This window comes from Scyliorhinus canicula, chromosome 27 (genome assembly GCF_902713615.1).
Source record: "Scyliorhinus canicula chromosome 27, sScyCan1.1, whole genome shotgun sequence".
Classification (NCBI taxonomy): domain Eukaryota; kingdom Metazoa; phylum Chordata; class Chondrichthyes; order Carcharhiniformes; family Scyliorhinidae; genus Scyliorhinus; species Scyliorhinus canicula.
In genome coordinates, this window is record NC_052172.1 from 14,000,554 (window position 1) to 14,144,732 (window position 144,179).

At 51.8% G+C, this 144,179-nt stretch overlaps 1 protein-coding gene across 1 annotated transcript; it reads right to left on the reverse strand.

Annotated features, from left to right (window-relative positions):
- Nucleotides 1-21,766: 21,766 nt before the first annotated feature.
- Nucleotides 21,767-92,006, reverse strand: ptgir (prostaglandin I2 receptor). The gene is made up of 2 exons (XM_038786229.1): nt 91,006-92,006; nt 21,767-22,431 (listed from the first exon to the last, which is right to left on the reverse strand). Exons 1-2 carry the CDS (start codon nt 91,840-91,842, stop codon nt 22,204-22,206), a joined length of 1,065 nt encoding a protein of 354 aa, XP_038642157.1. The 5' UTR covers nt 91,843-92,006; the 3' UTR covers nt 21,767-22,203.
- Nucleotides 92,007-144,179: the final 52,173 nt, after the last annotated feature.

Sequence of the window (144,179 nt, forward strand, 5' to 3'; positions counted from 1 at the left end):
GGTGGGGGTGGGGTGGGTGGGGAAGAGAGGGGGTGGGGTGGGTGGGGGAGAGTGGTGGTGGGGTGGGTGGGGGAGAGCGGGGGTGGGGTGGGTGGGTACCTCCCCCCCCCCCCCCACAGAAGGAGGCCATTCGGCCCATCATGCCTACTCTGGCTCTGCAAACGACCATTTTAGTGCCGTTTCCCTGCCTTTTCCTCCTGTAACCTTCTATTCAAATAATCATCTAACACCCTCAGGAAAGCCTTGATTGAAGCTGCCTCCACCACACTTCCAGGCCGCACATTCCAGACCCCAACCACTCGCTGGGTGAAAAGGTTTTCTCTGCTTCTTTTGCAAATCCCTTCACATCTGCTACCCTCTCGTTCTCAATCCTGTTACGAGCGGGAACAGTTTCTTCCCGTCTACTCTGTCTGGCCCCCTCCTGATTTTCAACATCTCCATCAAATCTCCTCTCGGTCTTCCTCTCTCAGAGGGGAACAGTCCCAACCTCTCCTCATCGCTGAAGTTTCTCATCCCTGGAACCGTTCTTGTAAACCTCTTCTGCTCTCTCTCCAATGTGTTCACATCCTTCCTATAGTGTGTTTCCCAGAACTGTGCACAATATTCCAGCTGAGGGCTAACTCGTGTCTTGTACAAATTCAGCATAACCTCCTCGCTCTTGGATTTTATGTCCCTATTAATAAAAAGTTCACATAATGATACATATGCTCTTACTAATGTAAGGATCCTCATGTTTAAACCTTGCTTGCCTGGTGTACTTCCTTTATTTTCTGTTCTACTGGCATCTACAGTATCCCAGCCTTTATTTGAAATAAGAACAAACCCCAGTGTAAGGTGCTAATTGGACAGGTCTAAGAACACCCCTCCCAGTACATTGTGTTTTGGCGTGGTCCATTGATGTCACATTTTGATGGACTTGGCCAGCAACCAATCGGCTCCACTGAAATCCCAGGACTTGGCAAATACTCAAAGCGGATTGGTCCGGAAGGCTCCTTGCCACGTGACTCTATTTGTTTTCAGTTTGATCTGAATGGGAGCTGAGCAGATCTCTGGTAAGTATCTCTCCCAGAAAAGGGTGGATCTCTCTCTCTGATATCTCGGCTGGAGCTCACTCCAGGTAAACAGAGCAGCCAGTGTTTTCTCTCTATCCAGCTAGTGAGTATTTAGAGCCTGAAGATAGAACTGGAGGGGGCATTTCTGGATTCCTCTCCTTGAAACCCGATCACTCTTAAGGTCCCGTCAACACAGGTTAAAGTGTGTTAGAGGGAATCTCACTGCCTGACAATCTAGTCTGAAGGTTACAGCTGGAAGATCCAAACCAGCTGATGGTTTCCACACTCTGTGTCCGAGAGGATAGCCGACTACAAAGACTACAACCTCGGCAGCAAAGACTCTCATCTCTCGTCCCTTTTAATCCCCATTTTGATCCTTCCCTTCCCCCGCTGTGTGGCCACATGGGGAGGCAGTGGCGTAGTGATATTGTCACCAGACAAGTATTCCAGAGACCCAGGGTAATGCCTTGGGGACATGCGTTTGAATCCCACCAGGGCAGATAGTGGAATTGAAATTCAATTTAAAAAGTCGAATAACATCCCGTAAATGAATAATAAAAAAAATATGCCACCATAATGTTGAAAATGAATGAAGGTTTCTGAATGTAAACACATCTGTGGAACGAACCAACAAAGGGAATGAGTCGATCCAAGTGTGTAAAGTTTGAATTTGCCAAACCAAATGTTTAATTTGTCCCAAACTGAACCTCGACTAGCGATTCCTAGACTTAAAAGATTTCCTGTATCTAGAGATGCATAATACAGATCAAGCACATGCTTACATCTGTTTTCCATTTCTTGTTTTTCCAGGAGTAGGCCGCTAGAGGCTATTAGCTTGAAGGGATCCACTTGTGACATCAAGCATGGCTTCCCAGGAGTCTCTCCAGTGCTTACTGCCTGCTATTGTGTTGGAAGGGTTTGTACATTGACCATCAGCCTGGCCGGGGGCATTTTGAAAGCACTTTTCTTGGACATCACGTTCTGGGGTGGGACTTGAACCCAGAGCCTCTGCTCAGAGGCAGAGTGGTACTCACTGCGGCTCAAGACCTTCCTCCTATGAATATGCATTTGCAGCCAATGCCAAGCATTTCCAGATGTAAGACAAAGTTAATGGCCACCGATTTTATAGGGCAATGTGGAGCAGGGCACACAAGAAGCCTCCATCTTTATAGGGGGCAATGTGCAGCAGGGCACTAGAGCGGTCTCCATCTTTATAGGGGGAAATGTGCAGCAGGGCACAAGAGCGGCCTCCATCTTTATAGGGGGCAATGTGCAGCAGGGCACAGAGCGGCCTCCATCTTTATAGGGGGCAATGTGCAGCAGGGCACAAGAGCGGCCTCCATCTTTATAGGGGGCAATGTGCAGCAGGGCACAAGAGCGGCCTCCATCTTTATAGGGGGCAATGTGCAGCAGGGCACAGAGCGGCCTCCATCTTTATAGGGGGCAATGTGCAGCAGGGCACAAGAGCGGCCTCCATCTTTATAGGGGGCAATGTGCAGCAGGGCACAAGAGCGGCCTCCATCTTTATAGGGGGCAATGTGCAGCAGAGCACAGAGCGGCCTCCATCTTTATAGGGGGCAATGTGCAGCAGGGCACAAGAGCGGCCTCCATCTTTATAGGGGGGGCACATGTACAGTCATCACTGCCCCTGTCAGCAGGAGGAGAGAATGGTGTGCTTTCCCATACTAGACTGACGGCAATGGAGTTTGGCAACTGGATTTGGTGGGGTTTTTTAAAATAGGAAACTGAAATCTTTTCCTTGTGGGATATTTTACCGCAGTCACGTTGGTCAGGGTTTCAGAACTCAGTCTCACCTTGTGATGTAAGTCTCGGTGTTACTGAGGTTACGCCTGCCCCCACTCAGCTTCCTGAAGCAGCACCGTTCAGACAGTAACGCAAGTGGATTGTAGGTTGCTCTGAGACTATGGTGCCTCTCCTTATTCTCCACCACTTCCCCCACTTTGAGTTCCAAGCTGAACAGTGACAGTGTTGGATTTCTATAGACACATGGACCAGAGCGACGCCCAGAAGGTTTTGGTGGCCATCTTGAGCGGCCATTTTGCGCTCCCATACTGACAATGAGTGCTCATTGTCATCCTCCTGCTCCTTCAGAGCTCACGCGTGTTTCGTGTTATTTTGTCTGAGGGTATAAGGCAATCGATGACATCAGAAACTTGACAGTACCGGCAAAGATTGTTCTGAATTCCGATAAGGCCGCTGGTATTGAATTAATTTACATTCACTGTTGCTGGGTCAAATTCCTGCTGGTCCCCCCTAACTGCACTATGGGTATACCTACATCACAGGGACTGCAGTGGATCAAGAAGGAAGCTCACTACCATGACTTGAAGGCCAAACAGGTTGAGTGTGTCAACCTGCAAAATCCTTCCAAACACGTCAATGTCTGCCGTAGGACCATAGAATAGAATAGAATCCCTGCAGTGCAGAAGGAGGCCATTCAGCCCATCGGGTCTGCACTGGCCTTTGGAAAGAGCACCCTACTTAAGCCCACGCCTCCACCCTATCCCCGTAACCCCACCTAACCCTTTGGAAACTAAGGGGCAATTTAGGCAGCCAATCCACCTAACCACCTTTGGACTGTGGGAGGAAACCGGAGCATCCGGAGGAAACCCACGCAGACGTGGGGAGAACGTGCAGACTCCGCACAGTCACCCGAGGCTGGAATTGAACCCGTGTCCCTGGAGCTGTGAGGCAGCAGTGCTAACCACTGTGCCACCGTGCTGTCTGGCGGTAAGAGCGGGTGAGACTCCCCCGGTCAGCCACACTTGACATGGGATGGCACCTGTGATGAATGTTACCAGTAGCTGATATAATGGTACCTTACCTTTAATGCATTGGCTCTTTAAGACCGGGCTTGGAACCCTGGGGGACTCCGCCTCTGGCTCCGCCCCCAGGAAACGGTATATAAGATGAGGCTCACTCAGGCAACATGTGATGAGCACACTTCTCGGCTGCTGTTCAGTTCTCAGATGATTAAAGCCTTTGAATCATCTATCTTCTCTCCTGTGTCGTGATTGAGGGTATCTCAGCGCCCATCCAGCTATAAGCCCCTGGCAACAGAGTAGCGGCCTGTTCCAGAAATGACTAGCTATGGGAAATGACAAAAGTCAGCCTTAGTGATCCCTAGGTGTGAGAAGAGGCAGATGTTGGCATAGCAAGCGACGACCCATAAACAAATGCTCATATTCTTCATATGACCATCACACACGCGCACACGTGGGCACACGCACACACACACAAACAGATGGGCGCACGCACACACACTGTAAGTATTGCCCGCAATTAGGAGTTGTAGATCTCTGATCTCTTGGGCAATATTCTCTATGAGAAACCATCCTCCCCAAGAACATACATTCCACTAATTGGTCCCCTTGCTCTTTGAGTCACACACCTGCATCCCGCTGCATTTTAACGCCATGACTTGTTTACACAATTGCGCTTGGCTGTTTTGTGATGAATGGGCTGAATTTCCTGAAGATTTAAAAACTTTTCCAGGGTTGGCTGGCATTCAGTTCTGATAAAACACTCTTCAAGGCTGTTTAAAGATAAAGATTTATTTCTAAAAAATGGAAAATGTTGCCCAATGACCTCACTTAAATAATTATGCGCTTGACTTCACATTAAAAGCCTTAAACAGACTTAAGGAATGGTAAGTGTTGTTTTTATGTGTTGAACTGATCTCTTTCAAATAAATGTGATGAATTGCAAGGATTTAAAAATAGAGCTAAATCTTTTTGAGGAGTTGATGTACAACTGAGATCTCCCCCAGGATTATAAAGACTGTCATCACCACATCCTTTCATCCTTGTCTGATAATTGACTGCAGCAATGGTGGTTTTCAGAATCCATGACAACGGCAATTGAGTCAGGGTAAAGATTGGCGGGGGAGGAACTTTAGAGTGTCCTCAGCTTCATTTTCACCTTTCGCCACCATTTGTGAACTGCGAGTGTTTGTCCCATTTTTCCTTCCATTGAATGCGAAATGTCGACACTTACCTCTGCTAAATTCTATTTCCTATTGCGCTGTCTACTGACACAGCTTTCCTAAATCCCCGTGTCGGCTGAGGTTATCCATGAAGGCCTCGCCTTCTCCATCTTGCCCCTCGCCTGAGGTGTGGTGACCCTCAGCTCTCCCCCCTCAAAGGGGAAAGCAGCCAATGGTCATCTGGGACTGTGGCGACTTTTCTTTACTTAATAAATACTTGATGTCCGAAGATTATGGGAGATAGGAGCAGGGGTAGTATTTTGGGCCTATTGAGCCTGCTCGCTCCGCCATTCGATAAGATCATGGTTCTTCTGGCCTTAGCTCCACTTACCTGCCTCTCTGCCATAAACCTTGACGATCCAAAATCTGCCTAACTCGGCCTTGACTATATACAGCCTCCACTGCCCTTTGGCGGAGAGCCTTCCGGAAACTACCAGCCATCTGAGGGAAGAAATTCCTCATCTCCGTCTTAAATGGACAACCCCTCATCTTTGAACTGTGCCCCCTTGTTATAGATTCTCCCACTAGAGGGAAGCATCCTCTCAGTATCTACCCTGTCAAGCTCCCTGAGGATCTGGTGTGCTTCAGTAAGATCATCTCTCCTTCTTCTAAACTCTAGTTAGTATGGGCCAAACTGCTCAACCTTACCTCATGAGACAACCCTTTCATCCCAGTAATCAGCCTGGTGAACCTTCCCTGAACTGCTTCCAATACAAGTGCATCCCTCCTTAAGGGACACCCAGGTCCCTCTGTACCTCAGCATCCTGCGGCCTTTCCAAGTGAATAATATTCAGCTTCTCCATTCTTCCTTCCAAAGGGAGGAACCCAGCACTGATTCCAGCTGCTCTCCACGAGTTGTAGTTTGCCACCCTGAAAGTGACCCATATATCCTGGCTCTCTATTTCCTGTTCGTTAACCAATTCTCCTCTATCTGTGCGAAGACAGCACCTCCAGCCCCCCTTTCGCATTAACCTCATTACATACCGTTTGAGAAATCCAAATACGTTACATCTTCTGGTCCCCCTTTATCCACCCTGCTTGCGACATCCTCAGAGCACTCGAATAATTAATCAAAAATGGTCCCCCCCCCCCCCGCCCCCCCCCCCCCCCCCCCAACTCCAACAGGCCATGTTCAGCATGTCTCGATGGGGTCAGTGTCGGGTCCTCAACTGCTCACCCTGTTTATTGACGATGGAGATGATGGAATGGAGAGCCGCATAGTTGCTAGGAGATATTGATAAATTGAGTGGATGGGTTAAATAGAAGCGAATGTGAGATTGCCCAATTTGGACCCACAAAGGGTAGATCACAGAAAACGGTTTAAATTTCTAAGAGCGAGAAACGATGGAGGTTTAAAGGATTTTGTACTCCCAGAACACAGGGCAGGTTTTCCCGACTCCACCCTCCCGCCACGGTGTGTTTTCCAGTGGCGAAGATGACTCGTCATTGGCCGATCTTCCCTTGCCTTGTTAGTCCTCCCAGAATGCATCACCTCACACTTTTCAGGGTTAAATTCCATCTGCCACTCTTCTGCCCGGCTGACCAGCCCGTATTTACCGTCCTGTAATCTAAGGCTCCCCTCCTCGCTATTTACCACCAGTTACATCTTCAATCATCTCCTTTAATACCCCCTCAGGTAGCTCAGTGCCATGTTTTGTTTGGCAATCAATGCCGTGAGGCACCTTGGTACACTTCTCTATGTTAAAGGCCCTAAATAAACGCAAGTTGTGGCTGTCTTTGGAAATGCCCGCACTGGGGCTCCACTTGGACATCAACAAGGCGACAAAGTGAGGTGAGAAACATTTATTATTTTACACATCAGACTCTGAACATCCAAATCTGCTAGCGGCCAAGGTGAATAGCTCCATGCGGACGCCGGAGGGGGCCGGTCTAGCTCAGTTGGCTGGACAGCTGGTTCAGTGACTGCGCTTCCAAAAGCACTACGCTGGCTGCAAAATCACTTTGGGGGGGGGGGGAGGGGTGGCCTAAGGCTGTGAAAGGCGCTACACAAATGCAGGTCTTTGGGCAGGATTTTCTGGCGTTCCCAACCGGCAAAATGCCGTGGGCACCGCCGGCACTGGGAACCCCCGCCCATGGCTGATGATGAGTCGCCTCCGCCGCTGCAGTGAAACATACCGCGAGGAAGGGTTGGAAGATCCCTGCCTTTATTTCTCTCCTTCTGCAAGCAGACTGGATGGGCCGAATGGCCTCCTTCTGCACCATGGTTCAATGAAGAAATGTAGTTACAATGATATGTTGCAGTAGCTACTTGGGGCTAAGAGTAGATTTGTTTGGGGTGACTTCCAGTGGTGGTGATGAGATGAGCAGGCGCACACGAGGTGGCTGGCCTGGGGTTTTGGTGTTTGACCCTTTGGACCCGTTTTATGGGTGGTTTTTTTCAGGAAGAAAGTGGTACAGGGGGACTGAATTAGATTCCCTCTGTCAGGTGGGTGTCTGAGGAATAAGCCGGGCGCGGGATTGTGGTAGTATGACTAGGGGTATTACGGTACCTGGGAGTGTGAGCTGCCATTGGTGCAGAGGGCTCGCTGCCCATTGGCCCAAGTATTGTGTTCTCCGTATTCCCATTGGCTAAGAGGAAGGTAGCTCCGCCTACGTGGCGGGGTATAAGAACCCGTGGCCCCCTGCAGCCAGGCCATTTCCTGTACGTCTGCTGCCGGGCTCGCTTCTTGCTGATTAAAGCCTTTCGTTTCGGACTTCACCTACGTTTCGTGTCCATTGATCGTGCATCAGGGATCTTCGTCCCATTCAGAAGTCCTCCGAGCCTCAGAGGATGAGAAAACGGCAGAGGCCTGTGTGGCATCTCTGCTCCCTCAATGGGCGACCGGGAAGTTTTGTCGGGGGGAATTCAAGAAACGGGGACCAGCGGTTGCTGATGATTTGAGGAAGGCGATCGAGGGTGGCCGTGGCACCTATTCGTGCCTTGGACAGGTTGAATCGGCAGGTGGAGGTACAGGGGACCGTGATTAATAAGGTGGAAGAGGTGCTCAATGATCACAGTCCTCATTGGAGGCAGGGATTGTGTTGGCTGGGGAGCGAAAGATGTTAAAGGCCAAACTCGGCGACTGGAGAACCGCTCCAGATGGTAGTATTTAAGGGTGGTTGGTCTGCCAGAGGGCCTGGAAGGTACAAGCGACATGGACTAGGTATCGAAGATGTTTGGGAAATTGGTGGGGGAGGGGATCTGTTTGACCCCCTCTGGAGTTGGACCAGGCCCATCGATTGCTGAGACAGAAGCCCAGATCGGGGGGAGCCACCACGGGCAATTATTGTCGGATTCCATGGGTACCTGGACAAGGAGCGGGTCCTGAGGTGGGCGTGGGACAATCCAGAGTGTGGATGGTGGGCCATTCCATTCAAACACGTCAAGATGTCGGGGCAGAGTTGGCAAGAAGGCGCGCAGCGTTCATAAGGCCAAGGCGGCCCTCTCCAGCAGCAACGTGCGTTTTGGGAACAGTGCATCCCGCTCGACCTCCTGTTACTTTCTGAGATAGAGATTAATATTTCGACACTCCGGACGAGGCAAATGACTTTGTTGATAAACATGGGTTGGGGTGTTAGGGGGGTGGGGGGGCTGGGGGGGGGTGGGGGGGGGGGGGGGGACTGATGGCTTTGAGCACTATGATTCTTTTTGTTTGATTGCTCTGTGTTCTCCTGTATGTAAAAAAAAATGTTTTTGTTTTGTTGTGTGTGAGATGGTTGTAAAGTGGGGGATGGAGTGTTGTGATGGAGTGTGCAGGTTTGGAGGGTGTTTATGGTGTTGTTACGTACATAGAATTTACAGTGCAGAAGGAGGCCATTCGGCCCATCGAGTCTGCACCGGCTCCTGGAAAGAGCATCCTACCCAAGGTCAACACCTCCACCTTATCCCCAAAACCCAGTAACCCCACCCAACACTAAGGGCAATTTTGGACACTAAGGGCAATTTATCATGGCCAATCCACCTAATCTGCACATCTTTGGACTGTGGGAGGAAACCGGAGCAGCCGGAGGAAACCCACGCACACACGGGGAGGATGTGCAGACTCCGCACAGACAGTGACCCAGCCGGGAATCGAACCTGGGATCCTGGAGCTGTGAAGCGATTGTTGGAACGGTTGGATAGAGGGGATTGAGGTGGAGTTTCTCTTCTCTTCCTATAATGTTTGATATTAAAGCTGGGTTTGGGTTGGAGAGTTGTTATGGATACAGGGTGTGGTAGGGTTTGTCTTTGTCTTGTCTTTTTTTATTTGTTGTGTGTGGGGGAAGGGGGAGGGTGGGTTTTTGGCGGCTGTTTGGCTGGTGTTCGGAGGGGCTGAATTGGAGAGATGGGAGGGGTTGGGGGGGGGGGGGGAAGCATAGTTCGCTGACGGTGCACATTCCTTTGTTTTTGAACTGGTTGGATGTAGGTGATGGCGGCCATCTTGGGTGGGCCGAATCTGGCACAGGCCACGGGCCCGCCGGACTGACTCGCGGGAGGGATATGGCTGATACTGGGAAGGGGGGGTGGTCGGTGGTCCCCTGTCCAGGCAAATGGCCCAGTTAATACTCGGCGATAGTAATATCGGATCATGCCCCACCTTAGGTGGATCTGCTGTTCGAGCTGGGTCTCTCTCAGCGATCCCCGTGGAGGTTGGACGTGGTGTTGCTTGCGGAGAAGGGTTTTAGCGAGCGGATATCCTTTACCATTAGCGAGTTTGCGGAGTTGAATAAGAATGGGGACATCTCGCCTTCCATGCTCTGGGAAGCATTGAAGGCGGTTATTAGTGGGGGAGATCATTTCATATAAGACATGTGGGGATAAATCTGACAGGGTGAAGAGGCAGAGGCTGGGGGACTCTATCCTGGAGGTAGACCCCCAATATTCGGAATGTCAGCGCAGGGGCTTTTGGCAAAGAGAAAGGAGTTACAGATGTACTTTGAATTGTTGCCAACGGGGGAAGGAAGGGAGCCAGCTGCTTCACACGAGGGTTTATGGGTATGGGAAGAAGGCCAGCTACATGTTGGCTCACTAGCTGAGGCGGCAGGCTGCATCCTGGGAAATAGTTCAGATCAGGGACTCAGGGGTGGGGCGGGGGGAGGGGGGGGGGGCAGGGGGTTGGTTTTTGCACCAACGGTCAATGAGGTGTTTGAGGCCTTTTACTGTGGGCCCATCGAGTCTGCACCGACCTACTTTAAGCCCTCACTTCCACCCTACCCCGTAACCCAATAACCCTGCCCAACATTTTTGGGCATTAAGGGCAATTTATCACGGCCAATCCACCTAGCCTGCACGTCTTCGGACTTGTGGGAGGAAACCGGAGCACCCGGAGGAAACCCACGCAGACACGGGGAGAACGTGCAGACTCCGCGCAGACAGTGACTCAGCGGGGAATCGAACCTGGGACCCAGGGGCTGTGAAGCCACAGTGCTAACCACTGTGCTACCGTGCTGCCCGTGTTGGCTCTTTGTCCCGGGGGGGGGGGGAGTACTGCCGGCCATGCTGGCACAGACATCGATCTCCTTGTCTTGAAAAAGGAGAAGGATCCAGCGGAGTGTGGGTTGTACCGACCTATTTCCCTCTTAAATGTTGATGTGAAACGGTTGGCTATGGTGCTGGCAACTCACTTGGAGCCTTGTCTGGCTGGGGGTGGTGTTAGAGGAGCAGAGAGGGTTTGTTAAGGGCCGGAGCTGTCGCCCAACATAAGAAGACTATTGAATGTGGTGCTGTCGCCCTGCTCTGTGGCCGTGTCAAGACGGTTATCGCGATGGACGCTGAGGAGGTGTTTGATCGGCTGAACCTTTTTGAGGTTATGGAGCGATGTGGTTTTGGGCCGAAATTTATCAGTTCGAGTTTTTTATATGGATCTCCCACTGCGAGTGTCCGAACCAACATCCTGAGCTCGGGGCACTTTCGATTGATCTGGCGTACAGGGCCGGGGTACCGATTATCCCCGTTTGCTTTAGCAATCGAGCCACTGGCCATTGCGTTTAGATCGTCTCCCAAATGGAGGGGGATAGAGCCGGGAGGGAAAGAGCCTCGGATGTCCCTATGTGCAGATGATTTGTTATTGTCTGTTACAGACCCTCGCTCCAATGTGGGGGTGCCCAGGAAGTTTGATTCCTTCTCAGACTATATGTTAAACCTTGGCAAAAGTGGGTTTTTCCAGGTGAACTCCCCAGGGATGGAAGCTGACCTGGGATGGCCTCTGTTTGGTCCAGCCAGGACTCGTTTCCGGTCTCTGGGAATTCGAGTGGCTCATGATTGGGCTTCACTTCATAAAGCTAACTTTGCCAGTCTGGTTGCTGGGGGGATGGCTGATTTGGGGAGCTGGGAAGCCCTTCCTTTGACTTTGGTGGGAAGAGTCCAGACAGATAGGGGTTGGGTTGGGGTCAGGATCAGGGTCAGGGTCCTGGTTCGGGTTATAGGGTTACGGTTATGATTAGGGTTAGGGTTAGAGTTCGGGTTAGGGTTTGGGTTAGAATTCGGGTTACGGTTAGGGTTAGGGTTAGAGTTCAGGTGTGGGTTACGGTTGGGGTTAGAATTCGGGTTACGGTTAGGGTTAGCGTTCGGGTTAGGGGTTGGAGTTGGAGTTGGGGTTGGGGTTAGGGTTAGGGTTAGGGTTAGAGTTCGGGTGTGGGTTACAGTTGGGGTTAGAGTTCGGGTTAGGGGTTGGGGTTGAAGTTGGAGTTGGGGTTAGAGTTGGGGTTAGGGGTTGGAGTTGGGGTTGGGGTTGGGGTTGGAGTTGAGGTTGGAGTTGGGGTTGGAGTTGGAGTTGGGGTTAGGGTTGGGGTTGGAGTTGGAGTTGGGGTTGGGGTTGGAGTTGGGGTTGGGGTTGGGGTTGGAGTTGGGGTTGGGGTTGGAGTTGGGTTGGGGTTGGGGTTGGAGTTGGAGTTGGGGTTGGGGTTGGAGTTGGGGTTGGGGTTGGGGTTGGGGTTGAGGTTGGGGTTGGAGTTGGGGTTGGAGTTGGGGTTGGAGTTGGGGTTGGGGTTGGAGTTGGGTTTGGGGTTGGGGTTGGAGTTGGAGTTGGGGTTGGGGTTGGGGTTGGGGTTGGAGTTGGGGTTGGGGTTGGAGTTGGAGTTGGGGTTGGGGTTGGAATTGGGGTTGGGGTTGGGGTTGAGGTTGGAGTTGGGGTTGGAGTTGGGGTTGGGGTTGGTGTTGGGGTTGGAGTTGGAGTTGGGGTTGGAGTTGGGGTTGGAGTTGGGGTTGGGGTTGGAGTTGGGGTTGGAGTTGGGGTTGGGGTTGGGGTTGGAGTTGGGGTTGAGGTTGGGGTTGGAGTTGGGGTTGGAGTTGGGGCTGGAGTTGGAGTTGGGGTTGGTGTTGGGGTTGGGGTTGGAGTTGGGGTTGGAGTTGGGGTTGGTGTTGGGGTTGGGGTTGGGGTTGGAGTTGGGGTTGAGGTTGGGGTTGGAGTTGGGGTTGGAGTTGGGGTTGGAGTTGGGGTTGAGGTTGGGGTTGGAGTTGGGGTTGGGGTTGGAGTTGGAGTTGGGGTTGGGGTTGGAATTGGGGTTGGGGTTGGGGTTGAGGTTGGAGTTGGGGTTGGAGTTGGGGTTGGGGTTGGGGTTGGAGTTGGAGTTGGGGTTGGAGTTGGGGTTGGAGTTGGGGTTGGGGTTGGAGTTGGGGTTGGAGTTGGGGTTGGGGTTGTGGTTGGAGTTGGGGTTGAGGTTGGGGTTGGAGTTGGGGTTGGAGTTGGGGCTGGAGTTGGAGTTGGGGTTGGTGTTGGGGTTGGGGTTGGAGTTGGGGTTGGGGTTGGAGTTGGGGTTGAGGTTGGGGTTGGAGTTGGGGTTGGAGTTGGGGTTGGAGTTGGGGTTGAGGTTGGGGTTGGAGTTGGGGTTGGAGTTGGGGCTGGGGTTGGAGTTGGGGTTGGGGCTGGAGGTGGGGTTGGAGTTGGAGTTGGGATTGGGGTTGGGGTTGGGGTTGGTGTTGGGGTTGGGGTTGGAGTTGGGGTTGGTGTTGGGGTTGGGGTTGGAGTTGGAGTTGGGGTTGGAGTTGGGGTTGAGGTTGGAGTTGGGGTTGGGGTTGGAGTTGGGGTTGGGGTTGGGGTTGGAGTTGGGGTTGGGGTTGGGGTTAGGGTTGGAGTTGGGGTTGGGGTTGGAGTTGGGGTTAGAGTTAGGGTTGGAGTTGGGGTTGGGGTTGGGGTTGGTGCTGGGGTTGGGGTTGGGGTTGGAGTTGGAGTTGGGGTTAGAGTTAGGGTTGGAGTTGGGGTTGGGGTTGGGGTTAGGGTTGGAGGTGGGTTTGGGGTTGGAGTTGGAGTTGGGGGTTGGGAGTTGGTGCTGGGGTTGGGGTTGGGGTTGGGGTTGGAGTTGGGGTTGGGGTTGGGGTTGGGGTGTTCTTCCATGGATTTTGTTTCAGTATGTCCTAGTTCTTTATTTGGCAAGGTCAGTAAGTTAATTACTACTTTTGTTTGGGTGAACAAGACCCCCTCAGCTCCATGGGGCTCTTTACAGAGGGATAGGCAGTCGGTGGGCGGGTGTTGATATTACCTAATTTGCTGAGTTATTACTGGGCAGCATTGATAAGAAACGGGGTTGGTTTAAGGCCCCGACTCTAAATGGGGGCCGATGGAGGAAGCTTCTTGTTTAGGAACGAGCTGAGGGCTCTGATTACTTCTCCCTCCAGTGAGACTGTCGTCCATCCCAGTGGTATTAGCCTCTTTCAGAATTTGGATCGAACTTAGGCAACATTTCAAATTCAGCAATATGTCGCTGTTGGCGGGAATCTCTGCCGGCAGGATTCTCCTTTTGCTGGCAGTGCATCCACACCCACGAGTTTCCCGGTGGACCGGGGTGGCCACAATGGGAAATCCCATTGTCCGCTGGCGGTATTGGAGATTCCTGCTGATGGCGCCATTCCTGCTGCCTGGCACCAAAGGTCACCTCACGAAACCCGGTCACTGGGTTTCAATCAAACCACCTTTTTTCTCCACCTCTGTTATTTTCCTAACTCGCAAACAAAGAGAATGAAAAGGGTAAAAAAAAGCACACACAGGCACACAGTTTTGAAGGGATTTATCGCCTCGGTTGTGGCGGTTGATTAATCTTTAATTCCGAGGGAGTCGGGGCAATCCTGGAGGAGTTGGAAACCCGCTGCCGTCATCATTGGTTCGATGATGCCCTTTTGGAGCGCAGTCCGTGTTGCAAAGCAGGAAACACAGCAGCCATTCCGCGCACAGCAAGATTCCACAGAGAGCAATGTGATAATGGCCAGCTCATCTGCGTCGGCGTCCACTAAGGAGGCTCCCCGACTCGTCTCCAACAAAACAAAATCACCGCTGGGACAACTTTACATCCATCTGGTTTCTGGTTTAACGAGCATACAGAAGGACGCTCCTCCAACCGTGCCGCACTCCCTCGCTACGGCACCGCAGTGTCCTCCTGGATTACGTGGTTCAACCTTTCATCATATCCCTCCCATATTCCTTTCTTTCGCTGCCAAAACTCTGGTGGGTAAAACTCAAGAGATATCACACATGGGAGTTAGACTGAACAGCGGTGGAGGTGGTGTGGGGGAGGGGGGGGGGGGGGGGGAGGAGAAAGCTGATGTGCATATGAGGGAACATTTGTCCGTGAATGCATCTCCCTCCCAATGCCCGTTGGTGCCGGAGAGCATGGCCCCATTTTCAAATTTAACCCGACAAATGGGCTGCACGGTGGTTAGCACTGTTGCCCCACAGCGCCAGGGACCCGGGATCGACTCCGGCCTTGGGTGACTGTCTGTGCGCAGTCTGCACTTTCTCCCCGTGTCTGCGTGGGTTTCCTCCGGGTGCTCCGGTTTCCTCTCGCAGCCCAAAGATGTGCAGGTTAAGGTGGATTGTCCGTGCTAAATTGCCCCTTACTGTCCAAAAGGTTAGGTGGGGTTACTGGGATAGGGTGGTGGATTGGGCCTGGAAGTTGTGCTCTTTCGGAGGGTCAGTGCAGAACTCGATGGGCTCAACGGGCCCCCGTCCGCACTGTGGGGATTCTATGATTCAAATAAAGAGCTCTGAATTGTCCGAGAATATCTGAGATGGGACGATGAATCTCCCAGGCTTACTGTCAGTAGCTTGGGAATATCATGTTTGCCTGAGATTCCTGCCTGTAGGTTTTCCCGATCAGGTACAATCAAACCTCCAGAAATCTGCACGCGGTTTGGCCACCTCACTCCTATGGTTGACGTGCTACATTGAACCTAATGGGTAAACAACCTCAACCTTTTCCAAAACTCAAGCCATGACCTTTCCATCCTCTCCCTTCTCTGGCCATTGGCCTAGATTCGCTCTCAGTCCCCGCATGATCCCCATTTCTAATTGCCAGCTAATTTTCAAATCCGCCCTCCCTCCCCTCCATTGGCTTTGTCCCTTCCTGCCTCTCTGTAAGCTCCGCAGCCCTACCACCCTCGGAACCCTCTGCGCTCCTCCTAGCCTGGTCTCCGGCCTCTTCCCGATGTCCTTCACCGCACCACTGGTGCCTTTAGCTCGCTAAATCCCAGGCTCTGGAATACCCTCCGTCAGCCTGTCTGCCTCTTTCTACCCCTCTGGAGACCCTGGTCGGGATTCTGCGTTGTGAGCCCGCCTCGCTATCTCTGCTCGCGAGGGTGGAAAATTTGGCGGAGAACCCTCCCATTCACTGCGGCAAGATCGGAGAATCCCGCCCCCTTGTCTCTTTGACAAAGCAGTCTCAAACGCCTCCTAATTTGGCTTAAGCTTGCCAACCCTCCAGGATCAGCCTGGAATCTCCAGGAATCGAAGATCAATCTCCAGGACACTGCTGTCTGCGCGACCCCAGAGAAAAACCATCCAGACGTTAAAATTATTGTTTTTTTCTGTCATTTCCAATAATGAAAATGGGGGGGGTGTGGATTCATAGAATTTACAGTGCAGAAGGAGGCCATTCGGCCAATCGGGTCTGCACCGGCTCTTGGAAAGAGCACCCTACCCAAGCCCACACCTCCACCCCATCCCCATAACCCAGTAACCCTACCCAACACTAAGGGCAATTTTGGACACCAAGGGCAATTTAGCATGGCCAATCCACCTAACCTGCACATCTTTGGATTGTGGGAGGAAACCGGAGCACCCGGAGGAAACCCACGCAGACACGGGGAGAACGTGCAGACTCCGCACAGACAGTGACCCAAGCCGGGAATCGAACCTGGGACCCTGGAGCTGTGAAGCCACAGTGCTACCGTGCTGCCCGTGGTGGTGGGGGAGGAGGGGGTGGGGGAAACCAGTTTGGCCGACAGTCAAACATCATCCAATTGGGTAATGGGGTCTTTTTGCTTTCATATTGGCGTAGGAAGGCCGGACGTCACACGGACGGATGAGTTGACTTGAGTGTTGGTGGGAGGGGGGGGGGGAGTCATGTAATGTAATCTCCAGGAATGGTTTAATGGCAGCTGGCAACCCTGCCTTGGATTGGCGTCCATTTTTATTTCATATCCAGGAAGCATCATGGAACATTTTAGTGAAGTAAAGGTTCCGTAAAATCACAGGATGATGCGAGGTTTGGTATTTGTTAAGAAACACAAACACACACAGAATGATGGAAAGCCAATGGGCAGTCGCTCTCTTGGATGTTTGATGAGGTTGTCTTCTGTTATTCAGCTTTGATAAAGTGGACAGTGCACATCACATCAGGTACAAGAATAGTAAGGCGACAAGGTACACATTATCTCCGACATAAACATAGCAGGCCAACGGTGGTGTTCCGGAAGAAAGGGGAATATTCTCTTCCTATCCATACCAGCTCAGTTTTCATGTTGCGGGTTAAGCATTCCCTCAAGCGATGATTCAATAAATTGAGGATTTAAACGATGGCAAGAAACATTTAACCATTAATTTAAATATAAATATCTTGAATTATTTACTCTGACACAAAATAAAGGGAGAAAATCTCACATCATTTTCTGGAAACGGGCAAGCGCGCACTCCTTGTACAACACGGAGTGCATCAGATCATAGACACCAGACAGCACAGACATCGAGACACCAGACAGCACAGACATCGAGACACCAGACAGCACAGACACCGAGACACCAGACAGCACAGACACCGAGACACCAGACAGCACAGACACCGAGACACCAGACAGCACAGACACCGAGACACCAGACAGCACAGACACCGAGACACCAGACAGCACAGACACCGAGACACCAGACAGCACAGACACCGAGACACCAGACAGCACAGACACCGAGACACCAGACAGCACAGACACCGAGACACCAGACAGCACAGACACCGAGACACCAGACAGCACAGACACCGAGACACCAGACAGCACAGACACCGAGACACCAGACAGCACAGACACCGAGACACCAGACAGCACAGACACCGAGACACCAGACAGCACATCGCGGACACCAGACAGCACAGACACCGAGACACCAGACAGCACAGACACCGAGACACCAGACAGCACAGACACCGAGACACCAGACAGCACAGACACCGAGACACCAGACAGCACATCGCGGACACCAGACATCACAGACACCGAGACACCAGACATCACAGACATCAGACATCACAGACACCGAGACACCAGACATCACAGACACCGAGACACCAGATATCAGATTACAGGCATCAGACAGCACATCGCAGACACCAGACATCACATCACAGGCATCAGGCAGCACATCACAGGCATCACATCACAGGTACCAGACATCACATTACAGACACCGAGACACCAGAGATCGCTTCACGGACATCAACAATCCATCACGGGCATCAAATCACATCACAGAGAAAAGACATCCCATCGCAGACACTACATCACAGACATAAGAACATAAGAACTCGGAGCAGGAGTCGGCCATCTGGCCCCTCGAGCCTGATCCGCCATTCAATAAGATCACGGCTGATCTTTTTGTGGACTCAGCTCCACTTACCCGCCGGCTCACCGTACCCCTGAATTCCGTTACCGTTTAAAAATCTATCTCTTTGCCCTAAAAACATCCAACGAGGGAGCCTCAACTGCTTCACTGGGCAGAGAATTCCACAGATTCACAACCCTTTGGGTGAAGAGGTTCCGCCTCAACTCAGTCCTAAATCTGCTATTTTGAGGCTATGCCCCTAGTTCTAGTTTCACCCACCAGTGGAAACAACCTCCCTGCTTCTATCCTATCTATTCCCTTCATAATTTTATATGTTTGTATAAGATTTCCCCCTCATTCTACCAAATTCCAATGAGTATAGTCCCAGACTACTTAGTGTCTCCTCATAAGCCAATCCTCTCAACTCCGGAATCAACCTAGTAAATCACCTCTGCACACCTTCCAGTGCCGGTACATCCTTTCCCAAGTAAGGAGACCAAAACTGTACACAGCACTCCAGATGTGGCCTCACCAGCATCCTATACAGCTGCAGCACGACCTCCCTGCTTTTAAACTCCATCCCTCTCGCAATGAAGGACAAAATTCTATTTGCCTTCTTAATTACTTGCTGCACCTGCAAACCAACTTTTTGCAATTCATGTACAAGGACACCCAGGTCCCTCTGCACAGCAGCGCGCTGCAATTTTTTAACATTTAAACAATCGTCCATTTTGCTGTTATTCCTACCACAATCGATGACCTTACATTTATCAACTCCATCTGACAGACCCTTACGCACTCACTTAAACTATCTATATCCCTCTGCAGACTTTCAGTGTCCTCTGCAACTTGGCTCTACCACTCATATTAGTGTCATCTACGGACTTTGACAGATTACACTTAGTCCCCAACTCCAGATCATCTATGTAAATTGTGAACAATTGCCGAACCCAACATTGATCCCTGAGACACACCACTAGCCACTGATCGCCAACAAGAATAACATCCATTTATCCCCACTCTTTGCTTTCTGTTAGTTAACCAGTCCTCTCTCCATGCTAATACACCAATCCTCTATCCATGCTAATATATCACCTGTAACGCCATGCACCTTTATCTTATGCAGCAGCCTTTTGTGCTGCACCTTGTCAAATGCCTTCTGGAAATCCAGATACACCACATCCACCGGATCGCCATTGTCCACCGCGCTCCTAATGTCCTCAAAGCATTTTAGTAAATTAGTTAAACATGTCCTGCCTTTCATGAACCCATGCTGCGCCTGCCCAATGGGGCAATTTCTATCCCCAGATGTCTCGCTATTTCGTCCTTGATGATAGATTCAAGCATTTTCCTCACTATAGAAGTTAAGCTAACCAGCCTGTAGTTACCTGCCTTTTGTCCACCTTTTTAAAACAGTGGCGACACATTTGCTGTTTTCCAATCTGCCGGAACCACTCCAGAGTTCAGGGAATTTTGGTAAATTACCACGAGCGCATTTGTTATTTCCCCACCACCTCGTTCAGTACCCTGGGATGCATTCCATCAGGGCCAGGAGACTTGTCTACCTTCAGTCTCAGTAGCTTGCTCAACACTACGTCCTCAGTGTTAATAATAGTTTCTAGTTCCTCACCTGCCATATGAAATGAAAATAATGAAATAGCCTCCTTGCCAACAATTATTGGCAAGTTATTTGTGTCCTTCAACTATGAAGACCGACACAAAATACCTGTTCAATGTCTCTGCCATTTTCTCATTTCCTATTATTAAATCCCCCTTCTCATCTACTAAATGACCAATACTTACCTTAGCTACTCTTTTTGGTTTTATATATTTGCAGAAACGTTTGCTATCTGTTTTTGTATTTTGAGCTAGTTTACTCTCATAATCTATCTTACTTTTCTTCATAGTTTTTTTTGTGGCTTTCTATCGATCTTTAAAGATTTCCCAATCCTCTAGTTTCCCACTAATCTTTGTCACTTTGTGTGCCTTTTCTTTCAATTTGATACTCTCCCTTTATTTCCTTAGATATCCACGGCTGATTATCCCTTTTTCCTCCAGTCCTTCCTTTTCTCTGCTATGTACTTTTCTGTACTTCACTAATATGTACACTGTGAAAAATCTCTTTGCAAGTCCTCCACTGTTCCTCAATTATCACCAGACATACATCACAGACACCGAGACCAGACGTACATCACAGACATTGAGACCAGACATCACACCACAGACATTGAGACCAGACAGCACACCACAGACACCAGACATCACACCACAGACACCACATCACAGACGCGGAGACCAGACATCACATCACAGACACCAGACATCACATGACAGACACCAGGCAGCGCATCACAGTCACCAGACAGCGCATCACAGACACCAGACATCACAGCACAGACATCACATCACAGACACTAGACAGCATATGCAGTAATAATTTTGAGGTGTCACACGGAGGGAGTGCTATTTTTCTCACAGATGGATTCGTGTCTCAGGTTTGCAGAAAAGTCTATTCTCTGCAGGAGCACTTTACAAAGAAAGTTCAACTAAAAATAAGCAGTAAACGGTCAAACTCTTAGAACTCTTTCCGAACATCATGGTGTCAAGACGTTAGAACATTAAACTCCTCGTGTCTTATATCAGATCGGATGTAATGGACCGCGTTATGTATACAGTCCAACACTTCGGGATTTGCTTGTCTTTATTGCAGTACAATTATTTCAGATCCAGGAGTTGCTCAGGGTGATGTCTCAGGACAAGCCACCTTCATGAATGGGGGTCTTTCTGTAATTCAGGAGTGGATATTTTCGCTAATGATTGGAGTGTCCAGTCCCATTCACAACGCCTCACATACTGAAGCAGTTTATGTGTTAATGCAACAAACCTGGCTGTATTCAAACGTGGGGCTGTTAGCTGCAAGTAACATTTGAGCCACACAAGTGCCAGGCAATTAGCATTTCCAACAAGAGAGGATCTAACCATCTTCGTTTCACATTCAATGACATTGCATCGCTGGATTGCACACTATCTCTATCCTGGATGTTTACCATTGTTTTAATTGGACCAGGCGTATAAATGCTGCGGCTACAGGAACAGGTCAGAGGCTGGGAATCCTGTGGTGAGTAACTCACCTCCTGACTCCCCCAAATCCTGTCCACCATCTACAAGGCACAAGTCAGGAGTGTGATGGACTCTCCACTTGCCTGGATGAGCGCGACTCCCAACAACACTCAAGAAGCCTGACACCATCCAGGGCAAAGCAGCTTGATCGACACCCCATCCTCCACCTTAAGCAGTTACTCTCCACCACCGACGCACAGTAGCAGCCGTGTGTACCATCGACAAGATGCACTGCAGCAACTCACCAAGGCTCCTTTGACAGCACCTCCCAAACCCATGACCATCTAGAAGGACAAGAGCAGCAGGTACCTGGGAACCCCACCATCTGGAGGTTCCCTCTCACCAGCCTCTGACCCGTACCAGCCTCCCCGGACAGGCGCCGGAATGTGGCGACTAGGGACTTTTCACAGTAACTTCATTGAAGCCTACTCGTGACAATCAGCGATTCTCATTTCATTTCATTTCACCATCCTGACTTGCAAATGTAACGCTCGTTCCTTCATCATTACTGGGTCACAATCCTGGAAACCCCCTCCCTGAACCACGAGAGTACCTTTGCAACAGGGACTGCAGTGGGTCAAGGAGGCGGCTCACCACCACCTTCTCAAGGGGTGATTCGGGATGGACAATAAATGCTGTCCCTCGCCTACGAAGCCCGCATCCCAGGAGTGAATTAAAAACAAAAATCTTTGTCAGATACCTGAGCATCAGAACATTTTCCAGCAATGTGCTCAGGGCATCATTTCATACATAACGCGATTAACAACATCTCCTCGCTCCGATTATAAATTAATTCAGTCTGGTTGGCATGTGGTTCAATAGTTTAATCCTAATTTTCGGGTTAAAGCAAAAAAAAAGGACCTCTGAACTCAGGTTATTGTTAACACTGATCGATCTGTCAAAGGTTCACCCTGTAAATTGATGGATGGAGTGAGGGGTCGTTGAGTCAGAATAAAGTTCGCTCCCCCGCCCCCTCTTTAAGAGGGTCAAAGTTCACCCTTGCCAAGGCAGGAAATGTCACAGAAGCTGGAGGAGTCAATAAATGCTGGGTGAAAGCACTCGTCTCCTTTCTTAACCATACCTGTTCGGACCAATGCCACCCACCGCACCACACGCTTAGCGACCGCCATTTGTCTTTGGCGCCCCCGCCTCCCCCCGGGCTGGGCACTGTGCCAGTCTCTTTGCCAGTCTCCCTTGGACTGTCCGCCTGGCTCCACCCTAACCCACCTCTCCAAGCAGCCCTTAGTCAACATAAGGAGATGCTCTGCTGTTTTAGCCGATCCTCGAAGGCAGTGTTGTGGAGCGACACGGAGAAACGGCAGCAAAGAATCCGCTGAATGTTCCGGAAGACTGATTTCCGGAGTATGATGAAGAGCCAGGGGTCGACGATGGGATTGAAGGCGTAGAAGCGGAAGGCCACGAGATCCTCCTCGTCGTTCTTGTTGGGCGAGATGGCATTGACGAATCCGCGAATCTGTGGCAAGGGGGGGAGGAAACAGAAAGAGGTGAACAATAACCTTCATCTCGACGCCGTTGGCGACATTGTGTCAACAGTGAAAATAAATCGATAGATCACATCAGAAGCAATGAATTGTGTGTTGAACAGAAAGGCTGAATACTACACAGTCAGTCCTCAGCAGATATGGCAGCAGACGGATTTATGGAGAGCTGGGCCAAGTTCAAATCCCACTCAAGTATCGACTCAATTTTCATTTATTTATGTTGAATGAAAAAACGTTGTCAACAGGGGAGGTGGTGGCAGAGTGGTATGATCACTGGGCTAGTAATCCAGCCCGGGTAATGTTCTGATGACCTGGCTTCGAATCCCACCATGGCAGACAGTGGAATTTGAATTCAGTACAAATCTCAGCATGAAACCAATGTTAATTGTGATAAAAAAGCTATCTCTTTCACTAATGCTCTTTAGGGAAGGAAATCTGCCATCCTTACTCGCTCTAATCAGTTGATCAGCGGCTGCTTTCCCCTTTGAAGGGGAGAGCTGACTGGTGGTGATTTAACCCGAGGGTCACCACACCTTAGATGAGTGGCATGTCCCTGATCCTGGTCACACCGGCAACCACAGCTCGCTCCTCCGCCACCCAGCATGTCCCTGATCCTGGTCACACCCAACATGAATAACCTCAGCCGGTACGGGGAATTGAACCCGCGCTGCTGGCCTCGCTCTGCATCACCAACCAGCTGTCCATCCCACTGAGCTAAAGATTCTGCAAAACTGGAGTTACGATAAAACACTCAGCGTGGAGACATGCCCATGTGATCTGGCTGTCATGGGCCAGGAACTCAAAACGAAAACCTATTGAAATACCAAGCGGCAGTCTCAACACCTTTACCTATTGTCTCATAGAATTAGGACAGCTACCTTTTGAGAGCGACAAATACTTCAGTGGGGAAGCAGAGAAGGAGTGATAACAACCAAGCAGGATGATGGTTAGAGCTTTTTTTCTGTTGGAAAGGAAGGGAACAGTTGGGGGTCTTGGAAATTTAAGGAATCTTGCTGATGGTAACTGGATCCAGGAAACTTGGGCTTAGTGGAATGATTGTTGAAGGACACTGGAAGTTTTGACCTGGCGTGGCAGGGAGGTGTGAGCCCGTGGGAGAGACGGGAGGGACTGGGGGAGTGTATTGACAGTGCTGCCATCTTTTACCATTGATGGGGAGATGAGAACTGTGGAGGACACAATCGAAGGAGGAGAAGAAGAAGAATCGAAGAAGAAGAATCGAAGAAGAAGAATCGAAGAAGAAGAATCGAAGAACCTTTTAAGATGGAGATGAGGAGATTTGTTTTCTCTCAGAGGATCGTTAGTCCGAGGAATTCTCTTCCCAGAGAGCAGTGGGGGGAGGAGGGGGGGTGGGGGGGCTGGGTCATTGAATATATTCAAGGCAGAGATTAACGGATTTTTCATCGACAAGGGAGTCAAAGGTTTGGGTAGACAAGTGGAGAATAGGCAAGAAAGTGAAGTTGAGATCACAGCCAATTCAGTCACACGATGAGAGATGGGGTTCGGACGACCACACTCGAAGGGGTTGGTTTTAAGGAGGATCATGGAGGAGGAGGGAGGTGTGGGAAGGTTTACAAGGGGAGGGGAGTCCTGAGCTCAGGGCCCAGGCAACTAAAGGCATGGCCGCCAATGAAGGATCAATTGAAACTGGGATGTGCCAACACCGGAGGGGTGCAGGGATTATTCAAGGGCTAAGGGATGGAAATTAGGGTTTTTGGATTAAAGCTTCGATGAAAAACCCTTCCCAATCTCCTCACAAAATATGTATATTGTATTTGTGATCTTTATTTATAGCTTAATGGTAATTTGAAAACTTGAATATTAAGCTCGGATGTCTTCACTCCGGCAAAATGTTAATTTCTTTAACAGGAATACAAAGATGACTAGAGTAGAATAAGAAGCTGTTTATTTTCCCGCAGAACTAACATTACAGGCCAATTATCTCGAATAAAAATGGATCCTTTCTCTGTTCTTTCCTGTTCATTATTCTGCTTGTTGAAGATACAACGTTTATGAGGCACTTTGAACAGTTTCTGTCAAATGTGATGGTCTTATCTCTGTGTTGCCTTGCAGTGGACTCTGTGCATCACATGCGAGATATTGGACGCGTGCCACCGACCATGTTGCGCTCTCCCTGGAGCGTGGTGGGCCCTCTCACGGGCTTCCTGGAAATCTCCATGCCTTGCGGGATTCATCCAAGTGCCGTGCGGCGTCGGAGTCAGAATTCCGCCCACAAAGGCGGGATCTAACAGCGCGCCGATGCCGGTTTTAAACCAAATTCGGCAAACTTACCCAGGATGCACTGGCCTCCCCTGTGAGGCCGCAACCGGGCGCTTTTCAGCACTGGTCCTCACAAATGTGGACCAGGCGGAACAGCACCCAGTGGGTCTGAATGGCCAAGGTGCCCCCCCCCCCGGCCAACCCGCTGGACAGTGGACATCTTGCCACTGCCCACTTGGCACTGCCAAGGTGCCCATGTGGCACTGCCGTGGGGGGGGCCATGCCCATGAAAGGGGGTTTGAAGGGTAGGGGTGTGCAGGGCAGGTATGTAGGGGTTTCTGGGAGGCTGGGCCGATTGTTGGGTGGGGGGGGGGTCCTGGAAGAGAGGGGCTGCTGGAATTGGGAGGGCCTGAAGAGTCGGTGCCCCACAGCGACCCCATAACGGGGTGTCCCCATTTGGGGGATATGGGGTAGTGCCCATGTGTGTGCGGGGTGACATTGCCCATGGTAGGGGGCCCACCAGCTCACTAAGAGATCGAGGCACCCTTTCAAAATGGCGGCCCGATCTCAGAGTTCAGCTCCCCCAGTGCTAGAAATAATTCTAAAGGTGGAATCCTCCGGCTCCATTCGCCTAGTAACCGGAGATTCCCGCCCAAGGTCAATGGACTTTTCCGTTGTCCGCATTTCGCCCGTGGCAATCTTGCGATGGGTGGGGCGGAAGAATCCAGCCCGAAGTGTCGGCTAAACCAGAGAAACTCTCCAGGGCCCAAAGAAGTGACTAATTGTCATTGAATATCTGTGAGGAACTCACTGCCAGAGCCAGCCGCCAACTCCCTGAAAATCCCGCCACAAATGATTTGAGAAATTTTCACACCCATTATGAACTGTTTTCTAATTTACAAACCAAATATCAGCAACAAACACTCCGAGGACAGGTACAGCACGGGGTTAGATACGGAGTAAAGCTCCCTCTACACTGTCCCCCATCAAACACTCCCAGGACAGGTACAGTACGGGGTTAGATACAGAGTAAAGCTCCCTCTACACTGTCCCCATCAAACACTCCCAGGACAGGTACAGCACGGGGTTAGATATAGAGTAAAGCTCCCTCTCCACTGTCCCCATCAAACACTCCCAGGACAGGTACAGCATGGGGTTAGATGCTGAGTAAAGCTCCCTCTTCACTGTCCCCATCAAATACTCCCAGGACAGGTACAGCACGGGGTTAGATACAGAGTAAAGCTCCCTCTACACTGTCCCCATCAAACACTCCCAGGACAGGTACAGCACAGGGTTAGGTACAGAGTAAACCTCCCTCTACACTGTCCCCATCAAACACTCCCAGGACAGGTACAGCACGGGGTTAGAGACAGAGTAAAGCTCCCTCTACACTGTCCCCATCAAACACTCCCAGGACAGGTACAGCACGGGGTTAGATACAGAGTAAAGCTCCCGCTACACTGTCCCCATCAAACACTCCCAGGACAGGTACAGCACGGGGTTAGCTACAGAGTAAAGCTCCCTCTACACTGTCCCCATCAAACACTCCCAGGGCAGGTACAGCACGGGGTTAGATACAGAGTAAAGCTCCCTCTACACTGTCCCCATCAAACACTCCCAGGACAGGTACAGCACGGGGTTAGATACAGAGTAAAGCTCCCTCTGCACTGTTCCCATCAAACACTCCCAGGACAGGTACAGCACAGGGTTAGATACAGAGTAAAGCTCCCTCTCCACTGTCCCCATCAAACACTCCCAGGACAGGTACAGCACGGGGTTAGATGCTGAGTAAAGCTCCCTCTACGCTGTCCCCATCAAATACTCCCAGGACAGGTACAGCACGGGGTTAGATACAGAGTAAAGCTCCCTCTACACTGTCCCCATCATCACTCCCAGGACAGATACAGCACGGGGTTAGATACAGAGTAAAGCTCCCTCTCCACTGTCCCCATCAAACACTCCCAGGACAGGTACAGCACAGGGTTAGATACAGAGTAAAGCTCCCTCTACACTGTCCCCATCAAACACTCCCAGTACAGGTACAGCATGGGGTTAGATACAGAGTAAAGGTCCCTCTACACTGTCCCCATCAAACACTCCCAGGACAGGTACAGCACGAGGTTACGTACAGAGTTTTAAAAAATTAATTTACGGGCTATGGGCATCGCTGGTTAGGCCAGCATTTATTGCCCATCCCTAGTTGCCCTTCAGAAGGTGATGATGAACTGCCTTCCTGAACCACTGCAGTGCGTGATGCACCCTCTGCGTTGTCCCAACTATTCTCGGAACCTTCTGCTGTGTTAAAGCTTTCTGGCGCAGGCACGTTGTGGTCTGAATCTGGGCTGGATGGGAAGCCAGATGCACCCCAGAGAACGCTTGTAAATAAATGTTGAGAAAGTAAAAATTACTTCAAGCTACAAGTCTGGGACTATCTTGGCCATCGAGCTGGAAGAACTGACTTCCAGAATTTCAATGTGGTTTGGAGGTTGTTCCCTGTCCAAGCCTGATCTGTCTCTGTCTGCAGGCAATGGAATATTGAGGAACAAACATGACTTTTCACTTTGCGTTGTTAGTTAAACCCATACGCCATAGCATCTGATAAATATTATTCCGACCCAATAATTTGGAGACACTCTCGCAATTTTAGGATCATGTGGTAATCATTATAGCTCCGAGACATACATGTTTGTCCAGGTGTTTACGCTGTTTCTCAGCAATAGGCACCTCGGCATTGATTTAAGGTTTTTTTTCCCAGCCCGGTCGCATTTTATTCACCCTCTTGGGGGCTAGCAACAGGCAGATGAATGGCCTGATTTGCTGATCTGACTCAGTGCAGGTTATAAAATGGGCCGAATGGCCTGTTTCTGAGCCGTGTGTAAGCCGGTGCAGCCATGTGGAGGCAAAGATTCGACCTAGGTCATGGCAGGACAGTGGTTAGCACCGCTGCCTCACAGCGCCAGGGACTCGGGTTCGATTCCGGCCTTGGGTCACTGTCTGTACGGAGTCTGCACGTTCTCCCCGTGTCTGCCTGGGTTTCCTCCGGGTGCTCCGGTTTCCTCCCACAGTCCAAAGATGTGCAGCAGGATTGGATACGCTAATTTGCCCCTTATTGACCAAAGATCAGGTAGGGTTACGGGGCAAGGATGACGCGAGTAGGCCTGGGTAGGGTACTCTTTCGGAGGGTCATCGAAAGGTCGAATGGCCTCCTTCTGTCATGTAAGGATTCGATGAGTCTATGACGCCCTCCGCACTGGGGAGAAATGTGAGCGAGGAAACCACGTTTGGTTTTTGTTTTGGCTTGCAAGACCTCATTTCTCTTCAGCCGGTGAAGGACCCTCCCTGTGTGTAATTATTTGGGCCCAGGGTTTGTGGATGCAGATGTGAAAGATCACGCAGCGCTACTGGGGCAGCAGGGTAGCATGGTGGTTAGCATAAATGCTTCACAGCTCCAGGGTCCCAGGTTCGATTCCCGGCTGGGTCACTGTCTGTGTGGAGTTTGCACGTCCTCCCCCTGTGTGCGTGGGTTTCCTCCGGGTGCTCCGGTTTCCTCCCACAGTCCAAAGATGTGCGGGTTAGGTGGATTGGCCATGATGAATTGCCCGTAGTGTCCTAATAAAAGTAGGGTTAAGGGGGAGGTTGTTGGGTTACGGGTATAGGGTGGATACGTGGGTTTGAGTAGGGTGATCATGGCTCGGCACAACATCGAGGGCCGAAGGGCCTGTTCTGTGCTGTACTGTTCTATGTTCTATGTTCTAAGAACCAGGTGAATTCCCCCCTTTGGTGCCCCAGGGCCGATATTTAACCTCGCCCCACATTGTTAAAAAAACAGGTGACCTTGTCAATGTCGCACTCCGGATTGTGGATCTTGTTGTGCGGACGTTGGCTGCCAAGTTTCCGACATTACAACATCGACGCCAGTTCAAAAAAGTGCTTCTTTGGCAGCACTGTGCATAGTGCTGATGTAAATCCAGATCGTTTACTTGCTTCGAATTTGGCACCTCGACAGCATTCTCCAAGTGTTTTTTTTAAATTCTTTATGGGATGCGGGCATCGTTGGGCCGGGTCCAGCATTTGTTGCCCATCCCTAATTGCTTCTCGAACGAGTGTCTTGCGCGGCCGTTTCTGGAGCGAAGTTTAGAGTCAACCACATTGCTGTGGGTCTGGAGTCACGTGTAGGCCGGACCGGGTAAGGGCGGCAGATTTCCTTCCCTAAGGATATTCGTGAGCCAGACGGGTTTTGATGACAATCGGCAATAGATTCATAGAATCCTTACCATACAGAAGAAGGCCATTTGGCCCATCGAGTCTGCACTGACCCTCCGAAGGAGCACCCTAGCGAGGCCCAATCTCCTGCCCTATCGCCGTTGCCCCACCTGACCTTTTTGGACACTGAGGGACAGTTTAGCCAGTCCATCTATCCAGCACATCTTTGGACTGTGGGAGGAAACCGGGGCACCCGGTGGAAACCCACGCAGACACGGGGAGGACGTGCAAACTCCACAAACACACCCTGTCACCTGAAGTTGGTCATCATTCCCGTACCAGCCTCCCCGGACAGGTGCCGGAATGTGGCGACTAGGGGCTTTTCACAGTAACTTCATTGAAGCCTACTCGTGACAATAAGTGATTTTCATTTTTTCATTTCATTTCATTTCTTGCTTTCAATTCCAGACAACATAGGTTGTAGAAAAATACATTTCTAAAATATGTTATACATAAACATATCAGGATCCTGAGGGGATTTCACCAGATGGAAGGTGAAAACATGTTTCCCTCTTGTGGATGGGGCTAGAACTAGGGGACATGGTTTAAAAATAGGCGATTTTCCATTTCTCCCAGGGAGTTGAGAGGATTGGGGATCTGTGAAACCCTCTTCCCCAGAGAGTGGTGGATGAAGGGTCATTCAATCTTTCGGAGGCTGCATTGGGTAGATTCCTGACTAACAGAGTTTGAAAGGTGAACAGGGATGGGTGGGAATGCAGACACCACAATCAGATCAGCCATGTTCTCATTGAATGACAGAGGTGGCTCGAGGGGCCGAGTGGCCTCATCCTGCCCCCAAATCCACGTTTGCGTTCGTAATGAGTTTACTTTAGGTTCTACGGTGGTGGGGTTTGAACCTATGTCCCCAGTGCATTATCCTGGGCCTGTGGGTTATGAGCCAAGTAACATTACTGTGGTTAGCACTGCTACCTCACGGCGCCAGGGACACGGCTTCGATTCCGGCCTTGGGTGACTGTGTGTGTGTGTGTGTGGAGTTTGTACCTTCTCCCCGTGTCTGTGTAGGTTTCCTCCGGGTGCTCCGGTTTCCTCCCATAGTCCAAAGATGTACAGGTTAGGGGGATTGGCCATGATCGATTGCCCTTAGTGTCCAGGGTTATGGGGATTGGTGGGGTGGGGGTGGTGGCAAAGCTGGGAGCTCTTTCGGAGGGTTGGTGCAGACTCGATGGGCCAAATGGCCGCCTTCTGCACGGTAGGGATTCTACGATTGCCACCACCCCACTGTACTGCCACGACGGAAGCAACTCTTCCCTTCCCGCTAAAACCCTCCTCCTTGTGGGCAGGACAAGTCTGATTGGAGCCAATGGGCAAATCATAAACCACCTCTTCGCGCAGCCCCAATGGGCTACGTAGAGGGAAGGAGAAAATAGAGGGCGGGGTTCTCCGATCTTGAGGCTAAGTGTTGACCCTGTCGTAAAGGCCGTCGCGTTTCCCGACGGCGTCAACACGGCCTCAGGATCAGCAATTCTGGCCCCTACAGGGGGCCAGCGCGCCGCTCCAGCTGCCGACCGAGGCGTCAGATGGGCGCCGTGGGGTCCGTGCGTGCGCAGTGGCACCAGCGCGATTTCCGTGCATGCACGGTGTCTCCCTTCTCCGCACCAGCCCCGATTCAACATGGCGGAGGGCTACAGGGGCCCGCGCGGAACAGATGAGGCCCCCAGCCCGAGAGGCCGGCCCGCCGATCGGTGGGCTCCCATTACAGGCCAGGCCACAGCGGAGGCCCCCCCCCCCCCAAAGGTCGGACCCCCCTTTTCCCCCCACCCCGCAGGTCGCCTTCCACGCCAAGGTCCCGCCGGGTAAGAGCAAGTTAGAACAGCCCAGGCGGGACTTGGGTTTTTTGATACGGTCGCCCGGCCCATCCCGGGCAGAGAATCGCCGGGGGGGGGGGGCCCCGTAGAGCGGCTCCAGCCGGCGCCGCGCCAACTGCCCCGATGCCGGGGTGGCGTGGCGCGATTCGCCCTGGTCGCGGCAATTCTCCGGGCCGCCCCGGGGTGAGAGAATCCCGCCCAGAGGATCTTGTGTTGATACGCTACCTTCCCAAGGTCTTTACAGTCAATAATATTCTTCTGAAATGGAGGGCAAATATGTCAGTCAATTTGTAGAAGGCGAGTTCTCCTTGTGGGAACCCCACCACCTGGAGGCTCCCCTCCAGGTCACTCACCACCCTGACTGGGAAATACATCGGTCGTCCCTTCACTTGTCGCTGGGTCAAAATCCTGGAACTCCCTCCCTAACAGCGCGGTGGGCGTACCTACACCTCGGGCTACAGCGGCTTCAAGAAGGCGGCTCGCCCACCACCTTCTCAAGGGGCGATTAGGGATGGACAATAAATGCTGCCAACATACCGTGAAAGGAATGAGACAAAGGCTTCCTCGAACAGCGGCGAGACAACGGGCGAACAAATCTCCTTTTTGTGACGGGTAAGGTGAATGTGTTGGCCATGGCAACACTCCACTATTCTATTTAAATAATTGCAGGGAGCTTTCCATGTGCTCCTGAGCAGGGGGTCTCGGGCCTACAGTCCCAGCCGGGCCTGCTGTGGGATGTGGCCACAGCCTGGATCCAGTGCTGTTCTTGAGGGGGCGTGTCACGACCAGTCTCCAGGTGAGGGTTAGGGTTGCCAACAGTGAGGACATGTATTCCTGGAGATTCTATCACCCCCCCCCCCCCCCCAACCACACCCCACCACAACGCTCCGGCCATTATTAGGCCAACACGTCCATCCTTGTGACTTCCGGCCTTCTTACGTCAATCGGAAAGGAGAAAACACTCATTACCCAAATGGATGATGTTTGACTGTCACCCAAACAGACATTTCCTCCCATTTATCTGAAGTGAAATGTTCACAGAAAATGACAACAAAAAAAAAGATTCATTTTTAATGTTCTGATGATCTTACTCCAGGGTCACACGCAGCAGCGTCCTGGGAGATTGATCTTCACTTCCTGGAGACTCCAGGCCAGTCGTGGGGGTGGGGGGGTGTGGGGGGGGAGGGGGGGGGGGCGGGGGGGGGGGGGAATGGAAACCATTACCGATCTCCCAATGGGGCATGTGGAGTACAAACTTCCCAGGCAGTGGGTGGAGGCCCACCCAGTTGGATTGGCTTGGATTGGATTTGTTTATTGTCATGTGTACCGAGGTTCAGTGAAAAGTATTTTTCTGCGAGCAGCTCAACAGATCATTAAGTACGTGGGAAGAAAAGGGAATAAAACAAAATACATAATAGGGCAACACAAGGTACACAAAGTAACTACATAAGCACCAGCATCGGGTGAAGCATACAGGGTGTAGTGTTAATGAGGTCAGTCAATAAGAGGGTCATTTAGGAGTCTGGTGACAGTGGGGAAGAAGCTGTTTTTGAGTCTGTTCATGCCTGTTCTCAGACTTCTGTATCTCCTGCCCGATGGAAGGAGTTGGAAGAGTGAGTAAGCCAGGTGGTGTTATGTTATGCTTCTTCTCGTAGCATAAGCTGCTTCCTTGATGTACACTCTGACAAAGGAAGGTTCAGACTTGGAGATAGGTTTAACACATTTATTGAACAGTTAACAATTCTCCTACTTGGGTTCGACTCTCCTGCTAATCTTGCTATAGTAACTCAATCTAACTAACCAGTCTGCTCTAAGCCATGCGGTGGGTGTGATGCTTCCTGATCTGCCCCTGTCTCTCGGAGTGTTGCCTATGGAAAGAGAAAGAACATGTGTACTCTGTCCTTTTATATGGGTACTCTGTCCTTTTATATGGGTAGCCCCCTTGTGGTAGTGTCACCTCTGGGTGTGTCTTGACTGCCCATTGGTCGTGTCCTATCTTACTGATCTATTGGTTGAATGTCTGCATGTCATGGTCCCTCTAGTGGTTACTTAGTCCCAGTGTATTTACATTAACCCCTTGTGTATTTACAGTGATGCATATCACCACAGGTAGGAGGGGCCTTTGATTATGCTGCCCGCTTCCCCCAGGCAGCGGGAGGTGTAGATAGTCAATGGATGGGAGGCAGGTTCGTGTGATGGACTGGGGCTCTTTAGAACCTAGAATAATAGCCGGCCCAAGCAGGGACTGGCAGCTTGGTTGCCCCAACGGTGGACGATTGTAGATAGTTATAAAATAAATCTATACCTTCCCACCACTGGCTTCTTTTGACATTAAAGCTGGCGACCCCCCCCCCCCCCCCCCCGTCATTTAATTGGCCGGTTGGTCCTGCAGCGTCAATCCCGTCAGGAAGCAGCTGGTTCCCACTTGGCATGGCCCAGCCTTAAATAGGCCTCCGGGAGAGACAAGCCAAGCTGTGCAAACAGGAAGCGGATCCCAGCCTGCGTGCTGTCCTGTAAACATTCGCAATCCGGACGATCGCAACATCAGGATCACTTCTCGCAGGGGCTCGCAGTATGAGAGAGATGTTTTCAAACAGCCTCGGCTTCCCTCAGAGCGCCGCCCACCAACTGCGTTTGGGTAGCGCCGTCAATGCACCGACAAATCCTCAAGGCTGCGATTTGTTTACCAAACGCAATTTTACACCGAGCAACTCAACATAGAACATAGAACATCACAGCGCAGTACAGGCCCTTCGGCCCTCGATGTTGCGCTGACCTGTGAAACCCTTCTAAAGTCCCTCTACACTATTCCCTTATCGTCCATATGCCTATCCAATGACCATTTGAATGCCCTTAGTGTTGGCGAGTCCACTACTGTTGCAGGCAGGGCATTCCACGCCCTTACTACTCTCTGAGTAAAGAACCTACCTCTGACATCTGTCCTATATCTATCGCCCCTCAATTTAAAGCTATGTCCCCTCGTGCTAGCCATCACCATCCGAGGAAAAAGGCTCTCACTGTCCACCCCATCTAATCCTCTGATCATCAAGATGTCGGGATGGCTGAGTAGAGGTGGCGGCTAAGAGGAGGAGGGGAGGGAGGACAAGAGTCGGAGAGGTTTCAGGATAGAATTCCAGAGTCTTTTTAGCCCTTCCCTTCGGTGCTGTGGATAGAACGGAATGAGATAGAAGTTGACTGACGTTCAGCTTTATGTGTCCCAGTTCTCCAAAAAAGGCGTTGCCTTTCCTTCAATGCTATCTCAAGGTTAGCCACCTTTGAACCCTTGTTAATTAGTCACGAAAGGTAAAAATAAACATAGCTGGAAAAAGACAGTGTTCCTTATAGCTGCCAATGAAAGGCGGCGATGAATTTCCTCAGTTAAGTCCACGTACCAATCTCATCGGCACTTTTAGAGTAGTGGCCAATATAAAGAGAGGAGGTAACCTTTTCCTTGCTCTGTGTGTCGACTAGGCCACCCAGAACAGCACCGAGGTTCAGCTACAAGAATAAAGGGAGCTTTGCACCCTCACTGTCACAACACGCCTGTTCCAGTCTGAGAATCCTGGCTTTAATCGCTCGACCATTGGGAGCCATACTTTCACCAGCCAAACCCCTAACTCCCCCTGCCACTCTCTACCACTCTCTCAGAAGAGAAAGGCTTGCATTTATAGCGTGCCGAATGTCTCAAAGTGCCGTGAAGCCATGAAGTCCTTTTTGAAGGATAGTAGCCAGTCTCATCATAGACCCCCCTGCAGTGCAGAAGGAGGCCATTCAGCCCATTGGGTCTGCACTGACCCTCCGAAAGGGAACTCAATCTAGGCCCCACTCCCCCGCCCTATCCCCATAACCCCGTATCCCCACCTTTGGACACTAAGGGGCATTTTAGCGTGGCCAATCCACCTAACCTGCGAATCTTTGGACTGTGGAAGGAAACCGGAGCACCCGGAGGAAACCCACGCAGACACGGGGAGAACGTGCAGACTCCGCACAGACAGTCACCCGAGGCAGGAATTGAACCCGGGTCCCTGCTGAGGTGAGGCAGCAGAGCTAACCACTGTGCCACCGTGCCGCCCCGTGCCGTAACGTAGGAAATGTTTAAAATATGAGGGACACGGATAGGAAGAAACTTTTCCTCTTCATTGAGGGGTCAAAGCCAGGTGGCTAAGATTTAAGATCAGGGACAGGGGATTTGGAGGGGGGGGGGGGGGGGGGGGGGGGGGTTTGAGGAGCAATGTTTTTACCCAGAGGATGATGGGAATCTGGAACTCGCTGCCTGAAAGGGCGGTGGAGGCAGGAACCCTCACAACATTTAAGAAGCATTTCGATGAGCTCTCGGAACATCCCAGCGCACAAGGCTACGGCACCAAGTGCCGGAAAATGGGATTAGAGTAGATAGGTGCTTGATGGCCGACACAGACAGGATGGGCTGAAGGGCCTCTCTCTGTGCTGTAAAACTCCACGGTTTCGACAGACATCAATTTGTGCACAGCAAGCTCCCACGAGCAGCAATGTGACTCTGACCGGACGTTTTGTTGATTAAGGGATTGTTGATTGGGCGGAACAGCCCTCCCCACCCCCACTCTTCTTCGCAATATTGCCAGGAGTTCTCTTACGCCCATGTTTGGCGCTGGACGCTCCGAGGGAAGAGGTTTACTGGCTCAGCCAAAGCCGAGACGCAACAACACCAGTTTGCATTTGTATAGCACCTTGAATGTAGTAAAACACCCCACAGGTCTGCACAGGCGTGTCATCAGACAAAAGAGATCTTTGGCCAGGGGACAAAAAAGTTTGTTCATAAAAAATAGGTTTTAACAATGATCTTAAGAGAGGGTGGGGCAAGAGAGAGTGGCTTAAAGGTTTACACAGGTAATTCCAGAACTTAAATGGTAATATCGTGTTAATTATATGCACGTGGTTTGTTAGTCGCTTAACTTGTTGAGACTTGTGAATGTCAAATACCTTGCTACGGCTAAGAAATCCAGGGTGGCACGGTGGTTAGCACTGCTGCTTCACAGCGCCAGGGACCCGGGTTCAATTCCAGCCTTGGGTGACTGTGTGGAGTTTGCACTTTCTCCCCGCGTCTGTGTGGGTTTCCTCCGCGTGCTCCGGTTGGATCAGCCATGATCTGATTGAATGGTGGAGCAGCCCTCAAAGGGCAGAATTGCGCTCCTAATTCCTCCTCTTGCTCCCCCAATCCAAAGATGTGCAGATTAGGTGGGCTCCTCATGCCTTGGCGTGAAGGTTAGGCTATGGGGATTGGGCGAATGCTCTTCTGGAGGGGTTGGTGCAGACCCGATAGGCCAAATGGCCTCCCCCTGCACTGTAGGGATTCTACAGTTCTTGGTGATGAATATTAATTGCCTTTAAGCACATGTAAAGTGGCGATATCGCCTTGTTGGCCTCGATGATCGGAAGCGCATGTGCCTCTGCGGTTCAAGGTTCCAGGTTCAAGGCCTGCTCCAGGGCCTGAGGGCACAAATCTAAATTGACACCCAGGTGCACGACTGAAGGTGTGCCGCACTGTTGGAGGTACCGGTTGTTGTGACTGGCGGGCACCGTGGGGGGATGGAGTGCACCGTCAGCCATTTCAATTTGATCTGGTGGGTTTCGATTTCGATACGAGGCCCCCTCAGGGCCCCCCCCCCCCCCCCCATTTTCAGTCCAGTTTTTATTGATTCCTTAAAAAGAGCATGGTAAAAGGGGATGTTCTGGGACACTGGGTTGAGTGGAAGGGGAACTGTGAGACTGAAGACGTCGATAAACAAACTCTCTCAATCGAGAAAAACTTGGAGTTTTGGTTTTGGTTTTATTAACCCTCAAGTCCCCGGAAAGCTGTCGGCACGGACGTCAACAGTGGAGCGATGGAAATCAGGAGGGGGGGGGGGGGGGGGGGGGGGGGGGGGGGGTTGGTGAAGTGGCAGCGGAGTTCTGGTGTATTCCGGTTTCTGGATGATTGGAGGGGTGGGGGAGGGTGGTGGGGGGACGGGAGGCTGGCCAGAAATGAAGTAAGAAACCAGAGGCAACATGCACCGAATGCTGCGTCTGTGTGGCGCCTCCTACGCAGAGCGATGACAAATCGAACTGCAGAGAGATACAGGGCTGCATTTTCCAGTCCCGACCACTGCAGGATTACCCCCACCCCCTCACCCCCTTCCTGCTCTTCTTCAAAATGATGGTTTTTTTCACATCCCGAAATTGGTATCTCCAACCGGGCAGCACCCACTCGATCCTGCGCACGAGGGTCAGCCTGGATTTGTGTTCTCAACCCCCAGAGTGGGACTTGACCCAGCAACCTCGGGCCTCCCGAGGTCAATGTGCGGCCAGCTACCATGGACGGCAGGGAGGGATCAGTCGACATGGCCGAAAACCTGGACGAAAGGGGAGTCGAAGGGAGGTGACGAGGCGGGGATTAAGGGAAGGGAACTCTGGAGCTGAAGGCCCCGTCGCAAAGTGTGGGGCAAAGACAGGGGGGAAAATTCAGTGGAAGGGAGCGTTTGGGGGCAGAGAGGGGAGGGAGGTTGGTGCCATATTGTGAGACGGTGTCAAAAGAGTTGAGAGGTGTTCATTAAGACGGCTGTCCCAGCTCAATCGCCCAATCTTAGCTGGTCCATTTGTAGATCTGAGTGTTTAAGGGCTTCACTTAAACCCAGCCTCCCTCCTCCACTTTCAGGGGGTGAGGAGGGGAGGGAGCGAATCAACCACGAGCGATCCTGGTCACATTTCCCCAGGAAACCTCAGACACCACGATGGGTTTGCAGTACTGGAACATAACGGCACTAATCACCGTGTTTGGGAACTGGACAGATTGACACTGTTCAAGGGTATTCAGATCATCTGACCAGCCACAGGAGATTGGCGGCAAGCTTCTGCCAAAAGAAGAAGTTGCTAATTCATTTAGACCGGAAGACGTTAGACAGCAGCTTGTGGCATTTATAAATGTCTATGGGAGGAGCGGGTGTTTGGGTCTTTGTGACATTTTGACACTAAATCCGACATGTTCCAGGGAGGGAAGGGAGTGAGGGGTTACAAAACCACAGGCAAACTGACATTTACAATCAGTCTGTCTCACCAGTTGATTTGCTTTTGTCCCACTCACATACTTAGTCATTTTTCAGATAACGAAGACTACCTTCAGATGCAACTCCTGGCAATGTCTTGGTACAGAGACAGTAACCCTCGCCCTGCTGAATAAACAGAGACTCTGTACAGTTACACAGTGAGTGATCCTCACCCTGCTGAATAAACAGTGACTCTGTACAGTTACACAGTGAGTGATCCTCACCCTGCTGAATAAACAGTCACTCTGTACAGTTACACAGTGAGTGATCCTCACCCTGCTGAATAAACAGTGACTCTGTACAGTTACACAGTGAGTGATCCTCACCTTGCTGAATAAACAGTGACTCTGTACAGTTACACAGTGAGTGATCCTCACACTGCTGAATAAACAGTGACTCTGTACAGTTACACGGTGAGTGATCCTCACCCTGCTGAATAAACAGTGACTCTGTACAGTTACACAGTGAGTGATCCTCACCCTGCTGAATAAACAGTCACTCTGTACAGTTACACAGTGAGTGATCCTCACCCTGCTGAATAAACAGTGACTCTGTACAGTTACACAGTGAGTGATCCTCACCCTGAATAAACAGTGACTCTGTACAGTTACACAGTGAGTGATCCTCACCTAGCTGAATAAACAGTGGCTCTGTAGTTACACAGTGAGTGATCACTTAGGGGAGCACGGTAGCATGGTGGTTAGCATAAATGCTTCACAGCTCCAGGGTCCCAGGTTCGATTCCCAGCTGGGTCACTGTCTGTGTGGAGTCTGCACGTCCTCCCCGTGTGTGCGTGGGTTTCCTCCGGGTGCTCCGGTTTCCTCCCACAGTCCAAAGATGTGCGGGTTAGGTGGATTGGCCATGCTAAATTGCCCGTAGTGTCCTAATAGTAAGGTTAAGGGGGGGGGGGGGGGGAGTTGTTGGGTTACGGGTATAGGGTGGATACGTGGGTTTGAGTAGGGTGATCATTGCTCAGCACAACATCGAGGGCCGAAGGGCCTGTTCTGTGCTGTACTGTTCTCTCTTCTCTGTCCTGTCCAGTTACACAGTGAGTGATCCTCACCCTGAATAAACAGTGACTCTGTACAGTTACACAGTGAGTGATCCTCACCCTGAATAAACGGTCACTCTGTACAGTTACACAGTGAGTGATCCTCACCCTGAATAAACAGTCACTCTGTACAGTTACACAGTGAGTGATCCTCACCCTGCTGAATAAACTGTCACTCTGTACAGTTACACAGTGAGTGATCCTCACCCTGCTGAATAAACAGTCACTCTGTACAGTTACACAGTGAGTGATCCTCATCCTGCTGAATAAACAGTAACTCTGTACAGTTACACAGTGAGTGATCCTTACCCTGAATAAACAGTCACTCTGTACAGTTACACAGTGAGTGATCCTCACCCTGTTGAATAAACAGTCACTCTGTACAGTTACACAGTGAGTGATCCTCACCCTGCTGAATAAACAGCGACTCTGTACAGTTACACAGTGAGCGATCCTCACCCTGAATAAACAGTCACTCTGTACAGTTACACAGTGAGTGATCCTCACCCTGCTGAATAAACAGTGACTCTGTACAGTTACACAGTGAGTGATCCTCACCCTGCTGAATAAACAGTCACTCTGTACAGTTACACAGTGAGTGATCCTCACCCTGCTGAATAAACAGTGACTCTGTACAGTTACACAGTGAGTGATCCTCACCCTGCTGAATAAACTGTCACTCTGTACAGTTACACAGTGAGTGATCCTCACCCTGAATAAACAGTCACTCTGTAGTTACACAGTGAGTGATCCTCACCCTGCTGAATAAACAGTGACTCTGTACAGTTACACAGTGAGTGATCCTCACCCTGCTGAATAAACAGTGACTCTGTACAGTTACACAGTGAGTGATCCTCACCCTGCTGAATAAACAGTGACTCTGTACAGTTACGCAGTGAGGGATCCTCACCCTGCTGAATAAACAGTGACTCTGTACAGTTACACAGTGAGCGATCCTCACCCTGAATAAACAGTGACTCTGTACAGTTACACAGTGAGTGATCCTCACCCTGCTGAATAAACAGTGACTCTGTACAGTTACACAGTGAGTGATCCTCACCCTGCTGAATAAACAGTGACTCTGTACAGTTACACAGTGAGTGATCCTCACCCTGCTGAATAAACAGTGACTCTGTACAGTTACACAGTGAGTGATCCTCACCCTGCTGAATAAACAGTCACTCTGTACAGTTACACAGTGAGTGATCCTCACCCTGAATAAACAGTCACTCTGTACAGTTACACAGTGAGTGATCCTCACCCTGCTGAATAAACAGTCACTCTGTACAGTTACACAGTGAGTGATCCTCACCCTGCTGAATAAACAGTCACTCTGTACAGTTACACAGTGAGTGATCCTCACCCTGCTGAATAAACAGTCACTCTGTACAGTTACACAGTGAGTGATCCTCACTCTGCTGAATAAACAGTGACTCTGTACAGTTACACAGTGAGTGATCCTCACCCTGCTGAATAAACAGTCACTCTGTACAGTTACACAGTGAGTAATCCTCACCCTGCTGAATAAACAGTGACTCTGTACAGTTACACAGTGAGTGATCCTCACCCTGCTGAATAAACAGTCACTCTGTACAGTTACACAGTGAGTGATCCTCACCCTGCTGAATAAACAGTCACTCTGTACAGTTACACAGTGAGTGATCCTCACCCTGCTGAATAAACAGTGACTCTGTACAGTTACACAGTGAGTGATCCTCACCCTGAATAAACAGTCACTCTGTACAGTTACACAGTGAGTGATCCTCACCCTGCGGAATAAACAGTCACTCTGTACAGTTACACAGTGAGTGATCCTCACCCTGCTGAATAAACAGTGACTCTGTACAGTTACACAGTGAGTGATCCTCACCCTGCTGAATAAACAGTGAATCTGTACAGTTACACAGTGAGTGATCCTCACCCTGCTGAATAAACAGTCACTCTGTACAGTTACACAGTGAGTGATCCTCACCCTGCTGAATAAACAGTCACTCTGTACAGTTACACAGTGAGTGATCCTCACCCTGAATAAACAGTGACTCTGTACAGTTACACAGTGAGTGATCCTCACCCTGCTGAATAAACAGTCACTCTGTACAGTTACACAGTGAGTGATCCTCACCCTGCTGAATAAACAGTCACTCTGTACAGTTACACAGTGAGTGATCCTCACCCTGCTGGATGACCCTGTACATCACAACAGCAGTTACACTTGGCAAATACTTGAAAACACTTTGGCATCTCCTGAACCATAGACGGAGTGATATAAATGCAAGTTAAACGTTTATGTGGGTCTCAACAGAAATGCAAGCCAATGTGAAGAAAACAGCTGGTACTTCCTGTGAATTCTTTAAATAAAACAAGGAAATTGATATTTTGTTTTATCAGGTTCTGGGCACAAATTTGAGAGTATCTTGACCAAACAGATTAACCCCAGTTCAATCCGATTGCTTTTTTAGAAGCAGTCACCTTTCTTTGCCCAAGAGTATTAAATCATTTGTTGCAGTAAAGGGGCCACATTAGAACCACGATTAATAATCCACTTTGTGAATAACTGTTGAACTGTGGAGATTGGGGACTGTTCCCGTTCCACTGCTAACCTGCGGTAAATAATCTGACTTCGGTCGGAGGGGGTTATCCCCCCCCCCCTCTAACAGCACAGTGGGTGCACCTACCCACGCGGACTGCAGCGGGTTGAAGAAGGTGGCTCACCACCACCCTCTCAAGGGGCAATTGGGGATGGGCAACTAATGCCCTGTAAATGACTACATTTGAAAAAGGGCCTGTGATTGTCCTCAGTGGCCTTGAGTTAGGCAAGGCAAGGGCGAAGGAAAGCCCGTTCGTCACTCCCGATTCCTCCTCATTGAGTTTGGATTCAGGGTTAGGCCATGTTTGAAGACATGGCCGACACTCTTTTGCTTCAATGAGCAATGGGCGACTCGTCATGCAAGATTCCTTTGGCAGCACCTTCCAAACCCATGACCCCGAGAAGGACCAGGGTAGCAGATACCTGGGGACACCACCACCTGAAGGTTCCCCTCCGAGCCACACACCATCCGGACTTGGAAATATATTGGCCGTTCCTTCACTGTCGCTGGGTCAAAATCCCGGAACTCCCTCCCTAACAGCACAGTGGCTGAACATAGAACATAGAGTGCAGAAGGACACCATTCAGCCCATCGAGTCTGCACCGACCCACTTAAGCCCTCACTTCCACCCTATCCCCGTAGCTCAATCTCCGCTCCTAAACTTTTTGGTCACTAAGGGCAATTTAGCATGGCCAACCCACCTAACCTGCACGTCTTTGGACTGTGAGAGCACCCGGAGGAAACCCACGCAGACATGGGGAGAACGTGCAGACTCGGCGCAGACAGTGACCCAGCGGGGAATCGAACCTGAGACCCCGGCGCTGTGAAGTCACAGTGCTATCCACTTGTGCTACCGTGCTGCCCATGTGCTGTACCTACACCACATGGACTGCAGGGGTTCAAGAAGGCTCAACACCTTCTCAAGGGGCAATTAGGGATGGGCAATAAACACTTGCTTCACCGGGACACCCACATCCCTTGAATCTTTGATCCCTCATCGTGATGTCACTTATGTTTTCCTTCCTCATTCAAATTTGATCATTCCTGTCCTCTCGTGCTGCCGGCTTAGTGTTGCCGTTCCAGCTTGGCCACATTCCTGGTTAGACGACCGCTCATCTCCAATTGCCCTCCTGCCATTGGCTTCCTGACAGGCCCACCCACACAACTGCCCCACCTCCCCCAGCCGGAATGGTGATTTGATTGGGTGATTATATAGATCAGAGTGTAATTTTCTCAGATTTACTGGCATGCCAAACTCCTCAGGATGAATTGGCGTTAACAAAGGCTGCTATGTAGCAGCAAGCTGCTCCCCGCCAGTCCAGGGACATGGAATAAAGGTCTTGGGCTGATGTGGTGATTAACATTCACCCATGTTGCTTAAGTCCTGAATGTATAATAAAAGTTTTATGACATTGTAATCATGAATGTTTAACCAAGTGTGTTTTGTTTAGTTATAAAATTTTGGTTTGTGTGCTCTGTGTTGTTTGAGAATTATTGTGTGTTCTTTTGTACCCCTGTGAGCTGTGTGCGTAACATTTGTGTTCATCTCTGACAATCATTTCAAACCACCTGGATCCCGGTAATGCAGACAGCACGGTGGTGTCTGTGTGCAGCTTGCACGTTCTCCCAGTGTCTGCGTGGGTTCCCTCCGGAGCGCTCCGGTTTCCACCCACAGCCCATAGACGTGTAGATTAGGTGGATCGGCCGCGCTAAATTGCCCCCTTAGTGTCCAAAAGGTTAGGTGGGGGTCACTGGGATAGGGTGGGGGGCCTGACCCTTGATGGGGTGCTCTTTCAGAGGTGCAGACTCGATGGGCCGAATGGCCTCCTTCTGCACTGCAGGGATTCTATGACTTCTAGGAATGCAGCGGCCTTTAGTTGCCCATTCCTGGTTGATAGTTCCTGCTCTCTCCATGTTGCTGGTTTCGTTTTCTATTTCTTTATTCGTTCATGGGATATGGGTCTCGCTGGTTGGGCCCATCCCAGAGGACATTTAAGAGTCAACCTCATTGCTGTGGGTTTGGAGTCACATGTAGGCAAGACCGGGTAAGGACGGCAGATTTCCTTCCCTAAAGGACATTAGTGAACCAGATGGATTTTTACAACAATCGACAATGGTTTCATGGTCGTCATTAGACTTTTAATTCCAGATTTTTATTGAATTCCAATTCCACCATTTGCCGAGGTGGGATTTGAACCCGGGTCCCCAGAGCATTATCCTAGGTCTCTGGGTTACTTGTCCAGCGACAATCCCACTGTGCCACTGCTCCCCTACTGTTGCCAATCTGGCTTGGACACATTCCTGGTCAGGTGATCTCTCACCTCCAATCCGCTCCCGCCATTGGTTTCCAGCCAGGCCCACCCATGTGACCTCCCCCAGCCACCAACGATTTGATTGGATGATGCTCGGCTCTTTGCGCAACAACCCGTTTGCCCCCATCGCCGACAAATTGTATCGTTGCAGAATTGCCATGGGGCCGAGTGAGGCCATCGTCCAGGCACCGGCTCTCCCAATGAGCGACTCATCTAGGTGCCACCCACCCACCTTCTCCCCATAACCCGGCACGTTCTTCCTTTTAGTCATTTGTTTGAACACAACCCGAAGGTTGCTGAAGAAAGTGGCATGTCGAAGTTTTTCACCTTGCACTCATCAGTACATCAGCGCCGGGGGAAAATCAACAATTCATATGTACGAGAAGAGAATTGGGTTGGGTTGGCTGGTGGAGTCAGCATTCTCTTCTCGTCCAGTATGAATTGTTGCTTTTCGCCTGGCATGATATTCTTACCAAGTGTCCTTACCAAGGTGCCAGGGAGAAAAACTTCGACATCTCTTTTCCCTGCAATATTCTTCCTTTTTAGTCAACGATCTCAATCCCTTCTGAAAGCTTCAATTGAATCTGCCCCCACCACACTCTCAGGCGGCGCCTTCCACACCCTCGCCACTCGCTGCGCGAGGAAGCTTTTCCTCATTTCACTTGTGCCCCTCGCGTTCTCGATCGTTTCACGAGCGGGCACGGTTCCCCCCCCCCCCCGGAGCTGCTCCGTCCAGAACCCCTCACGGTTTTGAACACTGTGATCAAATCTCCTCACGGCTTCTCTTCTCTGAGGAAAACACTCACAACTTCTCCGACCGAGCTTCATCACTGCAAGCTCCTCGTCCCCGGGACCATTATCGTCAATCTTTCTTGCCCGCTCGCCAAGGCCTTCACATCACTCCGAAACAATAAATAAACAATGATAACAAACAAAAGCGGCCAAAGAAAATCCGAGCACAAACACTTTGCTGTTTTGGAATTTCCCCACGACTTTGCTCCCTAAGGTTAACGGCAACAATGTCTGGAATCTGGGGGCGCGACCTACCGGCCTTCTCCTGCCCGAACGGGACGAACTTGCTTTTCTTCCAAGTGGTATCGTATCCCTGAAGTCCTGAGGTGGCAGGGTCGGGGGGGCGGGTGGTGGAATGTTCTCAATTTAACACTTCATCCAAAAGACAGCAGACAGGATTCTCCGTTGCCCGACGGTGAAATCAGGAACGGCGATCGGGCAGAAAATGGCCGCCAATGCCAAAATCGCAGCATGCGCCAGTTTGACGTTGGGTCGCAATGCTCCCCGCCCTCCAAATCGGCGTCATTAAGACGCGCCCCACGTGCAGTCGCCACCCCGTTGGAATGTCATCAGCGGGCCCACCCACGATGCCCTGCCTCCGATGGGCCGTGTTCCCGATGTCGCGGTCCCACGTGTGGTCTCAGCAGTCGTGAGCCTGGCGTGGCGGCTGCGGAGAGAGAGGGGGTGTGTCCAGCACCGCCACACTCGGCCGAGATCAGTGCCGCTGGCTGGGGGGCTTCTGCCAGGGCTGGAGGGAGTGGTGGGGGCTGGCCAGGAGGTGGGCTGTGGGGTTAGAGTGGGAAGATACGCGTTCCAGCACAGCCGGCGCCATCTTTTCCGGCGTGTGTAGGCGTACGTGTGGCTGCAGCTCGTTGGCCCTGCGCATGTGCAGCACGGACCCGTTTTACGCGCGTTCCACAGGTGTTTCATGTGGCGCCGGTACTAGCCCCTCACCAGTGGCGGAATCGGTACGGAAACACCGCGGATCCTCCATTGGTGTCGGCAGCTGGCCTCAGGAATGGAGCATCCCGCCCAGCATCTCTGACAGCGCTGCACTCCTTCAGCTCGGCGCTGGGAATGTGGGCCCAGGCTTTTGCACTGGGTTGGGACTTGAACACATTACCTTCCGATCAAGTGGTGAGATTGCTACCCATAGAGCCGCTGCTGAATTTGAACGGGTTAAATCGCGGCTCTGGGGATTAAGCCCCCTGAATTCCTCGCACACGCCTCTAGTTATGTTTTCTGGGAACACAATCGGGGCACCGGTGTGCGTAATAATCTCCACACTTGGCACAAGGCCTTTATATTTTAAGTACTGCATTGCCCACATATTGCAAACCAGCCTCTGCTTGTTCTTTACAAGGAAGTGGAACATTATACTTGTTGAAGCACAATACATTATTCCGTTACTAAAACGGTTTGGGAATCAAGCCCAGACGAAGCAAATTCATACAGAACCCCACATGCATTCCTTCCAGTTGTGATATTTTCTGTTTCTTAATGGCTTCTTTTCAAATGTAGACCAACAGCAATGGACCAGTGAATTCCATACAGATGTGCCACAGTCAGAGGGTTTTGCAGCATAGAAAGAGGCCCTTCGGCCCATTCTGACTGTGCCGGTCATCTCCTACCCCAACCGTAGATCTATTCCCACCTGCTTACTGACTCCTCTACTTGGGGGAAAGGTTCCTTCCTATCCACCCCATCTCTGTCCCTCATAGCTTTGTACACTATTTTCATGATTTTTCTCTGCCACCTAAAACAAAAACTAGCCAGCACCTTTCATGGAAGTCACGGGCAGCACGGTAGCATTGTGGATAGCACAATTGCTTCACAGCTCCAGGGTCCCAGGTTCGATTCCCGGCTTGGGTCACTGTCTGTGCGGAGTCTGCACGTCCTCCCCGTGTCTGCCTGGGTTTCCTCCGGGTGCTCCGGTTTCCTCCCACAGTCCAAAGATGTGCAGGTTAGGTGGATTGGCCACGATAAATTGCCCTTACTGTCCAAAATTGCCCTTAGTGTTGGGTGGGGTTACTCGGTTATGGGGATAGGGTGCTCTTTCCAAGAGCCGGTGCGGGCTCGATGGGCCGAGTGGCCTCCTTCTGCGCTGTAAATTCTATGAAAAATTCTTTGCACCCAATTACCTATGTTTGCAGAATATTAATGCAAGTGCGCGGAGAGGCCTTGTGGCGGAGTGGGATTTGTGTCCCTGCCTCTGAGCCACAAGCTCAGGCTTCGGGTCCCACGCCAGGCCCTGACAATCCAGGAAGGTGCTTTGATAACGCGGCCAAACGTTATTGAGAATCGACCTGCTCAATTCTTTCAATTCGCACCAACAACAGGTGGCGAGAGCGGGACGAGAATCATAGAATCCCGAGAGTGCAGAAAGAGGGCATTCGGCCCATCGAATCTGCACCGACCCTCTGAAACAGGACCGCACCTCGGGCCACACCCCCACACTAAGCACGGCCAATCTACCTAACCTACACATCTTTGGACTGTGGGTGGAAACCGGAGCACCCGGAGGAAATCCACGCGGACATGGGGGAGAACGTGCAGACTCCGCGCTTCACCTGGTCAGCCATGTGATGGAGGAGAATATTGGAGCCTCTTCGATCCCAAAGCTCCCGACTGTCATAATATACACACAAGTATATGATGGTGCACAGACAGGCAGTGATTGACACACAGATTGACCAATGAACACACAGAACACAGCAGCCAATCACCAGACAGGACACGCCCACTATAAAGCCAGAGGGCGCTAGTTTTCCCGCTCTCTCTCGGGATGCAGCCTCTGAGACAGCCAGAGCCCGTGAGCAACAACTAGAACATCCACCATGTGGTAGTCAGTCAGTCTGGTCAGGTTAGCCTCAGGTCTCCAGTCAAGTCAGCATAGTGAGGTGGCGCAGTGGGTTAGCACTGCGGCCTCACGGCACCGAGATCCCAGGTTCGATCCCGGTTCTGGGTCACTGTCCGTGTGGAGTTTGCACATTCTCCCCGTGTCTGCGTGGGTTTCGCCCCCACAACCCAAAAACAAATGTGCAAGATAGGTGGATTGGCCATGCTAAATTGCCCCTTAATTGGAAAAAATGAATCGGGTACTCTAAATTTTAGAAGAAAAAAAAATATTTTTAAAAAGTCAGCATCGTGTCAACCCACAGTTAAAGTATGTGATGAGCCATCAATTGCACGAGAGACGAGTTGCTTTACAAAAGTAAGGCTTTAATAAGCTAGAACTTAGCCCTGCGGTTGTCTACATAAAATGGACGACCGCCGGGCGCTTCGACTATTTATACTTCGGTAAGGAGGCGTGGTTAACTCAGCCTCTCACCCAATCGGAGAGCAGTCACATGACTGGTCTCAACCAATCGGTCGGGAGGCACATGACCGACCAGGGCCAATGGTAAGCCGGTGTTCTGCACCAATGGCAGACAGCTATGCAAATCATATAACCACAGTATGTATGATAGTTAAGAGTTCAATAAAATCGAGTTGCATTTCTCCAAGTGTTGGAAGCCTGTCTCTCTCACTGCTGCAGTAAACGCAGCCCTCGCAGACCCAGCTCGCCCAACACATCACAGACCACAGCAGGCACGTGAAGCGGACGTTGCCCCAGAAACCCGGAATCCGGGGGGGCGGGGGGTGGTGGGGAAGCGTTGACTGGAAGGCCGCTGTAGATTAGATCGGTGCTAGCGGTCCCCGTTCTCACTGGGGTAGATTTGGGAGCTGCCTCGTGACCCTATGACTGAGACCGAGGAAAGACGGCAGTCAGTTTATACCCAGGAAGCTCCCACAAGCAACAATCTGATAACCGTCAGGCCATCTGTTCTCGGCATGTTGGTCGAGGATGGGATTCCTCACATCCACCAGAGGGGGGGGGGGAGGAACTTGATTAGCCAACCATCCGAAAGACGGCACATCTGACAGCTCGGCACCCACCCCGCAGCCCAGCAGGGGAGCAGGCCATTTTGTAAATCAGCCGCAATTCTCCGCTCCCTCCCGCGGCGTGTTTTTGGCGGCGGAGGAAGCCTGCCATTGGGCTGGGGGCAGAATCTTCCGGTCCCTCCCTCCGCCGTCGGGGAACCATCGACGGCGGAGAGATCCCGCCAGCAGGCATGGCTGGGAAGTTCCAGCACAAGAGTCTGGCGGGGGGAGGGGGGGGGGGGGGGGGCCGGGGTGTGTGTGGAATTGATGCCGCAATCTCCTGACGCAGACGGAGGGAGCTACCTATTGACCCAGAGCCGACACGCAGGCACAGCCATCGATGGAAAACAAATTGAAATTCAATCGCCCGTCCGGGCTTCCCTCGCAATCTGAATATTGCCACCAATCTTCTGCCAGTTGCTACCTGTTTATATGAACAGCCGTTCCCAGAATGAAGGAATGGCGGACGCTCTGACAAGTTTGCATGCGGAGAACTCAAAGCAGCATCACGGATTTGTCCAGTGAGAACAATGCTTTTAATGCAGCAGGCGCGACCAGTGGCAAAATGTTTGTTTCCCAGTTCCTCAAAGTAACCATGACACATATAAGAACATAAGAACTAGGAGCAGGAGTCGGCCATCTGGCTCCTCGAGCCTGCTCCGCCATTTAATGAGATCATGGCTGATCTTGTGTGGACTCAGCTCCACTTTCCAGCCCGAACACCATAACCCTTAATCCCTTTATTCTTCAAAAAACTATCTATCTTTACCTTAAAAACGTTTAATGAAGGAGCCTCTACTGCTTCACTGGGCAAGGAATTCCATAGATTCACAACCCTTTGGGTGAAGAAGTTCCTCCTAAACTCAGTCCTAAATCTACTTCCCCTTATTTTGAGGCTATGCCCCCTAGTTCTACTCTCACCCGCCAGTGGAAACAACCTGCCCGCATCTATCCTATCTATTCCCTTCATAATTTTATATGTTTCTATAAGATCCCCCCTCATCCTTCTAAATTCCAATGAGTACAGTACCAGTCTACTCAACCTCTCCTCGTAATCCAACCCCTTCAGCTCTGGGATTAACCTAGTGAATCTCCTCTGCACACCCTCCAGCGCCAGTACGTCATTTCTCAGGTAAGGAGACTAAAATTGAACACAATACTCCAGGTGTGGCCTCACTAACACCTTATACAATTGCAGCATAACCTCCCTAGTCTTAAACTCCATCCCTCTAGCAATGAAGGACATAATCCCATTTGCCTTCTTAATCACCTGTAAACAAACGACTCATGCACTAGCACACCCTGGTCTCTCTGCACAGCAGCATGTTTTAATATTTTATCATGTAAATAACAATCCCTTTTGCTATTATTCCTACCAAAATGGATAACCTCACATTTGTCAACATTGTATTCCATCTGCCAGACCCTAGCCCATTCACTTAACCTATCCAAATCCCTCTGCAGACTTCCGGTATCCTCTGCACTTTTTGCTTCACCACTCATCTTAGTTCCGTCTGCAAACTTGGACACATTGCACTTGGTCCCCAACTCCAAATCATCTATGTAAATTGTGAACAATTGTGGGCCCAACACTGATCCCTGAGGGACACCACTAGCTACTGGTTGCCAACCAGAGAAACACCCATTAATCCCCACTCTTTGCTTTCTATTAATTAACCAATCCCCTATCCATGCTACTACTTTACCCTGAATGCCATGCATCTTTATCTTATGCAGCAACCTTCTGTGTGGCACCTTGTCAAAGGCTTTCTGGAAATCCAGATATACCACATCCATTGGCTCCCCATTATCTACTGCACTGGTAATGTCCTCAAAGAATTCCACTAAATTAGTTCGGCACGACCTGCCCTTTATGAACCCATGCTGCGTCTGCCCAATGGGACAATTTCCATCCAGGTGCCTCGCTATTTCTTCCTTGATGATAGATTCCAGCATCTTCCCTACTACCGAAGTTAAGCTCACTGGCCTATAATTACCCGCTTTCTGCCTACCTCCTTTTTTAAACAGTGGTGTCAGGTTTGCCAATTTCCAATCCGCCGGGACCACCCCAGAGTCTAGTGAATTTTGGTAAATTATCACTAGTGCATTTGCAATTTCCCTAGCCATCTCTTTTAGCACTCTGGGATGCATTCCATCAGGGCCAGGAGACTTGTCTACTAGCCCCATTAGCTTGCCCATCACTACCTCCTTAGTGATAGCATTCATCTCAAGGTCCTCACCTGATAGCCTCATTTCTATCAGTCACTGGCATGTTACTTGTGTCTTCCACTGTGAAGACCGACCCAAAAAACCTGTTCAGTTCCTCAGCCATTTCCTCATCTCCCATTATTAAATCTCCCTTCTCATCCGCTAAAGGACCAATATTTACCTTAGCCACTCTTTTTTGTTTTATATATGCTGGGACAGTGCTTGTAATAGCTGAGTTTCATTGGATTTTCTATAAAGTCAATCTTTGCTGTTTACATTTATTTTGGCACTGTTGAATCAGTTTATGGGATGGGGCGGATCTGCATTGTTTATCGCAAAAGGAACTGGGATTAACTCATCTGAGACTTCTTTACGAGTGAGTGGACATTCATCCTCGGCCAATCAGTACTTCTCGATTTCCACCCCGCTCTCCAGAACAAATATTGTCCTCCTTCTAGATTAACTAACTTCCTGGCTGACACTTCCACTGGTTTATTAGCTACTGGAGAAGCAATAAAAAGATCGTTGTAAGACGATTAATCAGGTCTCCATCCCCAGCACCAAGCAGCCTATTCTTGGAAGGCCCCACTCTGTCCAAATCGATTGGTGGGAGGTTTCCACTTAGAATCACCAACTATAATCATAGAATCCCTATGAGGCCATTCAGCCCATCGAGTGTGCACCAACCATCAGAAAGAGAATCTACTCTCCCGCCCTATCACCGCAATCCCACCTGGGGACAATTTAGCATGACCAATCCACCTAATCTCTTTGGACTGTGGGAGGAAACCAGAGCATCCGGAGGAAACCCATGCAGACACGGGGGGAGAATGTGCCAACCCCCACACAAACAGTCACCCGAGGTCGGAATCGAACCCGGGTCCCTGGCGCTGTGAGGCAGCAGTGCTAACCACTGTGCCGCCCCACTTGTCTGGGACGATGCAAATTAAGGGTCCTAAATAAAGGATTGTCAATCATAAATGCAACAGGGAACTTCAGAGCACCTTCTCTGTGTTACAGGAAGGTTAGGATGTAGAACTGTGGCTGCAGCTTAGAGTATCTGGGATGGGTCGCAGAGCGCAGGGGAAGCACGATCAGGATGCAAGAGAGAAAGTAATGCTGATAGGGGCTGGATGAAGTAGGGTGGGAGCTGACTCAGGATGAGCATATCCCAACAATCCCCCTAAGCCCAAAACTGCATTGGAGTCCCAGTCATGACAAGGAACTTTTAATCATTAAACTAAATCGTTAGGCACCATTAATTGTGATGCTGATTGATGGATAAATATTGGGCAGTTCCCTGGAAGAATGCTCCAGTTCCTCCGCAAAATAATGACATGGGATCATGGGATATTTCACACCCATCTCTAGGCAGCTGCGGTTTAATGTTTCACCCAAAAGACTGCACCTCTGACAGTGCGGCACTCCCTCAGTACTGACCCTCTGACAGTGCGGCACTCCGTCAGTACTGACCCTCTGACAGTGCGGCACTCCCTCAGTACTGACCCTCTGACAGTGCAGCACTCACTCAGTACTGACCCTCTGACAGTGCAGCACTCCCTCAGTACTGACCCTCTGACAGTGCAGCACTCCCTCAGTACTGACCCTCTGACAGTGCGGCACTCCCTCAGTACTGACCCTCTGACAGTGCAGCACTCCCTCATTACTGACCCTCTGACAGTGCGGCGCTCCCTCAGTACTGACCCTCTGACAGTGCGGCGCTCCCTCAGTACTGACTCTCTGACAGTGCGGCACTCCCTCAGTACTGACCTTCTGACAATGCAGCACTCCCTCAGTACTGACCCTCTGACAGTGCAGCACTCCCTCATTACTGACCCTCTGACAGTGCAGCACTCCCTCAGTACTGACCCTCTGACAATGCAGCACTCCCTCAGCACTGACCCTCTGACAGTGCAGCACTCCCTCAGTACTGACTCTCTGACAGTGCGGCACTCCCTCAGTACTGACCCTCTGACAGTGCAGCACTCCCTCAGTACTGACCCTCTGACAGTGTGGGGGGGGGGGTGGGAGTGAGAGAGAGGGGTACGTGAGGGAAGGAGAGAGAATAAGAACAGAGCGAGAGAGAGAGAGAGGGAGAGAAGATGGGAGGAGAGAGGGAGGGATATAAAAAAGGGGAGAAAGAAAGGGTAGAGAGAGAGGTGGGTGTGAGAGAGGTGGGGGAGAGAGAGGTGGGGAAGAGAGTGGCGGGGAGAGAGTGGCGTGGGAGACAGTGGCGGGGAAGAGAGAGGCGGGGAGAGAGTGGCGGGGAGAGAGTGGCGGGGAGAGAGTGGCGGGGAGAGTGTGGCGGGGAGAGAGTGGCGTGGGAGACAGTGGCGGGGAAGAGAGAGGCGGGGAGAGAGTGGCGGGGAGAGTGTGGCGGGGAGAGAGTGGCGGGGGAGAGAGTGGCGGGGAGAGAATGGCGGGGAGAGAGTGGCGTGGGAGACAGTGGCGGGGAAGAGAGAGGCGGGGAGAGAGTGGCGGGGAGAGAGTGGCGGGGAGAGTGTGGCGGGGAGAGAGTGGCGTGGGAGACAGTGGCGGGGAAGAGAGAGGCGGGGAGAGAGTGGCGGGGAGAGAGTGGCGGGGAGAGTGTGGCGGGGAGAGAGTGGTGGGGGAGAGAGTGGTGGGGAGAGAATGGCGGGGAGAGAGTGGCGGGGAGAGAGTGGCGGGGAGAGAGTGGCGGGGAGAGAGTGGCGGGGAGAGAGTGGCGGGGAAGAGAGTGGCGGGGAGAGAGTGGCGGGGAGAGCGTGGCGGGGAGAGAGTGGCGGGGAGAGAGTGGCGGGGAGAGAGTGGCGGGGAGAGAGTGGCGGGGAGAGAGTGGCGGGGAGAGAGTGGCGGGGAAGAGAGTGGCGGGGAGAGAGTGGCGGGGGAGAGAGTGGCAGGGAGAGTGTGGCGGGGAGAGAGTGGCGTGGGAGACAGTGGCGGGGAGAGAGTGGCGGGGAGACAGTGGCGGGGAAGAGAGAGGCGGGGAGAGAGTGGCGGGGAGAGAGTGGCGGGGAGAGAGTGGCGGGGAAGAGAGAGGCAGGGAGAGAGTGGCGGGGAGAGAGTGGCGGGGGAGAGAGTGGCGGGGGAGAGAGTGGCGGGGGAGAGAGTGGCGGGGGAGAGAGTGGTGGGGAAGAGAGAGGCGGGGAGAGAGTGGCGGGGAGAGCGTGGCGGGGAGAGTGGCGGGGAGAGAGTGGCGGGGAGAGAGTGGCGGGGAAGAGAGAGGCAGGGAGAGAGTGGCGGGGAGAGCGTGGCGGGGAGAGTGGCGGGGAGAGAGTGGCGAGGAGAGAGAGGCGGGGAGAGAGTGGCGGGGGAGAGAGAGGTGGGGAAGAGAAAGTGGGGGAGGGAGAGGTGGGGAGGAATGAAAGGGGAGAAAGAGAAAGGGGGAGAAAGAGAAAGGGGGGAGAAAGAGAAAGGGGAGAGAGAGAGAAAGGGGGAGAGAGAGAGACAAAGGGGCAGAGAGAGGTCGAGAGACAGAGAGTCTCATTAAGATGTCTGTGTCTATATTTGGTACAATTCCACTTCTGATTTACTCTCCCACTGATTCTGACAGGAGCGCCACACCCAATCAAAATTTGAAAATAGCAAGGGCCAGCAGAGTCTCGGTGAATGTCCTGTCAAACGTTGACACTCGCTATCCTGCACATATTTCTGAAACTTGGGTCAGCTCAATGGCTTCCCCTCCCTATCACTTGCACAGCGCCAATTCGCAGCCTCCGCAATCTCCAGCTGCTCAATTGTATAAGTTCCAAATGGAGAAAACAAGATCCCTTATTTGTTCTGCCTTGGTGACTCACAAACTCAACTCGTGCCAAAGGAATTAGATCTTTGGTACACCAGAATGGGTAGGGTGTGTGGCTATGACAACGACCTTTCAACCTTTGGCCACGCCACCAATTCCCACTCCATCCCCCCTCCCCCACCCACACACACATCAAATTGAAACCCAGCCTGTGGTTAAAATGGAATTAAATTCTCCTGCGTTAGGAAAAAAAATGGGGTTTGTGAGGTGACCACACGGAACAGAGAAGCGTTATGGTGATGAGGCTGACCTGTCGGAACCATCTCCATTTCCTGTGGACCTTCCGTGTCAGCCGCGATGTCCACCATTACGGAGACGAGTTGTATATTCTAGATTTTTTTCAGTCGTTAAATTTAAATCCCCCCCAATGCCTTGGTGGGATTTGAACTCACGGCCCCCCCAGAGAATTAGCCTGGGCGTTGGGGTTACTAGCCCAGCGATATTGACACTGCCCCATCACTGCATCAGAACATGAAGTAATGACGACCTTAAAACTATTCACGGTAGCATGGTGGTTAGCATAAATGCTTCACAGCTCCAGGGTCCCAGGTTCGATTCCCGGCTGGATCACTGTCTGTGTGGAGTCTGCACGTCCTCCCCGTGTGTGCGTGGGTTTCCTCCGGGTGCTCCGGTTTCCTCCCACAGTCCAAAGATGTGCGGGTTAGGTGGATTGGCCATGCTAAATTGCCCGTAGTGTAAGGTTAATGGGGGGATTGTTGGGTTGCAGGTATGGGGTGGATACGTGGGTTTGAGTAGGGTGATCATTGCACGGCACAACATTGAGGGCCGAAGGGCCTGTTCTGTGCTGTACTGTTCTATGTTCTATGTTCTAATTGTGGTTAAAAACTCATGTGGTTCATTAATGTCCCCTTTAGGGAAGGAAATCTGCCGTCCTTACCCGGTCTGGCCTACATGTGACTCCAGATACTCAGCAATGTGGTAGACTCTTTAAATGCCTTCTGAAATGGGCGAGAAAGCCCGGTTCAAGGGCAATTAGGGATGGGCAACAATCGCTGGCCCAGCCAGTGACGTCTCAGCCCATACGGCCTCACAGCACCAGGGACCCAAGTTCGATTCCGACTTCAGGTGACTGTCTGTGTGGAGTCCATGTTTGAGGGGCATCTTGACAAATACATGAATAGGATGGGAATAGAGGGATACGGACCCCGGAAGTGCAGAGGATTTTAGGTTAGACGGGCATTGTGATCTGCACGGGCTTGGAGGGAAGAAGGGCCCGTTCCTGTGTTGTAGTGTCCTTTCTCCTTTGCACCTTGTCCCCGTGTCTGCGTGGGTTTTCTCAGGGTGTCCGGCTTCCTCCCACAGCCCAAAGATGTGGAGGGTGGATGGATTGGCCGTGCTAAATTACCCCTGAGCGTCCAATAGTTAGGTGGGGTTACAGGGTTACGGGGATAGGGCTGGGGAGTGGGCCTGGACAGGGTACTCTTTCGGAGGGTTAGTGCAGACTCAACAGGCCGAATGGTCTCCTTCTGCACTGTGGGGATTCGATGATGAAAGAATGAAAACACAAACAGGGATGGTTAAATGGGGGATTTGAAAGATGTTCAAGGGTAGGGCGGATCTTCACCGAACGGATCATTCCTGTGGCGGGCCAGTTAGCAAACAGAGGATAAAGACTTCAGAAAATTGGACTGGTCAACTGGGCAAGGCAATGGCAAATGGAATTCAACCCGAAAAAATATGAGGTCAGGCACTTGGGGCGGGCTAACAAGGCAAAGGATTACACGGTGAATGGTCGGACCCTGGAAAGTGCTGAAGATCAGAGGGACCTTGACGTGCATATCCACAGATAGCTGAAGGAAGCAGGACAGGTAGATAAGATGGTCAAGAAGGCATATGGGATACTTGCCTTAATTAGCCGAGGCATAGAATATAAGAGCGGAGAGGTCATGCTGAAACTGTATAAACGCTGGTTAGGCCACAGCTAGAGTATTGCATGCAGTTCTGGTCACCACACGAGAGGAAGGGGATGTGATTGGACTGGAGAGGGTGCAGCGGAGAATTCCCAGGATGCTTCCTAGGTTGGCGGGTTTGAGCTACGAGGAGAGATTGGATAGGCTGGGGGTGATGAGCTTGGAGCAGCTATGGTTGAGAGGGGACCTGTTAGAGGTGTATAAGATTATGAGGGACATGGATAGGGTGGATAGAAAGGAACTTGTTCATTAGTAGAGGGATCAATAACCAGAGGGCATAGATTTAAGGTAAGAGGCCAAAGGCTGAGGGGAGTTGAGGGGAAATATTTGCTCCCAGAGGGTGATGGGGGTCTGGAACCACGGTGCCTGAAAGGGTGGTCGAGTCAGAAACTCTCAGGACATTGAAGAAGTATTTAGATATTTGTGGTGAATGAGATTCACACGGTATTATAATCTGTATATATATGTATCAATATTGTAAGTGCAGTTGCACTACCTGACCACCAGGGGGAGTAGCTCTGGGAGTACTCGAGAGTTTGTACTGGGCTCCTCCCTTGGCTCCGCCCAGGACTCCTCCCCCTGGAGCTGCTGTATAAAGATCCGTGCCATAGGGTCAGCCAGCCAGTTCACCGAAAGTTCAACGGCTAACAGGCTGGCTCTGTTGTAAGTATATTAAAACCGCTATTCTAATCCTACAAGCACGTGTCTGTAGAATTGATGGTTCCATCAATATTCACTTGCTTTATTGTGGGCCAAGTGCTGGAAAATGGGGTTAGTGCAGATCTTAGATGACCGGCACGGACGGAATGGGCCGAATGGCCTTCTTCTGGGCTTGAGGCAAAAGAACCAAAGGGGGAAAATGAGGGGATTTATTTTTTTGGGTTGTGATCTGGAAGGTGCTGTCTGAAAGGACGGTGGAAGCAGATTCATTCTGGGGAACTTTTGGAGCAAGGTAATTGGATAGAAACTCGAAAAGGAGACATGAGGAGAATGAGAAAAGGAGCAAATCTGATTGGGCGGATCTTGAGTCGACAGAGATGGAGACGGCTTCCCCAGCTGTGTAATTCCATGTGTATCTAAGAACATAAGAAATAGCACCACGGCTTGGCCTCTGAACCTGCTCCACATTTCAGGCAGATCCAGAAATATTCAACAGGTCAACGGAGAGAGCGTTTTACTTCATAGTTATCAGGCCGATAGCCAATATTCTGGGTACGCTGAGTGGGAAGGTGTTCCTGCGCTGACCAACCTCTCTTCAGTGAGTGGGTTGTGGATGGGGTTGGGGCTGTGGGACAGGGATGCCATGGAAAATGACTCTCCACTCAGAACAAGTGTCTTTTAGCTGTGAACCCGAGTGACCGAGCCAAGGGCTTCAGACCGGAGGGGCCCTCAAAAATCCCAGAACATGAACGTGACTTTCTGCGCGATGCCACGTCTTTCGATGGCCCAACAGAATGAGGTGGGTAGACAGGCGCCTTGGCGGCTAGCACAGGCACGATGGGCCAAATGGCCTCTTTCTTTGCTGTAAAACTCTAAGATTCTAGGAGTACCGTTCCACAGGAAAGGTTCGTTCCTTTGCCACACGAGGCCTTTTTTGGGTGGGGTGGCGAGGAGGTGGAGGGCATCCGACAAAGCCATCTCCAACATCAGCAAGTCGTGTGAGAGGAAATAAAATTGTCAGAAGACCAAAAAAAAAATGTAAACGATGGATAAATACTGATAACTCTGGTACATTATCGGATTCTTAGAACCTGCCAAACAATGACTTGAAGCAACAGCGCTGTGGGACCACCACAGCTGATGTGCCAACGTGATAAGCTGTTTAAAAACAAGATGTCACATTTGTCTGATACATCCAAGAGTGCAATGAGCGGTGCGGCCTTCCTTGAAAAACACTCGGTTCCTGGCCTGCGTGGGTGGCAGCATCATTGCGCAACCAATTTCCGATTGGCTCGAGCTGATAAGTGAGGACTGAGAGTAAACAGGCCCCAGTTTATCAACAGGGTGACCCTCTTTGAGAGCAATGCAGAAGCCGTGAACGCAGCAGTGGCTGGCACACTGCTCCATTTGCCCATTCGATCACCAGCGTCCATGCCCCAGACCCCTCCCTCGCGCCACTCCAATCCTATCCCACCCCCGACAACCGAAACCTTTCACTCATTACCGAATGGGGTCGGTATCGATTTAACATGCCGTCCGATGCCACTCAAGATTCAGCCGTTTGCTTCCATCTGATCTCCCCGCGCTCCATGGCAGAGGATACCCTGATGTGTGAACTAGTGCCCAAGTTCCAGTGCACAGCAGGCGCAGCTGCGCCAACCCCAATTCTGTTAGAGTTGGCACTTTACGATAGGTAGCAGCGTGGAAACATAGAAAATAGGAGCAGGAGGAGGCCATTCGGCCCTTCGAGCCTGCTCCGTCATTCATCATGATCATGGCTGGATCATCTAACTCAATGGATGATCCACCTTTCACCCCCCTCCCGCCCGCCAATAACCTTTGATCCCAAGTGAGGGCATTAGAGGGGGTGAAGAAAAGGAACAGGTCCAGGAATGAGGCACCTCAGTCGCATGGACAGATTGGAGAACTTGGGGCTGTTTCCCTCGAAGGGGGGTGAGAAGGTTGAGAGGAGGTCGAAATCACGAGGGGGTCAGGGACGGAGCAGGTTGGAACAAAGTGTTCCCATTGGTGGAAGGGTTGAGCACCAGAGGGCACGGGGTTAAGACGATCGGCAAATGATCGAATGGCGGCAAAGAGGGGAAAGCTTTTAACTCATTGGCTGCCTGAGAGTGTGGTGGAGGCAGGCTCAACCGAGGCCTTCACAAGAGAGTTGGATCATTAACTGAAATGGATGAATGTGCAGGGTTACGGGGAGAGGGTGGGGCAAGGAATGGTACTGGGTTCATTGTTCCTTCAGGGGGCTAGCACAGACAGGGTGGGCTGAATGGCCTCTTTCTGTGCTGAAAAACTTCTGCGATTCTGAGAGACTATTGGTGCATAGATCGACGTGAAGCCACAGATTTGTCGAGGGGTTACGGCACAGGGCTTCAGAGTGGCAATCTCCGGCGCATTGCCACTCTGAGGCGGACATACCCACGCTGGGATTCCGAAGCCCCCGTCACGCCCAACCTTCCTCGCTCAGGCTGGGTGAGGCAGGGGCAGCGGCGCGCGCCCCCGGTGGCATCGACGTGGAGTAACTGGGGCGTGGAGAGGGAAGGAGTGGCCCCCGTTTCAATGGATCAGCTACTGCAAAGGAGGTGTTGAGAGAGACAATAGGCAAGTGGTCCGGACAACTGGGGGGGGGGGGGGGGGGGAAATGGAGAGGGGAGGAGGGTTGGATGGGGAGGGGGTCGGGGATGAGGGGGATTGTGGTGAATGTATAATATAAATTCACACTGTGTATCACTGTGTCCCTGTGTGCCTCCTGTGAGCCGTTGCGCGACTCTGCCCACAGGGGGAGAGGAGGAGCTTGTACAGGGCTCTGCCCTTGGCTCCACCCACTACCAGAGGTATAAAGTGCTGCGGTCTTGCGAGCCTGCCCTCAGTTCAGCTAGTCGCAGGCAGGCTCAGTTGTAAGTCGATTAAAGCCACAGTTTACTTCTACTCGTGTCCTTGAGTGAATTGATGGTCGCATCAGGGAGTCATGTGTGTGGGGCTTTTCGGGTCGAGCAAGGCTACCTCTGGGTTTTCTAAAATAGTTACTCTGGAGTTAGGAGTCATTCTCTTCCTCTAACCCTTTCAGAGTAAGTGGCAGGGTTAAACTGGCAGAACCATCCAAAGTTGGCAATTAAATTACCTTCTGTGGGATGGTTCTCAGCCCGGCACAATTGTCCAGAGGAAGTTAGCACTTCTGAGCAAGTGCCGGGTAAACCCTTACGTGGGAATTTCCAAGAGGGATTCCCCAGCGCATCATTGGGGCGCACCCTAAATGCGACACGGGATTTCTAGGAAGTTATGATTGTTGAAAAAGTATGGAGGGAGCTTTACTCTGTATCTAACCCTGTGCTGTACCTGTCCTGGGAGTGTTTGATGGGGACAGTGTAGAGGGAGCTTTACTCTGTATCTAACCCCGTGCTGTACCTGTCCTGGGAGTGTTTGATGGGAACAGTGCAGAGGGAGCTTTACTCTGTATCTAACCCCGTGCTGTACCTGTCCTGGGAGTGTTTGATGGGGACAGTGTAGAGGGAGCTTTACTCTGTATCTAACCCCGTGCTGTACCTGTCCTGGGAGTGTTTGATGGGGACAGTGTAGAGGGAGCTTTACTCTGTATCTAACCCCGTGCTGTACCTGTCCTGGGAGTGTTTGATAGGGACAGCGTAGAGGGAGCTTTACTCTGTATCTAACCCCGTGCTGTACCTGTCCTGGGAGTGTTTGATGGGGACAGTGTAGAGGGAGCTTTACTCTGTATCTAACCCCGTGCTGTACCTGTCCTGGGAGTGTTTGATGGGGACAGTGTAGAGGGAGCTTTACTCTGTATCTAACCCCGTGCTGTACCTGTCCTGGGAGTGTTTGATGGGGACAGTGTAGAGGGAGCTTTACTCTGTATCTAACCCCGTGCTGTTCCTGTCCTGGGAGTGTTTGATGGGGATAGTGGAGAGGGAGCTTTGCTCTGTATCTAACCCCGTGCTGTTCCTGTCCTGGGAGTGTTTGATGGGGACAGTGTAGAGGGAGCTTTACTCTGTATCTAACCCTGTGCTGTACCTGCCCTGGGAGTGTTTGATAGGGACAGTGCAGAGAGAGCTTTACTCTGTATCTAACCCTTGCTGGGAAATAATGAATGAATTTTCCCTGAGGACCCAGCGCTGAGATGATCGTTCACTTTGTGGGTTGCTCTGGATGAAGGATTCCAACTCCATGAGCCAGAGCTGCTGTGTGTACAAATAGGAATTGGCCAGTAGAAAGGGGAGATCATGATGACATTGTTCTGTCTGAGGCAATTGTGTTGTCTTTGGCCCCTTGTCCTGGCTGTGGTCACGTTTTGCTTTTAATATACAGATTCCGGCTCTTTGGAATCATCCATGGTGCAAAGTAATGTCCCAGGAGTGTCTGACTGTACACTGGTTACTGGACCTTTGGTTCTGTCATATCCACAATCCAAGTTCAAAAATATCCTCCCTACATTTTTGTGGGTTTCATGACTTTTGACATATTGGAAACCACAGGAAGATTCTGCTTTGTCCTCCCATTATGTCCTCAATGTAGGCTATATCCCTCTCTGTTCTGTCCTCATCACATCCCCAGGACAGATACAGCAGGAGGTTAGATACAGAGTAAAGCTCCCTCTACACTGTCCCCATCAAACACTCCCAGGACAGGTACAGCACGGGGCTAGATACAGAGTAAAGCTCCCTCTACACTGTCCCCATCAAACACTCCCAGGACAGGTGCAGCACGGGGTTAGATACAGAGTAAAGCTCCCTCTACACTGTCCCCATCAAACACTCCCAGGACAGGTACAGCACGGGGTTAGATACAGAGCAAAGCTCCCTCTACACTGTCTCCATCAAACACTCCCAGGACAGGTACAGCACGGGGTTAGATACAGAGTAAAGCTCCCTCTACACTGTCCCCATCAAACACTCCCAGGACAGGTACAGCACGGGGTTAGATACAGAGTAAAGCTCCCTCTACACTGTCCCCATCAAACACTCCCAGGACAGATACAGCACGGGGTTAGATACAGAGTAAAGCTCCCACTACACTGTCCCCATCAAACACTCCCAGGACAGATACAGCACGGGGTTAGATACAGAGTAAAGCTCCCTCTACACTGTCCCCATCAAACACTCTCTTCTCTAGTGCTGTAAGGATGGTGACAGCTTGTGGATCCAGTCTCGTGCTTTCCACGTTTGAAGAATTGGCTGACTTGCCTTTTTGAGGCTTTGACTATTCGCTGTCTACAAATCCTGTTCAATTGAAGAGATGAAGATAAACAAACTCGGCTCAACTGGGACGCTGAGACTTTTGAGAGAGCGCAGGAAGATTTGGAGAGAACGTTCCCAGGGACGAGGAGCTTCAGTTACATGGATAGATTGGGAGAGTCCGGGGGCTGTGTCCCTTCAATGGGGGAATGTTTAGGCGAGACTCGAGGGATCTGGGCAGAGCTGGACAGGGAGAAGCCGTTTGTCAAGGTCAAGATCCAGATGGTAATAATTCAAGGTGATTGATGAAGAGGTGGTTTGGGGACAACCTTTTCTTCGTGCAGCGAGTGGCGAGGCTCGGGAACACACTGCCTGAGATTGTTGGTGGAGGCAGATTCAATTGTGGCTTCCAAAAGGGAATTGGGTAATCGCCAACAGAGAGAAAGGGTGACATGCAAACAAGAGGGCCTGTAGCCGACTTTCTTTGAAAAGGAGATGGTGTTGACACAATGGGCGGAACGGGCTCTTTATTCCCAAGATTCTAATCAGCATGTCACTCTGGAATGTGTTAATTTGCTCAGATTCCCTGCATTGTTTCTTTTCGATCTGGATCATGTCAGGCTGAAATAATATTTTAACAAGATCTGTGAAACATGCCCAGATAAGTGTACAGAGAATAGAAAACAACCTGTATTGAATTATGTATAATCCAACGAGATCTAATTCTGGAAGCTGTCAGTCTTGCTCGACAAAAGCCATAATGGTCCCATGCCTCTGGAATCACGCTATCAAGGGATGAGGATCTGCCCGCAGCTCCAGGGGAGGATGTGACCCACGGAATAAATATTCACCTATTTTATAAATCCAATTTGCCTGACGGGTGTAAGGGGAAGACTGGGATAGGCTGAAATTGGATGGGAGACTGGCCTAAAAGGGACAGGCCACCGTTGTGAAAATCCCAGAGAGTTTCCGTTTCCTCGCAGGGGTGGGTCGAGGAGTCCTGATCTTTCGGCCCCCCCCCCCCTCCGTTGAGGAGGGGATTTCAACCCCATGTTTCTGATGTCAAACAAAGTGGAAGCGTTGTGATGATATGATCTGCATACTCGTCTGCCATTGGGCCAGAACGTCGGCTTACCATTGGCCCTGGTCGGTCATGTGCCTCTCGACCGATTGGCCGAGAGGCTGAGTTAACCACGCCTCTATCAACGAGGTATAAATGCTCAGAAGCCTGACGATCGTTCCTTTCCACTGTAGACGATCGCCAGGCTGTGTTCTAGTTAATTAAAGCCTGACATTGGTAAATCACTCGCCTCGCGTGCAATTGATGGTGCATCAAGCGTTCCCCACAATTGTTCGATGAAGGGCGAGGCCTTTTCTTCAGAGGTGTCAGGACAATGGCCCTCTCACTCTGAAAGTGGGGGCCGGCAGTGAGGCCCCTTCTTTTAGGAGGGGCTCCAGTGACGAGTTGGGTGAGGAAGATTTTGTTTGGAGAAAGGACTCCATTTTATTTTCAGCTCCATCAGTCGGTTGCCAACTTTGGGTGGAGGCATTCCCGAAGGTTTCGTCACATGACTGCCTGCTGCCAACAGCCACGCCCCGAGAGCCTCATGCCATTGGTCGCCTCATGCCCCTCCCCACAGTGCCCCGGCCTAATTGGGAAGGGAAAGGAGTCCTCAGGATCTGATTGGATGATTCCTCACCGTCCGTACCTCGTCGCCCATTATCTAAAATCTGAAATCAGTGCTGCCCTGATTGGCGAGGCTGGGCTCAGTTCCCATGATTACCTGGAATCACTGTGTAGTCACGGTCAAGTAGACATTACAAGGGCAGCACGGTGGCGCAGTGGGTTAGCACTGCTGCCTCACGGCGCTGAGGTCCCAGGTTCGATCCCGGCTCTGGGTCACTGTCCGTGTGGAGTTTGCACATTCTCCCCGTGTCTGCGTGGGTTTCACCCCCACAACCCAAAAACGTGCCAGCTAGGTGGATTGGCCACTTTAAATTGCCCCGTAATTGGAAAAATGATTGGGTACACTAAATTAAAAAAAAAAAAAGAAAAAGTAGACATTACACGACAGTGCGCTCAGCCGCCTATCTGCCCAAAGCCTTTTTTTTTCTTCCCAAAGGACCCCTTTGCTCTCCCTTCTTTTCGAAGAAAAAAAAATCAGTTTAACTCCTCTCGTTCCTCCACCACTTCTCCTCACTCCCCGCCTTTCCGTGGTTGCCAAGCAACGGTGGCCACCTTCATCAGAGAAGGCAGAGGCCCATCATCTGGGCCCCTGCCCGAGGCACAGGGAGAGGAGGAGGCCCCTCAGCTCCCCCCCGAAGCCTGGTCACCCATTCAATTAGATCACGGCCTACCTCTAACCTGACCACATCTACCCATCATGCTTGAGCAATCGCTAATTAACGGAGATCTGTCAATCTTGGTTTTGAGATTTTCAATTGACCCACCCCCCCCCAGCTTCCGTAGATTTTTTTTGAGCTGGAATTCCCCGCTTGTACCATTTAAAATCTAAAATGGTGTCTTTTTGTTAGTCGAAAGTGTTCCGGGATCTGTAGCAGAATTGGGGATGTGGGCATCACCCCTGAATAGTCGAGCTCTAATCATAATTGTTATGCCCACTTGCTCTGTGTTCCCCGACCAAGGGAAAACATTTCTCTCCATCTATCCTGCCAACTTCTTTCATTACCTTGAACGTCATAATCAGCTCACCCCAGGGCAGCACGGTGGCCTAGTGGTTAGCACAGCTGCCTCACGGCGCTGAGGTCCCAGGTTCGATCCCGGCTCTGGGTCACTGTCCGTGTGGAGTTTGCACATTCTCCCCGTGTCTGCGTGGGTTTCGCCCCCACAACCCAAAGATGTGCAGGGTAGGTGGATTGGCCACGCTAAATTGCCCCTTAATTGGAAAAAAATAATTGGGTACTAAAAAATAAAAAAAAAAATAATCAGCTCACCCTGTCATATGCAAGGGAATACAACCCGCCCTCATTATTCAACACAACCTCCATGAAACCGTCCCCTTTCTCCCCGTATCTCTCTTCAGATAACAATCGAATCCCCTCCCGAGAGCCTTGGTCAGACCTGCCTCCGCCAGCACTCACCGGCACCGTGTTACCACTCGCTCTGGGAAAAGACTTCTCCTCATGACCTCCTTCAAGATGGTGCTGTGGGATCCACTTCACACCGGGCCTCATCCAAATGAAGACGCCACCCGCTCCCAAACAGTCCAGCAGCCGCTCAGCAACGTATCATAGAACACGGAACATTACAGCGCAGTACGGGCCCTTCGGCCCTCGATGTTGCACCGACCCGTGAAACCATCGGAGCAACAGTCTCGACTGTTGTGCTCAACGGTTCTGAAGTGGGACTTTGAACCTACAAACCTCCAACCCTGGAGGTAACAGTTCTGCCCTTCGAGCCACAATTGACACCAGGCTCCCCCATCGCTCAAAAGAAAATTTCTCTTCTCTGATCCAGTCAGCCCCTTAATATCAAAATTGGATCAAATCGCCTTCCTCAGGCAGGGCTAATGCTGGGAGGATGTTTCCACTCGTGGGAGAGTGTAGGACCAGAGGGCACAGTCGCAGAATAAAAGGGGGAGGTCATTTAAGACAGATTCTCTCAAAGAGTGATGAATCTTTGGAATTCTTTCCCCCAGAAAGCTGCGGAGGCCGAGTCCTTGAACATTTTCTGAGCTGGGATCGAGAGGTTTTTAATCAGTTGGGGAATTAAGGGTTACGGCGAGAAGGTAGGAAAGTGGGCTTAGATTAGCCATGATCTTATTAAAATAGCAGAGCGGGCTCGAAGGGCTGAATGGCCTCCTCCTGTTCCTATTTCTTACGGTCTTGACCTTCTTCATTCCAGAGAGCACAACCCTAGGTTGTGTAATATGGAACAGCGAGGATTCAGAGCATTTCTCCCAGCAGTGTGATGTATTAGCGGAACGCTGCTATCTCAACGCCGCCGTTGCCAAGGCTGTTCAGTGAGCTGCCACCTGCTGTGAGGGCACCTCCTCAGGCAGCCACTTCGACTGGGCAGATCGTACATCTGGGCAAGACAGCGGAATGGCTCCGTCAGATAACGGGCTACAGGCGAACTGCACATCAAGAAACTGCAAAAGCCAAAGATACAGGCAAGGATTGGTCGCCTTCACCTCAAATGGCACCACTCCCCAGGAAATAGAAATAGAAATAGAAATAGAACAGTACAGCACAGAACAGGCCCTTCGGCCCTCGATGTTGTGCCGAGCAATGATCACCCTACTTAAACCCACGTAACCCGTATACCCGTAACCCAACAATCCCCCCATTCACCTTACACTACGGGCAATTTAGCATGGCCAATCCACCTAACCCGCACATCTTTGGACTGTGGGAGGAAACCGGAGCACCCGGAGGAAACCCACGCAGACACGGGGAGGACGTGCAGACTCCACACAGACAGTGACCCAGCCGGGAATCGAACCTGGGACCCTGGAGCTGTGAAGCATTGATGCTAACCACCATGCTACCGTGAGGCCCCTACAGGAATGTGGGATTTCCCCAACAACTGCGACCACACACGCCCTCCTTTTCATTCGCTTTCTCATTTTGTTTGGCCGTTTTGCTTTCCTCCATCACATTCGCTCATCCCGCTTTCTCCTTAGCCTTCCTTCTCTTTTTCATTCCCTCCATGTCAGCAGATACAGAAGCAACTTATTGGGTATGAGGCACTTCTCGGCTGTACTGAGAATGTGACACGAGAAAATTCGTCCTTTTCTTCTATCTTTCTCTCCCTCAACTTTTCTCTTTGTCTGTGTACTGTGGTATGTTATTTTTTTTTTTTTATAAATTTAGATTACCCAATTATTTTTTCCAATTAAGGGGCAATTTAGCGTGGCCAATCCACCTACCCTGCACATTTTTGGGTTGTGGGGGCGAAACCCACGCAGACACGGGGAGAATGTGCAAACTCCACACGGACAGTGACCCAGAGCCGGGATCGAACCTGGGACCTCAGCGCCGTGAGGCGGTTGTGCTAACCACTAGGCCACCGTGCTGCCCTCTGTGGTATGTTAAATGTGTAAACATACATTGAACATTATCCGTGATGTAAGATCACATGACAACAAAGCCTGGAGAAAGTTCTATCTAGAGCCTCGTGCTGATTGTACATTGGATTGGATTTGTTTATTGTCACGTGTACCGAGGTACAGTGAAAAGTATTTTTCTGCAAGCAGCTCAACAGATCATTAGAAAAGGGAATTAAACAAAATTCAAGAAAATACATGAGAATACATAATAGGGCAACACAAGATATACAATGTAACTACATAAGCATTGGCATCGGTTGAAGCATACAGGGTGTAGTGTTAATGAGGTCAGTAAATAAGAGGGTCATTTAGGAGTCTGGTGACAGTGGGGAAGAAGCTGTTTTTGGTGCATTGTTCAGTGAAAGGGAAAGTTTGCTAACAATCTAGCCTCCAATATTGTCGGTCAGTCAAGTTCACGAACAACCCCATCAAAGACCCACAACGACGATAAGAGATATGTGGGCATGTGCGTCTGCCTGATCTCCTCCCTCTGCCTCCCTCCATGCATCTCAGCACCTCCTACACTTTCTTTGACTATGACTCTCCTCCCCCCCCCCCCCCCCCCGTCTTTCTCAGCGTGTCTGTCTCCTCCGCTCTGTGCGCGTCTATGGGTGTGTTTTTCTGTTGTGTGTTTCAGCCGCCGTCTGTCTGTCTCTGTGAACCAAGTCCCTCTCGTTGTCTATCTCTCTCTCTCTCTCTCTGTGACTGTGCTAAACCTGTTTAACTGAAAGTCCCTGTGTGTATAATCCGTCTCCATCTCGTTCTGTGTGTGTTTGTGTCTGTGCGACTCTGTCTGCAGTTCTGTCTCCATCTCGGCATGCGTCTCCCTGTCTATTGGTCAGTTACCTGCCAATTGGCCAGTCACCTGATTTAGGCTTAACGTTTCTAAGAGGCGGATGAAACACAGAGCAGATTGCACCCTGGATGAGGTTGGTATGTCAGGAGATAGGAACATAGAATCCCTACAGTGCAGAAGGAGGCCATTCGGCCCTATGGAGCTGTACCCACCCTCTGAAAGAGCGCCCTACCTAGGCCCACTCCCCAGCTCCATCCGTGTATAACCCCAACTAAACTTGACATCTTCGCTGGTGTGGGAGAAATAAAATGAAACGGACTAAGGGGAAATTGGTTGCTTAATGTTTAAGTTAAGGGTTAGCGAGTAGGAAAGGGATCAACAACTTCAAGCCATAAACAATTTATCTTTCATTGGATTAAGCGCAACCACAGCAGCAACAGGGGGGAGGAGGGGTTGGCAGACATGCGAATAAAGGCCGGAAGATTCCGGTCAATCTATTCCCACGTTCCAACAACTAGGGTCACCCCCTTCTCCCCGAGAGTTGCCAGCTCGCCCGGGGTCACCACGCAGTCCTCAGTAATTGATGATTAACCTCGGAGTCGCTGCAAACCCGGGACTAAACCACTGGGAGCATCGAACGATCTTTTCAATTTTATAAAGTTATATTGAAGGATGCTGTTCATTCGTTCGGAAAATGCTGATAATGAGCAGGAATAAAAACTCTGTTTGACCAGTCTGAGGTCAAATGGTGAAATCTGCAGGAATAAACTCAGCCAGACTTGGCATCCCAGCTCCCTTTATCTGGTATTTTGTGTATGTTTAATTACTGGCGTTGCACAAACTCTTTTTTTCTGGACAAGTTCAGAATTTCACATTCAACACAGCGAGGGATTATTCTCAGTGCCAACCAATTCCACGCCAGACACTCCCAGGAAAGGTGAAACATGGTAAAAATATGGAGCAACGCTCACTTGAGTCCACACTGTCCCCATCAAACACTCCCAGGACAGGTACAGCACGGGGTTAGATACAGAGTAAAGCTCCTTCTGCACTGTCCCCATAAAAACACTCCCAGGACAGGTACAGCACCGGGTTAGATACAGAGTAAAGCTCCCTCTACACTGTCCCCATCAAACACTCCCAGGACAGGTACAGCACGGGGTTAGATACAGAGTAAAGCTCCGTCTACACTGTCCCCATCAAACACTCCCAGGGCAGGTACAGCACGGGGTTAGATACAGAGTAAAGCTCCCTCTACACTGTCCCCATCAAACACTCCCAGGACAAGTACAGCACGGGGTTAGATACAGAGTAAAGCACCCTCGATACTGTCCCCATCAAACACTCCCAGGACAGGTGCAGCACGGGGTTAGATACAGAGTAAAGCTCCCTCCACACTGTCCCCATCAAACACTTCCAGGGCAGGTCCAGCACGGGGTTAGATACAGAGTAAAGCTCCCTCTACGCTGTCCCCATCAAACACTCCCAGGACAGGTACAGCACGGGGTTAGATACAGAGTAAAGCTCCCTCTACACTGTCCCCATCAAACACTCCCAGGACAGGTACAGCACAGGGTTGGATACAGAGTAAAGCTCCCTCGACACTGTCCCCGATCAAACACTCCCAGTACAGGTACAGCACGGGGTTAGATACAGAGTAAAGCTCCCTCTACACTGTCCCCATCAAACACTCCCAGGACAGGTACAGCACGGGGTTAGATACAGAGTAAAGCTCCCTCTACCCTGTCCCCATCAAACACTCCCAGGACAGGGACAGCATGGGTCTAGATACAGAGTAAAGCTCCCTCTACACTGTCCCCATCAAACACTCCCAGGACAGGTACAGCACAGGGTTAGATACAGAGTAAAGCTCCCTCTACACTGTCCCCATCAAACACTTTCACGACAGGTATAGTACGGGGTTAGATACAGAGTAAAGCTCCCTCTACACTGTCCCCATGAAACACTCCCAGGACGTACAGCACGGGGTTAGATACAGAGTAAAGCTCCCTCTACACTGTCCCCATCAAACACTCCCAGGACAGGTACAGCACGGGGTTAGATACAGAGTAAAGCTCCCTCTACACTGTGCCCATCAAACTCTCCCAGGACAGGTACAGCACAGGGTTAGATACAGAGTAAAGCTCCCTCTACACTGTCTTCATGAAACACTCCCAGGACAGGTACAGCACAGGGTTAGATACAGAGTAAAGCTCCCTCTACACTGTTCCCATCAAACCCTCTCAGGACAGGTACAGCACGGGGTTAGATACAGAGTGATGCTCCCTCTACACTGTCCCCATCAAACACTCCGAGGACAGGTGCAGCACGGGGTTAGATACAGAGTAAAGCTCCCTCTACACTGTCCCCATGAAACACTCCCAGGACGTACAGCACGGGGTTAGATACAGAGTAAAGCTCCCTCTACACTGTCCCCATCAAACACTCCCAGGACAGGTACAGCACGGGGTTAGATACAGAGTAAAGCTCCCTCTACACTGTGCCCATCAAACACTCCCAGGACAGGTACAGCACGGGGTTAGATACAGAGTAAAGCTCCCTCTACACTGTCCCCATCAAACACTCCCAGGACAGGGACAGCACGGGGTTAGATACAGAGTAAAGCTCCCTCTACACTGTCCCCATCAAACACTCCCAGGACAGGTACAGCACGGGGTTAGATACAGAGTAAAGCTCCCTCTACACCAGGGGTGGGCAAACTACGGCCCGCGGGCCGCATGCGGCCCGCCAAAGGTATTTCTGCGGCCCACCAAGTCATTAAAAAAAAAAAAAAAAAAAAATTTTTTTTTTAAAATTATTTTCTTTTTTAAAAAAAATTTTTTTTAAGGTTAATGGGGGCGGGGGCTGTTGGGTTACTTACTGGTATAGGGTGGATACGTTGACTTGAGTAGGGTGATCATTGCTCGGCACAACGTCGAGGGCCGAAGGGCCTGTTCTGTGCTGTACTGTTCTATGTTCTATATGAGGCGCCCAGAATCATAACCGGGTGAAGTAATTATTTTACTTAATATACTATGCGGTCCTTTGTGAATTGTGAATTTCTGAATGTGGCCCTTGCACGGAAAAGTTTGCCCACCCCTGCTCTACACTGTCCCCATCAAACACTCCCAGGACAGGTACAGCACGGGGTTAGATACAGAGTAAAGCTCCCTTTACACTCCCTCCCTCTCCAGCAATGATGACAGGTGAAAAAAAAATAGTCCCTCTCTCCTAAAAATAGCAACAAGTTTGCGTAAAACACCCTGAATAATCGGTTCATCCATAGAATGCAGCATTCCACCATGAAAAACTATTAGGTGTCTGGAATCCAGCAATCAGCCCTCGTTGACTAAAGGTGCTGGGGCCCAGTTTGTGAGCCACGTTATAAAATCTGCTTTGATGTTTGTGTAACGCACTGTAGAAAGTTTTTATGGGGTGGTACATGCTCTGACAGCACTGTTCATCTGTTAATGCACCAACTGGGTCCAGTGCCCCTAATTGTCTCAAACACCCGGTACTAAATATGTGAAAACACGGGCAGTGAAACACACCATATGGAGCCTGTTAAATATCAAGCAGTTGCTCGGAAGGGTCATTGAAGTTAAAATTGTTCTGTTTGCTTCAGCTTCCTGTGTGGTTGTTTTTTTTAAAAATTAGTTTATTTAAACATCGAGCGCTCCATGACCTAATTGGGCGTCAAAGTCACCAAGCTCTGACTTTGTGACAGCACGGAACAGGATTGGCTCTGACTGCTCTCACGGGGGCATGTTAGACGGGGACCACCCTTGGATTGCCGCTGAAAACCTCTTGGGGGCGTCCTGTGGTTATGCACGGTGCTATATCAATTCAATTCTTTCCTTCCATCCAAAAGATTCTTTGCCAGTATTGCGAAGTGCAGGGCCAGTTATCCCCAGTAGCATGGTGGTTAACATAAATGCTTCACAGCTCCAGGGTCCCAGATTCGATTCCCGGCTGGGTCACTGTCTGTGTGGAGTCTGCACGTCCTCCCCCTGTGTGCGTGGGTTTCCTCCGGGTGCTCCGGTTTCCTCCCACAGTCCAAAGATGTGCGGGTTAGGTGGATTGGCCATGCTAAATTGCCCGTAGCGTCCTAATAAAAGTAAGGTTAAGGGTGGGGGTTGTTGGGTTACGGGTATAGGGTGGATACGTGGGTTTGAGTAGGGTGATCATGGCTCGGCACAACATTGAGGGCCGAAGGGCCTGTTCTTTGCTGTACTGTTCTAAGTTCTATGTTAACTGGCATCTCGTTGAAAGCGGTTAGCGTGCTTCTGGGATCTTGCTGTGCACAAGTGGGTTGCCGCGTTTCCTCCATGCAAAACAGGCACTGCACTTCAAGAAAGGTCCAGGACTACGTGCTGAGGGACACACTCAAGGTTGAGGCATCTGGCGCCAAGGCACAACGGGGAAAGGCCACTGTGTAAGGTCGTCCAGCAAATGTACACCGAGGGGCTGGTAACCGTGTGAAACCCCTCAGTCTGGGTCATTAACACTTCAATGTATAGAAGTATTGAAAGAAACGTGACAATGTAAATATTTAAGAAGGAATTGTAACGCAAACATGTGTCATCCCAATTGAATGCAAGAAAGTCAAGTGAATATGTAACTTTGGAGGAAATGTACAGTCTTAACAATTCAAAATGTTCTGTAATGTTTATTAGAGATTTTATGAATAAAGTATATTTCTTGGGAAAAAATGGTACATGGCCATAAAGCCTTTCATACTTCTGAGGCTGTTTTTGTTTAATTCCCTTTTCTTCCATGTACTGAATGATCTGTTGAGCTGCTTGCAGAAAAATACTTTTCACTGTACCTCGGTACACGTGACAATAAACAAATCCATCCATCCATAAGGCTCTGGTCAGACCCCATTTGGAGTATCGTGCGCAGTTTTGGGCCCCGTATCTAAGCAAAGATATGCTGGCCTTGGAGAGGGTCCAGAGGAGGTTCACAAGGAATGATCCCCGGAATGAAAAGCTTGTGGTATGAGGAACGGTTGAGGACTCTGGGTCTGTACGCGTTGGAGTTTAGAAGGATTGGGGGGGGGGATCTTATTGAAACTTACAGAGGCCTGGATAGAGTGGACATGGAGAGGTTGTTTCCACTTGTAGGAGAAACTAGGAGGTGAAGGAAGGAGAATGGGGATGAGAAAATATCAGCCATGATTGAATGGTGGAGCGGACTCGATGGGCCGAATGGCCTAATTCTGCTCCTATGTCTTATGGATGTCCTGGTGTTGCGAAGGATGCGATCTAAATGCATGGTTCCTTTTCTTTTTAAAAAAACGATGCTTTGCCTGCCCTGGCCTTCGAGGCAATTATCCAATTTTATTTTCCTTGGGATCACCCTGTCCTCAAATATCGATCTTTCCTTCTGGAATCTTTGCCGGTTCTGCCCAAGTCACTTCCGAATATCCCTGCCTCTCCCAGAGGCTCAGCACTGACCCGTCCCGTTGGCGACATAGTCTACACTTGTGTTGAAAGCCTTTATATTTTGAGGGCCATCCCTGCTGCGGCCTCTGTCTCGCATGTTAAACCTGTGTAATTACTGAAGGACACGGAACTCAGTCGAAGACTCCGAGCACCAACAGTACAGCAGAAATTTCAATATGTCAGTGGTACCTGCTTAACAAACATTGTTAGTGTAAGGGGTGGATGCCATCATCTTGTTAATCTCGCAGGGTTTTTTTTTTACCACACCCCTCTCTGGGCTTCCTGCGCATTGCCAAGAGACAAGTACCAGCTTGAGGACTGGATTGTTTGCCCCGTACTTATGAGCCACTCGTTGTTGGCACAAGACACCAAACTAGGAGCAGTCGAGGGGCAGAGAGATTTAGACATCCATGTGCGGGAATCACTATGAGCTCACGAACAAGGTTTTTAAAACGTTTTTTCAAAGGATTTGGACGTCGCTGGTTAGGCCCACCCCCCGTGCCCATCCCCCGTTGCGACGGTGGTCGTGACCCTCCTTCTTGAACAGCTGCAGTCCCTGTGGTGTAGGTCCACCCACAGTGCTGTTAGGGAGGGAAGATATGGACATAATTAAAGAAGAATTGAATGTCAGCCTCCTTCGCTCCTTGCAGATGCGGCCAGACATGCGTAGTTTTGTTTCCCAGCATCCTCTCTTCTTGTTTCAGATTCCAGCAAACGCCGCGTTTTTCTTATTTTTCAATCTCGAAGGGTTTGGAATACAAAAGGGGTTGAAGCTGCGTAGAGCTCTGGTTCGATTATACTGTGTGCACCCCATTGATCAACTCTGGACACCACATCTCAGCAAGGCATCGGAAGCGGAGGCAGCTCAAGATTCACCAGAATGTTCTAGGGTTCACCGAATTCCTCATGATCCAGCTGAGCCTCGGCCCAGCCATTGATCCCTGTGCTCCAATATGCTTAGGAGAGAAGGGCAACGTAGAGCAGGCACCCAAGCACTGGAGAAATACCACCAACAGTTCCTTCAGAACTAAAGGGGGTCCAACAAGAGTATCCTCTCCCAAGACAATGTGCCCGGCATCAAGAAGCTAGCCAATCACCGGCAGCTTCACTGAGCGGGAAATGTCGTTCATGTACCTGACACCAAACTCCTGAAGCAATTGTTCTACTCAGTCATGGTTCGAGACTCCGAGGAGAAGCTTTAAAGTATGTTCTCAATGCATCCCTGAAGATGTCAAACTTCCTCGTCGACTCACGAGTGTCTCTTGCTTGTGACCAAGAGAAATGGAGGAGGCTTATTCGGGAAGGCGCCAAACACATCGAGAGGCCTGGTCAGGAAACAAACCAGGGCAAAGGTCGAGTCATCGGAGGGAGCGTACAAACTTCCAAACACCTCATCTACCCAACCCTCCCAGCACCACCTGGCCCCAGGGTCACAGACTGTATTCATAAACCCTCTCCGAATCTACTGAACTCGAGTGGAAACAAATAATCCTCAATCCTGAAGGGTTGCCTCAGAGAAGAAAACCTCCATGGACACAGATTGTCTATAGGCCTGTAACCTCTTGAGCGTTGAAGATTAAAGGATCATCCAATTAAGTTATTTAAAGATGATTGATTGGGCAGATAGAAATGATTTATTTTGGTTGGGTGGCAGCTCCGAGAGGTCTTGCGGCACAGAGGGTCCTTACCTCTGGGCCAGAAGCCATGGGTTCAAGTCCCACTTCAGGATTTGATGGCCCTGAAGGTGCGTCCATGATGTGGCCAAACAGGTTGATCATCAGCCTGTAAGTCCTTCCAATGGGGCAGGCGGTAAGCTTGGCAGAGTTTCCTGGTCAACCATAGTGCGGAAGGCAACGGCAAACCACCGCAGTATCTTGCCAAGCATAACCGTAGACCATGGTTGGCAAATGCCCTCTTCGGGCCTACTACCTGGACGGCGAGGAGCTCAAAATAAAGTGGTGGAATCGTGAGGTTATCTGGAATGTTCAGGGGTGATGTCAGGGATCATTCCCCCCCCCCCCCCCCCCCCCCCCCCACACAAAGACTGATGGAAATCTGGAACTCTGTTCCATCCATAAAACTCGTGAGATTGGGCATCCATTGGAAATTTCAAACTTGAGATGGACAAATTTTGGGCGGGTGAGGACCTGAGAGGTTAGGGAAGCACGGTGCATGGGTTGAGGTACAGCTCAGCCTTGATCTACTTGAATGGCGGAATAGGTTCAAGAGGCTGAATGGCCTCTTCCTGTTCCAACATTGACAATACGACGGCAAGATATTTATGCAAACCTTTCCCATGTCAGGACCACTACGACTAGCTGACTGGAAGAGGCTTTGATGCACTTTGGGAGCGAATGGGAATGGGTATGATTTGTTGGGATTCTATAGAAAAGGAGTGAATGGCACAGATTTGAATGGGACGGGAGTGACTGGAAAGGTTTTGGGATTCTATCCGATGAAACCGAATGGGAAGAGGGGTGGTCTCTGGGAGTGAGACGCATGGGGTTGATGGGAAGGAGTTTTCCCCATTGGCATTCGATAGGATGGAACTGAATGGATGGGTTCAGATCCGCTGGGTTAATAAGAGTGAATGGGAAAGGGACTGGCCTCTTGGGATTCTGTAAATGAGAAACAAAAAATGTTTATTCCCAAGCGGAATCTGTTTCTATTCATCATTAACATTGTTCAAAATTACTGGCAGGGGTTCACGCAATTATATCTACGATATAATCATCATATTGACAAAGAACTGTGTCGTATATCAAAATGTTGTGGATGGGAATTCCAATTCTCTTCTCCACCAAAGGAAAGGAAGTGGAGGCCAAAATAAATATCAAAAGCTCAAAACTCTTCAAAACAATCTCGCACGGGCCAATTTTTATCCTTGCTTGATGACATTGCCTCTTCATAGTCTCACGAGATGGCGAGCCTCCCTGATGTGTTTCCCATATGTCTGGTCACCTTGGGCAACTTCAGATGGTGACCATTTTCAACTCGGAGACAGAGATTCGGAGCTAACGTCCCACGAGCCATGATTTGCACCCACAACCTAAGCTGTCATTCATCACCCCCACCCATCACCACCCACCCCCTCCGCAGGATCAGTACTTTTACATCATCGAATCTCGACAGTGCAGTAGGAGGCCATTCGGCCCCTCACGCATCCACCGACCCTCTGAACGAGCACCCCGCCCAAGCCCACTCCCCCGCCCTACTCCGATAAGCCCTTAAACTAACCGACACATCTTTGGACACTAAGGGGCAATTTTGCCACGGCCAATCCACCTAACCTGCGCGTCTTTGGACTGTGGGAGGAAACCGGAGCGCCCGGAGGAAACCCACGCAGACGCGGGGAGAACGTGCAGACTCCACTCAGTCACCCAAGGCCGGATTCGAACCCGGGTCCCTGGCGCTGTGAGGCAGCAGTGCCAACCACTGTGCCACCCTGACATGAGCCATCCACCCTAGTCACTGCATGACAGTTGAGCTCAGATCGCCACGCCTCACCTCCCCAGGGAGACGGGACCAAGTATCCGCAGAGTCTCTCCGAGGTTTGCGGTTTCCCCGGCGATCCCAGAATGAACCCTGGGATCCTCTGCACGACTCGATGTGACCTCGGACAATGTGCTGAACTGGGACCCGTGACCATTGGGATGGAGAAATGTGTGTTTTGTGGTGAAGGAGCAGTTGGGTCTTCCTCCACCATTTAGCCCCAATCCAACGAATTACACTGAATTTGACGAACAAGTCATTTTTCAGAGTCCTTTAATCGCCGGCCCACTCCATCACGTTCAGCCCCTTCTGCCCAGGGCCCATACCTTCCTGTTCCCTATTACAAAGATTAATTCTACTATACTGCTCTGAGATATAAATAAAAGTTTCCAATGCCTTACGCCAGGATACCGTGAAATGTTTTACGATGATGCAGTCCATAGCTGAAGCGCAAACCAGTAAACGGAAAACTGTCAGCTGTTTGGTATCACTGGATAAATTGATAATTGGAAAGGACTTCTTCTGCATCTCTCTAAAAGCCCAAACAAATTCCTAATAAGTGTGTGTTTTATCACGCGCTACCTCAGCATGTAACATACCAAGTGAGGTTGTCAGATAACGGCGCTCCATCTAAAAGTAATTTTGAATGGCGCTTACAGGAGCTGCACTGCTCTCCCAGTCCTGACCCCTGCGCCGACATTTTGGGTTTGGCTGCAGGAGAGAGAGTCCACGGTTTGATCGAGATAGTCCAGAGGTCATCAACTCCTCACTTGGCTCCTCGAGAGGTCACAGGAGCTTTTTACCTTGGGCCAATTTCTATCCAGCTCCCTGGGTCAAACCTTGCAGTTTGGACCTTCCCTGGGAGTGTTTGATGGGGACTAACCCTGTGTCTAACCCTGTGCTCTACCAGTAATGGGAGTGTTTGATGGGGACAGTGTAGAGGGAGCTTTACTCTGTATCTAACCCCGTGCTGTACCTGCCGTGGGAGTGTTTGATGGGGACAGTGTAGAGGGAGCTTTACTCTGTATCTAACCCCGTGCTCTACCAGTAATGGGAGTGTTTGATGGGGACAGTGTAGAGGGAGCTTTACTCTGTATCTAACCCTGTGCTGTACCTGTCCTGGGAGTGTTTGATGGGGACAGTGTAGAGGGAGCTTTACTCTGTATCTAACCCCGTGCTGTACCTGTCCTGTGGGGGTTTGACGGAGAGGAGAGTCATTTCTACCCTCTCTTTGCTGAGGGATAGTGTGAACAGTTCTCAGAAATTCTGTTTATAAACTGAGTGGATTCCTGGTTTCCTTCACTGGGCTGTGAACACTCAGCCGGATAACGTGCAACAGAATGCACCTTCAGGCCAAACCGGTTTTTCCCTTCATACAATTGACTCAGTTTAGTTTTTCCGTGACCCATTGAACTTTCCGTTCTGATCAGTGCTAATCTTTCTCCCCCCACCTCCGTGAGCATCACGGCTTTGATGAAGCAGAATTCAGTTTTTAAGGCGGCATTTAGCCCACGTTGCAGCCGAGAGCCAGTGCAGATGTTGAACGAATGGTTCTGCCGTCAGTCGCAATCTGCTACGGTGCTGGGGAAACGGCTACTGAGATAGGCCTTTCAACCAAGGGTCATTTAAATGGTTTGGAAAGAAACGTCTGGCCTTCCCTCGGCCTCTATTCGTTAGAGTGAGCAGGCAACAATCCATTTTGCTGTTTAACACAGACAGACACCCACCAGACCTTCCATCAGAGAATGGAAACATTCTGCAGTAACAGCAGGTGATTAGCTTCCTGTCCCCGACTGATGATGTCACACTTGTGGCTAAGTCGACAACACACATTTTTATGACACCATTTCTGTAGGCAATGCTCCCAAGGTTCTTCCCAGGACTGTTAATAAACACAGTGGACTGGATTCTCCGATTTGCGGACTAAATACTGACGCCGGCGTGGGAACAGTGGCGTTTTGCGGCAGAAATAACGGCGCCGCCCCCACACCGATCCTTCGTCCAATGGGTGGGGGGCTAGCAGCAGCACGGCGCAAAGCCCCTGCGGATACGGCCGAAGAATTGCCGGATCCGTGGCCGCACATGCGCACGGTGACGGCCGCCCCGTGCAACATGGCGCCGGACCCAGCCTGCCAAAAACTGCCCTCCTGTAACCAGCCTCACCACTCCCGGACCCCCCCCCCACCCCATCCAGTGCTCCCAGCCCCGCCCAAGCCTCCCCTGCCCGCGGAACGGCTCCCCCCCCCCCGCCTCCGACTGTAGCGGCACTGGACTCAGGCCACAGCTGCCACGGCCGGGTTCCCGAACATTGTGAGCAAACGTGCCCCACGTCGTCGGGCACCTCGGGGAGGGCCATCTATACGGCGTGCGTTCGCCGTTTTTGAAGGGGGGGGGCGGAGCATCGCAAGAGCGGCGCCGCCCCCGATTTCAGCGCAAACGGGGATTCTCTGGCCGATCGCGATTTTGACGACTGGAGAATCCTGCCCAATTTGTCACTGAGCCACACGAGAATATATTAGGGTCAGTCACCAAAAGCTGAGGTGGGATTTTTTTTTTGTATAAATTTAGTGTACCCAATTATAATTTTTTTTTCCCAATTAAGGGGCAATTTAGAGTGGCCAATCCACCTACCCTGCACATCTTTGGGTTGTGGGGGCAAAACCCACGCAGACACGGGGAGAATGTGCAAACTCCACACGGACAGTCACCCAGGGCCGGGATTCGAACCTGGGACCTCGGCGCCGTGAGGCAGCAGGGCTAACCCCACTGCGCCACCGTGCTGCCCTAGGTGGGATTTTTGTACAAGGAGAGATTGGGTCGACTAGGCCCGTATTCACTGGAATTTCGAAGACTGAGAGGGGATCTCATTGAAAGGTACAAAATCCTGACAGGGCTGGACAGACTTTCTTTTTGCTCATTCCTTAAAGCCCTTCAGAAGGTGGTGGGCGAGCCGCCTTCTTGAACCCGCTGCAGTCCTTCAGGTGTAGGTACACCCACCGTGCTGTTAGGGAGGGACTCCGGGATTTTGACCCAGCGACAGTGAAGGAACGGGGATATATTTCCAAGTCAGGGGTGGTGAGTGACTTGGAAGGAAACCTCCAGGTGGTGGGATTCCCAGGTATCTGCTGCTCTTGTCCTTCTAGATGGTAATGGTTGTGGGTTTGGAAGGTGCTGCCTAAGGAACCTTGGGCAGTTGCTGCAGTGCATCTTGTAGACGGTACACACGGCTGACACGGTGCGTCGGTGGTGAATGTTTGTGGAAGGAGGAGCAATCATGCCAGGTTGCTTGGTCCTAAATGGTGGGTTGAGCTTCTTTTCCGTTGAAAAATTTAGAGTACCCAATTCATTTTTTTCAATTTAGCGCGGCCAATCCACCTACCCTGCACATCTTTGGGTTGTGGGGGTGAAACCCACGCAGACACGGGGGAGAATGTGCAAACTCCACACGGACAGTGACCCAGAGCCGGGATTGAACCTGGGACCTCGGCGCCGTGAGACTGCAGTGCTAACCGCTGCGCCGCCGTGCAGCCCTCGGGGTTGAGCTTCTCGAGTATTGTTGGAGCTGCGCTCATCCAGGCAAGTGGAGAGTCCATCACACTCCTGACTTGTGCCTTGTAGATGGTGGACAGGCTTTGGGGGGGTCAGGAGGTGGGTTACTCGCCATAGGACTCCTAGCCTTTGACCTGCCCTGGTAGCCACAGTAGTAATGTGGCTGGGTCCAGTTCAGTTTCTGATCAATGGTAACCCCCAGGATATTGGTTGTGGAGGATTCAGCAATGCCATTGAATGTCAAAGGGCCGGGGGTTAGATCCTCTCTTGTGGGAGATGGTCATTGCCTGGCACTTGTGTGGCGCGAATGTAACTTGCCACTTGTCAGCCCTGGATGCAAGGATGGCGTTCCCTCTGATTGGGGAGGGGAGGGGGGTCTAGAACAAGGGGTCACAAGCGGGCCATTTAGGGCTGGGATGAGGAGAAACCTCTTCACTCGGAGGATGGTGAACCTGTGGAATTCTCCACCACAGGAGGCTGTGGAGTCACGGAATATATTTAAGAAGAAAATAGACTCTCGGTGTCGCTGGCCGTTTGACGTTGAGTTAGGGGATCAGCCGCCATCATGTTGAATGGTGGGACAGGCTTGAAGGGCTGAATGGCCTACTTCTCGGGAGCCAATGTGAACTGGTGGGGCAGAGGGGGGGGGGGGGCGGATGAGCAAATGGAACAAGTTAGGCCGGGGTAAGTTGCGTTTCAGATGAGCTGCCAAGAGACAAGGGGCAAAATTCTCCGACGCCCAGCAGGGTCGGAGAATCGCCCGGGGCCGCCGAAAATCCCGCCCCCCCCGCCGTGGCAGAAATTCTCCGCCACCCGGGAATTAGCGGGGGCGGGAATCGCGCCGCGGCGAGCCCCCTGCGGCGATTCTCCGGCCCGTGATGGGCCGAAGCCCCGCCGCTGGGAGGCCTCTCCCGCCGCCGAGGTTTGAATCACCTCTGGTGCCGGCGGGATCGGCGGCGCGAGCCGGCCCCCGGGTTCCGGGGGGGGGGGGGGCGCGGGCCGATCGGACCCCGGGGGGTGCCCCCACGGTGGCCAGGCCCGCGATCGGGGCCCACCGATCGGCGGGCGGGCCAGTGCTGTGGGGGTACTCTTTCCCTTCCGCTGCCGCCACGGCCTCCACCATGGCGGAGGCGGAAGAGAATCCCGCTGACGTCACCACCGGCGCATGCGCGAACCGGCGAAGGCCTTTCAGTCAGCGCCAGGCGGCGGGTGTCAAAGGTCACTGGTGCCGGTTTTGGCGCCAGTCGGCATGGTGCCAACCTTTCCAGCGAGGGCCTAGCCCCTCAATGTGAGGGCTTGGCCCCCAAAGGTGCAGAGAATTCCGCACCTTTGGGGAGGCCCGATGCCAGAGTGGTTGGCGCCACTCCGCTACGCCGGGAACCCCCCGCCCCGCCGGGTAGGGGAGAATCCCGCCCAAGGTCTCAATATGACACTTTTAACACAGGAAATGTCACAGAGCGAATCTCATGTTCGTGCAAAGGAAGTGGAAGATCTAGATTTAATAAAACTAGAGATAAGTGGAGCTGATAGTAAAAACTATTCTGTCACACTGACTTCAAGATTCATCCCAAAGTAAGTGACTTGTACAATTGAGAAAAGTTAAAAGTAATTAAGTTTTGAAATGCAAGGCATGATCTAACCAAATTGGGTCTGAGTCCCGTGCCGAGCGGATTTAGCAGGGTGTTGCCCAGCGCCCGCAGTGCTGAGAAAGACCATGCTATCTGTCCCTCACTGCAGTGGGCAGCACGGTAGCATAGTAGTTAGCAAAGTTGCTTCACAGCTCCAGGGTCCCAGGTTCGCTTTCCCGCTGGGTCACTGTCTGTGCGGAGTCTGCAGGTTAGGTGGATTGGCCGTGCTGAATTGCCCTTAGTGTCCAAAAAAGTTGGGTGGGGTTACGGGGATACGAGGTGTGGGCTTGGGAAGGTTGCTCACACCTCCGCCCTCGACTCATAGAATTTACTGTGCAGAAGGAGGCCATTCAGCCCATCAAGTCTGCACTGTAAATTCTATGATTCTTTCTATTGGGACTCGGTTTCAATCCGCGGCTGTGGGGAGATCCCCGCAAAAGGTTGCAGTTAGACTCATTTCCTACACCGAGGTGCTCCGCTCACTACAACTCCTCAGTGCAGGAAGAGATCGGGATGCCAACCACCCCCTCCACCTCCACACACTTATAAGGGGGTCCTCGGGGGCTGGGGGCGCACCCCACTTCTCACACGCTGCACCCTTGTTAAACACTCCCAGGACAGGTACAGCACGGGGTTAGATACAGAGTAAAGCTCCCTCTACACTGTCCCCATCAAACACTCCCAGGACAGGTACAACACGGGGTTAGATACAGAGTAAAGCCCCCTCTACACTGTCCCCACCAAACACTCCCAGGACAGGTACAGCACGGGGTTAGATACAGAGTAACGCTCCCTCTACACTGTCCCCATCAAACACTCCCAGGACCGGTACAGCACGGGGTTAGATACAGAGTAAAGCTCCCTCTACACTGTCCCCATCAAACACTCCCAGGACAGGTACAGCACGGGGTTAGATACAGAGTAAAGCTCCGTCTACACTGCAGACTCCCGATGAAACCACTCGGAAGGCCTGTGGAGCTTCAGCTCCAGTGGCCTCCAGGAGGCACCTCAGTTGAACTGGCTGAATTTTTCGGAACGCCTTGAAGAATGTTGGCTTCAAGGTGCTGGCTCCTGTGGGACAGGCTGCGCTGCGCAATAGGGTAAAAATTGACCGTCATAACAATACTGGAAACATGAACCAACAGCTCTTGTGTACACATCATTGTGAACCGGGATTCTGTCTGAGAACTCCTGAGTGTTCTGCCTCTGAGCTGATCATCTCTTTTTACTGCTTAATTCATGATTCAATAAACTATGTTCCTTCGCTCGAGTGCACTGCGGGTGAAAGGTGATGCAATCTTTTATAACTTGGTGAAAGTGCATATGTGCACTTGGCTCTTTCAGCAGGGCGCACCGGTCTCCGAACTCTTGCAACCTCTCAACACAGGTGCCTGCTGTGATTCATTGGGCAGCGCATCCCCGGCTCCGAGTCAGCATTGCCACTTCGAGTCTCGCTCTCGCAACCTGAACACAGAATCCAGCCCATCACTGCCGACGCAATGCTGAGGGAGCCCTCTGGCTGATTGGTCGAATCCGTCGCGAGTACAGAATCCTGCGCCGAATCTCCGACAAAGCGTTATCCCTGGTGCGCTGAGCAGCACTTTTGTTTTATGGGGAATGGGGTGTCGCTGGGCTGGGCCCAGCATTTGTTGCCCTTCCCTAATTGCCCCCTTGAACCTAGTGTCTCGCTCGGTCTTTTTTAGAGGGCCAGCCAAGAGTCAACCACGTCGCTGTGGGGCCTGGAGTCACGTGTAGGCCAGACCGAGTAAGGATGGCAGATTTCCTTCCATAAAGGGGACATTAGTGAACCAGATGGGTTTTTACCACAATGGTTTTGTATCTAACACTGCTGGAATGCTAATTTAAAGATGGTCTGAGCGTCTCCATGGCAACAGAGGCGTTCTGTCAGTAAGCTTATTTTGAGAAATTCTGCCTTGTTCATTGACAGCTGTTGTTCATGTCTCCCGCCAGGTCACATGGAATCTTTACAGTCAAGATGGAGGCCTATCGGCCCATCGACTCTGCCCCGGCCCTCTGAAAGAGCACCCTCCCAATGCCCCCTCCCCCTCCCTATCCCCATAACCCCAACTAACCTGCACACCCTTGGACACTAAGGGGCAATTTAGCACGGCCAATCCACCTAACCTGCCTATCTTTCGGATGTGAGAGGAAACCGGAGCACCCGGAGGAAACCCAGGCAGACACGGGGGAGAACGTGCAGACTCTGCACAGACTGTCACCCAAGCCGGGAATCGAGCCCGGCTCCCTGGCGCTGTGAGGCAGCAGTGCTACCAAGCGGAGGATAATAACGTTTCTATGGCAACCAGATCCAACACAACATTGCGATTCTCACAACGGCATAGCTATTAATGGAAAAATAATACGCTGCACGAGAATCAACTTTTCGACCCAGTGAATAACAGCCACAGATAAAAGTGGATGAAAGAACACCGTGTGCGCATCATGGAAGCTACGATCTGATCCACCAAGAACTTACTGGATGGTGGGATGGGTTTGAGGGGCCGAATGGCTTACTCCTGCGCAAAAATATTTTCATAGCCACGTTCAAACAACAAGAGGAAGTCAATGCAGTCAGCATTTGTCCACTGATATCAGGGTCACCGGTTTAAAGCATCGGCTTTTTGTTAAATCGCCCCCGAAATATTCCTGGGTGATTTTTATTTGACTTTCAAAGACAGACGCAGAAAAGGGCGGAGGAGGAATGGGGGGGGGGGGGGGGGGGGGGGGGGGGGGGGGCTGCTGGGTGGGAGCTTCTGTGGGGGGAAATTCTCACAGTTCAAGACCCTCAAGGGTGTCAAATCTGTCAAGAGAGATGGCGACATATTGATAATGTCACCGGTCCAACTAGCCAGACTCCCCAGGCTAATGGTGTGTGTGACACGGGTTCAAATCCCACCACGGCAGCTGGTGGAATTTAAATTAAATTAATTAAATAATTATTTTATTATTTAATTAATAATTTAAATTCAATTAATAAAATCTGGAGTTGAAAGCTGGTCTCAGTAATGGCGACCGTGACAACGATCATCGATTGTCGTTAAAAAAAAATATCTGGTTCACCAATACCACCTTCAGGGAAGGAAATCTGCCACCCTTACCCGGTCTGGCCTACACGGGACTCCAGACCCCACAGCAAAGTGATCGACTCTTAACTGGCCCTCTCTGAAATGGCCGAGCGAGATGCTCAGTTCAAGGGTAATTAAGGATGGGCAATAAATTGGTGGCCTTGCCAACGGCAACCACATCCACCAAAATATTGAAAACAATCTCACCGACCTCCTATTATGAAAACATTCAGCCCTAACTCCCCTCCTGTCTCAGGTGCAGAGGACATTGCACACACCAGCTATGGGGAGAGGGCGTGCCATTTGGGATTAGTTTGGGATTGATACAGGGCTATGGGGAGAGAGTGGGGCAGTGGGATTAGTTTGGGATTGATACAGGACTATGGGGAGGGAGTGGGTCAGTGGGATTAGTTTGGGGATTGATACAGGGCTATGGGGAGGGAGTGGGGCAGTGGGATTAGTTTAAGGATTGATACAGGGCTATGGGGAGGGAGTGGGGCAGTGGGATTAGTTGGGGATTGATACAGGGCTATGGGGAGAGGGCGTGCCATTTGGGATTAGTTTGGGATTGATACAGGGCTATGAGGAGAGGGTGGGGCAGTGGGATTAGTTTGGGATTGATACAGGGCTATGGGGAGAGAGTGGGGCAGTGGGATTAGTTTGGGATTGATACAGGGCTATGGGGAGAGAGTGGGGCAGTGGGATTAGTTTGGGGGTTGATACAGGGCTAAGGGGAGAGGGCAGGGCAGTGGGATTAGTTTGGGATTGATACAGGGCTATGGGGAAAGGGCGGGGCAGTGGGATTAGTTTGGGATTTTTTACAGGGCTATGGAGAGTGAGCAGGGCAGAGTGATTAGTTTGGGATTGATACAGGGCTATAGGGAGAGAGTGGGGCAGTGGGATTAGTTAGGGATTGATACAGGGCTATGGGAGAAGGCGGGGCAGTGGGATTAGTTAGGGATTGATACAGGGCTATGGGGAGAGGGCGGGGCAGTGGGATTAGTTTGGGATTGATACAGGGCTATGGGGAGGGAGCGGGGTATTGGGATTAGTTTGGGATTGATACAGGGCTATGGGGAGAGGGTGGGGCAGTGGGATTAGTTTGGGGATTGATACAGGGCTGTGGGGAAAGGGCGGGGCAGTGGGATTAGTTTGGGATTGGTACAGGGCTATGGGGAGAGGGCAGGGCAGTGGGATTAGTTTGGGATTGATACAGGGCTATAGAGAGAGAGTGGGACAGTGGGATTAGTTTGGGATTGATACAGGGCTATGGGGAGAGGGCAGGGCAGTGGGATTAGTTTGGGGATTGATACAGGGCTATGGGGAGAGGGTGGGCAGTGGGATTAGTTTGGGGTTTGATACAGGGCTATGGGGAAAGGGCGGGGCAGTGGGATTAGTTTGGGATTGATACAGGGCTATGGGGAGAGGGTGGGGCAGTGGGATTAGTTTGGGGATTGATACAGGGCTATGGGGAAAGGGCGGGGCAGTGGTATTAGTTTGGGATTGATACAGGGCTATGGGGAAAGGCCGGGGCAGTGGGATTAGTTTGGGATTTTTTACAGGGCTATGGAGAGGGAGCAGGACAGTGGGATTAGTTTGGGATTGGTACAGGGCTATGGGGAGAGGGCAGGGCAGTGGGATTAGTTTGGGATTGATACAGGGCTATAGGGAGAGAGTGGGGCAGTGGGATTAGTTTGGGATTGATACAGGGCTATGGGGAGAGGGCAGGGCAGTGGGATTAGTTTGGGGATTGATACAGGGCTATGGGGAGAGGGTGGGGCAGTGGGATTAGTTTGGGGTTTGATACAGGGCTATGGGGAAAGGGCGGGGCAGTGGGATTAGTTTGTGATTGATACAGGGCTATGGGGAGAGGGTGGGGCAGTGGGATTAGTTTGGGGATTGATACAGGGCTATGGGGAAAGGGCGGGGCAGTGGGATTAGTTTGGGATTTTTACAGGGCTATGGAGAGGGAGCAGGACAGTGGGATTAGTTTGGGATTGATACAGGGCTATGGGGAGGGAGTGGGGCAGTGGGATTAGTTTGGGGATTGATACAGGGCTATGGGGAAAGGGCGGGGCAGTGGGATTAGTTTGGGATTGATACAGGGCTATGGGGAGAGGGTGGGGCAGTGGGATTAGTTTGGGGATTGATACAGGGCTATGGGGAAAGGGCGGGGCAGTGGGATTAGTTTGGGATTTTTACAGGGCTATGGAGAGGGAGCAGGACAGTGGGATTAGTTTGGGATTGATACAGGGCTATAGGGAGAGAGTGGGGCAGTGGGATTAGTTAGGGATTGATACAGGGCTATGGGGAGAGGGCGGGGCAGTAGGATTAGTTTGGGATTGATACAGGGCTATGGGGAGGGAGCGGGGCATTGGGATTAGTTTGGGATTGATACAGGGCTATGGGGAGAGGGTGGGGCAGTGGGATTAGTTTGGAGATTGATACAGGGCTGTGGGGAAAGGGCGGGGGCAGTGGGATTAGTTTGGGATTGATACAGGGCTATGGGGAGGGAGCGGGGCATTGGGATTAGTTTGGGGATTGATACAGGGCTATGGGGAAAGGGCGGGGCAGTGGGATTAGTTTGGGATTGGTACAGGGCTATGGGGAGAGGGCAGGGCAGTGGGATTAGTTTGGGATTGGTACAGGGCTATGGGGAGAGGGCAGGGCAGTGGGCTTAGTTTGGAATTGATACAGTGCTATAGGGAGAGAGTGGGGCAGTGGGATTAGTTTGGGATTGATACAGGGCTATGGGGAGAGGGTGGGGCAGTGGGATTAGTTTGGGGGTTGATACAGGGCTGTGGGGAAAGGGCGGGGCAGTGGGATTAGTTTGGGATTGATACAGGGCTATGGGGAGAGGGTGGGGCAGTGGGATTAGTTTGGGGATTGATACAGGGCTATGGGGAAAGGGCGGGGCAGTGGGGTTAGTTTGGGATTGATACAGGGCTATGGGAAGAGGGTGGGGCAGTGGGATTAGTTTGGGGATTGATACAGGGCTGTGGGGAAAGGGCGGGGCAGTGGGATTAGTTTGGAATTGGTACAGGGCTATGGGGAGAGGGCGGGGCAGTGGGATTAGTTTGGGATTGGTACAGGGCTATGGAGAGGGAGCGGGGCAGTGGGATTAGTTTGGGATTCATACTCTTGAGATTGTTGTCTTCAAGTTAACCAGTTAATGAAGGATTATACTGTCCTCAATCTTCACTAAGTCTTACATTTACTCAGTGTAAAACTTAACAAGCGTATAACTCCTCTCTGAACTGTACACAATTTCAACAAGTCTCTTTTTGAATGTGCTGAAGCAAAACTCCCATTAATGTCCACCGTTTGCTTTAGCGCTGAGCATCTGTGCTGCTCAATAATTCAGTGTTGCCATTCACATTAGTCCCTGTCCCTCTGTTTGACAATCCCAGTGGCAATATTCAATACTCCGGTAATGCAAAACAGCAGCTCATTACCAAGTGATACACACAACCAGATCAAGCAGATTGAGCAGGGGAAAGGACGTCAGCTGACTGTACACCGGCCGCAAGGAAATTCCTTATTATCTAATTACAATTGTTCTTGAAAGCCAATTAACTCATCAGCAGAGTCTGTGAAGCATCCAACCAATTTCATTTAACCTTGTTGTTTAGTTTGCCAACTATTCCGGTCTGGAATTTGCCCGAAACGATTTTAAAAAAAATAAAAATTGGCTGAATAATCACTTCTTTCCCATCGGTAGGAGACGACGATGGTTAAAAGCCTGTGAGCAACTTGCGTTAAAATGGGTTTTCACCTTGTCAGAACATTCCCAGGTGCTTTACGGGAATGAAAGGTTTGCATTTACCTAGCGCCTTTCGGAGGGCAGCACGATGGCGCAGTGGGTTAGCCCTGCTACCTCACGGCGCCGAGGTCCCGGGTTCGATCCCGGCTCTGGGTCACTGTCCGTGTGAAGTTTGCACATTCTCCCCGTGTCTGCGTGGGTTTCACCCCCCACAACCCAAAGATGTGCAGGGTAGGTGGATTGGCCAAGCTAAATTGCCCCTTAATTGGAAAAAATGAATTGGGTACTCTAAATTTATTTTTTAAAGAATACATAGCACCTTTTGTGACCCCAGGACATCCCACAGCGCTAACAGCCAGTGAAGTAGCTCTGAGCTATAGTCACTGTTGTAATCTCAGAACCGAGGTGGCCGATGTGTGCACAGCAAGATCCCACGCAAACAGCAATGTGATAACGCCCGGATAATCTGCTTCAGTGAGGTCGACGGAGGGATAAATATGAGGCAGGACACTGGAGAGACCATTCCCACCCCACCCTGCTCCCCTTCAAAACACTGGCACGGAGTGAACAGCTAAACTGATCCGGCAGGGTCCTCGGGTAGGGTGGTGGTCACCGTAGCACTCCGGATTCTGGACTGGGATATTAACTCACAACCTAGTGTATCAAATAAAAACGCTGTCGGGTAACTTTACCACGAGCTCCTCAAACCTGTAGCCCAAAATAGCAGAAAATAAATGTTCCAAGTTAAGTCTTTGTGAAAACGTAATGAATTTACCTCCTCAGGGCTTTGTGACATGAAGATAAACCGTGTTATTAGAGATTGTCAGAGACTGCATCATTTAACAACGAAGGCACCAACTTGATTTTGGAGTTCACGATTACAGTTGTTTATCACGGAGCTGTGACAAGGTGTTTTGACGTAAGGAGAATTCATGCAGCATCTCATCAGGCCTCAGAAATGCTTTCGAGAGTCGAACATCCACTGAATTATATTGTCAATTAAACAATAGCTCAGAGAGTTGTTCTAACTTTAGAAGGCACTGAGGAAAAACCCGATCGGCAACATGGGTGACATAGAATTCGCCACGTTTGTTCTCTGGGCGTGGGTGTAGGCTGGCATTGCTTGCCCCGAATCCTCGTCGCCACAAACCGAGCGGCTCGCCGGGCCACTGCAGAGGGCGGGTGAGAGTCATTGCGGGAGCGGAGTCACAGAGCTGCCGCCACCAGGTAAGGTGGGTGGATTTGGTCCTTGAAAAAGATATCGTGGACGATCTGGGATGGGATGGGGGGGGGGGGGGGGGGGGGGGCTGGATTTAAGACACTCCCAACAGCTTTGTGCGTACAGAAAACCAAAAATCCTGCAGGTTCTGTAAAAGTGAAATTAAAATGGAAAATGCTGGATAAACTCAGCAGGCCAGGCAGCATCTGTGGAGAGAGAGAGACAGAGCTGACGTATCGAGTCTAATATGATCCTTCTTTGCGGGAACCCTTCACAACTTCACTTCCTACATCCTACAAATGCCCAGCAAAGTTTCACAGGCCAAGTCGTTTCAAACATAAACTTACCAGGAGCATTTGAAGATCATTGTACTTTTGCAAAATGCACCTTCACAATAACTGCCTGCGTTTCCCAGAATTAAACAAAACCAGTAAAAAAAAACTTGGTAATGGAAAACTTGTCTGAACTGGTCCTGTGCACCTTAACATGAAAGCCCTTGTACCACTGGTTTTTACTGGAACTTGAACATTGTGAGGCTGGTTTTCATACGAACGGTCAAGCATTTGGAACTGTTTTTTTACTACTGGGATTTGGAGGTGGTTTTCTTCCTGGGATTTCTCTGGGAATTCTACGGAGCAGACATTGAAAATCCTGGGCTTACCGTGAGTGGCAGGGAGCAGATGGCGAAGATCACAGTCATTGCAGCCAGCAGGATGAGATGGTCTACTTCCTCTTCCCTTTGACCGAACCAGCTCTTCCTTCTCCTCTGGGAAGAGGGCACCGATCCCCTCCTGCTCCGCTGGCTCCGGTGCATCTTGCAGAGGCTGATGATGACCGAGCCGTTGCACACCAGGATGGCCACGATCAGGCAGGAGATGAGGCTGGCGTAGAGCAGGGAGAAGCCTACTGCAGCTGAATTGCCGGGCTCCATCTGCAGGAAGCACCAGGTGCCTGGGCAGTACTGCCGGGGCTCCCCGAAACCGACAAAGGGCAGGATGCAGAAGGAGGCGGCGAAGGCATAGGCTACCGGCAGACAGATCTTGGCGAAGCCCCTGCCCATGTGCTGGGAGTAGAAGTAGGGGTGGCTGATGGCCAGGCAACGCTCCACGGCCATGGCAAAGAGGATGAGGGTGGAGGCCATCCCGAAGAAGGTCATAGCGAAGGAGAAGAAGTCGCAGAGTGTGTGGTCGCCCACCAGACCCACCAGGGATCTCTCCCGGGCGTAGGAGATGAAGACAACCGGGCTGAGGAAACAAGTGCCCATCAGGTCCGTGACTGCCAGCCCGGTCACCAGGATGCAGAAGACGGAGGATTTAGTCCGGATTTCCTTCCTGTGCATCCCCAGCAGCACCAGGGCCAGCACATTACCCACCAGCCCACCCGAGAACATGAGGATACTGACCACCGGCTTGCTATCCTCCAGGATCTCTATTGTGGTCTGGCAACTCTGATTATTCTGACCATCAGCCAGCAGGTCAGTGTCAGGAGAGTCATCCATTCTCCACTTACTGAGAGAGAGAGAGAGCGAGAGAGAGAGATACTGACCGAGAGAGAAATAGGTTGCTCAGAGAGAGAAGGAGAGATGACCAAGAGAGAAATAGGTTACCCAGAGAGAGAAGGAGAGATGACCAAGAGAGAAATAGGTTACTCACAGAGAGAGAAGGAGAGATGATCAAGAGAGAAATAGGTTACTCAGAGAGCGAGAGAGAGATACTGACCGAGAGAGGAATAGGTTACTCAGAGAAAGAAGGAGAGATGACCAAGAGAGAAATAGGTTACTCAGAGAGCGAGAGAGATACTGACCGAGAGAGAAATAGGTTGCTCAGAGAGAGAAGGAGAGATGACCAAGAGAGAAATAGGTTACTCAGAGAGAGAAGGAGAGATGACCAAGAGAGAAATAGGTTACTCAGAGAGCGAGAGAGAGATACTGACCGAGAGAGAAATAGGTTGCTCAGAGAGAGAAGGAGAGATGACCAAGAGAGAAATAGGTTACTCAGAGAGAGGAGGAGAGATGACCAAGAGAGAAATAGGTTACTCAGAGAGAGAAGGAGAGATGACCAAGAGAGAAATAGGTTACTCAGAGAGCTAGAGAGAGATACTGACCGAGAGAGAAATAGGTTGCTCAGAGAGAGAAGGAGAGATGACAAGAGAGAAATAGGTTACTCAGAGAGCGAGAGAGAGATACTGACCGAGAGAGAAATAGGTTACTCAGAGAGAGAAGGAGAGATGACCAAGAGAGAAATAGGTTACTCAGAGAGCGAGAGAGAGATACTGACCGAGAGAGAAATAGGTTGCTCAGAGAGAGAAGGAGAGATGACCAAGAGAGAAATAGGTTACTCAGAGAGTGAGAGAGAGATACTGACCGAGAGAGAAATAGGTTGCTCAGAGAGAGAAGGAGAGATGACCAAGAGAGAAATAGGTTACTCAGAGAGCGAGAGAGAGATACTGACCGAGAGAGAAATAGGTTGCTCAGAGAGAGAAGGAGAGATGACCAAGAGAGAAATAGGTTACTCAGAGAGCGAGAGAGAGATACTGACCGAGAGAGAAATAGGTTGCTCAGAGAGAGAAGGAGAGATGACCAAGAGAGAAATAGGTTACTCAGAGAGAGGAGGAGAGATGACCGAGAGAGAAATAGGTTACTCAGAGAGAGAAGGAGAGATGACCAAGAGAGAAATAGGTTACTCAGAGAGCGAGAGAGAGATACTGACCGAGAGAGAAATAGGCTGCTCAGAGAGAGAAGGAGAGATGACCAAGAGAGAAATAGGTTACTCAGAGAGAGAGGGAGAGAATCTGACCAAGAGAGAAATAGGTTGCTCAGAGAGAGAGGGAGATAGAGAAAGTTACGAATAGAGAGAAAGGAAAATAAATTACTCAGAGAGAGAGATAGAGAAAGTTACTAACAGAGGGCGAGGGAGATAAAGTTACGTACAGAGGGAGAGAAAAATAAGTTACTCAGAGAGAGAGAGAGGGAGAGTAATACTCACCGAGAGAGAAATAGGTTGCTGAGAGGGAGAGAGAGAAAGTTAGTAATGGAAAGAGAGAAACATACATTACTCAGGTAGAGAGGGAGCGATAGTAAGTTACTAAGAGAGAAAAAAAGAAGTTACTCAGAGAGAGAGAGAGAGAGAAAGTTACTGAGGGAGAGATAAAAATATGTTACTCAGAGGGACAGAAAGTTACTAACAGAGAAAATGTTACTGAGAGAGGGAGAAAGTTACAGAGAAATTGTTACTGAGAGAGAGGGAGAAAGTTACTAACTGAAAATGTTACTGAGAGAGAGGGAGAAAGTTACTAACAGCAAATGTTACTGAGAGAGAGGGAGAAAGTTACTAACAGCAAATGTTACTGAGAGAGAGGGAGAAAGTTACTAACAGAGAAATTGTTACTCAGAGAGAGGGAGAGAGTTACTAACAGAGAGAGAAAGCTTCTTACAGAGAGAGAAATAAGTTACTCAGAGACAGAGAAAGATACTAAGAGAGAGAGAGAGAGAGAAATAAGCTACTCAGAGAGAGAAATAAGCTACTCAGAGGGAGAGAGAGAGTTACTAAAAGAAAGAGAATTTGTACTCACTCAGAAAAAAGCTGCTCACACAGAGAGGAATCTCTCAAAGTTTTTTGATGCTCCCCCCCCCCACCCCGTGTCTCTATCTGCACACATTCACTCTCATGTCCAACCTCTCAAGGGGATGGTTGGCAGGTTACAGAGCTTTGAGAGTGATCGGGATCTCCACTCGTTCACCCACATCCTCTCCTCTTTCTCTCTCTCTCTCCTGCTTCATATGCCGAGCTTGGGAGCGCTCCTGCCCCATTTGTATCTGAGTTTAGAGGCGGTACCGCGACCACAGCCACCAAATTTCCCCATAACTCTGCAAGCTGCTCCGCCCTCCAGCGTGAAGCAGCCACAAAGGGAAGAGGGAGGGAGATTGCAGAGGTACAGCACCGATCCAGGAGCGCTCCATCAGCGCCCCTTGGTCTGCCCGGCGTCCCGAGAGGTGCTATACAAATGCACCTCTCTCTCTCGCCTTTTCTCCATCTGTTTTTCAAAGAATGACCCAAATCCTGGCACTCGATCTGTACTTTGCCCTGCAGTGCTGGGGTGTGGCACAGCTCACAGCAATTGTATCACAGCAGGGCAGAAGGAGGCCATTCAGCCCATTGGGCCCCTGCACAGGCCCTCCGGATGAGCCTGGGATCCCTTCTGTGCAGAAGGAGGCCATTCGGCCCATCATTCCACTTCACAGGCCCTTCGGATGAGCCTCGGATCCCTTCTGCGCAGAAGGAGGCCATTCGGCCCATCGTTCCACTGCACAGACTCTTCGGATGAGCCTCGAATCCCTTCTGAAAATGAAATGAAATGGCTGATTGTCACGAGTAGGCTTCAATGAAGTTACTGTGAAAAGCCCCTAGTCGCCACATTCCGGCGCCTGTCCGGGGAGGCTGGTACGGGAATCGAACCGTGCTGCTGGCCTGCTTTAAAAGCCAGCTATTTAGCCTAATGTGCTAAACCAGACCCTACTTTGGTGGGACGAACATTATTAAATAGAGGATGCAATTCTAACTGTGGCTCAGGAGCGGAGCGAACTGTGAGCACACTCTTCTGAGTAAAAATCCAATTAATTAATGAAGGGGCAGCCCCCTACAGGGGCAGGGCAATAAAGAAAAACAATTTTTTAAAGGTAACTTAACAAAAAAAAGTTTTCCAGGGGGGGAATCATGGACTTTAGCAACCGCTGCGGCGCCCCTCCCCCCAAAAGCCCCCACCCGGGTCACATGAGGTCCAGAGGAGAAGGTGTGCTCCATCTCCAGGGAGACACTCCACTTGAACGAATTCCCGTCTCAACATCACCTGGGCCGGTTAATGGCCACCTTGGTCAGGCACAGGAACAGGCTGACAGAGAGGCCCTCTGCCCTTCAACACCCCCCCTCCTTCCCCCGGTCAAAGTCCCGCCGCTGAGAGGCCTCTCCCGCCGCCGTGGTTTGAACCACCTCTAGGCCGGCAGGATCGGCGGCGCGAGCGGGCCCCCGGGGTCCTGGCGGGGGGGACGCGGTGAGATCAGACCCCGGGGGTGCCCCCACGGTGGCCTGGCCCGCGATCGGGGCCCACGGATCGGCGAGCGGGTCAGTGGGGGCACGCTTTTTCTTCCGCTGCCGCCGCCACGGCCTCCACCATGGCGGAGGCGGAAGAGAATCCCCCGGCGCCCATGCGCCGGTGGTGATGTCAGCGGTAGCTGACGCACCGGCGCATGCGCGAACCGGCGAAGGCCTTTCGGCCCGCCCGGGCGGCGGGCGTCAAAGGCCGTTGTTGCCGGTTTTGGCGCCAGTCGGTGTGGTGCCAACCGCCTCGGCGCGGGCCTAGCCCCTCAATGTGAGGGCTTGGCCCCTAGAGGTGCGGTGAATTCCGCACCTTTGGGGAGGCCCGACGCCGGAGTGGTTGGCGCCACTCCGCTACGCCGGGACCCCCCCCGCCCCGCCGGGTAGGGGAGAATTTCGCCCCTGGTGTTCGGCTCCCTACGGAAGAGGGACTGTAATCCTGGCCAACCCGCGTCCGCACACAGCACTGCCTGCTCAAGGCCTCAGAGAGATACAGACGGCCTGAGGGTCCAGGAACCAACCTAATCTTTTTCTGCAAAAGCACCGCTTCGCACAGCGAATCCTAATGGGAAAGGGGAGCAATCCCACATAGAGAGCTTCCCACTAAAGCCACTGCCTCTACTAGATGGCAGAATGGAACGCCACGGTGGGTAAGGTCATGGATGCAGATCTGCACAAACCATTGACAATGGCAGGTTAATGAAGCACTCGATATCCTGGGCAGTGTATAAAAACAAGGGTGTTACGATGGACCAGTATAAACATCTGGTTCGACCTCAACTTGTGCTCTGTTCTGGGCTCCGGACATTAGGAATGTGGCGAATGTTTCAGGGAAGGCGCGCAAAAGATTGGGGCTGCCCTTCTCGGAGAAGAGGGGATTTAATGCAGGTGTCCAAAGTCAGGAGGTGGTCTGGGCAGAGTTTAGAGAGGGAGAGACTGTTCCTATTGGCTGAAGGATCCGGAGTCAGAAGGGACGAGGGCGAAAGTGGGAGGAACCTTTTGTTAATGCAGTGAGTGGTTGGGATTGAAGTCGGGCTGCCTGTGAGTGTGGCTGAGGAAGGTTCAATCAGGGCTTCTGAAAGGCCATCGGGTAATTCAATGATTTTCAGGGCAGCGGGCAATAGGCAGGAGAGTGGGACCAAGTGAATTGTCCGACAGAGATCCGGTACAGACAGGATTTTTAAAAAAATTCATTTATGGGATGTGGCCGTCACTGGCGAGGCCCAACGTTCGTTGCCATTCTGCAATGACTTAGACCAGGCCTTTGAGATTGGCCAATTGGAATATGCGTTCCCTGATTAGTGGGCCAATCAGGGAACCTCTTCTTTGTATATAACAGGGAGTGTCAGATCCTCTGCACTCCCGGTGTAGACAGGGAGCTGAGTGCACTCCCGGTGTAGACAGCGAGCTGAATGCACTCCCGGTGTAGACAGCGAGCTGAATGCACTCCCGGTGTAGACAGCGAGCTGAATGCACTCCCGGTGTAGACAGGGAGCTGAATGCACTCCCGGTGTAGACAGTGAGCTGAATGCACTCCCGGTGTAGACAGTGAGCTGAATGCGTTCCCAGTGTAGACAGGGAGCTGAATGCACTCCCGGTGTAGACAGTGAGCTGAATGCACTCCCGGTGTAGACAGCGAGCTGAATGCACTCCCGGTGTAGACAGTGAGCTGAATGCACTCCCAGTGTAGACAGGGAGCTGAATGCACTCCCGGTGTAGACAGCGAGCTGAATGCACTCCCGGTGTAGACAGGGAGCTGAATGCAGACCCGGTGTAGACAGTGAGCTGAATGCACTCCCGGTGTAGACAGGGAGCTGAATGCACTCCCGGTGTAGACAGTGAGCTGAATGCACTCCCGGTGTAGACAGCGAGCTGAATGCACTCCCGGTGTAGACAGCGAGCTGAATGCACTCCCGGTGTAGACAGGGAGCTGAATGCACTCCCGGTGTACACAGTGAGCTAAATGCACTCCCGGTGTAGACAGCGAGCTGAATGCACTCCCGGTGTAGACAGCGAGCTGAGTCACTCCCGGTGTAGACAGCGGGCTGAATGCACTCCCGGTGTACACAGCGAGCTGAATGCACTCCCAGTGTAGACAACGAGCTGAATGCACTCCCGGTGTAGACAGTGAGCAGAATGCACTCCCGGTGTAGACAGCGAGCTGAATGCACTCCCAGTGTAGACAACGAGCTGAATGCACTCCCGGTGTAGACAGCGAGCTGAATGCACTCCCGGTGTACACAGTGAGCTGAATGCACTCCCGGTGTAGACAGCGAGCTGAATGCACTCCCGGTGTACACAGTGAGCAGAATGCACTCCCGGTGTAGACAGTGAGCAGAATGCACTCCCAGTGTAGACAGCGAGCTGAATGCACTCCCGGTGTAGACAGTGAGCAGAATGCACTCCCGGTGTAGACAGCGAGCTGAATGCACTCCCGGTGTAGACAGTGAGCTGAATGCACTCCCGGTGTAGACAGGGAGCTGAATGCAGACCCGGTGTAGACAGTGAGCTGAATGAACTCCCAGTGTGGACAGCGAGCTGAATGCACTCCCGGTGTAGACAGGGAGCTGAATGTACTCCCGGTGTAGACAGGGAGCTGAATGTACTCCCGGTGTAGACAGCAAGCTGAATGCACTCCCGGTGTAGACAGTGAGCAGAATGCACTCCCAGTGTAGACAGGGAGCTGAATGCACTCCCGGTGTAGACAGCGAGCTGAATGCACTCCCGGTGTAGACAGAGAGCTGAATGCACTCCCGGTGTAGACAGTGAGCAGAATGCACTCCCAGTGTAGACAGGGAGCTGAATGCACTCCCAGTGTAGACTGGGAGCTGAATGCACTCCCGGTGTAGACAGTGAGCTGAATGCACTCCCGGTGTAGACAGTGAGCTGAATGCACTCCCGGTGTAGACAGGGAGCTGAATGCACTCCCGGTGTAGACAGCGAGCTGAATGCACTCCTGGTGTAGACAGCGAGCTGAATGCACTCCCAGTGTAGACAGGGAGCTGAATGCACTCCCGGTGTAGACAGCGAGCTGAATGCACTCCCAGTGTAGACAGTGAGCTGAATGCACTCCCGGTGTAGACAGCGAGCTGAATGTACTCCCGGTGTAGACAGGGAGCTGAATGCACTCCCAGTGTAGACAGTGAGCTGAATGCACTCCGGGTGTAGACAGTGAGCTGAATGCGCTCCCGGTGTAGACAGGGAGCTGAATGTACTCCCGGTGTAGACAGCGAGCTGAATGTACTCCCGGTGTAGATAGCGAGCTGAGTGCACTCCCGGTGTAGACAGGACGCTGAATGCACTCCCGGTGTAGACAGCGAGCTGAATGCACTCCCGGTGTAGACAGCGAGCTGAATGTACTCCCGGGGTAGACAGGGAGCTGAATGCACTCCCAGTGTAGACAGTGAGCTGAATGCACTCCCGGTGTAGACAGCGAGCTGAATGCACTCCCGGTGTAGACAGCGAGCTGAATGTACTCCCGGTGTAGACAGTGAGCAGAATGCACTCCCGGTGTAGACAGCGAGCTGAATGCACTCCCGGTGTAGAAAGCGAGCTGAATGTACTCCCGGTGTAGACAGTGAGCAGAATGCACTCCCGGTGTAGACAGCGAGCTGAATGCACTCCCGGTGTAGACAGCGAGCTGAATACGCTCCCGGTGTAGACAGTGAGCTGAATGCACTCCCAGTGTAGACAGGGAGCTGAATGCACTCCCGGTGTAGACAGTGAGCTGAATGCACTCCCGGTGTAGACAGGGAGCTGAATGCACTCCCGGTGTAGACAGCGAGCTGAATGCACTCCCGGTGTAGACAGCGAGCTGAATGCACTCCCGGTGTAGACAGTAAGCTGAATGCGCTCCCGGTGTAGACAGTGAGCTGAATGCACTCCCGGTGTAGACAGTGAGCTGAATGCACTCCCGGTGTAGACAGTAAGCTGAATGCACTCCCGGTGTAGACAGGGAGCTGAATGCACTCCCGGTGTAGACAGTGAGCTGAATGCACTCCCGGTGTAGACAGGGAGCTGAATGCACTCCCAGTGTAGACAGGGAGCTGAATGCTCTCCCGGTGTAGACAGTGAGCTGAATGCACTCCCGGTGTAGACAGTGAGCTGAATGCACTCCCGGTGTAGACAGTGAGCTGAGTGCACTCCCGGTGTAGACAGCGAGCTGAATGCACTCCCGGTGTAGACAGTGAGCTGAATGCACTCCCGGTGTAGACAGGGAGCTGAATGCACTCCCGGTGTAGACAGGGAGCTGAATGCACTCCCGGTGTAGACAGGGAGCTGAATGCACTCCCGGTGTAGACAGTGAGCTGAATGCACTCCCGGTGTAGACAGTGAGCTGAATGCACTCCCGGTGTAGACAGGGAGCTGAATGCACTCCCGGTGTAGACAGCGAGCTGAATGCACTCCCGGTGTAGACAGGGAGCTGAATGCACTCCCGGTGTAGACAGTGAGCTGAATGCACTCCCGGTGTAGACAGTGAGCTGAATGCACTCCCGGTGTAGACAGGGAGCTGAATGCGCTCCCGGTGTAGACAGGGAGCTGAATGCATTCCCGGTGTAGACAGTGAGCTGAATGCACTCCCGGTGTAGACAGTGAGCTGAATGCACTCCCGGTGTAGACAGTGAGCTGAGTGCACTCCCGGTGTAGACAGCGAGCTGAATGCACTCCCGGTGTAGACAGTGAGCTGAATGCACTCCCGGTGTAGACAGGGAGCTGAATGCACTCCCGGTGTAGACAGGGAGCTGAATGCACTCCCGGTGTAGACAGGGAGCTGAATGCACTCCCGGTGTAGACAGTGAGCTGAATGCACTCCCGGTGTAGACAGTGAGCTGAATGCACTCCCGGTGTAGACAGGGAGCTGAATGCACTCCCGGTGTAGACAGCGAGCTGAATGCACTCCCGGTGTAGACAGGGAGCTGAATGCACTCCCGGTGTAGACAGTGAGCTGAATGCACTCCCGGTGTAGACAGTGAGCTGAATGCACTCCCGGTGTAGACAGGGAGCTGAATGCGCTCCCGGTGTAGACAGGGAGCTGAATGCATATGGTCGTACTGCTGTTGGTTTTGTTAAAAGGGATTCTGGTGAAGGGACCTGGCTCCGTGGACTTATTACACCATCCCTAATCGCCCCTTGAGAAGGTGGTGGGTGAGCCGCCTTCTTGAACCGCTGCAGTCCATGTGGTGTAGGTACACCCACAGCGCTGTTAGGGAGGCAGTTCCAGGATTCTGACCCAGCGACAGTGAAGAAATGGCCGATATATTTCCAAGTCCGGACGGTGTTTGTTTAGAGGGGAACCCGCAGGCGATTGGGTGATAAGTTTGGGGCTATTCTGGATGGTACAGGCTGTCAGTTTGGAAGGTGGGTGGCTCCTTGTAGACGGTACACGATGAGTTGGCAACGCGAGCAAATCACAACTTATTCTGAAGTGAGATGAACTACCAACTGGGAAATAATCTCATAGATCAGATGAAACCACTGTGCTGATCAAAGCTCACCCTCACCTCATTCAAAACTGTACTTCCAACATGTATTTTTGTTTGTTCAGGCTGGGCCAGCATTTGTTGCCATCCCTAACTGCCTTGGGAAGGTGGTGGTGAGCTGCCTCCTTGAACTAATCGGTTGTCCGGCAGCTCTTCAAGGCAGGACATCCATCCAAACAAGGCCGGGTGTCCCGCCTGCTGCCGATTCATGTTCATCGGAGCGTAGAATGGCAGCGGGCCTGAGGGAGTTGGCGGGGGGGGGGGGGGGGGGGGGGGGTCCCAAAATCTGCCAGCCCAGAAAAAATTGAGGCCTTTGAGCTTTGCCAAGATTAAGGGGCAGGAGAGCCTCTTTTATAGGACTGACCAAGAACAAAAAGCAGGATGGCGTCAACTCATGGGGTAGCACCAGAGAGATGTGGGGTCAACTTAAGACCCCTGCCCTGCCAACCCACCCGAGAAGCAGTTTTCAAAATCATGGAGGGATGTTGACAGAGTAAATGAGGAGAAACTGTTTCCACTGGCTGGAGGGCCAGGAAACATGAGGTAAATCAGAGAACGTTTAGACAGTTGACAACAAGAACCTGGGCGGCCATTTTGTTTTTAACCCAGTGATCGGTTTTCGCCTGGAAACGTGACGGTTGCAGATTCGACAGTGGCTTTCAAAAAGGGAAGTGAGTAAAAATTTGAAGGGGCAAATGTTCAGGGATCTAGGAGAGAGAGAGAGCAGAATGAGCAGTGAGATGATTTGGATAGGCTAAATGGTCTCCCCAGAAAACAAAAGACTCGTTTTTGTAAATACCTCTGGGTGTCTCAAGGTGCTTTGCAGCCAGGGAAGTACTTCCTGGAGAGTTGTCGCTGTTGTAATGTCGGAAATGTGGCAGCCAATTAGTGCACAGCAAGATCCCATAAACAGCCTAGCGACCAGACGTTCTGGGTACGTTTCTTTTGTTGCTATTCTGATTGAGGGTTCAACATTGGCCAGGGCACTGGGGAGAGCTCCCCTCGAGTAGAGCTATGATGTCATAGAATTGTTACGGTGCAGAAGGAGGCCACTTTGGCCCATCGTGTCTGCATCGGCCCCCCCCCCAAATGAGCCATCCCCCTGCCTTTCCCCCCGTACCCCCGCACATTGTTTCTATTCAAACAATCATCCAATGCCCTCTGGAAGGCCTCGATTGAACCTGCCTCCCTCACACTTCCAGGCCGCGCATTCCAGGCCCCCAACCACTCGCTGGGTGAGAAAGTTTTCTCTCGCATCGCATTTGCTTCTTTTGCAAATGACTTTAAATCTGCTCCCCCTCTCGTCCTCCATCCTTTTCCGAGCGGGAACAGTTTCTCCCCGTCTACTCTGTCCAGCCCCCCTCGCGATCTTGAACACCTCGATCAAATCTCCTCTCGGCCTTCCTCTCTCCAAGGAGAACAGTCCCAACCTCTCCGATCCATCCTCATGGCTGTAGTTCCTCATCTTTTGCAGCCACTCGAGGGGACAGATGGGGGAGGGGGGGGGGGGGGGGGGGGAGGGGGGGATTACAATTTGACGTCTCGTCCGGATGAACCGCCACCTCTGACAGCGCCACATTCCCTCCGCGCTGCGAGTGTCGCCTTTTGATTTCCCGGTGCCCAGCCTCCTCGGATGAACTTTGAACCATGCGATTCGGAGGCAACGAGGCTACCGGCTGAGTCACAGGGGGGAGCACGGCAATTAGGATTGGGCCTCAGTCGAATCTGGCAGCAGTGGGCTCCTGGCACCGTCTCACTCCTGCTTGGATTGGGATCACAGGCCTGTCCTGATAAGCAGGCAGCTCATTAGGAAAGAAATGTATTCCTTGGAAGAGGATTTCCTTGAACCGTTGGACAGAAGGAGGCCAATGGTCCTCACCCGTCTCAAGCACACCAAATTCTCATCAAGCATTAGCCCCGCCCCTTTCAGTGATGACTTTTTTCTGATATCGGCTCAGTGGATAGTAATCCTGGCTGGAATTCTTTGGCCATTGAGATTCTGTGTTCCCTCTGGCAGCGCACCCCCCCCCCCCCCCCCCCCCCTCCCCGTGCATTTCCCCGGAGGCGTGGGATGGCTTCAATGACATCCTGTATCCTGCCCAGTAATTTTAGATTCCAAATCACACAAACAGATTGTCCGGCTATATTGTCACGTTGCTGTTAACTGGGAAGTTGCTGAGCGTAATCTGGCTTCTGCCCCCACAACAGTCACCACACTTGACTCTGGGGCACTGGGAATGTGTTGTCATCGTGAAAGGTGCTATATAAATGCGGTTGTCTTTCTTTCGTTTTACAATGGCTCCGGCTCCGGCAATGCCTCGGTTGTAAAATGCCTACTTCGATGAGCGGTTCAAGATGGCGGCTCAGCACCACCTTCTCAAGGGGCAGGTAGAGATGGGCAATGAATGTTGGGCCCAGCCAGCGAGGCCCACATCCCACGAACGAACAGCAAAAACACTGGGATCGGTCAGGCTTATCACCTTAATAGGGTGTATTCACGGCTGCTATGAATGCTGGGATAGCTCGACCTCCATAGCTTCCTCCCACTCGGCTGAGACAGGCGGTGCTGGAAATTGGAAGAACGTCCAGCTGGCTGGGCAGCTGGTTCGTGATGCAGAGCGAGGCCAAGAGCTCGGGTTCCATTCCCGTACCGGCTGAGATTATTCATGGAGGTCCCGCCTTCTCAACCTCGCCCCCTCACCTGAGGTGTGGGTGACCCTCAGGTTAAATCACCACCAGTCAGCTCTCCCCCTCCTCAAAGGGGAAAGCAGCCTCTGGTCATCTGGGACTATGACAACTTTACTCCCTCAATGATTGAAAAGGTCCCAAGAGTGTCGTGCAGAAAATGTGACGGCAAGTGCACATAGTCAAATAGGCCGGTTTTTAAAGGAGGAGAGCGAGGTCAGGAGAGGCGGAGAGGTTTCCGGGTTGGGAATTCCGGAGCTCGGAGCCTCAGGCAGCCGAAAAGGCTCGGCCACGAATGGGGGAACGATTAAGTTCAGGGAGCCAGAATTAGAGGTGTGCGGAGATCTCGGAGGGCTGTGGGGCCGGAGGTAATTACAGAGGTAGGGAGGGCGAGGGGCCATGGAGGGATTTGGAAACAGGGATGAGAATTCTAAAATTAAGAGGTTACTTGAGGGAGGGCGGGCGGGGAGGGAGGTGCTGTGTGGATCAGCGAGCAAAGGGGAGTGACAGAGGATGTCCTTCCCTATTCTCCTCACCCTCCCTTCTCCAAGGGGAGGCGCAGGAACAAATGCACTCCTTCGCTGACCTCGCCGCCGTGGAAGGCTGCCGACATCGGCCGGGGGGGGGGGGGGGGGGGGCGGCACAGCGGTTAGCACTGCTGCCAGGGACCAGAGTTTGATTCCGGCCTCGGATTACTGTCTGTGTGGAGTTGGACCTTCTCCCCGTGTCTGCGTGGGTTTCCTCCGGGTGCTCCGGTTTCCTCCCACAGTCCAAAGATGTGCAGGTTAGGCGGATTGGCCATGATAAATTGCCCCTTAGTGTACAAAGATGTGCAGGTTAGGTGGGGTTGCAGGGATTGAGTGGACCTAGGTAGGATGCTCTTCCAAAGGGTCGGCGCCGACTCGATGGGCTGAACGGCCTCCTTCTGCGCTGTAGGGATTCTATGGTTCTATCTGTAGCAATATAGGCCCAACTAGAATCCAGAGAGGAGGCAGGGGCTGGGGTTGTGAAAACAGAGGGGAAACTGAAAATAAATTAGATAACTTTAATTCCTTATTCATTAAAAAGAGAGGATTATAATTCATTTTTAGAAAAATGACAGCTGCCATTAAAATGACTCCTTAGGGCTTTAACCGCTGTAAATTGAGGTGACGTGGGGGCTTTCAAATGGCCTGGTGTCAAAGTGGATTTAAGAGTTACCCTGCTGTAGCCAGTTAAACTTCCCCAGTTCAATGGATCTGACAGCGCAGAGCACTCTGGGGATTAACCTGTAAATTAGGCAGTCAATATGACAATCAATATAGGCATGGATTGGAATAATTACATTCTTGTTGAAGGCCATCTGGCATATAGCTCACAGTGACCCGAACGCACTGCCAAACACTTAACCCTGTCACTGCTGCCAGGTCGTGGCTCCTGTCCAATGAAATGGTGACGCTGTTCGGGTACACAGAGAGAGTATTCAGAATTCTCAGTCGGTACGGGAGGGCGATTGGAGGAGTCAAAGATCCAATGGCTTCAGTCGCGGGTCGACCTCACCAGGAGGGCAACAGGTTTAAGGCAGCGGGAGGAGGGGGTGACACAAGGAAAACTTATTGTCCACCGTGACCACTTGCAACTTGGGAGGCGCTCGCGATGGCGGACGTAGGCTCAAGGCTCGTCTTAAAAAAACACAATCGGATAAATCCTGGAAGAACCAATCCTAGACGCATGGTGGCACAGGGGTCAGCACTGCTGCCTCACAGCGCCAGGGACCCGGGTTCGATTCCGACCTTGGGTGCCTGTCTGTGTTGGGTCTGCACGTTCTCCCCGCGTCTGCGTGGGTTTCCTCCGGGTGCTCCGGTTTCCTCCCACAGTCCAAAGATGTGCAAGTTAGGTGGATTGGCCATGCTAAATTGCCCCTTAGTGTCCAGAGATGCATAGGCTAGGTTACAGGGATAGGGCGGGGTAGTGGGCTTAAGTAGGGTGTTCTTCCGGAGTGTCGGTGCAGACTCGATGGGCTGAATGGCTTCCTTCTGCACTGTAGGGATTCTCTGATTCCATGTGAGGTAAAGCAGAGATTTGGGGAAAGAACAGGGACCAAGATGATGTGGACGGCTCTTTGGTAGAGCGAGCACAATTCTGTAATGGTCCCAGGGATGAAGGAAATTTAGTCACGCGGAGAGATTGGAGAAGTTGGGGCTGTTGCCCTCGAGGAAGAGAAGGTCGAGAGGAGATGAGATCGAGTTCCTCAAAATCACAAGGGGGTGTGTTGAGAGTCGATGGAGAGAAAGCGTTTCTATTGGTGCGAGGATCGAGAGCGAGAGGGCCACTGGCTTAAGGTGATTGCCAGAAGAAGCAATGGCGACAATGAAGAGATGCGTTTTCACGCAGCGAGGATCTGGAATGCGCTGCCCTCGAGCGTGGTGGAGGCAGGTTCAATCGCGGCTTTGAAGAGGGAATTGTATTCTTAGCCAATGTACTGGGTTACGGGGAGAAGGTGGGAGAATGGCATTCAATGAATTGCTCATTGGAAGAGCTAGTGCTGACAGGATGGGCCAAATGGCCTCCCTCTGCACTGTAACAATCCGTGATTCTGTGAAGTCGGGGGGGGGGGGGGGGGTGGCGATTCTCCGAGCTTCGCGTGGGGCCGGAGAATCACCGCAACCGTGCCACGCCGCCCCGACGCCGGCGCGCGATTCTCCGAGGTGCGTGGAATCGCCGGCGCGTTTGCCCTGGTGCGTTTGGCGCGGACCGCTGGAATCGGTGGGGCCGCCAATTCTCCGGCCCAGATGGGCCGAGCGGCCGCTCCAACACGACAGAGTCCTGCCGGCGCCGTTCACCCCTGGTCGCTGCCGGCGGGATCTCTGCGGGAACTCTCGGGGGAGGCGACCTGTGGGGGGGGGGGGGGACTCCTTCACCGGGGGAGGCCTTCGATGGGGACTGGCCCGCGATCGGGGCCCACCGATCGGCGGGCCGGCCTCTCTCCCCCCTCCCCCGGGCCTACTTCCTGGCGTGGCCGGCCCCTGAACACCGACCCCATGTTGGGTCGGGGCCGGCGTGTGGAAGAAGTTCCCCGCGCATGCGCAGGATGGCGCGGCCCAACTGCGCATGCGCAGGATTGAGCTGCCCCAACTGCGCATGCGCAGGATTGAGCTGCGCATGCGCGGGTTGGCGCGGCGGCCATTTGGCGCTGCGTAAGGTGGCTGGAGCGGCGTGAACCACTCCAGTGCCGTGCTGGCCCCCTGTGGGGGCCAGAATAGGTCGTGCCCGGGCCCTGTTCGCGCCATCGTGAAACGCGACGGCATTCACAAAGGCACGAACAATTGGCCTCAATATCGGAGAATCGCCCCCAGGGACTGTATAAAAAAAATAGAACTTTCCTAACAAAGTAAACCAGTAAAATATTCAGAGTCACAGAAACAGGAGCACCGGACATATCAGACAGGGACCACCCTCGTGGAGGGGTAGCTGTGATTTCCCTTCCTGACAGCAAGGTGAGTGTACCTACACCACATGGGCTGCAGCGGGTTCAAGAAGGTGGCTCACCACCACCTCCTCAAGGGGCAATTAGGGATGGGCAACAATAGAGACGCCCGCATCCCACCAAAGCAGGCAGACCAGGAGGGCCTCCCGGCCTACCTGGAGCACCAGCCCCAGGTCAGCCTCCCAGGATGGCCTCCCGGCCTACCTGGAGTACCAGCCCCAGGTCAGCCTCCCAGGAGGGCCTCCCGGCCTACCTGGAGTACCAGCCCCAGGTCAGCCTCCCAGGAGGGCCTCCCGGCCTACCTGGAGTACCAGCCCCAGGTCAGCCTCCCAGGAGGGCCTCCCGGCCTACCTGGATCACCAGCCCCAGGTCAGCCTCCCAGGAGGGCCTCCCGGCCTACCTGGAGCACCAGCCCCAGGTCAGCCTCCCAGGAGGGCCTCCCGGCCTACCTGGAGCACCAGCCCCAGGTCAGCCTCCCAGGAGGGCCTCCCGGCCTACCTGGAGCACCAGCCCCAGGTCAGCCTCCCAGGAGGCTGTCACCAGGCTTTTCACCAACGTGCGCAGGGTTGGGGCCTACTATTCAATTGGAAAATCCCAGACATTTTCTCTTAATTGGTCACCAATTTACCTCACGGAATTGGCTAACCTCCCTTCCCTGATCCCGCCCCACTGGGAAGGTAACCAATGCACGGAATGGTGCCGGTGAGCCAGCCGACCAGCCAACGGTGTAAGTCTTTTATGTCCGCCCACCCCACACGCAATGTGGATACAGCAAATATCTGGGAATATAGGGTAACATTAGTGAGTATTATTGCCCAGAATCGCATTCAAAGTATCATCTTGCATCATTAACTTTGCCTATTTATGCTGTGTTTGTGTAACCCACCTCTTCACCCACCTGAGGAAGGAGCAGCGCTCCGAAAGCTAGTGATTCCAAACAAACCTGTTGGACTTTAACCTGGTGTTGTAAGGCTTCTTACTGTGTCCTGGAGGGGACCTGGTAGACATGGCACATTTTATCCCCTAAAGGACAGGGGTAATGCTATTGGATTTTCCATGATTCCTGGAGGTTTCCAATGCTAATCCCTGCACTATCAGCATTGAATTCAATTTTCCAAGTAGCGATGGCAGAGTTTGAACTCCCAACTTAAGAGATGCCAGGACAGTGCCCGCATGTTATCGTCACCCATATTGTGAAAGAAAAAGTTAAAACAGGTTTCAGGTAACTGGCCTTAACTCTGAGAGCGGCAGATAGTTTATGTAGTTTCTCAGAGAGGGCAATAAAGACATTATTAGTGTTCTCGATCCAACCATCTTCTGCTGCTTCATCAATGACCTTCCTTCCATCAGAAGGTGAGAAGTGATGATTGCAGAATGTTCAGCACCATTCACAACTCCTCAGATACGGCTGTGTCCATAATTAACAGGATCTGGACAATGCCCAGGCATGGACTGATAAGTGGCAAGTAACATTTGTGCCACCAAAGTACCAGGTAATGATCATCTCCGACACAAGAGAATCCAACCATCACCCCTTGACGTTCAATAGCATTATCATCACTGAACTCCCCATTATCAACATCTTCGGGGTTACCATCACCCAGAAACTGAACTGGACCCAGCCACATTAATACTGTGGCTACAGGAGCAGGTCAGAGGCTGGGAATCCTGCGGAGAGTAACTCACCTCCTGACTCCCCCCAAAGCCTGTCCACCATCTACAAGGCACAAGGCAGGAGTGTGATGGACTCTCCACTTGCCTGGATGAGCGCGGCTCCAACAACACTCAAGAAGCTCGACACCATCCAGGACAAATTGGCTTGATTGGCACTTCATCCACAAACATTCACTCCCTCCACCACTGACGCACAGTGGCAACCTTGTGCATCATCGACAAGATGCATCTCAGGAACTCACCAAGGCTCCTTCGACAGTACCTTCCAAACCGTTACCATCTAGAAGGACAAGGGTAGCGGACACCACCACCTGGAAGTTCCCCTCCGAGTCGCTCACCACCCTGACTTGGAAATATATCGGCCGTTCCTTCACTGTCGCTGGGTCAAAATGCTGGAACTCCCTCCCTGACAGCACTGTGGGTGTACCTACACCTGGACCGCAGCGGTTCAAGAAGGCGGCTCACCACCACCTTCTCAAGGGGCAATTAGGGATGCGCAATAAATGCTGGGCCTGGCCAGCGACACCCATAATCCCGTGAAACAAGGACATTAAATGTTCTGACGGACAAGCTTTGTGCTTCCTTTGTACTTTCCTGGAAGCATTTCTTTTTTTTAAAAATAATTTTTATTGAGAAATTTTGATTTTATACAACATTGACGCACCTTAGTAAAATACCGAAAATACAGGAATGGTTGTTGCAGGTTCCGGGGTTTAGGTGCTTTAGTAAGGTCAGAGAAGGGGGCAAAAGAGGGGGAGGTGTGGCGCTGCTAGTCAAGGACAGTATTACGGTGGTAGAAAGGATGCAAGATGGGGACTCTTCTTCCGAGGTAGTATGGGCTGAGGTTAGAAACAGGAAAGGAGAGGTCACCCTGTTGGGAGTTTTCTATAGGCCACCTAATAGTTCTAGAGATGTAGAGGAAAGGATGGCGAAGATGATTCTGGAAAAGAGCGAAAGTAACAGGGTAGTTGTTATGGGAGACTTTAACTTTCCTAATATTGACTGGAAAAGATATAGTTCGAGTACATTGGATGGGTCGTTCTTTGTACAATGTGTGCAGGAGGGTTTTCTGACACAATATGTTGACAGGCCAACAAGAGGTGAGGCCACTTTGGATTTGGTTTTGGGTAATGAACCAGGACAGGTGTTAGATCTGGAGGTAGGTGAACACTTTGGAGACAGTGACCACAATTCGGTGACCTTTACGTTAGTGATGGAAAGGGATAAGTATACCCCGCAGAGCAAGAGTTATAGCTGGGGGAAGGGCAATTATGATGCCATTAGACATGACTTAGGATGTGTTGGTTGGAGAAGTAGGCTGCAAGGGTTGGGCACACTGGATATGTGGAGCTTGTTCAAGGAACAGCTATTGCATGTTCTTGATAAGTACGTACCAGTCAGGCAGGGAGGAAGGGGTCGAGCGAGGGAACCGTGGTTTACCAAAGAAGTGGAATCTCTTGTTAAGAGGAAGAAGGAGGCCTATGTGAAGATGAGGCGTGAAGTTTCAGTTGGGGCACTTGATAGTTACAAGGAAGCGAGGAAGGATCTAAAGAGAGAGCTGAGACGAGCAAGGAGGGGACATGAGAAGTCTTTGGCAGGTAGGATCAAGGAAAACCCAAAAGCTTTCTATAGGTATGTCAGGAATAAAAGAATGACTAGGGTAAGAGTAGGGCCAGTCAAGGACAGTGGTGGGAAGTTGTGTGTGGAGGCTGAGGAGATAAGCGAGATACTAAATGAATACTTTTCGTCAGTATTCACTCAAGAAAAAGATAATATTGTGGAGGAGAATGCTGAGACCCAGGCTATTAGAATAGATGGCATTGAGGTGCGTAGGGAAGACGTGTTGGCAATTCTGGACAAGGTGAAAATAGATAAGTCCCCGGGGCCGGATGGGATTTATCCTAGGATTCTCTGGGAAGCCAGGGAAGAGATTGCTGAGCCTTTGGCTTTGATTTTTAGGTCATCATTGGCTACAGGAATAGTGCCAGAGGACTGGAGGATAGCAAATGTGGTCCCTTTGTTCAAGAAGGGGAGTAGAGATAACCCCGGTAACTATAGGCCGGTGAGCCTAACGTCTGTGGTGGGTAAAGTCTTGGAGAGGATTATAAAAGATACGATTTATAATCATCTAGATAGGAATAATATGATTAGGGATAGTCAGCATGGTTTTGTGAAGGGTAGGTCATGCCTCACAAACCTTATCGAGTTCTTTGAGAAGGTGACTGAACAGGTAGACGAGGGTAGAGCAGTTGATGTGGTGTATATGGATTTCAGTAAAGCGTTTGATAAGGTTCCCCACGGTCGGCTATTGCAGAAAATACGGAGGCTGGGGATTGAGGGTGATTTAGAGATGTGGATCAGAAATTGGCTAGTTGAAAGAAGACAGAGAGTGGTAGTTGATGGGAAATGTTCAGAATGGAGTTCAGTTACGAGTGGCGTACCACAAGGATCTGTTCTGGGGCCGTTGCTGTTTGTCATTTTTATAAATGACCTAGAGGAGGGCGCAGAAGGATGGGTGAGTAAATTTGCAGACGACACTAAAGTCGGTGGAGTTGTAGACAGTGCGGAAGGATGTTGCAGGTTACAGAGGGACATAGATAAGCTGCAGAGCTGGGCTGAGAGGTGGCAAATGGAGTTTAATGTGGAAAAGTGTGAGGTGATTCACTTTGGAAAGAATAACAGGAATGCGGAATATTTGGCTAATGGTAAAATTCTTGGTAGTGTGGATGAGCAGAGGGATCTCGGTGTCCATGTACATAGATCCCTGAAAGTTGCCACCCAGGTTGATAGGGTTGTGAAGAAGGCCTATGGTGTGTTGGCCTTTATTGGTAGAGGGATTGAGTTCCGGAGCCATGAGGTCATGATGCAGCTGTACCAAACTCTGGTACGGCCGCATTTGGAGTATTGCGTACAGTTCTGGTCGCCTCATTATAGGAAGGACGTGGAAGCTTTGGAACGGGTGCAGAGGAGATTTACCAGGATGTTGCCTGGTATGGAGGGAAAATCTTATGAGGAAAGGCTGATGGACTTGAGGTTGTTTTCGTTAGAGAGAAGAAGGTTAAGAGGTGACTTAATAGAGGCATACAAAATGATCAGAGGGTTAGATAGGGTGGACAGCGAGAGCCTTCTCCCGCGGATGGAGGTGGCTAGCACGAGGGGACATAGCCTTAAATTGAGGGGTAATAGATATAGGACAGAGGTCAGAGGTGGGTTTTTTACGCAAAGAGTGGTGAGGCCGTGGAATGCCCTACCTGCAACAGTAGTGAACTCGCCAACATTGAGGGCATTTAAAAATTTATTGGATAAGCATATGGATGATAAGGGCATAGTGTAGGTTAGATGGCCTTTAGTTTTTTTTTCCATGTCGGTGCAACATTGAGGGCCGAAGGGCCTGTACTGCGCTGTATCGTTCTATGTTCTATGTTCTAACAATAATATTAACAATCATATACATTCGCCCCATCCCCATGAACAACCCAGCATTTTAACAACAACGCAAATTAACACACTATAAAGTTACAGAATAAACACTACAATAATGCACCCCCCCCCCCCCCCCCCCCCCCGGTTGCTGCTGCTATTGACCCAGTTACCTATCTCTGAGCCAGGAAGTCCAGAAAAGGCTGCCATCGTTTCTAGAACCCTTGTATTGATCCTCTCAGGGCAAATTTGACCTTTTCCAATTTTATAAATCCCGCCATGTCATTGACCCAGGTCTCCACACTTGGGGGCCTTGCATCCTTCCATTGTAACAGAATCCTTCGACGGGCTACTAGGGACGCAAAGGCCAGGACACCGGCCTCTTTCGCCTCCTGCACTCCCGGCTCTACCGCAACTCCAAAAATCGCGAGTCCCCACCCTGGTTTAACCCTGGATCCAACCACCCTCGACACCGTCCCCGCCACCCCATTCCAGAATTCTTCCTGGAAGCATTTCTGGCAGTCAACTAGGGTACTCCCACGTTCCTGCCCAGGGCCACGATGGGCGAGATGCATGCTAATGGGACCATGGTGCAATTTGAGGGGGGACGAAGAGTTTCCTTTTATCTCGGCTGAACTTTCATCCCTCAGCTGCACACGCCATGATCAACCAGTCCGTCGTTCAACTCGTCGCTCAGCCGTGGGATCTTCCTGTGTGCAAAATGGCCATGATGTTGCGGCAGCTCACAGCAAATCACCGCTGGTGGAGCCATTTAGAGTGTTGAAGTACACTCAGTGTACCGAGAGATAGGGCAGCACGGTGGCCTAGTGGTTAGCATAACCGCCTCACGGCGCTGAGGTCCCAGGTTCGATCCCGGCTCTGGGTCACTGTCCGTGTGGAGTTTGCACATTCTCCCCGTGTCTGCGTGGGTTTCGCCCCCACAACCCAAAAATGTGCAGAGTAGGTGGATTGGCCACGCTAAATTGCCCCTTAATAGAAAAAATAATTGGGTAATCTAAATTTAAAAAAAAAAAAAAAAAGTGTACCGAGAGATTACTGTACTAGGTTAAAGGTGCGAAATACAGGTTCTTGCCATGAAAGCAAAGTCTTCCTTTATTGACTGCAATGCTGGTTCTTTAATGCTCTTCCTCCTGGTCAATATTCGATACACAGGGGGGCTGAGGCTGATGCATATTGTTGCGTGCGGGCGGTTAGCTCCGACTGATATTTTTAGCTGATCTATTGGCCATCAGTAAAAGTGTCTCTCTGTGATTTATCTAGCAGCCTGGGCCATCACTCTCCCATGTTATTTACGGGGTCTGAGGGTCATTTAAGTCAGCTGAATGAATGTCGCTTGTTCGGAAGGCTGGATGGTGGATGGGGCCCTGAAGACATTGCACAAAGTCAGCCCACTGCATTTGAACAAAAATGAAAATCGCTTATTGTCACGAGTAGGCTTCAATGAAGTGAAAAGCCCCTAGTCGCCACATTCCGGCGCCTGTTCGGGGAGGCCGGTATGGGAATTGAACCCACGCTGCTGGCCTGCCTCGGTCTGCTTTCAAAGCCAGCGATTTAGCCCAGTGAGATAAACCAAGCCCCTAACGACCTTCCCTTAAAAGGGGCAATGCCATCCAGGAAGAGGTTTGGTGGATGGAGGACGGGGCCGTCCTGCAGAGGGGGGAGGGCTGTAGCCAGGCAACCAAGGGCAGGATTTTGGGTTCCAGGTCAGGGGTCAGATGGCGGAGACCCTGACCTCTCACTGTGTGTCGCCTGGGACTTATTTTCCTTGAAATAGCCACAACGGCCAGAGGACATTCTCGCCACCCATTTAGGGACATCAGGCAGGCTTTTGAAGCTGACAGGAAGGCCTCCAGTCGGGAAGGAGGTACAGTCTACTATTTCTGGTCAGGGGGAGAGAGAGAGAGAGGGTGCCTCCATCTCAAAGTCCCTATCAGCAGCTTTGAAGTTAGAAAACGGTCACAACAGACAGGGACCACCCTCGTGGAGGGGTAGCTGTGATTTCTCTTCCTGACAGCAAGGTGGGTGTACCTACACCACATGGGCTGCAGCGGGTTCAAGAAGGTGGCTCACCACCATCTTCTCAAGGGGCAATTAGGGATGGGCAACAATAGAGACGCCCGCATCCCACCAAAGCAGGCAGACCAGGAGGGCCTCCCGGCCTACCTGGAGCACCAGCCCCAGGTCAGCCTCCCAGGAGGGCCTCCCGGCCTACCTGGAGCACCAGCCCCAGGTCAGCCTCCCAGGAGGGACTCCCGGCCTACCTGGAGTACCAGCCCCAGGTCAGCCTCCCAGGAGGGCCTCCCGGCCTACCTGGAGCACCAGCACCAGGTCAGCCTCCCAGGAGGGCCTCCCGGCCTACCTGGAGCACCAGCCCCAGGTCAGCCTCCCAGGAGGGCCTCCCGGCCTACCTGGAGCACCAGCCCCAGGTCAGCCTCCCAGGAGGCTGTCACCAGGCTTTTCACCAACGTGCGCAGGGTTGGGGCCTACTATCCAATTGGAAAATTCCAGACATTTTCTCTTAATTGGTCACCAATTTACCTCACGGAATTGGCTAACCTCCCTGCCCTGATCCCGTCCCACTGGGAAGGTAACCAATGCACGGAATGGTGCCGGTGAGCCAGCCGACCAGCCAACGGTGTAAGTCTTTTATGTCCGCCCACCCCACACGCACCCACAAAGGGGACTGAAAACTCTGCTTCAGGAGTCTGCCGATCCGTGAGGCCTAAGGCCTACAATTTACACAATTGTAATGGATGGTTGCGGCAAATAGAACCTGACGATTGTAACCTGAGGACGCAATCATGGCTGGTGCTCCCCCCCTCCGTAGTGCTCAGCGAGCGCCGTTCAGTCCGATTTGAGTCTTTCAAATCAGATGTTGAATGGTGGCCCCGGCTGCCCACCGGGGACATATTTCAGAGCAAGATTTTGAAGAAAAGCAGGGATGCCACCTGCCCCCCCCCCCCCCCCCCCCCCCCCACACTCCCAAACACCCTTCTATCTTGGCCAATAATTGAACCAGAATTCAAACTGATGTGGGGGGGGTCACTGTTTTAAAAAAGGCGTCGCTCGTTTAAGGCAGAGATGAGGAGAATTATTTTTCTCTTCGAGGGCCGTCAGCATTTGGAACCCCGCCTTCAGAAGGCAGGGGATAGATTCTCGATTAGCAAGGGGGTGAAAGGTTATTGGGGGAGTTAGGTGGGTATGTGAGGCTGAGGTTCCAATCAGATCAGCCATGAACTTGTTGAATGGCGGAGCAGGTTAGAGGGGCCGAGTGGACTCCTCCTGCTCCTAATTCGTATCTTCCTATTGTTTGTATGGCAGATAATGTGTGCGGGAATCTCTCAGCCCGGGGCTGGGCCGGAGAATCCCCGCGATCGGAGCGAATCGCGCCACGCCGCCCCGACACGCGATTTTCCGCAGAGTGGAGAATCGGCAACATTGGCGCCGGCGTGGTTGGCGCGGCGCCGGTCGGGGGCCGCTCTACGGGGCCGGCCCGCCGATTCTCGGCCTGGGATGGGCCGAGCGGCTGTCGTAAAAAAGCCCGCCGGCGCCGTCCACACCTGCCCTCAGCCGGCGGGAGCTCGATGTGGAAGGGTCGGGGAGGCCTTTGGACGGGGGGGGGGGGGGGGGGGTATCCAACCCCGGGGGGAGGGGCCTCCTTTCTTCCGTGCTGGCCCCTGTAACCCTGCGCCATGTTGCGTCAGGGCCGGCGCGTTAAAGGGAGCTACTGCGCATGCGCGGTTCCCGCGGCGCCCAGTTCACGACAGAATCAGCAGCTGGAGCGGCGTGAACCGCTCCAATGCCGTGCTGGCCCCCTGGATCCTGCTGATTGCTGATCCTGAGGCCATGTTGACATCCTCGAGAAACGCGACGGCGTTTCCGACGGCATCAACACTTAGCCTCAGGATCACAGAATCCCGCCCTCTATGTTAGTTGTTGGGTCCCCCCCCCCCCACACACACACACGCAATCGCCCTCTCGGAAAAAGAGTTTCAAAGATTCGCGACCCTCTGAGAGAACAATGAGTCTTATCTCTCTCTTAAATGGAAGATTCTTTATTGTTAAACTGTGCCCCCTAATCCTAGTCCTGGCCATTTCCTCCCTCTTTCAATCCCCCATGTTGAGACGCGGGGGAGTGGATGAATGAAGACAGGATTCATGGAAGACCTGCCAACGTGAGCCATTGTCTTCAGGAGGGGAGGGAATGATAACGAGGAAATCAGGGGGTGAGAAATAAGAACATGCACAGTATTATCCTGAAGCCACAATATGATCAATGATTTAAATTACAGTGTCACACCGTGATGGATGAGCCACTAAACGCACACAAAGCTCAAATCTGTTTTCAAACCTCCAGCGAAAGCAAGTTAGGAAATTAAAGCGAGCAAACCTAATTGTTTCGCCTTTGCTTTCTCGGAAGAGGCTTTATTTGAGAAAAGTGGCTGCGAGTCAAGCTGCGTCTTGCTGTTAAGCAGGCCTCTCCCCCCCCCCCCCCCCCCCCCTCGCCCCCCCCTGAGTAGGAGACTGAGATGTAGTCACTGTCTGTGCGCAGTCTGCACGTTCTCCCTGTGTCTGCGTGTGTGTCCTCCGGGCGCTCCACTTTCCTCCCGCAAGTCCCGAAAGACGGGCTTGTTCGGAGAATACGGGCGGCACGGTACCACTACTGTCCCACAGCATCAGGGTCCCAGGTTCGATTCCCCGCTGGGTCACTGTCTGCGCGGAGTTTGCATGTTCTCCCCCGTGTCTGCGTGGGTTTCCTCCGGGTGCTCCGGTTTCCTCCCACAGTCCAAAGATGTGCAGGTTAGGTGGATTGGCCACGCTAAATTGCCCCTTAGTGTCCAAAAAGGCTGGGAGGGGTTACTGGGATAGGCTGGAGGTGTGGGCTTAAATAGAACATAGAACATTACAGCGCAGTACAGGCCCTTCGGCCCTCGATGTTGCGCCGACCTGTGAAACCACTCTAAAGCCCATCTACGCTATTTCCTTATCATCCATACGTTTATCCAATGACCATTTAAATGCCCTTAATGTTGGCGAATAGGGTGCTATTTGCTCGGGCCGGTGCAGACTCGATGGGCCGAATGGCCTCTTTCTGTCCTGTAGGGATTCTACGATTCTGAATTCTCCCTGTGTGTACTCAAACAGGTGCCAGAGTGTGGCGACGAGGGGATTTTCACAGTAACTTCATTGCAGCGATAATGTCAGCCGAATAAAGATTATTAGTCACTTAGTTGTTCCGCGCTGGGGAAGTTTTTTTTATAAATTCAGAGTACCCAATTATTTTTTCCAATTAAGGGGCAATTTAGCGTGGCCAGTCCACCTACTCTGCACATTTTTGGGTTGTGGGGGCGAAACCCACGCAGACACGGGGAGAATGTGCAAACTCCACACGGACAGTGACCCAGAGCCGGGATCGAACCTGGGACCTCAGCGCCGTGAGGCGGTTGTGCTAACCACTAGGCCACCGTGCTGCCCTCGCGCTGGGGAAGTTGTCAGGTAAAGAGGGCTCCTGCTGCTCATCCACTCCAGACGCTGAGGGGCTGGAGCAACAACAACAACTTTCTAGCTCTTTTATCCTAAATCTGCGGGATGTGAGCGTCACTCGCAAGGCCAACATTTTGATTCCCAATTGCCCCGAAACTGGGTGGCCTGCTAGACTGTTTCAGAGGGCAGTTGTGGAAGGAGGAACAATCAAGCGGGGCTGCTTCGTCCTGGATGGTGTCGAGTTTCTTGAGTGTTGTTGGAGCTGCACTCATCCAGGCAAGTGGGGAGTATCCCATCACACTCCTGACTTGCGCCTTGTAGATGGCGAACAGGTTTTGGGGTGGGGGTCAGGAGGTGAGTTACTCGCCGTAGGATTCATAGCCGTTGATCTGCCCTGGTAGCCTCAATATTAATATGGCCTTTCGGCCCTTTGGGCCTGCTATGACGTTCAAGGCGATCATGGCCGATGTTCGATCGCGTTGCGATATTCCCGCATCCATCCCGTAACCCATGATGCTGTTGAAATCTAAAAGAATTATCTATCTCTTTCTTGAATAATTTCAGTGACGCCTCCACAGCCTTCTGTGCAAGAGATTTCCGCAGGTTCGCCAGCCTCTCAGTCGACCACATTGGCTGTGGGTCTGGAGTCACGCGTAGGCCAGACCGGGTAAGGACGGCAGATTTCCTTCCCTTGAACGTGCATGAGTGGGTTTTTAATGACAACCCTAGAGTTCCACAATCGTTTTAGTCCTGACTTATTAATAGAACTTAAAATCCTCCCGCCCCCTCACTGCTGGGGTTGGGGTTGGAAACCAAGCCCCTGCGACATCCGTCCCGGCCTCCTGGATTACTGACCTAGTTACATTATCACAATGTTAGCCATTGGCCGTCTGGGAAGCAGGGTCAGTGGGAAGAGGAGCAATGGGTGATAGGGGCATAGTGTGAGGCAGAATACCTATCAGCCTGATATCAGGAAATTCCTCACCATGTTTGCCATCAGCGCAGGGAACCGGCTCCCAGAGGCAGCGCCGTTATCGCTAAAATTAATAAAACAATTGGATGTTGCACTGGGGAACCTCAGGGTAATCCTGATTGATGAAGGAAGATGGGCTGAATGGCCTCCCTCATCCGCAGCTACTGTGACATGTCAATCGTGAAGTTTTTGAAAATTTATTCGTTCATGGGACGTGGGCGTCGCTGGCTGGCCCAACATTTATTGCCCTTCCCTAATTGCCCTTGAGGGAGCAGTTAAGGTTCAATTCTGGAGTCGCATGTAGGCCAGGCAAGGTAAGGACGGCAGATTTCCTTCCCGAAATTAGTGAACCAGATGGGTTTTTAACGACAGTCGTTTCACGGTCATTATTGGACTTTTAACATCAGATTTGTATTGGATTCGAATGTTGCTGTCTGGGGATTCGAACTCAGGTCCTCCTGGGTCTCTGGATTACTAGTCCAGTGACAATACCACAACGCCACTGCCCCCCCCCCCCCACCCACCCCCCCAAGTGTGTGTGGGCATGAGATGATGACAGATTCGGGCATGAAAATGATGCCCCGCACGCAGTTGGATAGTTTAGTGACACTGTCCAGACGCTTGCCTGAGGAGAGGTGCATGGGCATACGTCACACCTTTTGGGAGTGAGAGAAAGGACGCAGAGATAGATATGCAATCAGATTTTTATTTAAACGGAGCGTAAATTAAATGTCGACAGCAGTAAACCAAGGAGATAGCTGTGCAAGCAAACATTCAGTGATTAAATTGCACTGATTGTAAGTTAGGAGACCCATCATTCTCCGACAAATGACAGTGTTAAATATCTCAAGGGCACTGTCCATCAGTCAGAATATTGACCTCCGCGTCTCATTCACAGCCGACACAAAACTATCTGAGATTTCTGGAGGGGTCCCTGATATTCGGTGAAGCCTCAAGACCTCCTTCTGAGTTGCCTGTCTGGGAGGTTTATTTAAAAAAATGTAAACTAGTTCAAAAGATAACAAACCCTTCGTTTCCAGCTGTATATTTTGAGACGTTTGTTTAAATGTGAACCAGTCATTAATAATAGAGAAAGGTTAGGAATTTACTGGTGTCCCAGATTACTCTGCCCCCGACTGCCTGTGCGGAGCAATAACACCTGCATTCACCTGTTGGGCTGAATGGCCTCAATATTTTATATGATTGCAGGGGCCCTTCAGTTTTCACGATTCTCCCCGTTTCCCTCTTATTCAACAGTACAGCAATCCTGTCTGTCGCCCCAATTTGCAGTGATCCCAATCTCATGTCCCTCTCCTGTCCCCTACAAGTGACCCCAACCTCCCCTATCCTATCTCCCCCCCCCCCCCCAAACACTATGGGGGGCGATTCTCCAATATGGAGCCCAAGTGTTCGCGCCGTCGTGAACGCTGTCGCATTTCACGATGGCGCGATCCGGGCCCCCACAGGGGGCCAGCACGGCGCTGGAGCGGTTCACGCCACTCTCGCCTCCTCTCCCGGCGCCAAATGAGCGCCGCCCCAACCCGCGCGTGTGCGGGGGGGACTTCTTTCGCCCTGGCCCCGACTCAACATGGCGTCGGTGTTCAGGGGCCGGCCGCGCCAGAAAGTAGGCCCGGGGGGGGGGAGGGGGGGAGAGGTGGGCCCCGATCGCGGGCCAGACCCCATTGGAGGCCCCCCTCGGTGAAGGAGGCCCCCCCCCCCCCACAGGCTGCCCCCCCCCGACCGTTCGCGCAGAATTCCCGCCGGCAGCGACCAGGGGTGAATGGCGCCGGCGGGACCTTGTCGAATCCGCGCGGCTGCTCGGCCCATCCGGGCCAAACGGGCCGGCGCAAACGGCGCCGATTCTCTGCACCTCGGAGAATTGCGCGCCGGCGTCGTGGGGCGCGGTTGCGGCGATTCTCTGGCCCGGCGCGGGGCTCGGAGAATCGCCCCCCTATAATTGCAAACCCCTTCAGCCCTTCCCTGCCACCCTTCCCCACCTCCGCACCCCCCCCCCCCCCCCCCCCGCTCTTTCAGCAGTGATTCCAATTCCCTGCGGGCCGAGGTTTGGCCTTCTACACGGATGGACCTTGCTCAATGAGGCTGGAGAGTTTCGCCTGGTGAAGAAGCCAACAGAAGGATCGATGAGAACACGGTGTCAGAAAAGACAGAATATATATGTCAGGGAGGAGTGGGATTTGAGTTCCCAGCGAGCCTTTCTTGGAAAGCAAGGAGCCAAACCTCCGAAAAGTGGGTGGGTTCCAGTCAGCAATGTTTGGATTGGATCTTTTTTGTTCAGCTGCAACTCAATTTTTTTTGATTAAGTAATTTAACCGAAGGGCCAGGGCCAATGATCTTCATCCAACCCATCCAGCAGGAGCAGGGTGGGGCTGTGTCGGACGGCTGTTTACTTCAATATGATGTAAAGTTGGGTGGGGGAGCAAAACTCGGAGTTGGCTTTTTCGCAACCTGCCCCATTTGGGTTGGCTCGGGTTGAAATCAGGGCCAAACCTCCAGAGGGAATAACCACAGAAAAAAGCCAAGAGTTTCAAAGAATGTGAGGTGGCCTGATTGAGACATATCAGATTCTCAGGGGGTTTGACAGGGTGGATGCTGAGAGGTTGTTTCCCCTTGCGGGAGAGTCTGGGACCAGAGGGCAGAATCTCAGAGTGAGGGGGTCGCCCCATTTCAGACAGAGATGAGGAGGAATTTCTTCTCTCAGAGGGGAGTGAATCTGTGGAATTCTTCACCGCAGAGAGCTGTAGGGACTGGGTCGCTAAGAGTGTCCGAGGCTGAGAGAGACAGATTTTTAATCGGTGAGGGAATGAAGGGGAGGCAGTAGTGTAGTGTATAGTCACTGGACTAATAATCCAGAGACCCAGATGGTGGAATTTGGATTCAATAAAAAAAAAATCTGGTATTCACAGTCTAACGATGACCATGAAACCAAGTTGATTGTTGTAAAACACTATTTGGTTCACTAACGCCCTTTGGGGAAGGAAATCTGCCGTCCTTACCCGGTCTGGCCTACTCCAGACCCACAGCAATATGGTTGACTCTTAAATGCCCCTCAAGGGCAATTAGGGATGGGCAATAAGTGCTGGCTGCGATGCCCACGTCCCACAAACTAATAAAAAAGGTGCTGGGAAAGTGGAGTTGAGGATTATCAGATCAGATCAGTCATCATCTCACTGCATGATAGACTCGATGGGCCGAGTGGCCTACTTCTGCTCCTAAGTCTTATGGTCTGTTGTTTGAAGGCCGAATTGAATCCTGAACGTTCGGGGGGTCGGTCAGAGAGTCAACACGGCACAGGAGGCCATTCAACCAATCGAGTCTGGACTGGTTCTTTTTCGGCCGATCCCTTTCTCCCCCACTGCCTCCCTGTGGCTCTGCCAGTTCGTTTCCCTTGAGCTCCCATCCAATCGGAATCAGTCACCATCCCTACTTCATCCACCCTCACGGTTACCAGTTCCCATTCGCTGCGTTAAAAATTTCTTCCTCACATTCTGCAACCCCCCCACCCCCCCACAACCCCCCCACACCCCCCCCAACCCCCCCCCACCCGCTACGGCTCTTGCTCAGGGCGCAATTCAACGAAATGGGAACAAATGAAATGAAATGAAAAGCGCTTATTGTCACGAGTAGGCTTCAATGAAGTTACTGTGAAAAGCCCCTAGTCTCCACATTCCGGCGCCTGTTCGGGGAGGCTGGTACGGGAATTGAACCGTGCTGCTGGCCTGCCTTGGTCTGCTTTAAAAGCCAGCTCTTCAGCCCAGTGTGCTAAACCAGCCCCTATGGAACAAAGTCCCATAGCCAGTGCATTTAGTCGCGTGTTTCCATGCACGCGCAGCGCCAAGAAACACATCGTTCCTGAATGTCATTTGAGTTAGAAAGGGGGCCTCACATCACCACTAAATGTCGTTTGAGTTAGAAAGGGGGTCTCAGCGGGCACCCACAGCCGAGGCCGCACACATCCCTGTTTGTACACTGAGGAGCTTCGCTCGCGGGAACCGCTCCGTGTAAAAATGGCATCCCAATCTCTGGAACCACTGCCCTGATCCCAACATTCCCTCAGCCCCAACTCACTATGAAGAGTCCAGGGCTTCCCCCCCCCCCTCCCAACACCGACTCAGGGCACCCCCTCCCCTCTTCCCCGGCTTGGTTGCCGCTGGGGAAAAATGCCAGCGTGGCACCTTGGCTCTGCCAGGGTGTCCAGGTGACACCAGCAGTGCCAGGGTACCACCCTGCCCAAGGGGCACGCTCCTGCGGCCTCCACGAGTGCCGTTCTGTCTGGTCCCCATTGGTGGAGATCAGGACTGAACGCCGCTCGTCCGACGCCAAGCGGGTAGATCCCACGCCTCGGGTAACTCAGGAATCTGCACATTACGAAAGATTTGACAAAAAACGATCCCTCCCACACCGGGCAAGATTCACCTCGCAAAGTCTCACAAGATCGCGTTGCCAGGGAGGCCCCGGGAGTCTCCCGGCTTCTATCGGCCACGTTGCCCTGGAGCGAGCTGATTTTCCCGCTCAGCCTGGCTGCTGGATCACACCCTAAATTTGAGCTCCCTATTCCTTGTATTATCAGATTAATGGGAACAGCCTTTCTTTATCTTCCTCATCTAAATCTGATTTGAGATCTCTCTCTCTCGGAGCACTGATGGTTTAGATGTCCTTCCTTATCTGTAATTGTCTTGCGAATTCATACCAATCGATGAGAGACTTCCCAAAAGCCAGTGAGTGTTGCAATGTTGTAATGTTGGAAATGCGACAAGTGCACAGCAAGCTCCCAAAAACTGCAACGACCAGAGCATCTGTTTGGTTGAGGGGTAAATATGGGTTGAAGCGATGCCGCGAGCTCTTTTTCATTTGACTGCGGAGGCCAGCAGTAAATCAGCTCACTCGAAAGGCAGCTCCTCTGACAGTGCGGCACCCCCTCTGCGCGGGATCGTCCAGCTCCGCTGAATATCGGCCCGGCGGCGGCGGGGCGGCCGAGCGAAGCTCATGGGTTTTGGCGGGACTGGAGGATCCCGGAAGAGGTCAATGGCTCGCCGGTTCTGCCGCTGGGGGAAACCCGCCCCCGGGGTGGATGGGGTGGATTCCCAGCCAATGTCACTCTCCCAATAACGTGGGCTAATTTCATGTTGAGATATAATGAACTGTCAGGAAGTGTTAATGCCATTGGTGGGAATGAAAGGCACAAACACTAATCGTCAATCGCAGGATCAACACCAACAAAATATATTTTGATAGCGGTTTTAATGTAATGAATTTACGTAGAATTTACAGAGCAGAAGGAGGCCATTCGGCCCATCAAGCCTGCACCGGCTCTTGGAAAGAGCACCCTACCCAAGCCCACACCTCCACCCTATCCCCATAACCCAGTAACCCCACTCAACCAACACTAAGGGCAATTTTGGACACTAAGGGCAATTTATCACGGCCAATCCACCTAACCTGCACATCTTTGGACTGTGGGAGGAAACCGGAGCACCCGGAGGAAACCCACGCACACACGGGGAGGATGTGCAGACTCCGCACAGACAGTGACCCAAGAAGGGAATCGAACCTGGGACCCTGGAGCTGTGAAGCAATTGTGCTAACCACTATGCTACCGTGCAGCCCAAAACACCCCAAAACAGTTTGTAGGAACATTCGGACATCGATCTGCTAAAGCAGATGTTCAGTCAATTGGCCAAAAGTAGAGGTTGGTTTTCGAGAGTGTGATAGAGGAGAAAAGTGAGGGAGAGAGGCGGCGAGCTCCACGGAGGGAATTCCAGAGTTCGGGAGCCGGGCAGGTGAAGGCACTGCCGCCAATGGCGGAGCGATGGAAATCGGAGGAGGGGGGAGGGGGGGGGGGGGGTGCTCAAGAGGCTCAATTGGAGGGACACAGAGATCGCGGGGCGGGGGGGGGGGTTTGTGAGGGTGGAGGCGATTACAGAGATAGGGAGGGAGGGCGCGAGGCCACGGAAGGATTTGAATAACGAGGGCGAGCATTTTGAAATTGAGACGGTGCTCGATCGGGAGCCAGTGTGGGTCAGAAACCAAAAGGGGAGTGAACAGGGAATGGAACTCGCTGCGAGTTCAGACAGTGATGACAGATTTTGGGATGTCAGTTTAAAGACTTCACGGAGGGAAGGGTGCGGGAGCCCAGCTTGGGAGTGCATTTGAATAATCAAGTCTAGAGATAACGAAGGCATGAATACGATTTTCAACAGCAAATGAATTGAGACACGGACATATTTGGGCAATTCTGCAGAGCATTGATGGTTCGAATATGCATTTGGATGCTCACTCTGCGTCGACTATGACACCAAAGTTGCGAACAAGCTGATATAAACTGAAACTGTTGTCACGGATATCCGAGGAATGGAGTCATAGAATCATGAAACCCTTGCAGTGCAGAAGGAGGCCATTTGGCCCATCGCGTTTGCACGGACCCGCAGGAAGAGCACCCTGACCCAGGCCCAGTCCGTCGCCCTATCCCCGTAACCCCACCTAACCCGCACATCCTCGGACATTATGGGGCAATTTAGCATGGCCAATCCCCCTAGCCTGCGCATCTTTGGACTGTGGGAGGAAACCGGAGCACCCGGAGGAAGCCCACGCAGACAGGAGGAGGACATGCAGACTCCGCACAGACAGTGACCCAAAGCTGGAACTGAACCCGGGGTCCCTGACGCCGCGATGCAGCCATGCTAACCACTGTGCTCCAGGTAACTATGGGACTGAGCGAAGAACTAGGGCTAAATATTGTGGCTTGTGTCTTCCAGTTATGTAATCTGATTGAGGAGTAATATCCTGCATTGAAGATTACCACTAATACATCAAACTCACTTTGTGAATTGCTTTAAATGCATCGTATGAAACATCCATTACATTTTTCTCCATTATTTTTTACGCAATCACTGTCTGTTTTATTGGTAATAACAAATGCACAGATGGGAAATTAAAATCTCAGAGTTGACATGAAGAGAAGGTGGATTATCAATTGAATAATAATTTGGATGTGCGCCATGCCTTTGACACATAGGTGTGTGGAAAACGGTCAGCGAGACGCAGGAGATGTGATTAGGCAAGGGGGAGAAAGTTCCTGGTGGCTCGCAATCGAGGAGACGAAGTGAGGGTATTTGCTGAAAGGAATTCAAGAATGGGCGGGATTCTCCGATCCTGAGGCTAAGTGTTGACGTCGTCGTAAACGCCGTCGAGAAACGCGACATGGCCACAGGAGCAGCAGTTCTGACCCCGACAGGGGGCCAGCACGGCACTGGAGCGACCCACGCCGCTCCAGCTGCCGATCCCTGGCGTCAGATGGGCGCGCGGGTCTGCGCATGCGCAGTGGGGCCGCCGCCAATGCGCGCATGTGCGGTGGCTTCTTTCTCCGCGCCATGAAACAAAAGAGGCCCCCAGCTCGAGATTCCGCCCCGCCGGTCGGTAGGCCCCAATCGTGGGCCAGGCTATCGCACCAGTCCTGGCGATTCTCCGGCCTGGCCGCCCGGAGTGAGAGAATCCCGCCCATGACATCTGGGCTGAAACCATCACTGCCAAACGAGGGTTAAAGAGCAGGGTGTGCATCACCAGAGAGATTTATTTTGGCCGCAATCCAGTTGCGAAAAGCACCACGCTGTGGCACAGCGTGGTCGATAGAAACCGGGAGACCCCGCTCCCGGGACCTACCCAGTTCGTAACACCCCTTCAGATCTAACGGAATCTTGCGAGATGTTGCAGCACGTTAGCACAGTGGTTAGCACTGCTGCTTCATCCAGGTTCGATTCCCGGCTTGGGTCACTGTCCGTGCGGAGTCTGCACGCTCTCCCCGTGTCTGCGTGGGTTTCCTCCGGGCGCTCCGGTTTCCTCCCACAAGTCCCGAAAGACGTGCTCGTTAGGTGAATCGGACATTCTGAATTCTCTCCCTCCGTGTACCCGAACAGAATAGCCTCGAATTTGAAACTTGCTTCCCAAAAGGGAGCAGGGGGGCGGACTCAACAGCGGCCGTCAAACGGGAATTGGATGCATTCTTAAAAAGCAAAAATGTGCGGGAAGAGCAGAAGAGAGTGAGAATCTCGGTCGGCCTCTTTTCAACGTCTGAGCAGAAGCACAGTGGGCCGAAAGGCCTCAGATTGGGCTGTCGGACTCTGTAAGCCTGGACTTCGGATCGGGTTACTGCTCCACCTCTTCTCTAGGCGGCTGACGATACAGCAAAAATCCGGCATTTCTTTTATTAAAAAATATTATTACAAAATAAATCCACAGTAACTGCCAAACACATAGAGATACAGTGCATGAATAACTCGTTCCAACCATTGCCAACCCTTCAAACCCCCAATGTAACTAAGAAAACACACGAAAACCCCAACTGGTGACTAATAACTCCCCCCCCCTAACAGCTGACGGTGACTAACTCTTTAAAAAAGAGTTGGGCCTCACGGTAGCATGGTGGTTAGCATCAATGCTTCACAACTCCAGGGTCCCAGGTTCGATTCCCGGCTGGGTCACTGTCTGTGTGGAGTCTGCACATCCTCCCTGTGTGTGCGTGGTTCCTCCGGGTGCTCCGGTTTCCTCCCACAGTCCAAAGATGTGCGGGTTAGGTGGATTGGCCATGCTAAATTGCCCGTAGTGTAAGGTTAATGGGGGGATTGTTGGGTTACGGGTATACGGGTTACGTGGGTTTAAAGTAGGGTGATCATTGCTCGGCACAACATCGAGGGCCGAAGGGCCTGTTCTGTGCTGTACTGTTCTATGAAATGAGTGGCTGCCATCTTGAATAAACGCCTTCTACCAATCTCTAACGGTGTACTTGACCTTCTCAAGCTATAGGAATTCCACTGAATCCAACCAGGAGGAGGTGGGAGGGGGGGTCACAGAGCCATGGCTGGGGGAGGGACTTGAATGACCAGCTGTGGAGACTCCATTGGTGTCCCTGTGGTGAGTCAGTCCCTGGATAATTCCTAAAACTGGCTTCCACCACCGGCCCCTCCCACCTCCCCCCCCCGCACCCACTGATTGCCTCATGACACAGCAGCTGGTCGTAAATCCGCAATATTCCCCAATTAACAGCTGGAAAGGAGCTGATCAGGAAAGGCAGTGAGGGAAGGGTTAGATAACTGAGGTCCCAGGAATCTGGACCCAATGTGGTAATGAGCAGAAACTGTAACGGGAGATATCGTGGTAGAAAATACTTTTCGAACATTTCAAGAGCGATTACGCCATTTGTCGTAAACCACTTTGGGACATTCCAAAATCATGAGAGACATGTTACAAATATGAGTTCCTTCCATCTTTGGAAAAAATCTCCCTCCTACAATGACTTCCATTTACTCAGCACCTTTGACATCCCAAGAGGCACCACTGGCACACGATTGGACAAAATCTGACACCGGGAGAGGCATATTAGGGCAGGTGACCAGGAAACGTGGTGGGAAAGGTAGGTTTTAGTAAGCGTCTTGAAGGGGGTGGAGAGGTTTAGTGAGCGACTTTCAGAATTGAGGACCTTGGACAGCTGGAGGCACAGCTGTCAATCGTGGAGCGATGCGTACCGAGGGGGCATGAGGGGGCCAGAGTTGGCAGGTTGGAATTTACAGGCAGGCTTACAGAGGCAGAGCAGAGACAGCCGGAGCTGCGAGGGCCACCTCTACTCGAGCAGCGCGCTGAGTTTGACAAACAATCCTGGAGTGGCGTCACAGGAAAACGGTAAGTTATTTGGCTGGTAAGTAACTGCTGATTTGAATAAATGGGCCTTTTTCCGATTGGCAGGCAGTGACTAGTGAGGTACCGCAGGAATCTGTGCCAGGACCCCAACTGTTCACATCATAGATTAATAATTTGCAAGAGGGAACTAAGGGCGAAATTCTCCGACCCCCACGACGGGTCGGAGAATAGCGGGAGGGCCTTCCCGACATTTTTCCCGCCCTCCCGCTATTCTCCCCCACCCCCCGCCCAACTCCCGACCCGAATCGCTGCCGCCGTTTTTTTACGGCCGGCAGCGATTCACAGCTGTTCGATGGGCCGAAGTCCCAGCCCTTTACGCCGTTTTTACGAACGGCAAACACACCTGGTCTGGCCGTTCGTAAAAACGGCGTCACAAACTCGCTTTTCATAACCATGGCACCGATTGGCACGGCAGTACCACGGCCGTGCCAAGGGTGCCATGGGCCCGCGATCGGTGGGCACCGATCGCGGGCAGCGGGCCCGATGCCCGCGCACTCTTTCTCCTTCCGCCGCCCCGCAGTATCCATTCGCGGGGCGGCTGAGGGGCAACCCGGCCCACGCATGCGCGGGTTTCGCGCAAATACGTGATGACGTCATCCGCGCATGCGCGGGTTGGAGTCTTCCAATCCGCGCATGCGCGGCTGACGTCATATGACGCGTCAGCCGGCGCTAACTCCGGCAAGCGGGCTTAACGATATTCGTTAAGCCCGTCATGCCGGAGCCTGCGGCGTCGGGCTGTTAGCCCCGACCGGGGACCAGAATCGGTTCCCGGTCGGGAAGGGGCGCGCTGGCGTCAAACCCACCCGGGTTTGACGCCAGCTTTACGATTTCTCCCGTTTTGGGAGAATCGCGCCCTAAATGTATTACCTCCAAATTTGCAGATGATACAAAGTTGGGTGGGAGGGTGAGCTGTGAGGAGGATGCAGAGATGCTGCAGCGGGATTTGGACAGGCTGAGTGAGTGGGCACACACAAGGCAGATGCAGTATAATGTGGATAAATGTGAGGTTATCCACTTTGGTAGCAAAAGTAGGAAGGCAGATTATTATTTGAATGGGTGTAAATTGAGAGAGGCGGATACTCCTGTCGGCTTTGACAAAGAGTCATCGGACTCGAAACGTTTCTCTCCCTACAGATGCTGCCAGACTGGCTGAGATTTTCCAGCATTTTCTCTTTCGGCCTCCTGCCATTTACCGGCCTCCCCAGCAAGTGGCCATGCTGGCGCTGATTGGTGCTTCTTTTTAAAAAGGTGAACCTGACGGCAGAGGGACCAGAACATCAGGCACTGTGGGGGGCCGAGGAAGGGAGGAGCAATCTTTGTTTGGGCAAAGAGACCGGGCAATTGTGGTTAATTGTGACACTAGCCATGTGGGCTCCCGTGGCTGGGCCATGCAGCCTGTGGGAGTCATTACCCAGCATTCCAATCAAACCTTGATGCCTGGACACTGTGTGGGAGTCAACCCCACACACACAGCAGCCAACATCCCATCACCCAGGGGATGGGACATGACCATGGATGGAGGGTGGGTGGATGCCACGGGGAGGGGGGGGTTGCCTGGAGTGACAGGGAAAGGGTCCGGGGGTCGTCCTGCATCATGGAAGAAAGTGACAGGGGTATCAGAATGGTTGCGCAAAAAGTTGTTTAATGTGCTGTACAATACCCCATTCCTGATAGTGCCACACCCCCACCCCAACGCCACCCCCTCCACACACACTACCTAACCCCTCCTCCCTACCCTGGTGCCCTCAGTGTTGCTCAATGTGCCTGGCCCTCCGAGATCTCCCACTACGTCTTGGTGTTTCCCCAGGATGCACATCTGAGTGGAGGTTGCCAGCTGTTTACCTCGTCCCGTGGCCCTCGATGCCCCTGGTGGGAGACCTCTGGGAACTCCAGACAGAGGGCCCCGGCTCATTTGTCGAAGGCACATGTACAGCCGTGCCGCCCTGACCCGTGTGCTGACTTCGAGACGTGATCTTATCAGATGTTTGGAACTTGGTGGAGCTGGTGTCCACCGTCGCCGTCCCATACGGATTGGCATTCCGTGCCCCATCCTCCCGGTCGGTGTCCACAGGGCCCCGGGGTTCACCTTGGCACAGAGGGGCAGCTGGTTTGGGCCCCGGCTGCCCCTGCACCATCTGGCTCTGCCAGCCCTGGTGGTTCCCCATGGACCGCACCATCGTGTCGACGCCCTCGGCGATGGTCCTCAGTGACTGGGACACATCCCCCAGTAACTGGGCCACGCTCTGCAGCGCCTCAGCGATGCCCACCTGCGGCTGTGACAGGCCCCTGCTGCGCCTCAGCCATTCCCATCTGAGAGAGGGACATGTCCCGGAGAACCTCATCAAGGTCGGCCTGCTTCTGGGTGACATCCAGTGAGGCAGACACACTGCCGAGACCCTCAGCCATGGCTGTCACTGACTGCGTGACGCCTTGGACACCTTCACTCATGGTGCCTGCGTCGTGCACTGCGGTCGCCACCCTAGCAGTGTTGGCCTCAGTACCCCTCATTGCCGGCGCCATGTCCAGCACCCCGAGCCTCTGGGGGTCCTGCAATTGGCTATGGACCTGCTGGAGTGATGCCGACATCTCCCTCTGAGTGTCCCGGCCGCTCCCTATCGTCTCCAGCAGCTCCGGGAATCTCTGTCGCAGCAACAGGCTGGGACCCAGCTGGGTCCAGGGATCCAGCAGCCCTCCGACTGCTGTCTTCCCTGGGGGGGGGGTTCCTGCCTCCACCTGATCGACATCAGGAAGCAGTGTGGCGCTCACCAGATTGTGCCCCAGGCGCCTGCCCACTAACATTTCCCACCGAGGTGGGTGTATCTGTGCTGGGGGAGGGTGGGGAGTGACAGCTGTGCCTCGACTAGAACAGTTCCATCCTCGGAGCTCCCCTCCGAGGCGGTCTCCTCGGAGTCAGGAGAGGGGGCCGCCCGGGATGGGCCGGCACCGTCGGCTGGAGGCCCCGCGGGAGAATGGACATGTGGTCAGTGGGATGGGTCACGTTTGACAGGTCCCCCGGGTGGGGCCCGATGGTCCCTCACCTCTGCAGTGTCCTCCAGCCTCCGAGTGGGTGACCGCCCTGTCCTCGGCCTCACCGGTCACCTCCAGGGCCCGCTCCTCGGAGGAGGTGAGGATTCTCAAGTCCGACTCCCCACCGCCAGTCTGCGCCCTCTCCCACTGATCATGGGAGAGTTTTTCCTGAGGGGGCACAGAGATGGTATCAGTGGTACACGCGTGGTTCACAGTTGTGGGGGCGTGGGGGTGTGGAGGGATGGTTGGGGTGGAGGGGGGATTGAAGGGGGAGGAGATGGCGGGAGGGTCGGGGTCGCCTGGGAGGATGCTCCCTTGGGGGGGTTGGGGGGGGCAGGACATTGGTGGTGTCTACTCACCCTGGCTGCCCGGTGTTGATCGTTGATCTCCTTTCGACACTGGAGGCCGTCCTCCTGGTCACACTGCCCGAGCAGACTGCTGCCGCCACCTTGTCCCAGGCAGCGCTGGCTCACCCTCCGGGACTCTCGGGGCAACAGGACATCCCTCCCGGCCTCCACCGTGTTCAGGAGCCTCCCCAGGTCGGCATCCACGAACCTTGGGGTTGGTCTCCTCTCCGCCATTGTTGCGAGCTGGCTGGGGTTGGCTGAGCAAGTGCTGCCTAAGTGCAGCTTGCCATTGTTGGGGGGGGGGGGGGGGGCTTGAGCGAGAGGTCGGAGAATCGTACCCTCAGAAATGATTTGGGAGAATCGCGCCCTTTGTCATTTTTTGGGCCCTGGGGAGTTTCTCACCGGTTCAGCCCACACTTAGGGTGATTTGTCTGGCCGCCTGACGTCAATAGACTTTTCCATTGTACGCGGTTCCCCCGTGGTGACCTTGTGGCAGGCTTGACGGTAGAATTATTTTAGCACTGGAGATCTGAGCTCAGAGATTGGGCCGCCATTTTGAAAGTGCAATGTCACCTCCACACACACGTGAACACTACCCCAGCCCCCCCGTCAAGTGAGGACACCCTGCTATGGGGTCTCTGGGGGGTCCCCCCTCTTCAGGCCCCCCAAGCCACGTTACACCTTACAGTCCCTCCCCCCCTCTCTTCCATCCATCACCACCCTAACCCCCCCCAGAGGCCTCTCCGTACCTGCCCTGCACCCCCCCCACCCTTAAAACCTCCCCCCCCCACCCCTCCACCCACATTGCATGGGCAAGACCACTCTTGCCCGCTGACCGTGTCACCCTGACATCTGGGCGCCCTTGCACTGCCACCCTGGCAGTGTTCCTGCCAGGGTGGCAGTGCCAAGGACCCAGCTGGGCGGTGCCAAGGTGCCCGTGTTCCAGGGAAGGGCCAGAGGGCCACTCTGCACTATCCCTGACCACCCAGGGTCTCCGATAGCCCGGGAGACCCTCCGAATGCCGTTCTGCCTGGTCCATGTTTTTGTGGACCATACTCTTCCCAGTCACCCCCATTGTACAGAATCCCAATGGATCCATACTCTTCCCAGTCACTCCCATTGTACCGAATCCCAATGGACACACACTCTTCCCAGTCACTCCCATTGTACCGAATCCCAATGGACACACACTCTTCCAGTCACTCCCATTGTACAGAATCCCAATGGATCCATACTCTTCCCAGTCACTCCCATTGTACAGAATCCCAATGGACACACACACTTCCCACTCACTCCCATTGTACCGAATCCCAATGGACACACACTCTTCCCAGTCACTCCCATTGTACCGAATCCCAATGGACCCACACCCTTCCCAGTCACTCCCATTGTGCAGAATCCCAATGGACCCCCACTAGGGGCTGGTTTAGCTCACTCGGCTAAATCGCTGGCTTCTAAAGCAGACCTAGCAGGCCAGCAGCACGGTTCGATTTCCGTACCAGCCTCCCCGGACAGGCGCCGGAATGTGGCGACTAGGGGCTTTTCACAGTAACTTCATTGAAGCCTACTCGTGACAATAAGTGATTTTCATTTTTTTTTTCATTTCATTGTATAGAATCCCAATGGACCCAAACCCTTCCCAGTCACTCCCATTGTACAGAATCCCAATGGATCCATACCCTTCCCAATCACTCCCATTGTTCAGAATCCCAATGAACCCACACCCTTCCCAGTCACTCCCATTGTACAGAATCCCAATGGATCCATACCCTTCCCAATCACTCCCATTATTCAGAATCCCAATGAACCCACACCCTTCCCAGTCACTCCCATTGTACAGAATACCAATGGACCCCCACCCTTCCCAGTCTCTCCCATTGTACAGAATCCCAATGGACCCATGCCCTTCCCAGTCACTCCCATTGTACAGAATCCCAATGGACCCAAACCCTTCCCATTCATTCCCATTGTACAGAATCTTAATGGACCCATGCCCTTCCCAGTCACTCCCATTGTACAGAATCCCAATGGACCCAAACCCTTCCCAGTCACTCCCATTGTACAGAATCCCAATGGACCCAAACCCTTCCCAGTCACTCCCATTGTACAGAATCCCAATGGACCCCCACCCTTCCCAGTCACTCCCATTGTACAGAATCCCAATGGACCCAAACCCTTCCCATTCATTCCCATTGTACAGAATCTTAACGGACCCATGCCCTTCCCAGTCACTCCTATTGTACAGAATCCCAATGGACCCAAACCCTTCCCAGTCACTCCCATTGTACAGAATCCCAATGGACCCCCACCCTTCCCAGTCACTCCCATTGTACAGAATCCCAATGGACCCAAACCCTTCCCATTCATTCCCATTGTACAGAATCCCAATGGACCCAAACCCTTCCCAGTCACTCCTATTGTACAGAATCCCAATGGACCCAAACCCTTCCCAGTCACTCCCATTGTACAGAATCCAAATGGATCTATACCTGCCCCATTCACTCCCATTGTACAGAATCCCAATGGACCCAAACCCTTCCCATTCATTCCCATTGTACAGAATCCCAATGGACCGAAACCCTTCCCAGTTACTCCTATTGTACAGAATCCCAATGGACCCAAACCCTTCCCAGTCACTCCCATTGTACAGAATCCCAATGGATCCATACCCTTCCCAGTCACTCCCATTGTACAGAATCCCAATGGATCCATACCCTTCCCAATCACTCCTGTTGTACAGAATCCGAATGGATCTATACCTGCCCCATTCACTCCCATTGTACAGAATCCCAATGGGCCCAAACCCTTCCCAGTCACTCCCATTGTACAGAATCCCAATGGACCCAAACCCTTCCCAGTCACTCCCATTGTACAGAATCCGAATGGACCCACACCCTTCCCATTCACTCCCATTGTACAGAATCCCAACGGATCCATACCTTTCCCAGTCACTCCTATTGTACAGAATCCCAATGGATCCATACCCTTCCCAATCACTCCGGTTGTACAGAATCCAAATGGATCTATACCTGTCCCATTCACTCCCATTTTACAGAATCCAAATGGATCTATACCTGTCCCATTCACTCCCATTGTTCAGAATCCAAATGGACTCACACCCTTCCCAGTCACTCCCATTGTACAGAATCCCAACGGATCCATACCCTTCCCAATCACTCCCATTGTACAGAATCCAAATGGACCCACACCCTTCCCAGTCACTCCCATTGTACAGAATTCCAATGGATCCATACCCTTCCCAATCACTCCCATTGTACAGAATCCAAATGGACCCACACCCTTCCCAGTCACTCCCATTGTACAGAATCCCAACGGATCCATACCCTTCCCAATCACTCCCATTGTACAGAATCCAAATGGACCCACACCCTTCCCAGTCACTCCCATTGTACAGAATCCGAATGGATCCAAACCCTTCCCAATCACTCCTGTTGTACAGAATCCAAATGGATCTATACCTGCCCCATTCACTCCCATTGTACAGAATCCCAATGGATCCATACCCTTCCCAGTCACTCCCATTGTATACAATCCCAATGGACCCACACCCTTCCCAGTCACTCCCATTGTACAGAATCCCAACGGACCCACACCCTTCCCAGTCACTCCCATTGTATACAATCCCAATGGACCTACTCCATTCTCATTCACTCCCATTGATGAAATTATCAATGGCTGAAACACTTCTTGATCTCTCCCAGTAGGATGTGTTTACTGATCCAAGAAAAAAATACTCCAGATGCCGATGCTCTGACTTGCTAAATATGGTTCTCCTTTGCTAAGTTACATTTGGAGGTTCACAGGCTGCCCTTATGTTTGTGTCTGAAGTACTTATTTTCTTTGGTAGGATGCCTTGTTTGGATAAAATGGCCCGCTGAATGATTAATCTGAGGCTCAACATTTCAAATTAGCGGTGTACCTCTCTGCCCCCATCCAGTGACCATTGATGTTTCTAGATCAAAAGGATTGCTGTCGCCGGTTTTTATTAACCATTCGGCAGCACGGTAGCGCATTGGTTAGCACTGTTGATTCACAGCACCAGGGACCTGGATTTTATTCCTGGCTTCGGTGAGTGTGCGGAGTCTGCGCATTCTCTCCGTGTCTGCGTGGGTTTCCTCCGGGTGCTCCGGTTTCATCCCACAGTCCAAAAACGTGCAGATTAGGTGGATTGGCCACCTGCACCCTCACAACGACCCCCGCATCCTTCCCATTTTACCTCCTGCCATTCTCTCGTATTACGTTAACTTAATCGAATTTCTCAACATTTCAAATCTGAGCATTTACAAACCTGCAGACCTGGCTGACAGGCGATATCTGGGGTATGTCAACACGTCTGGGAGGTTCTAATGGCCATCGTATCAAACAGCCTTGCATAGTTTGTAATTCTCTCTTGTATACATCTAGATATTTATTCTATTCTCCACATGTAAACAGACAAAGGTGGTTTCATCCTCCGATCGTGCGATGGAGCCCTTGCCAATCCCTGGTGTGTTGATCTAAAAGAGACATAATGGAAGAGCCAGAATGAAGATCCCGGAGAGGGGGGGGGGGGGGGGGGGGGGTGGTTGGTGAAGTGGATTGTGAAGTTTTGTGGGCAATAATGAGAATGGGGAACGGAACTGGGTGAAAATCAGAGAATCCCGTCCCTCAGAGCACCCTCGGGTGCACCAACACCACATGGGCAGCAGCGATTCAAGATGGCGGCTCAGCACCACTTTCTCAAGGGGCAGTTAGGGAAGGGCAATAAATGCTGGGCCCAGACAGCGGTACGCACGTTATAAAAACATTACCCCCCCCGCCCCCCCTAGGTAAGTAACAACTAGCATTAAGATAGTGTTGTTGACGAGCTCGGGATGCACGGCCGGTGATTGCGCATCTGAAGTACAGTCGCCGTTGAAATGTCCAGTAATGCGGCAGCCTGGGGCGGCACTGCGGCGTAGTGGCTAGCACTGCTGCCTCACGGCGCCGAGGAGCCGGGTTTGATCCCGGCCCTGGGTCGCTGGCCGGGTGGACTTTGCACATTCTCCCCGTGCCTGCGTGGGTCTCACCCCCACAGCCCAAAGACGTGCAGGGTAGGTGGATTGGCCATGCCAAAGATTGCCCCATTGCAGCAGCAAATCTGGGCACAGCAAGATGGCACGGGCAGTAATGCCATGTGATGACGGGTCAATTTGTTTTTCATTGGTGCTGACCTGAGGGGTCAAACACTGACCAGCACATTGGCAAAGAGCTCCCTGCCATCCTGTTTGAAATGCAGGTCGAGGATCCTTCATCTGCCAATCTGAAAATTGGACAGATCCAAAATCTGCACTTTCTATTTAACCTTATTAACCTTTAGTACGGGCAGCCTATTGTTTTGTCTGCACTGTTAAAAGGAACTCAATACTGATGCCTTGCCTTTGTCGCTCAGTGATACATATTACTTTCCAGCCACTTTATTTATTTTAGAGCAACCTTTGGCCTTGGGGGGGGGGGGGCACAAGACATTTTGTTGACCGTTGCCCACGCGCGGGGTCGCCTCATTCCGCTGAGTCCCGTCCAGGTAGATTTTTTTCCTGCCGGTACGGCTCAAGCGATTCACTCGTAAAGCGAGGGCGGCTGAAGTGAGGGGCGAGTGAAGTGAGGGGCGAGTGAAGTGAGGGGCGAGTGAAGTGAGGGGCGAGTGAAGTGAGGGGCGAGTGAAGTGAGGGGCAAGTGAAGTGAGGGCCGAGTGAAGTGAGGGCCGAGTGAAGTGAGGGCCGAGTGAAGTGAGGGGCGAGTGAAGTGAAGGCCGAGTGAAGTGAGGGGCGAATTAAGTGAGGAGGGAGTGAAGTGAGGGCCGAGTGAAGTGAGGGACGAGTGAAGTGAGGGGCGAGTGAAGTGAGGGGCGAGTGAAGTGAAGGCCGAGTGAAGTGAGGGGCGAATTAAGTGAGGAGGGAGTGAAGTGAGGGCCGAGTGAAGTGAGGGACGAGTGAAGTGAGGGGCGAGTGAAGTGAGGGCCGAGTGAAGTGAGGGCCGAATGAAGTGAGGGGCGAGTGAAGTGAGGGCCGAGTGAAGTGAGGGCCGAGTGAAGTGAGGGCCGAGTGAAGTGAGGGGCGAGTGAAGTGAGGGGCGTGCTGATTGCTCACAACATTGACTGTGAGAGCCAGGCGCTCCCTCTGTGCCCAAAGTGTTTTTGCCATTTGACGTTGATGACAATTCCATTAATATATAAATGATTGAGCATTTTCCAAAACTCGTTTCGAAATACTTGGCGTGTATTAAATGTGCTTAATCTAAGGGCAGCACGGTGGCACAGTGGTTAGCCCTGCAGCCTCACAGCTCCGAGGTCCCGGGTTCGATCCCGGCTCTGGGTCACTGTCCGTGTGGAGTTTGCACATTCTCCCCGTGTCTGCGTGGGTTTCGCCCCCACGATGTGCAGAGTAGGTGGATTGGCCACGCTAAATTGCCCTTTGATTGGAAAAATGAATTAGGTATTCTAAATTTTAAAAAAAAATAATCTACTTAATCTAATTCAAGGGTTCGTGGTTAGTGAACAAGGCCAATTTCAATCTTGCGGCCCCCTGAGATGGAGAAGGGTCTCTCGTGCAACCCACTCCCTAGCCGAGATTGCCCATCACTGCATTAGACATGTAGATGATCTAGATCAGGGGTGGGAAAACTACGGCCCGTGGGCCGCATGCGGCCCGCCAAAGGCCTTTATGCGGCCCACCAAGATCAAGTCATAAAAAAAAAAAAAATTTTTTTTTTTTAAAAATTGGTTAATGTGGGGGGCTGTTGGGTTACTGGTATAGGGTGGATACGTTGACTTGAGTAGGGTGATCATTGCTCGGCACAACATCGAGGGCCGAAGGGCCTGTTCTGTGCTGTACTGTTCTATGTTCTATATGAGGCGCCCAGAATCATAACCGGGTGAAGCGCCATTTTTGAAAAGTAGAGATAAAGAGGGCTAAAGGCAGGATGCCGCCGGGGGAAGCGCTGAGGTATATGCCGCACGCTAATTGGTTACAACCGGGACTATTAATACTATGCGGCCCTTTAAAATTGTGAATTTCTGAATGTGGCCCTTGCACGGAAAAGTTTGCCCACCCCTGCTCTAGAGATAGGCTATTGTAACCTAGGTTTATATGCAGCATCTGAAAATCAAAATTATCCGAAACCAAATTGGCCCTGATGGTTTTGAATAAAGGATACTTGATCTCTCGTGCCATGGGATCTGCTATATCTATCTGGAGAAGCAGAACATTGCTTTAATGGAAAAACAGCACCTGATTTACTGGCAGTGAGGTGGGATTTGAACCCACAACCTCTGATTTGAATGGTAAGAATGCTATCCACTTAGCTGCGGCAATCAACCAAAGCCAGAGTTTTATCTTCAGCGACCACATCTCATGTAATCCAGATGTTGGCGTATGTTGGTTCATTTAAAATTTTAACAAGCCTTTGAGTGTTTGATTGCCTGTTCCACTCGCTCCTGGCCGGTGAACACATACCTCGGCTCTTATTAATAGTCGCTTTACGGAGCCCACATTGCTAACGAAACCAAGTCTAATTGTACTGACCCCATTTTCACCCCAGCTGAAACAGGTTATAGAGCACATGTTGCCGCCAGACACCTTGATCTTTTCAACTGAGCGTCATTTACAGTTAGAATGTGTCACAAGGATTCTGCAAGAACTTCCGTCAATCTGCCTCTGATGGGTCGGATAGTTGGCTCCTACTTGCTGATGATTATCGGAACTACTTGAATCCAATAAGCAGCTTTCCATGTCCGGCAAATGCTTCCCTTCATTTCGTCGGAGACTTTTCTTTAAAATGTATTCTTTAATGGGATGTGGGCGTCGCCGGGCTGGGCCCAGCATTTGTTGCCCAACCCTAATTGCCCCTTGAACTGAGTGTCTCGCTCGTCCATTTCAGAGGAGGGGGGGGGGGGCAGTTAAGAGTCAGCCCCGCTTCTGTGGGCCTGCAATATAGGCCAGACCGGGTAAGGATGGCAGATTTCCTTCCCTAAGGGGCATTAGTGAACCAGATGGGGTTTTAACGACGATCGGTGATCGTTGGCGCGATCGCCATTGCTGAGCTCAACTTTCAATTCCAGATTGTTTTTATTAATTGAATTTGAACTCCGCCAGATGTTGTGGTGGGATTTGAACCCATGGCCCCAGAGCATTACTCTGAGCCTCCTGATTACTGCGACCACTCTTGTATCTTAGTCAAAGAGATTTCAGGGGAGTTGGGCACGATTGTGACGACAATGGGGGGGGGGGGGGTAGAGTAGTAAATGAGGTCTCCTTTCACCCACTACCCACCCACCCCCACCCCACTGCTGATGGCTGCTCCTCCCAAGCCTGCCCACCATAGCAGCTGCCCACTCGCTGCTCTTCATGGGAATTGGAGGTGGCCAATTGGGATGTCACCTTCCAGAAGATTGCGCCCCCAGTTTCGCTGCCCGCAAGGGTGGGCTCGGGACTGGCATTTGGTCCCGAGGTCAGGACCTTGGAGCCCACGGGGAAAATCCCTTGAGTTCTTCCCGCATGTTCAACCAACCTCACTCACGTGGTTTAACTGGGCATTTACCTCACTGGTATTTTTACCTGTGAACCGTGACTGCCCTTCAATTGGTAAAACACTTTGCGATGTCCTGAGGTCATGAAAGGCGCTTTAGAAATGCAAGTTCTTTCATTCCAATTGGAACTGAAACTCCAGGCAAAACTAAATAGGTCTGATTGCGCATCTTCATTTCAGCATCTCTCCGCCAGCTAATAATCTGGCCCAACATAAAATCCCTTTTAGAAATGGGTAGGCAGAAGATAGAAGCCACCATATAGCAGAGAGGAAGCCATTTGGCCCATCAAGCCCATTCTATCCAATTCACCATGCATGGCACTTCTACCCAACTCCATCCCTGACTTTAAGACAGGTAAAACTTTGAACCAGGAAAACCGAACGACACGTTACTACAACCCATGTGTATATGTTGCATCTTTTTAAAAATAAATTTAGATTACCCAATTATTTTTTCCAATCAAGGGGCAATTTAGCGTGGCCAATCCACCTACTCTGCACATTTTTGGGTTGTGGGGGCGAAACCCACGCAGACACGGGGAGAATGTGCAAACTCCACACGGACAGTGACCCAGAGCCGGGATCGAACCTGGGACCTCAGCGCCGCGAGGCGGTTGTGCTAACCACTAGGCCACCGTGCTGCCTATGTTGCATCTTTAACAATCGTCAACAAAATAAAACATCCCTCAGCGGTTGCCTGCAAGTCACAAAAGGAGATATTAGTTTAATAAGGACACAGGGAGTCCACACCCGAGTAAGAATAAGAAACTTTGGTTTATTTACAATAACAGTTACATACAACTCCCGGTAGATCCCTATCAGGTCTCTCCTCGGTCTGTACCTTACTGGCTAACCTTTTATACATCGTTGAATTGAGTTCCCCCGCCCCTCAGCGAGGGGGCTCGTACTCCGCGAGAACCATGGGGAGGATAATCAGTCCCATCCCGGAAGTCTCGTGCGGGATATTACACACAGGGACCAAACACTTGGTCGAAGAGGTAGGTTTTAAGCAGCATCTGAAAGGACATTTAGTGTGGGACTTAGGGTCCAGACAGCTGAAGACACAGCCACCAATAATTACTAAAATCAGGAGTGTTCAAAAGGCCAGGTTTGGAGGAATGCAGAGATTTTTTTTTTTAATTTAGAGTACCCAATTATTTTTTCCAATTAAGGGGCAATTTAGCGCGGCCAATCCACCTACTCTGCACATTTTTGGGTTGTGGGGGCGAAACCCACGCAGACACGGGGAGAATGTGCAAACTCCACACGGACAGTGACCCAGAGCCGGGATCGAACCTGGGACCTCAGCGCCGTGAGGCGGTTGTGCTAACCACTGCGCCACCGTGCTGCCCTGGAGGAATGCAGAGATCTTGTCGGACCATTTCGATGGTGTGGCTTTGAACCCCACCGCTGCCACCATGTTGTGTTTCTATGTTTGCTTAATACAGGCTTACCGGTCTCACTCAGGACTGGTAAACCAAACATAGGTTCGGTTCACTTGAAGGTGCCGTACAGGATTGCTCAGCAGACAGATTTTTACCAGAGAGATTCAGCATTGTGAACAAGAATCTGTAGCCCCTTCACACCACATCCGGCTGGCCAACTCTGCACAATGTTCGCCGGTCACATGGTTTACATCCTCTGGAAGCAAGGAGACGATGAATGATTTTGAAAGGAAATTGGGATGGGCACTGGAGGGAAATAAACGTGTAGATCTATAGGGAAAGAAGGACAATAAATGAGCGAGAATGGGACTGGCTGGATTGTTCGAAAGAGAACCAGTATGGACTGGAGAGGGAGGCGCGGAATGGCCCCCGTCTGTTCTGTAACGACTCTAATGAGGAGTTGAGGCCTTTGCTTGAGCGACTAAGCAGGAAAGACACAATCAATTTGATTGGGCAGCACGGTAGCATTGTGGATAGCACAATTGCTTCACAGCTCCAGGGTCCCAGGTTCGATTCTGGCTTGGGTCACTGTCTGTGCGGAGTCTGCACATCGTCCCCGTGTCTGCGTGGGTTTCCTCCGGGAGCTCCGGTTTCCTCTCACAGCCCAAAGATATGCAGGTTAGGTGGATTGGCCATGCTAAATTGCCCTTAGTGTCCAAAATTGCCCTTTGCGTTGGGTGAGGTTGCTGGGTTTTGGGGATTGGGTGGAGGGATTGGGTGGAGGTGTTGACCTTGGGTGGGGTGCTCTTTCCAAGAGCCGGTGCAGACTCGATGGGCCAAATGGCCACCTTCTGCACTGTAAATTCTATGAATTTGATTTTATTGGAAGTTTCAGGATCTCTCTACTGGTCTCTGAATTTGAATGATGGATTAGAGCCCTAGAATCCCTACAGTGCCGAAGGAGGCCATTCGGCCCATCTACCCTCTGAAAGAGCACCCTACCTAGTGCCCACTCCCTCACCCTATTCCCATAGCCTCACCTGCAGATCCCTGAACACTAAGGTGGCTAAATTAGCTCGGCCAATCTGCCTAACCTGAACATCTTTGGACTGGAGGAGGAAACCGGAGGAAACCCACGCAGACACAGGGAGAAAATGCAAACTCTACACTGACACGTCACCGAAGGCTGGAATCAAACCCGGGTCCCCGCCGCTGCGAGGCAGCAGTGCTAACCACCGTGCCGCCCTAACCATGAAATAAGCAGCGCACAAGGCGGGGTTGTGTGACTCAAAGCTCTTCTCCAACCCGCCGCTTGTTTTACGGCCCTTACGCATTCTGTGGCTTGACCTTTCCACAGCTGTGTGGGGGGGGGGGGGGGGGGGTCACCTTCGGCGGGAGCGGAAGATTCCACCCGATGTGGGGGACTGACCAGAAAAGCCCGCCCAGAACTTCACCAACTGTCGCGCTCCCTCAGTCCAGCTCTGGGGCGGCGTCAGCCTCAATGACACGTCTGAATGCCTGGGGGGGGGGGGGTGGATTTACCGACCGACGAACCTCTGATGTCGGGGCGATGATCGCCGTCGGCTGAGCCACGGCTTCAGCGAGCTGGCGCAGGTATTGTGGGCTGAATGGCCTGAACAACAAGGCGCAATGTCAGCTGTAGCACAGGCAAATATCTGGAGAGTTGTGGGAGAGCGGCAAAGGAGACTCAAAGGGTTAAATTTGGCCGGGTGAGAGAGGAGAAATCAGAATTAGAGATTATTTGATTGTGCTTGCAAACTTTTGTAATATTGCAGGCAGCAGGTCTAGCCCAAGGGAGAGATATTGTCCAGATGGGATACTGAATTAATTACCTCAATGTTTGGTGTAACTTTGTACAGGAAATAAAATTTGTATCAAAAAAATGTGATTTCAGGATCACAGTAACACAAAATTAACTTATTTTTCATTTTGATCCGGACAGGCTTGGCAGAATTGATTGATCAGATGTTTCACAGGTTTGTATTAATGTGTATTTTCTGTGAAAAGACGGCCAGATTTTACCCAAGGACCCTTAACACTGAGCTGCAACATTACATTGACAGAAGGTTCCAGAAATCCCCTCAGGGACACAAAAAAGGTCAGATCCAGAACGGACTAGGCCCAGTTAAACAATGGTGGCCGACAGAGGAGAGGTTTTCCGCTGTGGACCAATGGGAGCTCAAATGAGTAGGTCGTTGGAGTTAACTGAAAATTAACTAAAATAAGGTTTCGAAATGCGACCACGGGCCCAAGGAACTTTATTCTACAGGTTTATGCCCAAATGTAACCGTGGGTCGCATTTTGTATTTCCACCTCAGATGTTAAGCCCTTCATTGCCAGAGGAAAGAGGTCCCACAGTCGGCCTGGCACGTCCAGGCTCTCCACAGGAGGACAGTCGCCACGGGTAACACAGAGAGCGAGACACACACTAGTCCGTCTCCACTTCCAATGTGCTGTCTGGGGCACCCAGAAGAAGCGACAGGCCACGT

What these genes read in the sequence shown, in the direction of transcription:
- ptgir (XM_038786229.1), bottom strand. Translation starts at nt 91,842, where the DNA reads ATGGATGACTCTCCTGACACTGACCTGCTGGCTGATGGTCAGAATAAT. An exon ending in TCTGCTCCCTGCCACTCACG is followed by an intron (nt 22,432 to 91,005) that starts GTAAGCCCAGGA and finishes CCCTTGCCACAG; the next exon opens with ATTCGCGGATTCGTCAATGC.